At 44.1% G+C, this 125467-nt stretch overlaps 1 protein-coding gene across 2 annotated transcripts; it reads right to left on the bottom strand.

Annotated features, from left to right (window-relative positions):
* Positions 1-12068: 12068 nt before the first annotated feature.
* LOC117360984 (alpha-galactosidase A-like) lies at positions 12069-85502 on the bottom strand. Of its 2 annotated transcripts, XM_033945714.1 has the most exons (9): positions 85401-85432; positions 78455-78623; positions 77764-77994; positions 59399-59573; positions 53637-53814; positions 51379-51470; positions 42563-42724; positions 32538-32735; positions 12069-13473 (listed from the first exon to the last, which is right to left on the bottom strand). In XM_033945714.1, the coding sequence occupies exons 3-9, from the start codon at positions 77934-77936 to the stop codon at positions 13132-13134; spliced, it is 1320 nt and encodes a 439-aa protein (XP_033801605.1). In that variant the 5' UTR covers positions 77937-77994; positions 78455-78623; positions 85401-85432; the 3' UTR covers positions 12069-13131. The 2 variants fall into 2 exon arrangements, with proteins under 2 accessions (XP_033801605.1, XP_033801604.1); XM_033945713.1 differs by lacking the exon at positions 78455-78623 and having other exon boundaries at positions 85401-85502.
* Between the last annotated feature and the right edge of the window lie 39965 nt (positions 85503-125467).

Below are 125467 nucleotides of genomic sequence, written 5' to 3'. Positions count from 1 at the left end.
TGGTCACTTTGGATACCTTCTTGTGACTTAGACCTAGATTTAGATGGCCTAAGTCACAATGTCCAAGTTCTGTCTAGGCAGTGTTGTTAAACTTTTGGTTATACATGCAGTACGACTAAGTCTAGGATGGCCCATGTCCCGCCCAAATCCCTCCCTCACCACTCCTCCTAAAATGCTCCTTTTAGCTCTGGGCGTACTGCAGCACTGTGAAGGCCTAAGTCGTTTTTAGACACGTCTAAAACCCAATTCGATTATTGACCCTTGGACGACTTGTCTCACTGATCGTCTAAATGCCAATTTAGGCCGGTTTTTAGACATATTTCCATTTTGTTTATGAGCCTCTTAGAATGTGTCACATTAGGATAAAAACGTTTAGGGAAATATGATCACGTCACCCCTCTTCTGAAAGAAGCCCATTGGCTACCTATCACACACTGCATTACCTACAAAACCCTCATGTTGGTCTTTAAAATCAAATCTTCCCGTCAACCACCTTTTCTCGATAAACTTCTTATCCCTTTTTGCCCCTCTCGGATTCTTAGATCAGCTGATCAGAATCTACTATCCGTCCCTTCAATTAAGGAAATCTTTTACACCAGGAAATCTAATTTCTCTGTAGTCACTCCAACTTTATGGAATGCTCTGCCATCCCAACTTCGTCATGAAAAACTAATCGATAAATTCAAGACAAAACTAAAAACATTCTTATTTCAAGATGCATTTCTCTGCTCTTGAACCCTTCACCATCAAGTTAGCCAACTGCTTTTAAGAAGCGATCCCATCCCTAATGTTTTATCCCCTCCCTTTCCTTTTCCCTTCAACTCTTTTTTTTTTTTCTCACCACTAATAATGTACTCTTACTTCCCTCCCCTCTTTTCTAACTCCACCATCATGTTTGTTATCGTAAAATGTCTTCAATATACACTTCCCCTCCTTTTCATAAGTATTACTTTTTATAAGTATTACTCCTATTCTTATTTTATCATTTTATTTTAAACCGGCTAGATACCAGATGATGATCGGTATATTAACTTGAAACTATTGAAAAATCTTGCACTGTAACTAGGACAAATTTAACCTGTAAACTGGTTATTATGTATATTGGTATTAGATCCCTAGTATATATTGAGTTAGGATAAAGATTGAATTGAAAAATCTTGCACTGTAACTATTGCAAATTGTAATCTGTTAACTGTATATTATGTATGTTAATCTATAACCCATTCTGAGCTCTTTGGGGAGGACAGGATAGAAAATGAATTAAATAATCTTTTTACAGATCAATCACACAACAAAAAGCAAATAGAACTGCTTTAAAAACATTGCAAGAAACATACCTATTTTCCCTGGAATTGTGTACTAAAAGCTAGCCAAAGAAATGAGTTTTCAGTAAGATATTACTTTTTTTTCTAACTTCTTTCTGTCGTAATCTGTACAGAAAGGCCATTTCATAGAGAAATCTTCAACCAATAAAAGCATATCCATGCACTGATGATATTTGAGGTCACTACCATAATAATCACTGACAGCCAAGAGCTGAATATTGGGTCCCACATTTCTTTATTAAGGAAAGTCCTAAATAAGAACATATTGGTAAAACCCAATATTGCAATTCTTGACTTCTCCACTAGGCGGTAGAGCATACAGTCTCTGTGTAACAAGACAGCTGTGCTTTGAGATCTGGTGTTGGTAGGGCTATGAATTTAAAAGAAAAAATGCAGAAACTCACAACAGGAAAGGTGGCCAAATAAACTTATTCCTACTGATCAAATGCAGAACTCAGTACTATACCTTCCAAATAAAGAACAAAAAATTTAAATTTCCTGAATTTTTTTACTTCCAGATAGCTGCAAAATAGAGTCCTGCATAAATATCCATGCATCAAGGCCATAATTTTAGCAACATGTCCACATGTAAATAGCAACATTTACTCATTTATATTGCATGACAGGAAGCCACCATTTACTCAGATTTCAAGTGGGCATGGTTTGGGCGTGACTTAAATCTAACACAAATATAGGGTTATTATCAGAAAAAGGAGGATGGATTGAGACATCTGGGTTTTATTTCCATTGATGGAAATAAAACCCAGTGACACAAGGACAAATTTTTCCCTGTTCCCGCAGAAACTCAATTTCTCTGTCCCCGTGAGTTTTGTTGCTGTCCCTGTCCTTGCCCCATTCCTGTAAGGTCTGCCTTAACTGCACAAGCCTCAAAAACTTATGATTTTAAAGTGTTTGAGGCTTGAGCAGATGAGGACAGAACTTGCAGAAATGGGGCAGAGTCAGGGAAAGAACTCGCGGGGATGGGAAGGGAAAATGAGTTCCTGCAGGGACGTGGAAAATTTGTCCCCATGTCATTCTCTAGTCTCATTCTGTCCTCCTAACTTCCATTGCTTTCAATGGAAGTAAAACATGGATGAATCAATCCGTTCTTACGGCAATTGCTTTCAATGGAAGTAAATCCTAGATGTTTCAATCTGTTCTCCTTTTTCTGGAGCCATATGGTAACTCTTGGACATTCAGTCACTCTATACCAACATTCCACAAATAGAGGCTATTCAAGTTATAGAAAACACATTGCACAATAGAAATACATGTGGCCGGATATCTTACAGATTCATTATTACCGTTGCCACTTTAGCCCTTACACTTTAGCCTATTTTTGTTTTCAAGATAAGTTCTTTTTACAAATAAAGGGTACGGCCTTGGGTGCCTCTATGGCCCCTGATATTGCCAATTTATACATGGCTGAATTTGAAAAGAAGTTTTTGAGTACACATAAATATCAGGAAGAAATCGGGTTATATAAACGTTATATAGATGATGTATTCATTTTATGGAAAGGCAGTACTTTAAGGTTACATTCTTTCCTCAATTGGTTGAATTCTTTTGATACTAATCTTAAATTCAAAATGAACCATGATGACCACCATATAGCATTTTTAGATATTATGATCTCCAAGGATCGATATAGTTTTCGCGCTACGATTTATAAGAAACCTACAGATAAAAAAATTACTTATATTATACTAGCTTTCATCAAAAACCACTTAAGAAAAATTTACCTTATATTCAATTTCTAAGATTAAAGAGGAATTTGAAAGGCAGGCCTCCTCCATGGCTCACAGATTTGTCACAAGAAGATATCCTTTGGAGGATATTTTTAGTGGATACACATGGTCTAAATTATTACATAGATAGGGAAGATCTATTAAATACTGGCAAAAAAGATCGTAAACCACCTGATTTCACTTGTGTCCTCAGACACTCACACCTTTCAGGAGATGTAAAGCATATTATCATGAACAACTGGCGAATTTTAGAACTATATAAATGTTCTAGGAACACCAAACCAACTATAGTGCTTACTAGAAATCCCAATCTTAGAGACAAGCTGGTACCTTCTTCTCTTCCTCACATTACACCAATACAGGGAAGCCACACCGGACATCAATCCTGTTCCAGCTGCTCAGTTTGTAGACATTCTCTCAATATTACAACTTTTATACACCCAAAGACTGGAAGGAAATATAATCTTAATTTTAGTAGTGATCGTAATACAGAACGAGTTGTGCACATTATTGTTTGCCCCTAGAGAATGATACGGGGAAAAAAATCTGTCCTCGTCACTGCCCTTTCCCCGGCCCACTGTCCCCTTCACCGCCCCATCACCGCCATTCCCTTCACCACCCCGACACCGTCACCGCCATCCCATTCACCGCCCCATCACTGTCACTGCCATCCCATTCACCGCCCCCGCAGCATCCATATAAGCCTTAGTACTGCAATATTTAGCTTATTCCTTTCTTATAAATCAAAGTTCTGGCTGCTGAACTAGAGAAAGAGATGTTCAGCTGTCGGTGCTTTGTTTAAAAATTTTTATCAACACAACTAATATACTACTTTATCCTAAAGCAAAAAATAAATAAATAAATAGAATTTTTTTTTCTACCTTTGTTGTCTGGTTTCTGCTTTCCACATCTTCTCATTCAATTCCTTCCATCCACTGTGTGTCTTCTCTCTGCGTCTTCCATTTGCTGTTACTGTGCCTCTCCCTTCACCCCCCCCCTCCCAATTGGTCTAGCACCCATCTTCTTCCCTCCGCTCCTCCATAGTCTGGCATCTGTCTTCTTTCCTTCCAGCGTCTTCTCCCCACTCTGTCTTCCACATTTCCCTTCAGGGTCTGTTCCTCACTACCCTCTTTCAATGTCTGTTCTATTCCTTTCTACCACCACCCTTCCCTCCCTCCTTCATTATCTGTTCCTTTCTACCACCCTTTAGCTCCTCTCGCGTGACTTATCTATCTACCTCTCTCCCTCTTATTTTCGTGGCACGTTACAATGTAATTTGTGCAAGCCGCTGGAGCCTGTGAGCTCGGTCCCTGTCCCATCCCCACAAACCATCTCGCTTCTGTGTTCCTATTTTCCCCATTTCTAATATCTCCACTATATATCTGGCATTGCCCCCCCCCCCCCGTGTCCATATACCATCCCCATGGCATGTCCCCTTTATGTCTCTGTCCCTATGCCCCATGCACATAATTTCCCCTCTTTCTGTTACCTTCCTGTGTCCAGATTTTCTCTATCTTCCTCTTCCATACCAGTGTGTCTCTTCTTTTCAACCCCATCTAGCTTCTCTCCCTCTTTCTTCCCCACCCCCTGCTTCCAGCATCTGGCTCACCTGCCTGTCCTCCCCTTTCTTACCTGCTGTGGGTTTCTTTCTTTCCCTCTTCATCCCCTTGGCCCAGAATCTTTTTCCCTTTCACTTCCTCCTTCCTAGTGTGAGCAGGGAACACGCGCGGTCCAGCAGCCCCCACCCGCCCGATCGCGTTTAGCCAGCTCCCTCCCTCCACCTCACCATATATGCCGAGTTTGCCGGCTTTCTTTTTCCCGAGCCGCACGCGTTCAAAAAGCCGCACACGTGCGGCTGCGCGAGTTGATCAATCTTCTCCTCTGACGCAACTGGAAACAGGAAGTTGCAGGAGAGAAGATTGATCAACTCGCGCAGCCGCGCATGCACGTCTTTTTGAATGTGTGCGGCTCGGGAAAAAGAAAGCCAGCAAACTCGGCATATAAGGTGAGGTGGAGGGAGGGAGCTGGCTAAATGCTGCAATCGGGCGGGTGGGGGCTTGCTGGACTGCACGATCCTTGATGCCTCACTGCGGAGACAAGACCATTCACCGCTCCACGAGGCGGTGAATGGCCTTGTCCCCGTCCCCACAGCGACTACTATTTTTCTTTCCCCGTTTCGGCGGGTTACCCGTGGATACTCACGGCTAGCCGCGGGTAACAACCACTGTGTCATTCTCTATTTGCCCCTGTAAACTTCTCTATGTGGGAAAAACAAAGAGAAAAATCAAAACTAGGATTATAGAGCACAGAAGCTTTATTCTCAGAGAAGTTGAAACAGTGCCGCTAGTTGTACATTGGAAAGAATCTGGACATACCATTGATGATATCCATTTTTTTATCTTTAAAACTTTTAAATTAAAATGGAGAGGTGGTGATATTGACCATATTTTATTACAAGCTGAACAGAGGACCTGGACAGGTTGGTTCAGACTCTCACTGACTCCAAAGTGCCTTATTTGCCTGAGGATAGACCTCAGCCGTTGGCTTGCGGTGGCGCTACTCGTGGGCATGGGCGTGATTTCCGCTGCTTCCACTCTAGTAGAAGGGCTGCTTCCCTTCCCTCTTCCTGGCTCTCTAGAGGCAGGTATTTTCAGTGCATGCAGTCCTTTCATGGGGCCCGTCGGGGTGCAGGTAGTGCCCCCGCTGGGTCCTCTGCCGTTCATCCTGCCCAATGACTCTTTGCCGGCGCCCGTCTTGGTTCCAATGGGTGCTCGGCTGAGAGACTTTTATCCAAAGTGGGCAGACATCACGTCCAATCAGTGGATTCTGAAAGTGATCCGGGCTGGCTATGCTCCGGAGTTCACTTGGTCCTTGCCACACTGTTTTCTCGCTTCTCCCTCGCGGGTGGCGTGGAAGCAGCAGGCCTTTCGCCAGATCCTTCAAAGATTGTTAGATCATGCGGTGGTTCCGGTTCCGCCACAGGAGTGGGGCACAGGTTGGTACTCGATTTACTTTGTGGTGACAAGGAAAGAAGGGACCTTTCAACCCATCCTGGATTTGAAGGGGGTCAACAGGACTCTTCACGTGTCTTCCTTCCGCATGGAAACTTTGCAGTCTGTGATTCTGGTGGTTCAGCCGGGGGAGTTTCTGACCTCTCTAGATCTGACCGAGGCCTACTTACACATTCCTATTCGGTCCTCCCATCATCGCTTTCTGTGCTATGTGATCTTGGGGCGACATTATCAGCTTTTCCCTTTGGCCTGGCCATGGCTCCGCGGACGTTCACCAAGGTAATGGTGGTCGTTGCGGTGGCATTGTGAAAAGAGGGCATTCTTGTTCATCCCTACCTGGATGACTAGTTGATTCGAGCCAAGTCGTTCCAGGAGAGCACTTGGGTCATGGCTTGGATGGTGGAGTTCTGCAGTCGCTGGGATGGGTTGTCAACCTTGCAAAGAGCTGGTTGTCTCCATCTCAGCCCCTCGAATATCTTGGGGTCCTGTTCGACACCTCCTTGGGGAAGGTCTTACTTCCAGAGGCTCGGGTAAGCAAATTGCAATATCAAATTTGCCTGCTTAATGGCATCCTGGTATGCTCAGGCACAGGATTTCCTCTAGGTTTTGGGGTCAATGGCAGCCTCCCTTGATGTAGTGAGGTGGTTGCGGGCCCACATGCGTCCTCTTCAGTATGCTCTTCTTTGGAGGTGGTCGCCTCAGAGGCACAGTCTGGATCACCCTGTTCCGCTTCCGGACTTAGCTCAGGGCAGTCTTCGCTGGTGGCTCTAGACTCCCCCATCTTATACAGGGGGTGAGTCTGGATCAGCCACAGTGGACAGTGATGCTCACGGATGCCAGTCTTCTCAGTTGGGGTGCTCATTGTCTAGGTCACTCAGTTCATGGCACCTGGTCCATAGAGGAGGCTTAATGGTCGATCAATGTCTTGGAGACCAGAGCCATCCGTCTGACATTGCTAGCATTCCAGTCTTTTCTGATGGGCAAATCTGTCAGGGTTATGTCGGACAATGCCATGGCGGTGGCCTATGACAATCATCAGGGGGGCACTCTGGTGGCACAGGAGGTGACTCTGCTCATGGTCTTGGCGGAGTCGCACTTTCAGGACATATCAGCATCCCACATAGCCGGAGTAGAGCATGATCAAGCGGACTTCCTAAGTCGTCACGTGCTAGATCCCGGAGAGTGGTGTGTAAGCCCTGTGGCCTTTCAATTGATAGTGCAGTCTTGGGGTCAGCCCCTCATGGACCTGATGACTACAGGTGTCAATGCCAAAACGCCCTATTTCTTCAGTCGTTGAAGAGACGGTCAGGCCGAGGGCCTGGAAGCTCTGGTTCAACCATGGCCAACAGAGGGGCTGTTGTATGTGTTCCCTCCATGGCCATTAGTGGGCAAAGTTCTTCTCTGCATCATTTGCCATCCAGGTCTCGTGGTTCTAGTGGCTCCAGATTGGCCTCGACGACTGTGGTGCACGGATCTGGTGAGGCATGTGGTGGTGAATCCTCTTCCTCTGCCTCTCTTGGACGACCTTCTAACTCAGGGTACTATTCCCATGTTCAGTCCGGGTCCCTTTTGTCATAAGGCTTGGCTCTTGAAAGGGGTCGCCTAAGTAAGAAGGGGTATTCAGATAAAGTAATAACTCTCTTGGGGTCCTGGAGGCTTTCCACCTCTCAGGTTTATGTGAGGGTTTGGCGTCTATTGAAGGAGTGGTGTGATGCACATGGAGTGGTCTCTTTTGCGCTTCCCTGCCTAACATCTTAGAGTTATTGCAGGATGGCCTGGATAGGGGACTGGCTTGGTCATCTCTCCGGGTTCCACTTGCGGTCTTGTCAGCCTTTCGGGGGTTAGTGAAAGGCCAGCATTTGACTGCCATTCCTGATGTGATTTGCTTCTTGTGGGCGGTCAAGTTGATCAGGCCTCCCATGTGGCCCTCTGTTCCTTCTTGGGATCTGAATTTGGTTCTGTCTGTTCTAGTGCGCCCTCATTTTGAACCGTTGGGTGACTGCTGTTTGAAGGACCTTACTCTTAATGCGGTCTTTTTGGCAGCCATTACTTCAGCTAGACGTGTTTCATAGCTGCAGGCTTTCTCTTGTAGGGCTCCCTTCTTGGCGTTTTCTAGGGAGCGGGTTGTCTTGCGGCCTGTTCCTTCCTTTCTGCCAAAGGTAGTTTCTCCCTTTCATGTCAATCAATCTGTAGTCCTCCTGGTGTTGGGTAGTTGGGAGGGCTCTTCTGAGCAAAGACAGCTGCGCATGTTGGATGTCAGTCAGGTCCTTCACTCTTATGTGCAAAGGATCCAGAAGATCAGGAAATCAGATCATCTTTTTGTCCTTCTAGTGGGTCCGCGTAAGGGGGGTGGCTTTTCTAAGGCTACTATTGTGCGCTGGATCAAGGAGACTATTGCTTCCGCTTATCTTCTGAAGAAGAAGCCTGTTCCCGACTTTCTCAAGGCTCATTCCACTAGGAGTCAGGCAGCTTCTTGGACTGAGTCTTCTCTAGTGCCTCCAGTGGATATTTGCAAGGCTGCAGTTTGGTCTTCTCTGCATTCCTTTGTCAGACCCTACCACATGGATGTCCAAGCGAATCGGGATGCGGTATTCGGTGAATATGTTCTGGTGTCAGCCCTTCAGGGGTCCCACCCATGATGGTTACTGCTTTGGTACGTCCCATCCATAAGGAACTATACCGATCTATCAAGCACTACAGAAGGAGAAATTAGGTTCTTACCTGCTAATTTCTTTCTGTTAGCTTGTAGACCGGTATAGCTCCTCACCCTATGTGTATTTGTACGATGATTGCGGGGCTTTGCTCGCATGCAGATTTTGAATTTTTCTGCAGGTTCTAGTATTTTTCTAGGGCCGGGGAGAAATAAGAACAGCGTATATGGCTCAGCTAGCTTAGCTGGTGAGCTGTGGGGATGTTTTTCTTTACCAGGTATTTGTTGTTTTTATTCACTCCTGTTCGGAGTGTGTTCTACTGTTTTCAGTTAAGAATTTTCCTAGGTTCTGCTTGGCTATTCGGCAGACTGGATTAGTACAGGGGATACTATACTGTACTGATATACAAGTTTGTGCTCAGTCTCTATCTGATGGTAGCAGTGAGGTATATAACCCATCCATAAGGAACTATACCGGTCTACAAGCTAACAGAAAGAAAATTAGCAGGCAAGAACCTAATTTCTCCTTATTCCTCTGATCTAAACCTAACCATAGGAACACTTTCTTTTAGTGCAACTGGAAGTTGGCAGTCGGTATAACCCATGCATATTTCTGTTACTAAGCCCAGTCCCAGATGACTGGAATCCTAGTTTTGATTTGGATTTGCATGTTGCCATTTTTCATGAGCAGATATGGATAATTTTTTTTTTTTTTCTCTCTCTCATTATTCAGCTCCTCTATCCATTGCTTTGTTGCATATTGGAATAAAGATATTTTAAATTTTCGTATAAAAGTATGGTATGATTTTTTGATCTGCAATATTGTGCACTGGACTGTACATAGTCATTAAACCCAGAATCTTAAAAATAGGAAGGGTACATTTGTGCATTGATATCTATACTCCCCCCTCCCGCATGAGAAGTCTTTCGTAACTAATTCTGAAGCTATTGTTGGGTGTTTATCAACTTAGAGCATGGACTGTCTCTTGAATATTTCATGTACAGTGCTGCGTACATCTAGTAGTGCTATAGAAATAAATAGTAATAGAAAACATATTGGTAAACAGGCAATACTGTAAATAGTGGCAGAAGTAAGAAATAACGTGGACCAATGTGGATCACAGTTTGCTAAATGTTTGTTTATTCAGTTTTGATATGCCACCTGTACTAATCCTGTACTAATCCAGTAACCCTCATGTACAGTGCAACAGTAAAATCATAGAAAGGACCTCCATAACATATGATAGGAAAGTGCTTATTCACAACAAAGAACACACAGAGAAATGCAAGAAGTCAGAAGAAACAGGGCGCTGGTCTTTGACCAGAGGGCTGCCGCTTGAGCAGACTGCTGGGCATGATGGACCACTGGTCTGACCCAGCAGCGGCAATTCTTATGTTCTTATGTTCTCAAAAATGCAACAAGGCAGCCAGCTAACAAAATCCAACATGAAAGAAAATGGCAGCAAGCCGGCTCTGACTAGTTAGCCACATGTGTATTGGGATTTGAGACTCTACCTGCACATCCTTATTTCGGACCCCCGGTGATAAACAAATGGTAACATCCCCAATCTTTATGCTATGCTCATCAGCCAAGCCCTCTTATCTGTACCCTTCTCTTCCACTGCCAACTTCAGACTCTGTCCCTTCTTTCTTGCAGCGCTGTATGCCTGGAACAGGTTGCCTGAATCAATACGTTGTGCTCCGTCCCTGATAGTGTTCAAATCCAAGCTAAAGGCCCACTTTTTTTTAAACTACCTTGAACTCTTAACTCCCCCTCACTGCTGTCAGATACCTATACACACTATAACCTCCACAACTCTGAAATGTCTTGTCTAAATTAGATTGTATGCTCTTCTGAGGAGGGACTGTCTATTGTATGTTAAAATATACAGCGCTGTGTACGCCTTTCAGCGCTATAGAAATAATAAATAGCAGTAAATAGCACTAACCCATAAAGTCTTGGTCTTATCCTTGGTCAACATTAAATTACTACTAATCCAAGTCCTGACCATAGAAATATTGATCTACCTGCAAGGAAGCCTTAATGGTAGATGAAGTCAGAAGTTGAATATCATCTATACATTTGGAAAATGTACCCCCTAGATTTTAGTTCTGACAATCCCAGCAAACACTCGTCCCAACAAACTTACCATGATTAATCTTAGCATGGGAAAATTTGAGCTGAAACCCTGGCAGGAGAAAGAAGACTGAGCAACAGTTCAATAATATCAATTGATTGAACAACCGGGTCCTTTCCTTGATCTGATAAACTAGCCAGGGCTTTCCTTCAAAATACTCTTGATTAAATAATACAAACTGCACGAGTGGAAGAGCAAACTGTTTGATAAAGCACAAAGATTAGAAACAATGTCTTGTTGGTTTGTGTCATCACCTATACTTAAATTAAAAATTGCCAAGAATTATAACTGCATTAAGATCCACCCACCCTAGCATTGCTTCAGTTTGAAGTTATTCCATTGAACATATCTGCATACCAAATGTTGTCAGGCTGCAGCAGCAACATTGAGGCTGATATTTTGAGTGGAAGAGGTTAGCTATGGGAGCCCTCTGGTCCCCTGTCTGTCTTGCAGCTAACACATAGCTGGTTGCAAAGTATGGAGGAAGAGTCATTCAACACAGCTTATTTTGGATTTCACACTGCTTTTTGCTTTTCACTGGTCACTATTTGGGGATTAGAAGAATTTGGTAATGGTTACCACCTCCTGCTATATCTAGACAGAAGAATGCATTTGGACAACCTTATAAGATAAGTGTTCTATATTTCTATTTTTCAAATTAGATTGGTTTTGAACAGTTTTTAGATCTGGAAGGAAGGCGATACTATGATGTGGTAGATTAAACCATTACCTTTCATTTATTTATTGAACTGTTTTTGTTTTTGGGATAGATCTATTTATTTTTTGGTAGAGACTGCAGTTCAGATATGAAAGAGCTTATTGTAGAAGCACCATTTGCATTTTGGACATTCATAAACCAGCCCATAGACATCTGTTCCAATTTCACAAAGCTGGAATGTGGAAGTCTAAAACTGAAGAACATCCAGTTGGCAAGGGACATGTTTTGGGTGAGACCAGGATAGGCCCAGAAAATGTTGCCCCTGAAAGTGCAATTGATAAAGTTTACTGAACTCTAATAGCTTCAGGAGAAATAATCTCTTTCTAAAATGGCTGACAACCATTTATGTACCAGCTTATACAGTACAAGTCCAAAAATCTGGACCAACCCAATCCTTGAGCAGTCGGAATTTTTGGATTTTCTAGATTCTCAGGCAGTACTTTTAAAATTTTGAATTTAAGGAAGAATAAAGAAAAGATGAACAAGTAAATTTTATTGATTTATTAATTGAAAAATATAGAATGCTTCATTTATTAAACAGGGTATAGTTACAGGAAAAACAAACATATATATTATGTCTCTGAATTAGACCACATTAGGAGAGGGGGACTAAGAATCAAAAAGCAAAAGAAGGTACTGTAAAAGGAAACAACAGAATAACCTATTCACTAATTTCTAAAGTCTTTTATGCTAATAAAGGACCCCCAGTTTATGGATTGGTAACACCTCTACTTTCAAGAAAAAATTAATTACAGTGGATTATCCAGCATGACTTGTCTGTCCAACATCTACCCAAGATTCCCAACCTTAACAGCACAGATCCAGAGTACTCTTCATCATCCCAGTTTAATGTCCTCTCTACATTATTTTCCCACCCTCCCAGTTACTCTCTTGCTGCTGTCCTCAATCGGCTTTGCAAACACTGCAGTAAAGAAGCAGGCATGAGACCATTTCAGGATAGGCTCCATCGAACAACTGCATGCTTATATGCCGGTGGACTCCCATTCAAGGTTATCTGCCTAGTTTTAAATTTTGGGCCACAGCAAACTTGCTTTGAGAGGTCTTAATGCACTCAATACAGGAAGATAAGGCACATCTTAATTATTGACCTTTTAGCTGCTGAAGGGGCAACTGAAGTGGTAAAGTATACATTTACTGTTCAGCCTGATCAAACATAAACATACTTTGAAAATGTTCAAAAGAAATCCTCATAAAGCGTCCCCAGAATGCCATATATAATATTTAGAGATAAGCTTGAGCGTAGATAATGACACGGGAACAAAGTTTGTCCCCATCCCTGCAGGCACTGTACTCATTTGCACAAGCCTCAAACACATGATTTTATATTTAAATTTATTATAGTATTAAAAGGGACAATATTCTGGATGGTAGGAGTCTGATTATCAGACAAGGCACAAATGATTTCATTTAACAGAACTTCATTTAAATCAAAAAGTAGTTTTTGAAAAAAATAACTGAATTCAGTTGCCAATTGTCTAAGATATGTTAAACTTTTACATATTGATACCGGTCTCAAGTTTTTAGAGAATGACATGGGATTGTGCAGGTCTGGGGCCATGGATGCCTGTCCCTTTGTCATTCTCTAGTAGGAGAGTATCTTCAACTGCAGTCAACTTCAGCAGCACAGTTCCTGTTGGGTTCACCTGGATGTGAAAGGCTGATGTACAGTTTTGTAGCCCAAGATCTTTGTGGGTGGGTAAGAGTTGGGTGATCATACACTTTTGTTTACATGCCCAGACCTTGCCCAGAGAGGCCATTTTAAGTACAAAATTACGAGGACTCCCAATTTCATACCGGTTCATCACAGCAACTGCTAAGGCTCCTTGTGATAAAAGACGCACCCACTGTTCAAAGTTTTCATCCTGCATTGTAAAAAATGCAAAAAGTGTTATGTGTCAAACCATAGCACTAAACTCAAAATATCAGATATAAGTCTCCCTTAGTTCACCTCGCTTATCAATAGAACCTCCTAATTTTGGGAAATCTCTACTGTGGACTAACACTGCCTCCAATTTTGGACCCTTCTAAGCTCAGTAAATCATGCTATGATTTTACCCAACGAAAAACAACTCAGTGTGGAAAAGATGTGGCTCCTGCTGAAAATTCTTTTATGTTGGGTAACCATAACAGATAACAATTTCACTTTCTTTATCGTCCCTCCAGATTGGCACAGCACTGATGTGTTATAACACACCTCTACCAGCAGGTGGTCCATCTGATCTCATGGGTGTCACACTCAGCTGGTCGAATCCCCCCCCATTACCCCCACCTCCCCAAATTTTTACCGTAGAGGTGCCTCAGCTGCAAGCCTTGCCACTAAATACAGGCAAGGCATATATAGCTTTGAGAGCAAGAGGGGTCTGTTCCAGTGTGAAATAGTTGTATTTAAAAAAAAAAAAAAAATTCCTGAGGCATTGCCTGTCTGAAGGGAAGCCTTCAATTAAGGTTAATTGCTTTTTGGGGCATGTCCGAGCTCTAGACAAGATGGAAGCCTGAACTCTGTTCTTCTCCTATACTTTACTATTTTTCAAAGCCGGACTAAATCAATCTACCTAAAAGCATTTTTTTTTCTACAATTCAGATAAAGGAATATGTCAGCATCAAAACCATGTAAAATGGATGTGGCTACTAGCTCATCTGCTGGTGTGAAAAGAACCAAATCAGATCCACCGACTCCTGAAAAACTTTCACCTGAAAAGAAAGCCACTACTGCAAGTGATATTGTATTAGATGAACTCCGTGCCCTCAGGGAACTGACAACTAAACATTTCGAAACTACAAGAGAATTAAAAGATGATCTTGCTGAGATTAATACTTCACTATCCAACTTTCAGCTTTGCATTGAAAAGCTTGAAGCATGTGCAGATACTGCTGCACTGGAACCAGCACAATCTCAGAGCCTTATTGATAAATATTTCAAAAAGCTGGAACAAGACCTGGAAGATCTGGCTAACAGAAGTCGTAGAAATAATTTGAGAATTATTGGTTTATAAGAGGGAATTGAAGGTTCTGATATGACTGTTTTTCTACAGAAATGGTTACCTAAAGTATTACAGTTAGAGCCTGAAACTGTCATTGATATTGAACGCTCTCACAGAGTTCCCTCCAGAATGACTCAAAATCAATCTTCCCCACGCCCGATTGTGGTTATATTCCTCCGCTTTCAGCAAGCTCTTCGTATACTCACCACTGCTAGAACACACACTGGATTAATCATCGATGGAAGAAAGATCTTTATTGTTCTTGATCTTGCCCAAACTACTGCTAGAAAAAGAAAGTCCTTCCTGGCTATGAGACCCAGACTGAAGTCAATGAATGCCCAATATGGTTTGCAATACCCAGCAAGAATGATCGTTACCATCAATAATGCTACCAAAGTCTTTGATTCACCTGATTTACTCCAAGCGCATCTGGATCAAATTCAGTCCCAAGGGATGGGAACCTGACTGTCTTGCCCTCATTCACTGGTGCTTGTCTGGTATGTCACAACCGTGCTCTCTGTGAATACCCTGAGCCGTCGGATAGTGACACGATGTTTGCTACTGGCGTGGTCCCTTTAGAATTAGGGTATCCTTTCAAGTTGGCTGCCACTAGGCAAATGCCTAACCAAGCTTATTCCCAAGGGCTTTGAAGAAACCACACTTGTCAGAATGGCCTTGGTGCAAAAAATATAAGCTTTTATTCGGTCCCCGGCCGTAGAATCACTGTGCCACTCCAGGTTTTCCTGGTAGCATGAGAAAAAAATACAAAACCAAACAGAGAAAGTTCATTTCGCTCACTTTCACTCAGTAACCCGCTCTGAGCTTGCTTGGCAAACCATATACAGTCATTTAGCTCTTCATGAGGCTTGGAGGTGAAACAGTTGGCAAAAATAACTTTTCACTGTAGAGCTACAGAGGAGACATTCCTATTCATGCCTGAGAGACATTCTGTGTTTTCCTACAGTGCACTCACTCTCTCCAGCTGGGCTGGACTTTCTACCTAGTCATGAGCAGGCTTTACCCTGAGAGGGTTAATCTCCTTTTCCCTACGAGGCATGCAGGCTAATTTAGTTACTTAATTGCTATGGCAATCACCTCACAGCTGGGCACTTGCATAGAGTCCTGAAACCAGGAAACTCTGGGTTTAAACTGGCTAGAATTACAGCCTAGCGTTTGGTTCAGCTGTGAGAATGTCCTGAAGAGGAGATTACTGTGTCTTTCCCAAATTGCAGCAAACCAGCATGTGAAACTGCAGTACAGGATTACTTTCCTTGATAACTCCCACAGTCATTAGCTCAAGGAGCAAACAGAAAAATACAGCCAGAAAGAAAACCCTTTTCACAGACCTTTTCCCAGTGTGTTCAGCTCTCCATTTCCTCTGGCCAGCTTTCCTGCATAGCCCTATTTCCTCCAACACCATTGGCTCTGGGGGAAGGAATTCTGTAGCCAAATTACCAACCTGTTCCTCAGTCATCTCCCAGTCAGTGCTGAGGAACTGCTCTGCAGAGTCGGAGGCAAGCTCAGCCCTGTTCTGCCTCTGCTCTTCTGCCAAGCCTCTTGCTGCTCCTCCTCCTCCCTCCCCTTGCTCTTTGATGAGCCTGGCTTTAAGCTGAGGGAAAGAACCACTCCCCCTTGGCTTTGGATGGGGAAAGGGAATTCCTTCCTCAGCCTATGCCGTTTCTCTGAGGGGAAACTGCTTGTGAGCTCTCTGCCTTACAGGCATCGGACAATAGCAAGGCAGATTCTTCCTGCCTGGCTTTGGGACTGCTTCAGGTAAGTCTAAGCCTTCCTGTTCTATTTCCATTTCTTCATTGTCACTCACCAGGTAGTCAGCTAATTTATTGTCCTGGGCACTGACCTGGTCAGCCCTTCTGCACTGGGGTTTGTATACTTTCCTTCCTTTCCCTGTGGCAAACCTTGGGGAAGATGTCCGTTTGTCACAGGTATTAACGATAGACTCGGCAACAGTTCAGAATTCAACTTTCTTCACTGTTATTTTTACTTTTCCCCTCATCGGGATATCTATGTTCACTTTTGCATTTGCAGAACTCTTGTTCTCTTGCTTGGTTTTACAGCATTTCACAGTTTTTGATTACTCATGTTTATTTCTTGTGTTTTTGCCACCATTTTGAATTGCCTTCTTCTTCCCCTTGTTCTCTGTCTCCTTTCCGCGCTCGATACGACTCCATTTTCTTTCCAGTGATTTTCTCCTGCTATGAGATTTTTACCTTTGTTTTTTATTGTACCTGACCGATCCTAACAAATTAATTATTGAACCTTCTACTGCTTGTTTTTCTTCTTCCTGGATATTTGTGGCGTCTCTCTCTGTGTTCTTCCCTTCCTCTCCCTGCGCACATTTCCTTTTTTTAAAAAATTTTAATATATGCCTCTATGTACCCCATGGCGTGTGTGTTGCTATGTCTCCTGTTCTTTGCAGAAGATTATGTTGTTGTCGCACCCTATTTCTTGCTGTTTCCTTCCCTTTGTCGTTTGTTTTCCCCTTTTTTGCGCTCAGTCCCTGCTTTCTTCCTTTCTTCATTGTTTCCTGTTTAGTCTCTGAGTTTCACTGGGTTTTTCCATGTGGTTTTGCCTGTGCTTGCTCTCTACCCTTGCAATTATTATTTTTTGTTTTGTATTGTAGTGTATTTCATGTGGTATGTTTTTCGGATATTCTTCTTCCTCATGAATTGGTTATGAATTGAATATTTGCTATCTAATATGTTTGCTTGCTTTTCCCTTTGCTGTTCGTGCTGGTGCATTTCGCTTGCAGTTGTCTTTTTTCCTCTTCTGTTTGTTCCTTCCTTTTTCATGCTCTGTATTGTTTCCTTCTCTTCTCAGTTGTCCATCTGTGGGTCCTGGGTTTTGGTTGAATTTTGCTTCAGTGTTGTTTGCACTGACTTTCTGCTTTGGTTCCTTATGTCCTTGGAGCCCTGGGTTTGCAACTGACCAGTTCCTTGTGGTGTGCTCGTTTATTTTATTGCCTTCCCTTCTTTCGTTTCCCATGTGTTCCACTATTACTTTATACTATAGTGTGTTCATTTTGATATATATTCACTCACTAGTATAACTATTTATTTGAATTTCCCCCAGATTTGTCCACTTACTTGCCATCTACTTACCTCTGATTTTACAATTCTAGTATCTGATGTTCACCTCATGTTCTTTTGGTTTCCCTTTAATGATGAATTTTATGAACTTTATCCCTTTGCTTTCTCTATGAATTATGTTAACACTCTGCCTGCATTGATGCCATATATATCTCTCCCTTACTATTTAATTATATTAATATTAATATTTCTGTCTTAAGCACTGCTGACCATATCAAACTTCTTAGTTAATTGTGCCTTATGTCATCGTTTGCTACCAGTTCATGACCTGAAAATAATCACCTTAACTATAGACACTGTTTAATTTAGCTCATTACTATACTATGTTGATATGCATTAGTTTATTCTTAGTCTGACCTTCTTTTATATTTGGATTTTATCAGTATTCTATGCCTTTTAATTATTGCTTAACTTAAAGAACTTATTAATTTTTAAAAGTCCTTTAAGCTACTTAATATTTAATTCCATGAAATTTTATCCATACTACAACTTTAATATAAGATAATTTTCTCTGATTATCCCTCATATCTAGATTCCTCAATAGTTTCTAATTATTAACAGATGAATTACTCCTGTCATTCTTCTCTTTAGATACTCATTAAATATTCCATCTACAACTCCAGATAATCATTAATTGTTCCATCTACAATTGAATCTTTATGTATGATGCATTTTCTTCGATTGCCCTGAATATCTAGATTTCTCAGTAGTTTTTAATTCTTAATTAATAGATGAATTGCTCCTGTCATTCTTCTTTTCAGATACTCATTAATTGTTCCTTCTATAACTGCAATGTCATATTTACTATTATTGCTTTAACCAACATTAATTTATGCTTTTTATATTCTGAATTTTGATGAATTATCTCTATATGCACTACAAATGATTATAAGATATTTATCTGTTTACTTTTTTCTGTTGCATTAATTAAAATCAATTTGACTATTTGACCCAATTTGTTCCTAATAACCAGTTTTAATGAACTACATTATCATATTGCACAGGATTTACACCCATTTTATATAAATTGTGTATTGCTGTATCTGATTTCTTTTATGTTTTAGATTCCCTATTTATCTCTTATTTTGCCTTATTATCCCTCTTTTCTCTATTATTTGAAGATTAATATATCACTGACAGATGGTAACATTACTTTTCATATTTTTAGTTGCCATCTCTGTTATTTCATTGATTACGTTGTTTGTCCTCAATAACTGATTTCTTTGATATATGCAAAATTGTCTCATTTTCTTCCTGATTTATGTACTTGAATTTATGAATAATTCCTAATATTTTTACTGCTATATGGCTCCTTGATTTTTGGCTTTTTTATACATTGTCTCATTAATAGGAGGATACCCTCTTTTCAGGTGTCCCTTGTCTATCTGCTTTTCCTCCTTTCACTCTCAATCTTTGCAGTCCAGCTGAGCTTTCTTCAGCTCTTTATGCCTTTAATTCTCTCTCTCCCTCAGAGGTCTTTCTCTCTTTTTTTTCTCTCTCTCTCATTACTTCTTGAGTTGCTGTACCATGTGCGTATAAACAGCTCATTGCAATACTATGGCTAACAATAAAATATTTTCCAACCTCTCTTTTATTTCCTGGAATGTTAATGGCCTGAGACATCCCATAAAGAGGAAAAAAATCATTACTCATCTTAAAAAATTCAAGCCCTCCATTGTCTTTTTACAGGAAACACATATCTCTAATCTCTCCCATTACTTAGGTAATAATAAATCTGGTGGAGGCTCCAGCGATTGGTAGAAAACATGGTGTAGTGATCCTATTTAACAAAACTATTCCGGTTCAGCTTCTGAAAGTCAAACATGATACTGAAGGTAGATGGTTGATAGTTAAGGCAAATATTCTTTCGAAGGAAGTTCTTCTTGTTAATGTATATACCCCTAATGTAGATTCCCCTGAATTTTTACTCAACTTTTCCACACCATTGCTGAGTTTGATGCCCTCCCTCTTATTATGGCTAGTGACTTTAATCTACCCTTAGACATCTGGCTGGATAGACACTCCTCCAGTGTCGTTGTACCTTTTAAAGCTAATCTTGTCTTAAATTCCCTGCTTAAGCATTATGACCTCACGGAACCATGGAGGCTACAACACCCAGATGATAGAGATTATTCCTACTTTTCTTCCCCTCATAAAAGCTACTTGAGAATTGACTATTTTCTTATTTTCTCCTCACTAATGCTTAATCTACTCTCCACTTCAATCGACTCTATTGTCATCTCTGATCATGCCCCTATATCACTTGACTTAAAATGGGACGCTGTGACCCTAGCTAAATCCCCCATTTAGCAATTGCCTAATCACCTTCTATCTGATGAATCTGTTAGGCCGAGAATTTCTAAATTTATTGACGAATTCTTTCAGTTCAATTACTGATTCCATTGACCCCCTAATCATATATGAGGCCTTTAAGGTCTCATTAAGAGGAGAATTGATTTCTTGTCAAGCGTTTAAACTAAAACAAGATAGAAAAGAACAACACAATCTTGAACTTCAAATCAAGTCTTGAACATGACTTTTTTCTTTCTAATGATAAAACTCTTCTGCCCCAAATCTATAAATTAATATATACTTATAATAAATTAGCAACTATGGCAGCACAGCAAGATATTTTTATCACTTCTACTAAATATTACATGGAGATGAACAAAAGTAGTAAAATGCTTGCTAACTATCTTAAGCAAAAACGAACTAAAGTACAAATCTCCTCTATTAAAGCTCCGGATGGGAAACTCCTTTTGTCACACTGACATCTCACAGGCCTTTCATGATTTTTACTCTCAACTTTATTCCTCTGAAATCACGCAACAGTCACCCTGTGCTGAAGAATTCCTGGCCTAAACTAGGTTCATCTGATATAGAAACCCTTAAATGCCCCTTTGACTCATCAGAAATCCTTTTAGCTATAAAACACTTATCTACTGGTAAATCACCTGGTGCCGAAGGCATTACAGTAGAATTTTACAAACTCTTTCATGATAAACTCTCTCATACTCTCACAGCTTTATTCAATTCTTTAGATCCACAAAAAGTATCCAGCAATCATTTTTTTGATGCTATTATTACTGTTATTCCAAAACCTGGCAAGGATCCCCACCTAATATCGAACTATAGACCTATCTCTCTACTTAACACTGACTACAAAATTTACGCTACTATCTTATCCAATAGACTTCAACGTTCGGTAGGTTCGCTCATCTCCCCTCATCAAGTGAGCTTTATGCCAGGACGACTTATAACAGACAACTTCCATCTCTTTTTCCATCTTACTTCAATTGCACGTGCCTTCAAAAAACCTTGTATAGCTCTCTCTCTTGTTGCTGAAAAAGCATTTGACAGAGAATGGTCCCATCTCTTTCATACAATGCACTGGTTTGGATTTCCCCCGCAATTTATTAATTATGTTAAAATCCTCTACTCCTCCCCTAAGGCCTCTATAATTACTAATAAAATGTTATCTAATTATTTTATGCTGCATAGGGGTACCCGACAAGGTTGTCCCCTCTCGCATTATCTATTTAATATCGCTTTTGAACCCCTTCTTCTAGCAATTAACTCTTGTGAAAGAATCTCTGGTATCCTCCATAATAACATTGAATATACACTTACTGCTTACGCGGACGATGTACTATTTTATCTTACTAATCCCGATCAATCTCTACCTGCCCTTTTTGATTTAATACGTTCTTTCTCTCTCTTCTCTGGTTACAAAATCAACCAACATAAAACGGAAGTGTTGCCACTCAACACATATTCTCAACCAGCTCTGGTTCAACCTTTTCATCTTCTTTGGTCCCCCGCAAGAATGAGATATTTGGGAAATGATTTATATACTACTTTGCCTGCTACAATGCATCATAATAGTGAAAAACTTATTGCTCACTTCAAGACCCTATTACATTCCTGGCACCCTCTTCATATTTCCTGGTGGGGCAGAATTGAAACAATTAAAATGGTCATAGCTCCTAAAATAAATTTTATCATTAGTATGATCCCACGATTATTTCCAACTTTGTTTTACAAAACAATCGATAAATATTTCATCCTTTATATGGAATCAAAAACCACTGAAAATTGCCCTTAAAAAGCTTAAAGCTCCCAAAACTGCAGCGGGAGTGTTATTACCTGATTTTCTGACTTATCACAAGGCTTTTATTCTATAACAATCTAGCCAATGGTTTTCATTGACTTCTAGCTATTGTCCTCTCTGGCTACAATTGGAACACTCCCTTTGTACTTTCTCTCCTTCGCTAATTGCACTACTGACATCCTACTCAAAAATCCACGAAAACAACCCTATCATCTCTCAATCTGTTTCTTGTCTACTTGAGCTAGATCAATTACTTGATGTTTCTATCTGTATTTCTTCTTTAATCTCACTATGGCACAATCCACATTTCTTAATTGACAAAACACTAATCTTTTGGTCTTCATGGGCTAAACTAGGGATATGGTCCCTAAACGACATCTGTACGCCAGCCTTACAGCTGCTGATATTTGCAGAACTATGTAGCAAATTTGCTCTTCCAGTTTCAGCTTTTTATCAGTGGTTACAACTTACTAATGTAATCACTAAATCAAAAATTTTACAATCAGTGGTAATTGGAATCCCTTCCTTGATTTCACACTGTTCCCTGCTTATTACAACGGATCATGTTGCGTCCCGAATGTATAAGTTATTTATCACTCCTTACACAAAAACTGATACCTCATTACGTAAAACACATATCTCTAATCTCCCCCATTACTTAGGTAATAATAAATCTGGTGGAGGCTCCAGCGATTGGTAGAAAACATGGTGTAGTGATCCTATTTAACAAAACTATTCCGGTTCAGCTTCTGAAAGTCAAACATGATACTGAAGGTAGATGGTTGATAGTTAAGGCAAATATTCTTTCGAAGGAAGTTCTTCTTGTTAATGTATATACCCCTAATGTAGATTCTCCTGAATTTTTTACTCAACTTTTCCACACCATTGCTGAGTTTGATGCCCTCTCTCTTATTATGGCTAGTGACTTTAATCTACCCTTAGACATCTGGCTGGATAGACACTCCTCCAATGTCGTACCTTCTAAAGCTAATCTTGTCTTAAATTCCCTGCTTGTCCAACTTGATGTGGGACACCCAATATCGGACAGACAATGGACGACTCTTTGGTCTACAGTCATTAGAACAGTCTCCTCTGCAAATTCGACTCAATCAATGTTTTTCCTACATCATAGAACAAATTAAACAACCCAAAAGCTACATATTGCTGGTCTTCTTCCATCAAACAAATGTTGGAAGTCTCTCCCTGGCACATTACTTCATATATTATATGAATGTCCTCTACTTCAATCCTTCTGGTCGGACTTATGGTCTCATCTTAATCGGATTTTTAACATCCAAGCTGCTCTTTCTCCTTCGATTATCTTACTGAAATCTGAGGCTCCTATGCTTAACTTACCTCAAACTCAACACACTTTATTTGATACACTTCTTATCATAGCCTTAAGACTTATACTCTCTAATTGGAAGTCGTTTGAATCAATTTCAATCGATTTTTGGTTTTAATCTGTGCTTCTCTAACACAAACGTGAAATGTTGATTTCTACTTACACACCCTTGTCCTCCAAGGCTTGTCTAAAATGGTCTGCCTTTATAGAGTATCTAGATCATCTTTGATCTCTCTCTTGCATTGTACTTATATACGCTTTTATTCTTATTCTCTTTTTTAGCTTTCTCTTCTTTTCTTTCTCTCCTTTTTCGCCTTTCTTTCCTTGACCTCTGAGGGATTTTCTTTCTTCTTTCTTCCCCTCTCTTTCCTCCAATAGTTTCTCCTCCCTACCGACTTTAGTCTTTTCTCTCCCTTCTTTTACTTTGCTTTCCCTCTCCCCACTTGTCTTCTCTTCCTCCCATTTTTGCATTCCCTTCTTTTGTTCCATAATTGGACATGCTTGAACATTGTATTGTATTGTATTATCTATTATCATCATTCCCAGATTTCGATTTGCTATCTACTTTTTCTGATTGTCCTTGATTGTTCTTATATTACTTGTACACCTTTTTCCTTTTTGTACCTTACAAAAACTCAATAAAATTTCAAGTTAAAAAAAAGGTTAATTGCTTTTTATTGCTAACCCTATATGAAAAACCCAATAAAGGAACTTTCAAATAATATCAAAGTAAATAATCCCTTTTGAAATAATTGAGGTAAGGTGGCATCCAATTAAGTCATTTGTAATAATGAATAATTATATGTGTGTACCCTCAGTGTGATTATGAAAGCTAACGGGACAGTGGGAATACCAGAGTTCCAAGCTTAAACATATTAAGCAGGCCCTTTTTCAAGCCACGCTTCACACCATCATAGGCGTACACAATGTATGTTTAAATTTTATAAGTGCAAAAAAAGAAAGTGACTGTGCAAATGTATCTTTTTGTTGCCAACTTATCTAGATTAAATGCTACAGACTGGCGCAGTTTGCGGTACTTAAGTCTTCCTACCAGAGGCCAGAGTGTTCATGTTGCAGTCGCAGATTCTTTTTCTGCTGGATTGTCGGTGTCCTCGGGCACAGGATTTTCTACAGATTTTGGGGTTGATGGCAGCCTCCTTGCATGTGGTCCGGTGGTCTCTGGCTCTTATGCGCCCACTTTAGTATGCTCTTCTTCAGCAGTGGTTGCCTCAGATGCATGATCTGGACTCACCCGTCCCTCTTTGGAGGTTAGTTCATTGCAGCCTCCACTGGTGGCTATGCTCTTCTAATCTGGTGCAGGAAGTGAGTCTGGATCAGCCTGGTCAATTAATGTTCTGAGGACAAGAGCCATCCAGTTGGCATTACAAGATGTTGCTGAAGGGCAAATCTGTTCGGGTTCTCTCAGACAATACCATGGCTGTTGCTTACGTCAGTCAAGGGGAACCAAGAGTCGTCTGATGGCGCAGGAGGCTTCTCTGCTCACGGCTTGGGCAAAGACACATCTTCTGGATATCCTGGCATCTCACATAGTGGGTGTGGAGAATATCCAGGCAGACTTCCTCAGTCATCAAGTTCTGGATCCCAGCGAGTGGTATCTCAGTCCTGCAGCCTTCGAGTTGATTGTGCAGGTCCGGGGCCAGCCGATCATGAACCTGATGGCCTCGAGTGTCAACTCCAAAGTGCCACAGTTCTTCAGTTGGTGCAGACATTACCAAGCCAAGGGTCTGGATGTTTTGGGGCAGCCTTGGCTGACGGATGGCCTCCTGTATGTTTTTCCTCTGTGGCCGATGGTGGGCAGAGTCCTTCGCATTGCTCAGCATACCGGTTGTGTGATCCTGGTTGCTCCGGATTGGCCCAAGCACCCGTGGTACGCAGATTTATTTATTTATTTAATTTATTTATTCAAATTTCTATACCGTTCTCCCAGGGGAGCTCAGAACAGTTTACATGCATTTATTCAGGTACTCAAGCAGTTTTCCCTTTCTGTCCCGGTGGGCTCACAATCTATCTATCATACCTGGGGCAATGGGGGGATTAGGTGACTTGCCCAGGGTCACAAGGAGCAGCATGGGTTTAAACCCACAACCTCAGGGTGCTGTGCCTGTAGCTTTAACCACTACACCACTCTCTCCCCCCTGGTTTGTCTTCTCGTGGCAGATCCTCTTCTTCTGTCCCTCTCACCCGACCTTCTGACTCAGGATCCAATTCCAATGTTCGATCCGTGTCCCTTTTGTCTTACGGCTTGGCACTTGAAATTGAACGCCTAACTAAGAGGTTATTCAGATAAGGTGATCTCCACCCTCTTGGGTTTTCAGAGACTTTCCATCTCTAGGGCTTATATGCGAGTTTGGCGTCTCTTTGAGGAGTGGTGTTCCGCATGTGGTATGGTTCCCCTTCAAGCTTCTTTGCCTCACATCTTGGAGTTTTTGCAGGATAGCCTAGACAGGGACTGTGCCTGGTCCTCCCTCTGGGTTCACCTGCGCTTTCCTGCCTAGGGCTTCTCCTCCCCTTCCTTCCTCATGCCTTGCCTACTTTTTATGGTTTGTTGCATGGTTGGTGTTTGGCTTCTTTTCCGGATGTGATTTGGTTTTTGACAGCGGCAAAACCGCTCTGTCGGTACTGGTCTTGGATCTCAATCTTGTGTGTCCTCCTTATGAGCCTCTTGGCTCCTGCACGTTGAAGGACCTTACTCTTAAGGCAGTCTTCCTGGTGGCCATGTCTCCTGTGAGACATGTTTCTAAACTACAGACCTTTTTGTGTAGGCCTCCCTTCCTGGAGTTCTCCAGAGCAGTGGTCCCCATCCCTGTCCTGTAAGACCACCAGCCAGTCAGGTTTTCAGGATAGCCCTAATGAATATGCATGAGAGAGATTTGCATATAATGGAGGTGACAGGCATGCAAATCTGCTCCATATATATTCATTAGGGGTATCCTGAAAACCTGACTGGCTGGTGGTCCTCCAGGACAGGGTCGGGGACCACTGCTGTAGAGAGTGGGTCATGCTGTGGCCGGTTCTCTCCTTTCTGCCAAAGGTGGTTTTGCCTTTTCATGTCAACTAGTCTGTGGTCCTCCCAGTCTTGGGTAGTTGGGAGGGCTCTTTGAAGCAGAGACAGTTGCATAAATTGGATATCCATAGGGTCCTTTGCTCTTATGTTCAGAGAACCCAGGCATTCCGGAAGTCGGATCATCTTTTTGTGCTTTTATTTTATTTATTCAGTTTTTCAATTTTCTATACCATTCTCCCAGGGTAGTTCAGAACGGTTTACATGAACTTATTCAGGTACTCAAACATTTTAGCGGGTCCTCGTAAGGGGGACAGTGCTTCCAAGGCTATTACTGTGTGATGGATGAAGGAGGCTAATGCTTCAGCGTACCTTCTTCAAAAGAAGTCTGTTCCAGATTTTCTCAAAGCTCATTCCACTAGGGTCAGGCAGCTTCTTGGGCTGTCTTTTCTTGTACCTCCGGTGGATATCTGTAAGGCTGCGGTTTGGTCTTCTCTCCATTCCATTATGCAACATTACCATGTGGGTGTTCAGGTGCAACAGTGTTCGGTGAGTTTGTTCTTGTGGCGGCCCTTCGGGGGGTCCCACCCATGATGGGTACTACTTTAGTACATTCCACCAGTGCTGTGCTGGAGGAATGATCAAGAAGAAGAAAGGTTCTTACCTGCTAATTTTCTTTCTTTTAGTCCCTCCAGACTGGCACAGCTCCTGCCCTCTCGTTTTTATTTGGTGTTTTTTGCGCGAAGAGTACAGTATTTTCTGCGGTGTATTTTTGTCAGAAATGTTAGGGGAGATTATAGGAACAGCGGAGTTTGGTTCATCTGGCAAGCTGTGGGGACTTTTTGAAGGTGCTTATTCTAATCAATGTCTAACAATGATTCTCTGTTTGTTGCTGTTCATAGTTCACAATTATTAGTATTTACTTAGTTCTGCTTGGCTGTTCGTCAGACTAATTGTACTTAGGACTGCACAGCCCACTTATACTACAACCAAAAGTTTGTATCAGTCTCCACCTGCTGGTAGAGGTGTGTTATAACCTATCAGTGCGGTGCTGGTCTCGAGGGACTAAAAGAAAGAAAATTAGCAGGTAAGAACCTAATTTCTCCTTAGTCTCTGCACTTCCCTCCTGCTACTTTGGCCTTCCAGATTAATTTGTACTAGCTATTGAATCACAAAAGTTTTCATCTGCTATTACTGAGAGCTTCTTCTTCTGACTGGCTCAGCTATCATAGTCACTGGCTTTAAGGTAGGGTCTACTGGGGCAATTTTTTTTTTCCAACCTTCCTTAATACTTTTCATTATTTACACATGTAAATAGCAATTTTGCAAATATTAAAAAAGGGCTGATCCCATCATTGAATGAATGTGTTTTTATATATGACCCCACATTTTGGCTGCTACTGATTTATGCAAATGGGGCTCTGCAATGAGTACCTACTACTTTAATGTTCAGCGCTATAGGAATAAGCAGTAGTAGTATCTGCCAAAGACCCCATCTCTCTCCATGAGCTATCCCTGGTTAAAAATACACATAATAATAAAAACCTGAATGAAAGCACATCCCTAAGGGCTATGGGCCGTGGCTCCTTCTAGTACTTATCACACAAGCACATTAAATATGACCACTAGGAAGTCAACATTTGAAACAATCTATGTGGTTAACTTTAGAACTAAATGACATTTTGTCAATTAAATTTGGTGCTAGTGAATGCATAACCTTTGGCAAGACTTTCAATAAAAGTGGTGTTTTGGGATATGTTTTAAGGGCAGAGCTAATGGCACAGGAGTTCCCATGTGTGACAGTGTGCAGGACTACCACTGCACTCAAAAACATGATATTTCAGCCTACCTAATCAAAGATTAAACTGAATGTTGCCCCTCCTACCAAATGCTCTCTAAAATATTAACTTGAATAGATTATCACAACAATATCTCCATTATTTATTTAAAAATGTATTACTCGCAACCATCTTACAATTCTGAGTTACAATAGAAGCATACATAATAATCAAATAACACTAACAAGACATCATAGACATAAGTTCATAGTGAAGAAACAATTAAAAACGGTAACATAAAACCAGATAAAAGTAACTCTGCCATTCAAGAGAAACATTTCTTAAATAAAGTTTTAACTAATTTCCTGAATTGAAGTAAACTGGATGCACTCCCTGCACTGTTAACATTGATTTCACATATTTCAAAGAAGGGACTTCCAACAAATCTTATTTTCAGAATGTAATGCTCAAGGAGGATGGTACATCTGCAATAAAGAACTTAACACTGTTGGGCAATTGTAATTCAGCAACTTAAAGATCAAACATATGGCTTTAAACTCAATATGATAAGCAACCAGCAAAGATCAAGCAAAATTGGAGTAATGTGATCAAACTTTGAGGCGCCTGTAATCAGAAACATGGCAGCATTCTGTGCCAACTGTAATGCTTGAACCACGTACTCAGGCAAACCCAAATAAAGGGAATTACAGTAGTCAAAAATAGAAGGCAGGACCAGAGGCAATATGATTCACTAGAGGTACATCTTGTCAGACAAATCTGATCAATTTCTTTGACTGGATAACCAGAGAATTGGATATAGGATGTGTGCTAGATGTGGTGTATTTAGATTTTAGCAAAGTCTTTGACTGTGTTCCACACAGACATCTAATAAAGAACCCCTCAGGATGGGTCCCAAAATGATGGGCTGGGTCAAGAACTGGTTGAGTGGAAGGTGACAATGGAGATCGCTCTGAAGAAAGGGATGTTACCAGTGGTGTGCCTCAAGGTTCTTTTCTTGGGCCTGTTCTTTTTAACATTTTTATAAACGATATTGCTGAAGGGTTGTCAGGAAAGATTTGCCTCTTTGCGGATGATACCAAAATCTGCAATAGAGTAGACATGCTGGATGGTGTGAATAACATGAAGAAAGACCCCACAAAGCTTAAAGAATGGTCTGAAATTTGGCAGCTACAATTTAATGCTAAGAAATGCAAGGTCTGCAAAAACCCAAGGGAATGGTACAGTTATGGGGTGAAGAACTTATGAGCACGACAGAAGAGTGGGACTTGGGTGTGATTGTATGTGATGATCTTAAAGTGGCCAAATAGATTGTAAAGGTGAGAATGAAAGCTAGAAGGATGCTAGGTTGCATAGGGAAAGGTATGACCAGTAGGAATAAGGAGGTATTGACGCCCCTGTATAATACTTTGGTGAATATTGTGTACAATTCTGGAGGCCGCATCTTCAAAAAGATATAAAAAGGATGGGGTTGGTCCAGAGGAAGATTACTAAAATGGTATGTGGTGTCACTGACAGCCTCAGGGCAATGGGTCCTGGGACACCGGAACAAGAAAAACTCTTGTGAGCTGCTGCGGGCAGCACAAGGAAAAAAGAAATGTTAAGAGAAACGCCGCCACACCAGGTAAGTAATCTTCAGGCAAACTTGGGTTTATTCTTTGACTCAAAAATAATCAAGCTAACTTGCTTGTTTCCACCTTAATCAGTTCAAAACAAAAAACAAAATTTGTAAGGATGTTCTGTGCATAAGAATAGTCCCAAAAACAATCAAAATATATAACCAAACAGTCTCTGAGTAAATATTGGATAGATATAGTTCCAAACACATAAGGCAAAATCTTCCTCCAAGCTGGGACTGGTTCTACAGCCAATTCACAGTTCAGTAACTTAAAAAAAACTCCCAAAACAACACAGTCTCTGGTGCTGATATCCTCAGCCTGAGTCAGTGCTATGGCGCTGACCCTCCCAGCAGCTGACGTGCTGGCCAGGCAGTGTGCTCCACGTGGTAACAACTTTGCCAAGAATAGGCCCTCTATCCCACCACTGAGAACGCGGGGCAAACCCCACTGCCGGGGACTGGAACAGTCCTTCTCCCATCCAGGGAAAACAGTAAACTTAAAAAAAAACAAGACAAGTCTTTCACAGTTCTCATAGGAGCCCTCACAATTCTTCAGCTCCCTCAGGGTTACCAAACAACTTGGAAGCAGCTTAGGTAAGCAAGGTTTCAGTTACTCACTTATGCAGTTTCAACTACTTGCTTCTGAAACAGCAAACTTCCTTGGGTAGGACTTCATTCGGTAGCTCAGCATTTGGCTCTGGGTCCAGCTCCATGTCTTGAGGAACTTCAAGCATGCAGAGAGACGGTTCCGCTCCAGCCTCCGTCAGCTCTATGCATTCTGGAAGGTGACTGCTATTCAGAGTTCTCAGTCCTGAGCGCTGCTGCCTGTCCTCTAGCTGTGTCTGCTGCTTCTGATTCTCTAACAGCTTAGCTCTGCAGCCACGCCCCAAACCCTCAGGTGAAAATGATTTCCTGGGTACTAACCTAGGATTGTGTAGGGGATGGGAAACCTGCACTTCTGCTCTCCCGCTCCCTCTACAGGTCAAGGAGGGAAAGTCATCTAATGTCTCCATTTGGGGTTTAAATGGGGCTGTTTGTGTAGTGTTTGCTTTTGAACTGTGCGCTGCTCTGGGGACACTCCTAGCAGGCATAGGCTGCATACCACAGTGGTCGTCATCATGAGGCGTATGGGGACAGACTTAAAGATCTTGTAGGAATATTTATGGTAGATACTGTTAAGTTTGTCTAGGGAAAACCATAAACTCTTATACAGGTCCAAATATCATGGTCTATTTATACGACACAAAACCCAGGCTAATGAGAAATATCTTTATTATGAAAATAGAAAAATATAATTCACAAGCCAGCTGTAAAATCTAAATATTGTTCACAAAATATCAGATTACACAAATGAAACTCAGTACATAATTATCACAATCTAATTGTTAGACAATTAAGTAATTCTACTTGTTAAACACACACTAAACAATTCCTTATAATAATAATCCCTGATTAGCAAATGATTATATTATCACCAATGGAGCTTTACCAACCTTGTCCTTTATCACAATTGATCCTTTTCTAACCCAGCTGATAAGCGTGTAAATTCCGTATTCTCACCTTAGGATCAGCTGCTCAGGCGAAATTAGGTGGAAGGGAAACCTTCTTGTTAGCTTTGGAAGACATCAGAAATCTTGTTGTTAAAGGTACGTGTTGGTCAGTCCTGGGTAAGTGAATAAATCATCTGCAAACAAGTTCCAATCCGTGCTGAGTTTAGAGCTGTTTAAAAAGTCCGCACGAGGTAACTTACAGGTCTAATTATTAACAGAAAAAGGTTACAAATAGAATATCTGTGAGTAGATGTGAGCTTCCCCGCACCTTATCACAGACTAACTAATTAATTCGCACCTTCTTTCTTGGATCTCATCAGATGACCTCCTCAGACCAATCCAGAAACAGAACTTGGATGAATAGCCTTTCTGTAGAAAGTATCATATAGGCTGGTAGACCCAGGGCCGTTAGACAGATAAGGGCAGAATACCTTCCCCCAGAATCACATAGTCCCATTATGAAGACACAGATGAATGTCCTTGAATAGTATAACATTCTGGTACATACCCATAATGCATCAGGCAGAAACAGCAAAGCTGTGTACTTCTTTCTTCTTGCAATTCATGCTGGAAAAATCTCTTGTTCAGCAGAAAGATTTCTTGAGACAATAGTTCAGGCTTGGATGACATCAGAGAGGCCTAACCTACGGGTGTGAATACGGAAACATCCCTACAATCTCAATCTGTATACTTTGGAGGAAAGGTGGGAGAGGGGAGATATGATAGAGATGTTTAAATAGCTATGTAATGTAAATGCGCATGAGTCGAGTTTCTTTCATTTGTAAGGAAACTGCAATGAGAGGGCATAGAGTGAAGTTAAGAGGTGATAGGCTCCGGAGTAATCTAAGGAAATACTTTTTTTACAGAAAGGGTGATAGATGCATGGAACAGTCCCCCAGAAGAGCTGGTGGAGACAGAGACTGTGTCTGAATTCAAAATGGGCCTGGGATAGGCATGTGGGATCTCTCGGAGACAGAAAGAGATAATGGTTACTGTGGCTAGGCAGACTAGATGGGCCATTTGGCCTTTATCTACCAACATGTTTCTATGTTTCTATAAACTGTTTGAAAATTCTCAACAGAAAGGTAGTCCCTCAGTTTTCAAAACAATTGAAGTTTAAAAAAAAAACATTGGAGACTACCATCTTCACTTCATTATACATAGTTGCTTATCTTGAGTCACAAAATAGCTTGAAGGTACTACTGTGATGATCTGAAGTTTGTATATAGTTATTTTACTCTCACACAGCTGTTATAATATGCCCATTAGGCTACTGTCATGAAGACCTGATAAGCAGCTGTTCATAGCAGGGTGTCTGGATAACCTAATAGCTTACCATGCCCATTAGTCTACTATCCTAGCTGACCCTGCATCAGCACAGCTAGTGGAGATTTACCTTTATCATTTGGTATCCCTGTTTGCCCAGTGGATCCTGGTTGATTGCAATAACCTCTTTGTTCTGCAGCAGTGCTTTAGCTTTTGGGTCAATTGTCCGCAGGTCATTCGACATTAACAGTGGTGCTGCCATGATTGCCCACAATGCCATCTGGGTAACTTGCTGATCCCAGCTCAGCCCATAGTTTCCAATTATTAGCTGAAACAAATAAAAATTGGTACCACTAACTATGAGACGAAGAATATTAGCTACTTTAACTACGACAGAAATATAAAATACAAAGGGGCTAATTTTCATGAAGACCACAGGAGGTAGCCATTCCTTAATTCAATGTTGGGGGCCATATCTGGCGACCGGCACTGAATTTCTGGTCTATTTTTACCGGCATTTGATATACCCAACCAAGCTCATATTCATTGGCTGACTGGCTAAGTCAGAGCAGTTAAAGATAGACCTGCATTCAGAATGCAGTAGCAAGAATGTTGACAGGTGAGGATTGCTCAGCACATATGCTAAGTTTGAAGGTTACATTGGCTGCCAATTGGTTTTAGGGTGCAGTACAAAGTGCTGTTATTAATACATCAGGCCCTCTATGGTGAGGCACCATGGTATTTACAGCAGGCACTGAAGATAATACAGTATGAGACTCATAATCAAAACTTAAACATGTCTTAAAACCCGCCTAAGTTGTCACTTGGACAACCTAAAAGAGAGGTCATCCAAGTACTGATAATCAAACTGACTTTCTGGACGTATCCAGGGACAGTTTTAGGCCTCTGAATGCCCCTGTGTACCGAGAGCTAAAAGGGGCATATCTGGAGGAGTGGTTAGGGCAGTATTTGGGCAGGATGTGGCCCAACCTACACTTTTTCATCCTGCAGGGATAATCGAATGATTCACGAGACTTCCTGGATAAAACATATATGTTCTGAGTTAGACGATGTAAAAGCAGGTACAAGTGGCAAAAAGTTATCCAAAGTGACCAGATAACCACTGCAGAGACAACGTAAAGACCCCCATATACTCACCCAGTGATCACTGACCCCCTCACACTGCCATAAATATCAGAATACAAACGTACATACCTGTCTCTGGAACATCAGTCCTGCTATAGTAAAGCCTAGTAGAGCTGCATACAGGTGTCTTAAATAGACTGTGGGGTGGGCTAGTGAACCATAGAGAGAAGACCCAGGCCCATAAGCCACTCTAACCACTACATTCATGGTGAAAAAGGTGAGCCCACCAAAAATCTCCCAAACTCTTCTGTACTGCTATATAGGTGCCACCTGCAGCCATAAGGGCTATTGTGGTTGTTTTGGGGGCTCACCATATCCTATAAGGGTGTTCTGGTGAGATGGGTATGTGATACCCTTTTATGAAGTTCACAGCAATGTCCTGTAAGGTGCCCCACTGCTCTGTTGACATGTCTGGGTGGCCAGTCCATCACAATGCTGGCTCCTCCCTCGTCCAAATGGTATTGTTCTAGGCATTTGGGACTTAAACAAATTTGTGGTATAAAGATAAGATGTACTGGCAGTCTGAATGATCAATAGCCTGGATGTCCAGACAGATGATTTTCAGGAAAAAAAAATATTCTAGACGTATTTTTCGAGAATGGACATTTTGCCACTGTCGACTTTGGGCATCTACCACCATACATCCGAATCAGACATTTCTTTTGATTATGCCCTACAAGTACAGTACCTAATTAGAGCTTAAGATTGGAAAGAGCATAGCATATGGTGATTGATTTTGCACTTTTTGTAACCACTGGTCGCCGTACATGAAGAAAGACACGATACTACTCGAAAGAGTCCAGAGAAGAGCAACAAAGATGGTTAAGGGGTTGGAGGAGTTGCCGTACAGCGAAAGATTAGAGAAACTGGGCCTCTTCTCCCTCAAACAGAGGAGATTGAGAGGGGACATGATCGAAACATTCAAGGTATTGAAGGGGATAGACTTAGTAGATAAGAACAGGTTGTTCACCCTCTCCAAGGTAAAGAGAACGAGAGGGCACTCTCTAAAGTTAAAAGGGGGTAGATTCTGTACAAACGTAAGAAAGTTCTTCTTCACCGAGAGAGTGGTAGAAAACTGGAACGCTCTTCTGGAATCTGTCATAGAGGAAAACACCCTCCAGGGATTCAAAACAAAGTTAGACAAATTCCTGCTAAATAAGGACATATGCTGGTAGGGCTAGTCTCAGTTAGGGCGCTGGTCTTTGACCATAGAGCCGCCGCGTGAGCAGACTGCTGGGCATGATGGACCACTGGTCTGACACAGCAACAGCAATTCTTATATTCTTATGCCATTTTCCATAGCAGGTGAAAACTTATGGAATACCTTACCGGGTAGTTTGTGCTCGTGTAAGAATGTGGATCAGTTTCATTGCTTGCTTAAAACATAGTTATTTGTACAAGCATTTTTTATGATGAAGGGGTGTAACAATTATTGTGAGGTAATGAGGCAGTTTTATACTTGTATGTCTTGTGTTTTGTAATGAGCTTATGTATATTGGTTGTAACCTGCCTAGGTTTTAGGAGATAGAGAAAATATTAAAATAAATAAATAAACTCAGCTGGCATTGACTGACTATGCCACACAATATAGCTGGTGTCCAGGATACTCAGTGGGACATATTCAATGGGAGATAGACAGCTATTAGCAGATAGCTAGCCCAGTGCTTTTTAGCCAGCTAAGAGCTGTTTCTGGCTAGCTAAATAGCATTGAATATTGGGCAGAAAGATTTTTAGGAATGTTTTCCTGGAGTTACAGGGCTACTAAGGGTCTGCCTGTTTATATGCATTAGTTTGTTTGTGCATGCTGACAAAAATTGTGAGGCAGAACAAGAGTTGGTGGAGACGAAGACTTTCTGAATTCAAGAAAGCATGGGACAAGCACTTGGGATCTCTTAGGGAGAGGAGGAGATAGTGGATGCTGTGGATTGGCAGACTGGATGGATCATTTGGTCTTTATCTGCCATCATGTTTTTTTTATGTTTCTAAGAAAGCTGCAATGAAGGGAAGATGAATGTGCCTTGAGGATCCCATACCCTATTGCATGGTGAGGAGAGGTGAATGTGCCATAGGGATATCAAGCCCTGTGGTATAAGAAAGAGTGCCAAGGCTGTGGAGGCAGAGATGAAGAGGAGAATGTGCCATAGGGATCCAATCCTTGCAGTCCAAGACAAGGCTAGCTGTCATACTGTTGAAGAAATACAGAATGTGCCACAGGGATCTGAAACTCCTGTGGTACAGGAAGGAAGACTGCATCCACAGCAGGGAATAGCACAGCAGCTGCTGTTCCCACAGTTAAGGAGATAGACTTTTGAAAACATTAAAGCCAAGGATGGAGTGAGGGATAAAGGGAGTGTGACTGGATGTTGAAAGAAAGTGAGTAGAGAAATGTAGTGCATGATTGGGAGAAGGTGAGGCAAAAAATCTGTGGATGGTAGAAAAGAGGGTAGGGGAGAGGAGGCGAGTGGATGGCAGTGAAGTGAATGAGTAGATAAGAACATTGGTCCATCAAGCCCAGTAGCCCGTTCTCATGGTGGCCAATCCAAGTCCCTAATACCTGGCAAAAACCAAAGGAGTAGCAACATTTCATGCTAAGGATCCAGGGGAAGCACTGGCAGTGGCTTCCCCCATGTCTTTCTCAATAACAGACTATGGACTTTTTCCTCCAGGAAATTGTCTAAACTTTTCTTAAAATTTTCTATATATGTTTTTAAATGTGATGATTTCATATGTTCATGATATTTGTTTTATTTTTAATTTTTATATTTAATCAATTTAAATTTCCAACTTAGAATGGTGTGCCTAATTTGTTCACATGTTGTAATTTATTTTAATTCTATGTATTAATTTTTTCTTTTAATCCCTCTTTCTTTTATATTCCATGATAGTTTTTTCTACTATATATTTTTTGTGACATATTTTTCTTCCCTTTTCTACCATGGTATGTATTTTACATATTTTGCTTTTGTTCTTTTCCTCTTCACATTTTCCTTCACTATTTGTCCCTCAAGTTTCTATTATGCTCACTTCTGACGCTATTTTATATGTCTTTTTTGCACTACCACAGTTACGCATGTCTCTTCGCAGTCTATTTAAACCTAATACTAGCAGTCATTAATCACTAAAATCTGGTTCATTACGATTTCTCCTGCATGCAGTTTTTCGATATTGCATGCGGTTCTGTCATCTTTTTAAATATATAAAACATACACATTTGTCCTTATGTTATTAGCATATAATATTTTATTTTATGGTCAAACATGATCATCTTGTCTTTTTATCTTTGTTTTTTCATTTGCAATCTCACCATTAACCTCCGCACAGGAGTAATAATTAATATACCCAAATGCTGTTGGAAAATGCAGAGAAGAGATCCCAGAAAGAAAATGTCCCCACAGCTCACCAGTTAAGCTAGCCGAATCACAGCCGCTGTTCTTCAATTCTCCCTTGCTCTAGAAAAATACTAGAACCCGCAGAAACCCCCCCCCCCAAAAAAAAAATGCCCGTGCAACAACACAATAGACAGGGTGGGACCTATACCAGTCTGGAGAAGCTAAAATAAAGTAAATTAGCAGGTAAGAACCTAATTTCTCCTTCTTTAGCACTCTCCAGACCAGTAGAGATTAATCTTACAAGCAGGATGTACCAAAGCAGTCCCCATCATGGGTGGGACCCCTGAAGGGCCGACCCCAGAACACGCTCACTGAGCACTGCGTCCCGACATACCTGAACGTTTACCCGGTAGTGTCTGACAAATGAATGCAAGGAAGACCAAACCACAGTCTTACAAATGTCCACTGGAGGCACTAGCGAAGATTCAGCCCAAGAAGCTGCCTGACCCCTAGTGGAATGAGCCTTGAGAAATTCAGGAACAGGCTTCTTCTTTAGAAGATAAGCGGAAGCAATAGTCTCCTTGATCCAGCAATAGAAGCCTTAGAAGCGCCATCCCCCTGACGAGGACCCATTAGAAGGACAATGATATGATCTGATTTCCAGATCTCCTGGGTCCTCCACACATAAGTGTGAAGAACCCGACCGACATCGAACTCACGCAACTGCTTCTGCTCAAAAGAGCCCTCTCGACTACCCAACACCGGGAGGACCACTGCCTGATTGACAAGAAAAGGCGAAACTACTTTTGGCAGAAAGGAAGGAACAAGCCTCAAGACAACCTGCTCCCTAGAAAACTCCAAGAAGGGAGCCCTATAAGAGAAAGCCTGCTGATCAGAAACACATCTAGCAGAATTAATGGCCACCAAGAAGACCACTTAAGAGTAAGGTCCTTCAAAGATCAGTTGTCCAACGGTTCAAAAGGGGGGCACTGAAAAAACTAGATTCAGATCCCAAGATGGAACAGAGGGTCGTACGGTAGGCTTGAGCAATTTGGCTGCCCGCAAGAAGCGAATCACGTCAGGAATGGCAGTCAAACGCTGACCTTTCAACAATCCACGAAAGGCTGACAAGGACACAAGCTGAACCCGGAGAAAAGACCAAACCAGTCCCCTATCCAGGCCATCCTGCAAGAACTCTAAGATGTTAGGCAGGGAAGCGTGAAAAGAGATCTTTCCACGTGCAGCACTCCACTCCTCAAATAGATGCCAAATCCTCACATAAGCCCGAGAAGTAGAAAGCCTCTGGGACCCCAAGAGAGTTGATATCACTTTATCTGAATACCCCTTCTTACCTAGATGACCCCTTTCAAGAGCCAAGTCGTAAGACAGAAGAGACCCGGATCGAACATTGGAATGGGACCCTATGTCAGAAGGTCGTCCATGAGTGGCAGAGGAAGAGGATCCACAACCAGATGCCTCACCAGATCTGCGTACCATGGACATCAAGACCAATCTGGAGCCACCAGAACCACGAGACCTGATGGCGAATGATGCGGAGAAGAACTCTGCCCACTAATGGTCACGGAGAGAATGTATACAACTGCCCCTCCATTGGCCATGGTTGAACCAGAGCATCTAGACCCTCGGCTCGACTGTATCTGCGACGATTGAAGACACTCATGGCCATCAGGTCCATCAGGGGCTGACCCCAAGACTACACTCTCAACTGAAAAGTCACAGAACTTAGACACCACTCTCCGGGATCTAGCATGTGACGACTGAGAATGTCCACCTGAACATTATCCACTCCGGCAATGAGAGAGGCCGAGATGTTCTGAAGGTGGGACTCTGCCCAGACCATGAGCAGAGCCATCTCCTGCGCTACCTGAGTGCTCTTGGTGCCTCCCTGACGACTGACGTAAGCCATCACCGTGGCATTGTCCGACAGAACCCTGACAGACTTACCCATCAGTAAAGACTGGAAAGCTAGCAACGCCAGACGGATGGCTCTGGTCTCCAAGACATTGATTGACCAAGAAGCCTCCTCCATGGACCAGGTGCCCTGAACTAAGTGACCTAGACACTGAGCCCCCTAACTGAGAAGACTGGCATCCGTGAGCAGCACTGTCCACTGTGGCTGATCCAGCCTCGCCCACTGTACAAGATGGGGTTCTAGAGCCACCAGCAAAGACTGCCCTGAGGTAAGCCCAGAAGTGGAACAGGGTGATCCAGACTGTGCCTCTGAGGCGACCACCTCCGAATAAGAGCATACTGAAGTGGACACATGTGGGCCCGTGACCACCTCACTATATCGAGGGAGGCTGCCATTGACACCAAAACCTGGAGGAAATCCTGCACCCGAGGACACCGGGACGCCATAAGCAGGCAAATTTGAGATTGCAATTTGCTTACCTGGACCTCCGGAAGACCTTCCCAAGGAGGTGTTTAACAGGACCCCAAGATATTCCAGGTGTTGAGATGGAGACAACCAGCTCTTTGCAAGGTTGACCACCCATCCCAGCAACTGGAGAAACTCCACCACCTGAGCCATAACCCGAGTGCTCTCCTGCAACAACTTCGCCCGAATCAACCAGTTGTCCAGGTAGGGATGCACCAGAATGCTCTTTGACCGCAAGGCTGCCATGACGACCACCATCACCTTGGTGAACGTCCGGGGAGCCGTGGCCAGGCCAAAGGGAAGTGCACAGAGCTGATAGTGCTGACCCTTGATCACAAAGCGAAGGAAGCGCTGATGGGAGGCCCGAATGGGAACATGCAAGTAGGTCTCCGTTAGATCGAGAGAAGTCAGGAACTCCCCTGGTTGAACCGCCAGAATGACAGACCTCAGTGTTTCCATGCTAAAAGAGGGAATTCTGAGAGCCCTCTTGACCCCTCCTTCTTGGGCACCAAAAAGTAATTTGAGTATCTGCCGGTGCCGCACTCCTGATTGGGCACTGGAACAACTGCTTTGAGATCTAGCAAGCGTTGAAGGATCTGGCGAAAGGCCTGCGTCTTACATGCCACTTGACATGGAGAGGCTAGAAAATGATCTGGCAGAGAGTGGGCAAACTCCAGAACATAACCGTCCCACACCACCTTCAGGACCCACTGATCAGATGTGATCTCGGCCCAATTGGGAAAAATTTGCACAGCCAGGCACCCACTCGAACCAAAGAGAGCGCCGGCAAAGAGTCATTGTGCAGGACAGGCAGCGGTGGAACCAGTGGAGGGATTGCCAGCCCCCTGATGGGCTCCCCGAAAGGACTGCATGCGCTGATAAAACTGACCCCAGTAAAATGCTGAAGCCTGGAAAGTAGCAGCCCCATACCCAGGGTGATACATGCAGAACTCCTGCAGATGCCCGCGGGCAGTACCACCCCGAAACACCGGAAGGGCATGGTCCTCAGAGTCTGAACCAACTTATCTAAGTCCTCTCCAAACAAAAAAGATCCCCAAAAGGGAAATTTGGTAAACTTAGTTTTGGACGCGGCATCCGCCGACCAAGTGCGAATCCACAAGGTATGTTGTGCAGCCACTCCATCAACACCAAGTCATAGAGAGCATCCGAGAGGAGCGAGGCAGCCATCTCAATCTTTGCCACCTCCTGATCCACTAAGGACCAGTCATCAGACTCCTGATCCAGGACATGCTCAACCCACCAAAATGCAGCATGAGCCACCAGCCCCCCACAAATAGCCGCCTGGACCCCCAAGGCGGAGACATCAAAATTCTGCTTAAGAATGGTCTCCAACTTACGCTCCTCAGAGTCCCGTAAGGCAGAACCGCCCTTAACAGGCATGGTATGCTGCTTAGAATGACTTTAAAGCAGCTCTATCCCCCTCTGAGATGGGATACAAACGAGCCATGGCGCGTGCTAACCAAAACAGCAACTCCGGCATATTCCACTGTGCCAGTACAATATCCCGAATATCCTGAACGGGAACCAGTACGGATCTCCCTATGAAGAGGGTCCCCCATATGCGAGGTCTCCAGTGGCGCTTCCTCAAAACGCAGCACTGATGAGACCTGCTGAATCAAGTCTGGTAGCTCATCCCTCTGAAAAAGGTGCACCACGGACGCTTCTTCACCAGAAGGCGGGAAACCCGACACCCCGCTGCCAGTAGCCGTCCCTTCGAGAGTATCCTGGAAGTCCTCAAAAGGATCCAGATCGTCATCCAGGTCGACACCCTCCTTTGACCACCAATCCGCAACCCAAGCCACCCGCGGGCACTTGGACGAGGGAGGAGGAAAGGGGACGCCAAAGGAGAAGAGGGAGGCATAGCCACAGGGAGTATGGAGGGAAACCCCCCAAAAAAATCCCCCAGCGCACATGGGACCCCCAGCCGCCTGAAAATAGGCTCTGCACAAAGAAAAATGTAAATCAGCGGAAAACCCCCCCAGGGGGGTCCCATGGGACTCCCTGCCACAGCAGGGGACCCAGCTGAAACCTGCCCCTATTTTCCAATATAGGGGGAAGGTCACCTGAGGTTGCAGACAAAATAGAGGGACCTGTCTGTTAAAATAGCGAAGTTCCTCCCCCCCAGGGCCTGTAGCGGCTGGGAAGCTTTAACTGTCCATCCGCTAAGGCAGGCAAGCCAGCATCAGCAGTTAACAAAAATCAGCTGAGAGGGAATGCCTCCGGAGCAGTGGGGGGAAGACCGGGCTTCCCCACTTCTCCCTGCCAACTCGCAAGGCACTAAGGCCGGGGAGCTCTGGATGCCTGCAGCTGCTGCTGACGGAGCTCCACGACTGCACTGGCTCAAACAGCTGTTTTTAGGCCGGCCATGAGTGCCTCGCGTCTGGACCAAATTGTGCACCACTTCCCCTGAGAAGTGCTCAATTGGTTCATACGCGACCTAGCTAGAATAAATGTGCTGGTTAGTCAAAAAATACAGTAATTTACAGCATAGTTAAAGGGAAAGCAACCCTTCAGACTGGCACTACCTCAGGATTTTTTTTTTTTTTTTTTAAATCCAGAACAGACTCCATAAGCTCTCAAAGCAATATGCCTTGCTTGAACTAGGGGGCAAGGCTTACTGCTGAGGCTCCTTTAAAAAAATGGGGGGAGGTGGGGGAAATGGGGGGAGGGACCCAGCACGAGACCCGCCGGGTATAACACCCCCGAGGTCGGACGGACCCTCTAACAGGGCACACCCAAGCTCAATCTGGCCAAAAATGAGGACTAGAAACCCTAAACAAATTCCAACAGCCCTACCAAGAGAGATGGGTACAACTCACTCACACCTGCTGGAGACTGAAAGAAGACTGATAGGAATAGGGGAAGGTACCTCTTATGTACTATTCCATAGTTTTGTTTCAGTCTCCACCTGCTGGTCATGATGAGATATATACATAAGAACATAACAAGAACATATACCCGCTTGTAAGATTAACCTCTACTGGTCTGGAGAGTGCTAAAGAAAATGGAGTTATAAAATAGTCAAAAGGGTGGGGGAGAGGGGGTAGTGGCTGTAAAATTAATTTTGTAATGAGCATGTAGGAAGAGTTCTTGTTAACTGCTAGAGAGGGACATGTAAAGCATTGCCCACTATTTTAATAAATTTTCTAGAAAAAAATTATTTGAAAGAGACCATCTTAATCGTTTCACTCTGTTTTCTCTCTTAAGGTTCAATAACCCATGTGCTGTAGGAAGACAAATAATCTAGTGTAAGATTCTCACCATGTCAGGGTCATTCCAGCCTCCTGGACCTGCTGCAGGGACAATCATATCCTGATCCTGTGCTGTCCAGTCTAATATGGTCTTAAGACTGTTCCAGGAATCATAGATATCATTATAATTCCTCCAGTGGTTGCAATATTTGCGAATCTCTGTGTAATCGGGCTAAAAGGAAAATGGAAACATTATGAGAAGACATCCAGGTATCCTGCACATGGAAAGGAAGACCAACTATATAGACTTTTAATTCATTTTATTGGAAGATTAGGTTCTTAGTTGCTATTTTTCTTTCTTGTAAAGAGGAATATCAGTCTTGACCAACGGGTATTTACCCTCCTTTATTGCAAAGTCTGTAGAGAGCCTAATTTACATATTCTTCAGCTACCCCTCCTCTCTGGGCTGTGCTAGATTTCCTCAGTCTGTATCAAAGCAGTGAATCAACCCTAGGGTGGTTACAAAAAGAAAAGAATGCAGGGATTCTCCCTGAGATAACGTTCTGTTCTGCTCAACACAGAGAATGAGACGAGAACAAATTTTCCCCCGTCCCCACAGGAACTCAATTTCCCCATCCCATCCCTGTGAATTTTGTCGCTGTCCCTGCCCCATTCCTGTAAGCTCTTCCTTAACCACACAAATCTCGAACACATGATTTTAAAATGTTTGAGGCTTATGCAGATGAGGACAGAGTTTGCAGGAATGGGGCACGGACAGGAAAATAATTTGCCGGGATGGGAAAATGAGTTCCCGTAGGGACGGGGAAAAATTTGTCCCTGTGTCATTCTTTAGCTCAACAAAACCAGCAATAATTAAAACATTTTGCAACACATAAAGAGATGAAATGAAACTTGTATGCAACCTGTATCAGCAATTCAAAAGTTACTCAATTTGCAAATTTTACACTATTATAGCAAATTATTTTCCTTTATGACCATAAGGGACAGTGGAAGTAAACAAGATGTCTGACCCTCCAGACATATCTGAGACAGAAAGCAGGCTAACAAATTGACAGGGCAGGTATCAAGACTGATATTCCTGTTCATAAGAAAGAAGATTAGCAAAGGTAAGATCCTAATCTTCCATTCCAATGCAATAGGAATACCAGTCTTGACCTACAGGATGTACCAAAGCAGATCCAGTGCCTAGGGAGGGCCAAGTGAGCCTGCTGCTAGTACCACAGAACCAAACTCTGCATCCCTTATGGAGGCGAGACCATGTGGCTGCCCTACAAATTTCTTTAGGTGAGACAGCTCTAGCCTCTGCCCAGGACACCATCCCTATGATGGAGTATGTTTTATTCCCACAGGAAAATATTTTCCACTCCTGATATAGGCCGAAGAAATTGGCAGTCAAATCCATCTTCAAATGGTTGCCTTTGATGATGACCAATGTTCTCCCCAGAAATTATTTCCAGCTGGGTGGCATGAAAAAGTAGCTGGGTGGGATGGCACTGGGAAATTTAGTGGTGGGGAAAATTAAATCTGTACTATTTTTATTAGTTAATCATTATTAATCATTTTTCCAATGCTCAATATGACTTCCTTTTTTAAAGTTCCAGAATAGAACATAAGAAGTGCCATCTCCGGATCAGACCTTTGGTCCATCAAGTCTGGTGATCCGCACACACGGAGGCCCTTCCAGGTGTACACCTGGCATAATTTGTAGTCAAAGATAAAAAAAAGAAATCCCTAAAGGGTATATACCACAGAAAAATACTATAATATTAGAGCAATGTACTCAAATTACAAAGTTAGAAATATTGTACATATTTATTAATTTAAAATTTGCAAAAATATCACAAAATTTTCATAGAATAGCATACACAGAACACCATACAAACACTACAAACAAACCAAACAAGATATAACAACATATAACATATAACAAGCACTATCAAACCAGGCTGGAAAAGGCCACACAAAAAAATTAAAAAATGATATATAAATATAGCTGTGTTCAAAAGTTCATAAATCACTTAGCTTGAAAATTCGTAATTTGTAGTCACCCATATATTTCTATGCTTCTCATAAGGAGATGTGCATTTAGTTTGCTTTTAAATCCTAGGACGGTCGATTCCGCAATAACCTCGTCGGGGAGAGCATTCCAGGTGTCTACCACTCTCTGCGTAAAGCAGAACTTCCTGATATTCGTCCTGAACTTGTCCCCCCTCAGCTTCATTCCGTGTCCTCTTGTCCGTGTCAAATTTGACAATGTAAATAGTTTTTTCTGCTCTATTTTATCGATTCCTTTCAGTATTTTGAAGGTCTCTCGATCATATCCCCTCGCAGTCTCCTCTTCTCAAGGGAGAGCAATCCCAGTCTCATAAGTCGATCCTCGTATTCCAGTTTCTCCATACCCATTACTAGCTTTGTTGCTCGCCTCTGCATCCTTTCCAACAGTTTTATATCCTTCTTTAGATTGGGAGACAAATGTTGGACGCAGTATTCCAAGTGGGGTCTGACCATTGCTCTATAAAGCAGCATTATGACCCTCTCCGATCTACTCGTGATTCCCTTCTTTATCATGCCCAACATTCTATTTGCTTTCTTTGCTGCTGCCGCACATTGTGCTGACGGCTTCAGGGTCCTTCAGGGTACACCCAGGTCCTTTTCTTGTTCGCTCTTACCCAGAGTTGCACCTGACATTCTATACTCGTGTTTTTTATTCTTACTGCCTAAATGCATTACTTTGCATTTCTCCACGTTGAACTTCATCTGCCATTTCTCTGCTCATTTCTCTAACTGATACAAGTTGCTCTGGAATTCCTAGTTATCCTCCTGTGATCTAATTACCTGGCATAGCTTTGTGTCGCCTGCAAACTTGATGATTTCACTGGATGTTCCTTCTTCCATGTCATTGATATAAATATTAAATAGGATCGGCCCAAGTACTGAGCCCTGGGGTACACCACTAGCCACTTTCTCCCAGTCGGAGAACTTCCCATTTATGCCCACTCTCTGCTTTCTGTTTACCAGCCAATTGCCTATCCATCTTTGTATATCTCCCTCTATTCCATGGCTCTGTAGTTTCCTGAGAAGTCTTTCGTGTGGAACTTTGTCGAACGCTTTCTGAAAATCCAAGTATATTATATCCACCGGCTTTCCACTATCAATTTGTTTGTTCACGGTCTCAAAAAATTGAAGTAAATTTGTTAAACATGATTTCCCTTTCCTGAAGCCATGTTGACTGGGTTTCATCAAGTCGTGTGTATCCAAGTTAAATTTAAGAAGTACCCAATTCTAGAAGTGGATAATTAGATATATGCCCTTTTTCAAGTGGTATAGAGGTTTAAAAAGGGAAATAAGTTAATGAAGTCATTAAGTTCAATCTAGCCATTTATTTCTGCATGAATCTAAACAACTAAAAAAAAAGATAAATATAGCTCATTCTGTCATACAAGAAACGGCTCAACAACACCTCTAATATTTGTTTATATTTGTTTATGAATTTTATTTAATCCTTAATTCTTTTTTTTATCCCCTTTTCACGTTTTGTTTTGTTAAAATAGTTCCAATTGTCCTGTTATGTTTGTTTTTTAAATTTAATTCTAAACTAAATGTAAATCGCATTGGATTTGAATTTTGCGATCAAATCAAATATTTTAATAAACTTGAAACTTGAATAATGTTTTGATCACTGTGAGGTCTCACTGAGGATATGAAATAGATGCGATCCCCACTTCCAGACCTCTTCCACATAGTTTATGAAGAGGTGTTACTGAGCCTTGAAGGAGACCTGTACAGCAAAATAAAAAAGTGCAGCAAAATAAAAGTACAGCAAAATAAAAAAGTGGCAGATAAAGATCATAGGGAGAGTTAGGGCAAAACAGTTTAGGTAAAGATGCAGGTAATAATTAGGAATGTATTAAAAATATTTTATTTATATTTCCTTATAATGTCATTTGAAAGCTGCTTGATGTTAATACAACTTTAATTGAATTCTTTATAGTGGGGGGGGGGGGACATAACACTTACATCAACAGTAAAGTTAGAATAGGGTTATTAAATCCAGTAGTGTACCTAGTATATATGACAGCCAGTGCTGATCATTTTTTAACAACCCCCTCCTCTATATAAAAAAGTTATTTTTAGTAATAATCCATGAGTCACACAAAAAGGGTACACCTAGGAAACTTAAACACTGCAGTGAGCACTAGAACACCAACACACGCATTGTAAAACTAAACAAGCCAGATCCTGCACAGTCAATTGACCCTGTACAGTTGATGCCAACAGAAAACCATGTTCTTTTCATACACACTGAACATAGATACACCCTCACCCAATATGGAATAATCGCAAACTAAAAATAGAAATATGTAGACAAAAGTTAAATTGAACCGCCAAGAAACCAGACTCTGCATACAATGTAACACCACAGAAACAGTGACACATGTCCCCTAATACTGTGCAAAATATAAAGACAGTAGATGTAAATTTGAAAAAACTGCTACATAACAATCACCACTTTACAAATTAACAAATAGAAATAAAACTAGCGACGCTGTTTATAGAATTCGGGTCTGAATGCTTGAGTGTTTGAACACCATTGATAGATGACTACACCAAATTGTACATGTTTAGCAAATAGCAAAGTATGATAAATTTCTGTTATTTTCCACAATAAAGTACAGATATTGAAGGTTCATTTAATAAAATACTGCTAGATATTTTGCATAAAATATCTTTTTATCAATGTATCATTGCTGAGTATGAAAACATAAAAGTTATAGTTATAATTCCAAGAAATTTGCTTCATTAAGCAAAAATAGCAACAAATTTTAAGAAAAATGGAACTATATGTAATCCGTGGCTTTAAGTGTCCCCAGGATGGGCTTTAAACATTTTTTAAAATTATTTTCTGATCAAGATCAAATTCATGGGAAAAAGTTAAATTAACAAGAGTTTTACCAACGTTAGGTTTTTCTGGACAACTCTAGTAGATTGTTCATTTTTCATTTGTCCTGCTGATATGGACTCTATTCCTTCCTACAGCTATCAAACCCCATTTGCTGTCATTTAGAACTGCAGGACCCGAAAAGAAGATGACCTGGTGGTGTACACATTTCTCTGATGAGACGGATTGAATTGTCAGTAATGTCTATTATCTTTCTATGCTAAGTTCAGTACAAGGAAGAATTCAGGAGCTGATTATGGCTTCTACCAGACTGAGAATCTAGCTGCCTGTGGAGGGCCAGGCCATATTGGCCTACACCTGACACTAACCAGGGGGGTTTGCTGTCTATAGGTATAGCTAGAGCCCTGACGAAGAACCAATTCATTACCACATCTGATGCCGTCGCTGCAGATCTCTGAGGGTGAGAGAACGGGATTTCTCTTATTGTTCAAGGGCACTAGTCAGTCACCTGTCTTCTTACTAAGCATTAGTTATTCTCAGGCACATGGGCTTTAGCATGACTGTACCTGCTGTACACTGCCTTGTGTACATCTCTTCATAAAGACAGTTAATAAGTCTCAATAAATAAATATACCTGCTACTGCTTTGTAATCTTTTCTAAGGAAAGTATTAAGAACATAAGAATAGCCTTACTGGGTCATACCAATGGTCCATCTAGCCCAGTATCCCATCTTTGCGGAGGCCAATCCAAGTCACAAGTACCTGGCAAAAACCCAAATAGTAGCAACATTCCATGCTACCGTCCCATATCTGTCTCAACAGTATGTTTTTGTAACTTGCTAGCCATATTTGCTAATTATTATTATATTTAACTAGTCTTTAACCACTTTACATTAACGGGTGCTAGAATAGATGTGTCTGTCTTTCTTTCTGTCTCTCTCCTTGGCCGCTGTCTGTCTGTCATTCTTTCTGACTGTGTCTCTCCCTGGCCCCCTGTCTGCCTGACTTTCTTTCTTTCTATCTCTCTCCGTCTTTCTGTCTGTCTCTCTGGCCCCCTGTATGTCTGTCATTCTTTCTGTCTGAGTCTCTCCCTAGCCCCCTGTCTGTCTGTCATTCTTTCTCTCTCTCTCTCCTTGGCCACTGTCTGTCTATCTGTCTTTTTTCTTTGCCTCTCTTTGGCCGCTGTCTGTCTGTATTTCTGTCTGTCTCTCTGGCCCCCTGCCTGTCTGTCATTCTTATATAAGAACATAAGAATTGACGCTTCTGGGTCAGACCAGTGGTTCATCGTGCCCAGGAGTCTGCTTCCGCGGCGACCCCTAGGTCAAAGATCAGTGCCCTAACTGAGACCAGCCTCACCTGCTAACTTTGTCTTGAATCCCTGGTGTGTGTTTTCCCCTATAACAGCCTCCAGAAGAGCGTGCCAGTTTTCCACCACTTCCTTACGTTTATATGGAATCTATCCCCTTTTAACTTTAGAGCGTGCCCTCTCGTTCTCCCTACCTTGGAGAGGGTGAATAACCTGTCTTTAACTACTAAGTCTATTCCCTTCAGTATCTTGAATGTTTCAATCATATCTCCTCTCAGTCTCCTCTTTTCAAGGAAGAAGAAGCCCAGTTTCTCTAATCTCTTGCTGTATGGCAACTCCTCCAGCCATTTAACCATTTTAGTCGCTCTTCTCTGGACCATTTCTGTGTCTCTCCCTGACCCCCTGTCTGTCTGTCTTTCTTTCTTTCTCTCTCTCTCTCCTTGGCCGCTATCTGTCTTTTTTTCTTTGTGTCTCTCTCTCTTTGGCCGCTGTCTGTCTTTCTGTCCCCCTGTCTATTTGTCATTCTTTCTGTCTGTGTCTCTCCCTGGCCCCCTGTCTGTCTTTCTTTCTCTGTCTCTCTCCTTGGCCACTGTCTGTCTGTCTTTTTTTCCTTATCTCTCTCTCTTTGACCGCTGGCTGTCTGTCTTTCTCTCTGTCACCCTGTCTGTCTGTCATTCTTTCTGTATCTCTCCCTGGCCCCCCTGTCTGTCTGTCTTTCTTTCTCACTCTCTCCTTGGCCGCTGTCTGTCTCTCTGGCTCCCTGTCTGTCATTCTTTCAGTCTGTGTCTCTTCCTGGCCCCCTGTCTGTCTGTCTTTCTTTCTCTCTCTCTTTGGCTGCTGTCTATCTGTCTGTCTTTCTCTCTGGCCCCCTGTCTATTTGTCATTCTTTCTGTCTGTGTCTCTCCCTGGCCCCCTGTCTGTCTTTCTTTCTTTCTTTCTCTCTCTCTCTCTCCTTGGCCGCTGTCTGTCTGTTGGTCTTTTTTTCTTTGTCTCTCTCTCTCTCTCTTTGGCCGCTAGCTGTCTGTCTGTCTGGCCCCTGTCTGTATGTCATTCTTCTGTCTGTGTCTCTCTCTGGCCCCCTGTCTGTTTGTCATTCTTTCTGTCTGTGTATCTCCCTGGCCCCTTGTCTGTCTGTCTTTCTTTCTCTCTGTCTCTCTCCCTGGCCCCCTGCCTGCCTGTCTCTCTCTATTGCGCCATGCCTGCATGTTTCTCTGTGGCCCCTTTCTGTCTCCCCCCCAGAGCAAACCAAGATTGTTGCTTGCCCCCCAGCACATCCTTCCCACCCAAAGCAGCACCTTTTCCCTCTCCCCCCTCCACTTCTCTGTGCAGCAGTAGCAGCCGGACGCCTCACAGCACCCGCCCCCTGTTGGCCTCATCCAAGCTGAAGGACACTCTCCTGCCGTTGCTCTCGGCGGTGAACTCTGCTGCCATTGCTCTTGCCTTTGCTGAAACTGCCGCACGCGCCACAAGTCGCCGCCGCATGCACCGCAAATGGAACACGGCCATGGAGGCACAAATCATGGCGGCAGGGATCATGCTGTTTCAACTGCGCATGCTCGGGTAAGGGTTTTATTATACAGTTAAACCTCGGTTTGCGAGTAACCCGGTTTGCGAGTGTTTTGCAAGATGAGCAAAACATTCTCGCAAAACTTGTCTTGCAAACCGAGTGTTGACTTGATTTGCGAGCACCCCCCCGAGAACCGGCATCGCTCCCCCCGCTCGCAAAGGCCCCCCCCGCTCGAACCAGCACCCCCACCCGAACAACTTGAACTTACCACCCCATCTGGCACCGGCACGCAGCCCACAGGACGTGCCAGTGCCGCTTGAAGATCTTTCTGCCTCTGCCGGGCCTTGAACATGCATTTGCGCATGCTCAAGGCCTTCTAATTCTCCCTCTCGCCGAGATTCTCAGAGATCTCCAAGAATCTCGGCGAGAGGGAGAATTAGAAGCCTTGAGCATGCGCAGATACATGCTCAAGGCCCGGCAGAGGCAGGAAGATCTTCAAGCGGCACCGACACATCCTGTGGGCTGTGTGCCGGTGCCAGACGGGGGGGTAAGTTCAAGTTGTTCGGGCGGGGGGTGCCGGTTCACGCGGAGGGGGGGGGGAGCAGCGCCGCTGGCCTTGGGGGGGTGGGTGGGAACGTATCAAAGCGAGTTTCCATTATTTCCTATGGGGAAACTCGCTTTGATATACGAGTATTTTGGTTTACGAGCATGCTTCTGGAACGAATTATGCTCGTAAACCAAGGTACCACTGTATTAGATAAATATATTCCCACACTAGTATTATTTCTTCTTGGGGGCAGCATTATCTGAACCTGCAGTCATTCTTCTTGCAGACAAGTCCTGAATAATTACTTATCTGAGTAATTTCCTCTTATTTTATTTGTGCCTACATATTTAAAAAAAAAAAAAAAGCCAATCTCTGTGTATTTATTTGCTTGTGGCATTTCTCTGTTCACTGCCATTTTACAGCAACTCAAATTTCTAGTCCAGAATCTCAGAAAGTAAATTTGCAACCTAGAGATTCAAAATCAGAACTGTAGGACTTTAGACTTGCTAATTATTCCTCTCCCCCAGCTCTGAACATATATTTAATCATTTGAACAGTAATAAGGAGGATCTTTAGAAATGTGTATCTTTGAGAAACCCACCAACCTTCTTAAAGGCCTTCATGTAGAAAGGCCACTCACAAGAGTACACAATGCTTCTTCCAGTTTTGTTCAGTGCCAGCGACATGTTTCTGTAACCTAAACAAGAAAAAATACAACATATTACAGTGCATCATAATGGGGAAATTTGGTTTCTAGTTGCCATGGTACACAAATAGAGATATCTACAAATATCTAAAAGAGCAATTTCTCACCTTCACTTAGATTCTAAACAGATACCAACTGACAGAATTCAGATGTCATGCTTCGAAATCTTTTAAAGCTTTCAGGAGGTTAATTGGAGGGCATGAAGCCGAGTGACTAAATGCTGTTGATTAAACATGCAGCAGCCTATGTGAATCCTTGAGAAAGCCAGCAATTCTGGTGAAATGGGTCCTGTCGGGCTGTGGCTGCCTGCAACATTTAAGATACGAGGGTCATTTCATAAATAATGCACACTATTTTTTTTTTTTTTAATTTACATGTTTTATTTTTTTTTTCAAGTATTTATTTACAGGTCTTCAATTTAGTCTCCATGCTTTGCAATGACCAAGTCCCAACGTCTGGAAGCTTCATTATTCCATCCAAGACACCATTTTGTTCAGTTGCCGAATGGCTCGGGTACAGGCGGAAGAAAGCTCTTCCAGAGATGCAAAATGATGTCCATGCATAGGTTGTTTCAACTTTGGAAAAAGGTCGAAGTCTGGTGGACTCATGTCTGGACTGTAGGGAGCATGAGGTAACACCTCCCAGCCGTATTTGCGTCGTTTTTCAATGACGAGTGGAAAGCTCCATCTTCCCCACGACCAAAAAAATTTCGATGAGCTCAATCAAAAGTCAAACAAATGATGATTTTTGCTTATGATCATGAAGGCATCATCATCACAGACTAAGTTCCATGTGAAAGAAGTGTCACAGCAGTGTATTATCATGATTTTTTGCAAAAAATGCGCAGAAAAATGCACAAAACCTGATCTCAGTTGCTTTTGGCTGGGCCACTCATTCTTCACGACAACACTCGCCCGCACATAGGGAATGTCATTGAAAAACTACACGAATACAGCTGGGAGGTGTTACCTTATGCTCCCTACAGTCCAGACATGAGACCACCAGACTTTGACCTTTTTCCAAAGTTGAAACAACCTATGCATGGACATTGTTTTGCATCTCTGGAAGACCTTTCTTCCGCCAGTACCCGAGCCATTCGGCAACTGAACTAAAATAGTGTCTTGGATGGAATAATGAAGCTTCCCAGATGTTGGGACTCGGTCATTGCAAAGCAGGGAGACTATATTGAAGGATTGTAAAGAAATACTTGAAACCCCCCCCCAAAAAACCATGTAAATTAAAAAAAAAATAGTATGCATTATTTATGAAATGACCCTCGTAAGTAAATTTGAAGATACATTGAACAGTAATTCAAACAAATATAGTTCTGAGAGAAGACTCAGTGGAGAAGATTTTATAAAAATTAATGTTAAAAGGAAAGAATCATGATAAATATAAAAGAAATAGAATAAAAAAAAGGAAGGGGGGGGGGTTAGGATCAATGACTGAAACGTGGAATCTTGACAGACTTGGCTGTCACCAAGCAGGTTTCTGAGATCCTTTTCCTCTCCTTTTTTACACCTTATACTTTGAACAGTAGGATCTTTTTGTTATTTTGGAGTTATTCCAGTGCGTCTCACTTACCATCTTTATTGTGTATATCAGTCTGGGAATATCCCCCTTCCCCTACCAATGGGCAAGGGATACTAGAGAAATGGATAATTGCATTGCACTGCCCACAGAGCTTGTTGTTCCATTTTAAATGGTGCAGGTGTCACCTACACTAGAAATTGTGTTATCAATGTGAGATGCATACTACAGTATGTGCCAGGTAATCAAAGCTCAGGGTAACTGTTGCAAGGTTTTCTTCTCTGACAGACTAGAGATAGGAGATTTGAAAAAGTGCTAACCTAGGAAAAGAACAGACCTTATAGGAGTTTACAATCACTCTAACTATCTTACATGAAGCTGCTAACTGGATCCAGATTCGTAGGACAGGGTTGATCTAGGCCTGGGTTTACCCCATTGCATGCAGGGACTTATAGTTCTGATTTCCCCATTGCATCCTCTAAGAACATCAAGACTACAAGTTCCAATATGTACTGGGTATAAACCCAGGCCTGAATCAACCCTGACCTGCAAATCTGGATCTAGTTGGAAGCTTTAATCTTCCATCTACTTTCCCACAGGATTCCGTTGCCTAATTTAAATGTTTACCTTCAGTTAGCAGATCTGGAGTGTCACAATGACAGCCATCAAACTTCAATAAATCAATCCCCCAGTCAGCAAAGGTTTGAGCATCGAGCTCATAGAATCCAAAACTGCCAGGGAAGCCATCACAGGTCTGACTTCCAACATCCTGGTAAATCCCCAATTTCAGCCCCTTAGAATGAACCTGCAGTTACAGAGTAAAAGTGAGATAAGAAGAGAAAGAAACGCACAACAATATAGGTTTCAAGGGGTAAGAGTCAAGACAAATTTAAAGTTTCTTTTAAAAGTAGATAAACTTTCTGCAAATTCTAGACATAGACGACACTTATACATTTACATTACTGGATCCAATAAATATTCTAATTACACACCATCTATGCCTCAAGAAGGAGAAATTAGGTTCTTACCTGCTAATTTACTTTCTTTTAGCTCCTCCAGACCAGTAGAGGTTAATTTTGACAAATGGGTATATATCCAATCATGACCAGCAGATGGAGACTGAAAACAAAACTGTGGGACAGTATATAATATACTCCCTTCTCTATTTACATCAGTCTGCCGAATAGCCAAGCAGAACTAAGAACTGGAAACAGAAATAAACAATACTCCGAACAGGAGTAACAACTAACATACCCAAATGCTGTTGGAAAATGCAGAGGAGAAATACCAGAAGGAAAAAATGTCCCCGCAGCTCGCCAGCCGATCCACAGTCGCTGTTCTTTAATTCTCCCCGGCCCTAGAAAAATACTAGAACCCGCAGCAAAAAACAAAACTGCCCGCACAACAGCACCAACACACCAATAACAGACAGGGTGGGGACCTCTACTGGTCTGGAGGAGCTAAAAGAAAGTAAATTAGCAGGTAAGAACCTAATTTCTCCTTCTTTAGCACTCTCCAGACCAGTAGAGGTTAATCTTTACGAATGGGACGTATCAAAGCAGTCCCTCACACGGGCGGGACCCCCGAAGAGCTGACACCAGAACACGCACACCGAACACCGCATCCCGATGCGCCAGAACATCTACCCGAAAGAGTCTGACAAAAGAATACAAGGAAGACCAAACCGCAGCCTTACAAATGTCCACTGGAGGCACGAGCGACGACTCAGCCCAAGAAGTCACTTGACCCCCAAGTGGAATGAGCTTTGAGAAACTCCGGAACGGGCTTCTGCCCCAGAAGAGAAGCGGAAGCAATAGTCTCCTTGATCCAGCGTGCAATAGTAGCCTTAGAAGCGCCAGCCCCCCTACGAGGACCAGTCAGAAGGACAAAGAGATGATCTTATTTCCTTATGTCCTGGATCCGCTGCACATAAGAGCGAAGGACCCGACCAACATCCAACTTGCGCAGCTGTCTTTGCTCAGAAGAGCCCTCCCAACTACCCAAGACCGGGAGGACCACAGATTGATTGACATGAAAAGGAGAAACTACTTTCGGCAGAAAAAGAAGGAACAGGCCTCAAGACAACCTGCTCCCTAGAAAACTCCAAGAAGGGAGCCCTACAAGAGAAAACCTGTAGCTCAGAAACACGCCTAGTGGAAGAAATGTCCACCAAAAAGACCGCCTTCAGAGTAAGGTCCTTCAAAGAGCAGCCGCCCATCGGTTCAAAGGGCGGGTGCACCAGAATAGAGAGAACCAGACTGAGATTCCAAGAGGGAACAGAGGGCCGCACGGGAGGCCTGAGCAACTTGGCCGCCCGCAAAAAGCGAATCACATCAGGAATGGCTGTCAAACGCTGACCTGTCACAAACCCCCAAAAGGCTGACAAGGCCACAAGCTGAACCCGGAGAGAAGCCCAAGCCAGGCCTCTATCCAGGCCATCTTGCAAGAACTCTAGGATTTTAGACAGGGAAGCGCGAAAAAGAGACCACTCCTCGCGCCTGGCACCACCCCTCAAAGAGGTGCCAAACCCACACAGAAGCCTGAGAGGTAGAAAGCCTCCAGGACCCCAAGAGCGTAGAAATCACCCTATCTGAATACCCCTTCTGACCAAGGCGACCCCTTTCAAAAGCCAAGCCGTAAGACAGAAGGGAGACGGGTCGAACATGGGATTGGGACCCTGCGTCAGGTCGTCCAAGGGAGGCAGAGGAAGAGGATCCGCCACCAATGTCACCAGATCCGCGTATCACGGATGTTGAGGCCAATCCGGAGCCACCAGAACCACCAGACCTGGATGGCGATCAAGGCGGAGAAGAACTCTGCCCACTAATGGCCACGGAGGGAACATGCACAACAGCCTCTCTGTTGGCCATGGGTGAACTAGAGCATCCAGACCCTCGGCCAGTCAAGCCCTGCGACGAATGAAGAAGCAGAACACCTCGGCATTGCCACTCGTGGCCATCAGGTCCATCAGGGGCTAACCCCAAGCCTGCACTATCAACTGAAAAGCCACAGGGCTGAGACACCATTCTCTGGGATCTAAGATGTGACTGAGGAAGTTCGCCTGAACATTTTCCACCCCGGCTATGTGAGAGGTCGAGAGGTCCAGAAGGCGTGACTCCACCCAAAGCATGAGCCGAGCCGCCTCCTGCGCCACCTGAGCGCTCTTGGTGCCCCAACGATAGGCATAAGCCACTGCTGTGGCATTGTCAGACAGGACTCTGACCGACCTGCCCATCAAGAGGGAGCGGAAGGCTAATAGCGCCAGACGGACGGCTCTGGTCTCCAACACGTTGATCGACCTGGACGCCTCCTCCATGGACCAGGTGCCCTGAGCTGAGTGACCTAGACACTGAGCCCCCCAACCGAGGAGACTGGCATCTGTGAGAAGCACCGTCCACTGCGATAGATCCAGACTCACCCTCTGGACCAGATGAGAAGTCTGGAGCCACCAATGAAGACTGCAGCGCGCCAAGCCTCGCAGAGGGACAGGGACTTCCAAACTGTGCCTCTGGGATGACCACCTCCGAAGTAGAGCATACTGAAGAGGCACATGTGGGCTTATGCCCACCTCACAACATCCAGGAACGCTGCCATCGACACCAAGACTTGGAGGAAATCCTGCGCCCGAGGATACCGGGATGCCAAAAGAAGGCAAATCTGAGACTGCAATTTGCTTACCTGGGCCTCTGGTGTCGAACAGAACCCCAAGGTACTCCAGATGCTGAGCTAGGACCAACCGACTCTTGGAAAGGTTGACCACCCAGCCCAGTGACCGGAGAAACTCAACCACCCGAGCCGCAACTCAGGCGCTCTCCTGCAACGACTTCGCCCGAATCAACCAGTAGGGGTGCACCAGAATGCCCTCCGACTGCAATGCCGCCGCGACAACCACCATCATCAACTTGGTGAACGGCCGGGGAGTCATGGCTAGGCCCAAGGGAAGCACACAGAACTGATAGTGCATCGCAAAGCGAAGCAAGAGCTGATGAGAGGCCCGAATGGAAACAGGCAAGTAGGCCTCCGCCAGAGCGAGAGAAATCAGGAACTCCCCCGGCTGAATCGCCAGAAGGACAAACTGCAGTGTGTCCATGCGAATAAAAGGGAATTCTGAGAGCCCTGTTGACCTCGGTTTAAACCCAGGGATGGGCCGAAAGGTCCCCTCCTTTTAGGGCCCCACAAAGGAAAAGGCGTACCAGCCGGTGCCACACTCCTGAGGGGACACTGGACAACTGCTTTGAGATCTAGCAAGCACTGAGGGTCTGGCGAAAGGCTAGCGATTCCCATGCCACCTGACATGGAGAGGCTAGATATGATCCGGCAGAGAGCGGGCAAAATTCAAGAACATAACAGTCCCGCACCACCACCAGGACCCACCGATCAGACGTGATCTCGGCTCACTTGGGAAACAAGTTGCGCAGCCGGGCACCCACGGGAACCAAAGGGGGCGCCGGCAAAGAGCCATCATGCAGGACGGGCAGCAGGGGAACCAGGGGGGGGGAACTCCCAGCCCCCCGACGGGCCCCCTGAAAGGACTACATACGCTAAGCCAACCGACCCCGGGGAAAAACCGAAGCCTGGAAAGAAGCAGTCCCACGCCCCAGGCAAAACTTGCGAAATTCCCGCAGACGCCCCCGGGTAATGCCAACCCGAGACGCCGGGCGGGCACTGTCCTCAGGCAGACGGGGCACCTTAGAGTCCGTCAGAGTCTGAACCACCGTATCTAAGGCCTCTCCAAACAAAAAACAACCCCCGAAAGGGAAATATTAATTGGGAAGAATACATACTTTGTAAACGGGTTTCTACCAGAGCCTCTAATGTTTATAAATTTTTATCAACACAACTAATATACTACTTTATCCTAAAGCAAAAAAAAAAGAAAAAGAAATAGAAATAGAATTTTTTTTCCTACCTTTGTTGCCTGGTTTCTGCTTTCCTCATGTTCTCATTCAATTCCTTCCATCCACTGTCTCTCTTCTCTCTGCGTGTTCCACTTGCTCTGTTACTGTGCCTCCCTTTCTCCCCCCTTCCAAATTGGTCTGGCACCCATCTTCTTCCCTCCGCTCCCCCCATAGTCTGGCATCTCTGTCTTCTTCCCTGCCAGCGTCTTCTCCCCACTCTCTCTTCCCATTTCCTTTCAGCGTCCTTCTCCCGCCCATCTTCCCCATGTCCTGTCAGCGTCCTTCTCCCCCCTCTGTCTTCCCCATGTCCTTTCAGCATCCTTCTCCCCCCGTCTTCCCCATGTTCTTTCAGCGTCCTTCTCCCTCCCGTCTTCCCCATGTCCTTTCAGCGTCTTTCTCCACTCCTTTGTCTTCCCCATGTGCTTTTTCAGCATCCTTCTCCCCCCCATCTTCCCCATGTCCTTTCAGCGTTCTTCTCCATGCCTTTGTCTTCCCCATGTCCTTTCAGTGGCCTTCTCCCCCCCCCCATCTTCCCCATGTCCTTTCAGTGTTCTTCTCCACCTTTTTGTCTTACCCAGTGCTTTCAGCGTCCTTCTCTCCCCTCAGTTTTACCTTAAGCTCCTTTTCCTCTCCACTCCACCTTTCCTTCCTTTCTCCCTCCCTGCCCCTTATCTTTGTGGCACTTACCCGCCCTACTGACAACAGAACAGGCCCGGTCCAACAAACCTCCCTGCCATGTAGCCGCGAATCTAAATTACCTTCTTACAGCAGCTGGAGTATTGAAGCTGCTGTAAGAAAGTAATTTAAATTCGCGGCTACAGGGTAGGAAGGTTTGAAGGACTGGGCCTGTTGTCAGTCGTTCGGGGGACCTGGCTGGCTGTGCTGCACCCGGGGCGGACCGCCCTCCGCCTTGTACCACTGTCTTTTCCCTGCCTGCCCTGCTGCACACAGCCGAATGGAAGTCTTCACGATGTCAACGCTGACGTCGGAGGAAGGGAGGGCTTTGCTTAAGCCCTCCCTCTGACGTCAGCGCTGACATCAGGAAGACTTCCATTCAACTGTGTGCGGCAGGTAGGGAGACGAGCCTCGCAGCTGAATACATCCAGCCCCGCAGGAACCCCGCAACCCTAGGGGGCATCCCCACGGGATCCCCATGACCTGAAGGGGGAACCCACGGGTCCCGCGGGATTCCCGTCATCCCCGTTCCCATGCAGCTCTCTAATTCAAGCCCATTTCCTTGGTCACAGATCAGGCTGATCTTACAGTCTGAGACAGGATTCACTAACTCATGGTTTCACTGTCTCATCTCTATGGAAATAAGAGAATGGTATCATAGCAATTGCTAGCAGTCTCTTGTTGGCAGAGAAATCTCCCTTTTTGGGCTAAAGTGTATTTCCCCACTACATCTTGCCCTTTATATACAATATTCAATGGAAAATTCAGCCAGGTTTTGTTCTCATACGCACATCTTTGAGAAACCTAGTCACTTACATAATCAGCCAGTTTATGTATGCCGCTGGGGAAACGCTTTGGATCAGGCTGGAGCCGATTCTGGGCGTCTCTGGTGGCAGCAGGCCAGCAATCATCAATACAGACATATTGATACCCTGCATCCTTCCAGCCGTCTGATATCATCAGGTCTGCCATCTGCATAAACAGCTGCTCACTGGGAAATGCAAAGGCTGGGCTTCAGTAAATTTTATACATAATTCAAATCCAATCAATCAGAAATTCATAGGAAAACAAAAGCCTCAGGCTATAATACGCAATGTATTCAAAAGCAACAATGGAGGAGACGAAGAAACAAAGTAGTTTATGGTATTCAACTGGATGAATTTATTGAATAAAAGGTAACTCAACACGATTTGTGTTTTGTCCATAAGACCTGCTTCAGGAGTCTGATATGTTGTTGGAAAGTGTAACCATAGCACAGTGTGTCGCAAACTGTGTGCCTGCTGAGATTTCAGGTGTGCTGTGACACACTGGGGAGGAGAAGAGGTGCCTAAAGGATGTCTTTCATGGCAAGAGGCACATCCTGTAAGCAATCTGTTGGTGCCAGCACCTCTCCTCTCCAGTCCTCTTCCCTGCTGGCACCCTCCACTGGTGGCTCAGGGCCTATCTGGAGGGCCTTCACGCATGCATGGACGTCAACGTGATGCCTTCACGCATGCGCGGACATCAACATGATGTCGTCACACATACGTGTGATGTTATTATGGCAACGTGCATGCACTTCCGGATGCCTCGAGCCGTGGCCTTTACGTTTAGTGTGTCACGGCTCATCAAAGTTTGTAGGACACTGCCATAGCACATACATCAATTCTTTGTAAAAACCGTTATGTTCCTATAAGGATCCAGTTGGTGTGAGACCTCAGGTTCCACCCAAAAAGCTCCTCAGTCTGGGTTCGATTATGGTAAGAGTCAGACAGACCTGATGTGATACATTACACATTGCCACAACTAAATAGTCATATTCCCCCCTCATGGGTGTATTAGTCAGGTGGCTTTTTAGGCTTCTGTCCTTTGTTCAACACACTGTATTCATACACTATCTCTGTATACGCCATAAACCGCTGGCTTACATTTAAGGTGTCTATACAAAAAATAGACGTGATTCTGGACATGGTGCCTACCTGTGATTGACAGGTGCTAAGCGCCTGCTTTGCAGGCACCTACTGGGACAGGCACCATGTCCAGATTCAGGTCCAAAAGGTCTATCAGATCATTTTCAGTTTGGTTTTGAAAATAAACATAATACTGAAACATTATTGGTTTCTTTGTGATGACATTTCATTAGGGTTTTAATGCTAGTAACACTTTTTTTTGTGTGTGTGTCTAGATGTGGCTGTGGCTTTTGACATGATTAATCACTGGCTGAAATCATTTGAGATTACAGGTATAGTGTTATCTTGGTTTCACTATAATGATTTGGCAGTCTGTAAGATTGAAGAAGGATAGACTAAATTTATGCATGTTTCATTTGGAGCTGTGATCAATACTACTGAAGCTCTGAACTTTTCTAATAGTGCATCTTAATTTGTTAAGAATAGAATTGTATTTAAGGCATTAGTGTTGATTTTTCAGGCTGCTCACAATGGAGTACCTTGGTACCTATCACAAACTATGACATGGTATCATCCACATCGCTCATTAAGATCTGAAGGGGTGATGCATTTGTCAATGGATGGTTTAGAGCGGATAAAGTATGCTGATAAAGGTCATTTCAATAGCTAGGGTGAAATTATAGAATTACCTTTATTATTGTTTGTTCATGTTTTCTTGGAATTTTGTGATACAGTGTGGGGAGGATGAGTTCCAAGAGTATGTTAAAAATGCTTCTGACCATTAATACCTTCCCCTGTGACTCCTGTTGTTATCTATTTCACTATTGTCTGTATATGGAGCCTAAGTTGATTTGTATGTAATCTGTAAACCACATAGTCAATATGCGGTATATAAATTTTAAAATAAATAAATAAACCTGCTTGGATAGTTGAGGATGATGGACAATATACAGCACTTTAAAAAGCTTTTAAAAACATCATTATTTGTGAAAGCTTTTTTAAACAGATGAACGGTACTGTTTGTTAGGAAGCCATATTAGCACATAGAGTAATTTTTATATTTTATTATTGTTTGTTATTTTATGTTGATTTTGCTTGTATTTTATGTATGCATTTGTAACCCACTTAGACTTTAGGTAGGATAAAAGCCTATTAAATTAAATCACATCAATCAATCATTTTTGAATGATCACTCTTTTCAGATGTTTTAATGGAATACCAATGGGTCTTTTGTATCAAGCCCAATAGCGCTGGCCAGTGTGGTAAATGCACCATTGCATTTACCATGGCAGCATCACTACCACGGCTTTGTAAAAGGGGCCCTAAATCATAATGGCTGCAAAGGGATTCAGAAATCCCACAAGGATCCTCCCTTTCTGCATTATTGTTTAAATGTGTTTGCCAGTATGTACAAAACATCGTTGTCTGGTTTGAGTGTTAGCTATCAGATGTATGCTGATGATTTTCAATTTTTTTTCATGGTCAACCACACTGTTGAAGGGCTTAAATATTGAATCATACATTGGATTTATTTCTACCTGAATGAATGCCAACAGTTTGTCTTTAAATTTAGAAAAGACACACATTCTTGGGTTATTCCTTTCTGGATTTGTTGATGTTCCTCCATTTTTTTGGCTTGGTACTTTGAAGATTCCCACTCTGAATGCAGTAAAAAGCTTAGGGATCCTTTTACTAAGGCGCGCTAACCGATTTAGCGTGCCTTAAACGCTAAGGGGCTCATAATTGAAAGAGAAAAATGTCCAAAAACCGGCCTAAGTCGGCACTTGGACGAACATTTCCCAAATACGTCCAAGTGCCGATACTAAAACCGGGTTTTGGACGTAGTTCTAAACGACCTAGTCCTTCATAGTGCTGCTGAACGACCAAAGTTAAACGGGGCATTTCAGGAGGAGTGTCGAGGGCGGGAGTTGGGCGGGACGTGGGCCGGCTTAGACTTAAGTCGTACAGCATGTATAACCGAAAGTTATACAGCCCATGATCGACGGAACTTGGACGTTGTGACTTAGACCATCTAAAACATGGTCTAAGTCACAAAAACCCACCTAAACTCACCAGATAACCACTGAAAACACATAATACAGACCCACACACACTACCCCAGTGATCCACGACTCCCCCCCCCACCTCCATAAAAATATTAATCACACCTTTAAAATTCAGCCTCCAGCCCATAATCACTTGGCAGCCTGGCATAGGGAAGCCTAGTCATCCAGCACAGAGGCAGCTTAAGTCGTCTTGGGGGTGGGTTAGGGACTCATGGAAAGGAGGACCCATGCCCATAAGCCCCTGTAATCACTGCATTGATACTTAAACCTGTGCACTCCCCTATACACCCCAAAACCCTTTTTTTTTTTACTAGCATATAAGTGGCTCCTGCAGCCATAAGGGCTATTGGGGTGGTAGATAAGTGGATCTAGAAGATTCTGGAGGTGGTTTTGGGGGCTCACCATGACATATAAGGGAACTGTAGCGAGGAGAAGACATGGCACCTTTTTTGTGAAATTCACAGCAGTACCCTGTAAGGTACCCCACTATTTAGGTGGCATGTCTGGGTGTTCAGTCCATCACTTTGTAGACCCCACCCAATAGGGCTTGTTCTAGGCGTTATGGACTTGGATGAAAAGTTAGATGAAAATGTGGTATAAAGATGGACAATTTAGCGACTTGGATGATCAGATCTGCAGGACGAATAATTAGACGATTTTCGAAAGTAAAAAAATTTTGGACGTATTTTTCAAAAATGTGTCCTAGGCTGTTTTTTTTACTTTGGACGACTTGCGAGTTGGACGTAAATGGACATAGACGTCCCTTTCGATTATGCCCCTCCACGGCGCCCATTATAATCTATGGGCGCCTTAGCATTTAGCATGCTCTAAATCGATTAGTGCACGCTAATTTGGTTAGCGCACCTTAGTAAAAGGACCCCTTTTACTCTTTGTCTTTTAGGAAACAAATGGCCACCACTGTGAAGACTGTTATTTTCAAAAATCTGGTTGGTGTAGAGCAGTGGTCTCAAACTCAAACCCTTTGCAGGGCCACGTTTTAGACTTGTAGGTACTTGGAGGGCCTCAGAAAAAAATAGTTAATGTCTTATTAAAGAAATGACAATTTTGCATGAGGTAAAATTCTTTATAGTTTATAAATCTATCCTTTTGGCTAAGTCTTAATAATATTGTAATTTATAGCTAAAGAGACATATGATCAAGAAATTCTTTTATTTTACTTTTGTTAGAGTAGAGCAGGTTGCTTCAGAGCAGGGGGGTCTCAAAGTCCCTCCTTGAGGGCCTCAATCCAGTCAGGTTTTCAGGATTTCCCCAATGAATATGCATGAGATCTATGTGCATGCACTGCTTTTAATGCATATTCATTGGGGAAATCCTGAAAACCAGACTGGATTGCGGCCCTCAAGGAGGGACTTTGAGATCCCTGCTTCAAAGGATTGAAATGTTTCAACTAACACCGTATGAAACATTTCAATCAGTGGTCTCAAACTCAAACCCTTAGTGGGGCCACATTTTGGATTTGTAGGTACTTGGAGGGCCGCAGAAAAAGTAGTTAATGTCTTATTAAAGAAATGACAACTTTGCATGAAGTAAAACTCTTTATAGTTTATAAATCTTTCCTTTAACAGTTAAAGAAAAGATTTATAAACTATAAAGAGTTTTACTTTATGCAAAATTGACATTAACTATTTTTTCTGCGGCCCTCCAAGTACCCTATTTTTTCTGCAGCCCTCACATTTAAAGTTTAATATCTTTCCTTTCTCAAAACTGACAATTTCAATCACTATATTGAAAATAAAATCATTTTCTCTACTTTAGTTGGCTGGTGACTTTATTTTTCTGTGCATTTAACTGTGTTTCCAGGGTCTTCTTGTCCTTTGACTGGTTTTCTCTCCGTCTTCACTTTCTGCCTTGCATCCATCTTTCAATCAGAAATATGAACTGACCTCACTTCACTATAGTAACCTGTCTGTGGAGTGTGATCAAAATTTTTAAAGTCAGTTTGAAAACAAGTTTGTGGAGTGAGAGCGTCTTCTAGCAGCGGAACGTTTATACATCACCAATTCTAACATTAAAGCTTTAAAGGCTACTATATTTATGATTGGGTCTCCTGAGGAAGAAAATGAAACGGGGCCACGTTGGGACCCCAAACCCTTCATAAAGCTAAGTTATTATTTTATAACTCATCCAGTTCAAGTGATGTTGATTTGACAAGTTTAAGAAGAAAGAAAGAAAACTATGATGTTTTGAAGCATTTGAAAGACTGTGATACATTTCTTTTGTATCCTGACTTGAAGTGTGATCCTAATTGAAACAGTTGCAATGACTGGAAGGTAAACTCTGTATCAATCCTAGGAGGGTGCATTCCTTCCTTGTAGAGTTTCATGTCTCTGAGTGACTTTAAAAATTTTGATCACACTCCACAGAGAGGTTACTATAGTGAAGTGAGGTCAGTTCATATTTTTGATTGAAGCATTTTCTGACTTCCCCTAGTTTTTACTAGTATTATCCCCGTGATTTCAGAAGGAAATATATTTGCATCCATCTTTGGCATTAACTTAATATTCAATTTTCTGCTTTCTTTTCAAAATCTACGTTTCCATGTCTTACCTTCCCTTCTATCTCTCTCTTCTTCTATTTCTATGGTCTGACATCTTTCTTTCCTTTCTCTCCCTCCCTCCTTCCTTCCTTCCTTCCTTCCCCCCCAACTTTTTATTTCTTTCACCCTGCCCCTTCTTTCTTTATCTCTGTATCCATGCCCCCATTCTTTCTATATGTCTGTCTTTCTCTCTCTCTCTCTCTCCGTGCCCCCTTTCTTTCTTTTTTTCTTTCTCCATGCCCTTTCTTTCTTTCTGTCTTTCTCTCTCCATGCCCCTTTCTGTCTGTGTCCCATTTCACTTCTTTCTTTCTGTCTCCCTGCCCCCCTTTCTTTCTTTACTTCTCCCTGCCCTCCCCCAAGCCGCCACCATTGGGGAACAGGCCGCCACTGCCACAATCAGGGAACAGGCCACCACCGCCGCAATCGGGGAACAGGCTGCCGCCACCACAATCGGGGAACAGGCCAGCGCCGAGGTCTTAACTCTCCCTACTTATCTTCCCCAGCACGGGGTCGACCAATTCACACCACCCGACGTCAATTTTAACATCGGGGAGGAACTTCCAGGCCAGGCAGCGATTGGCTGGCCCGGAACTTCCTCCCTGACATTAGAATTTACGTCGGGTGGCGAGAATTGGTTGGCTCCGAGCTGGGGAAGATAAGCAGGAAGAGTTAAGACCTCAGCACTGGCATGTTCCCCGATTGTTGCGACGGCAGCCTATTCCCCGATTGCGGCAGTGGCGGCCTGTTCCCCGATTGCATTGGTTTGGGGGAGGGCAATGGGAAGGGAAGCAGATTGGGGACCCCTGCTTTAGGCGAGGACAGATCGTGGGCCACAAAATAGTCCCTGGGGGGCCGCATGCGGCCCACGGGCCGCGTGTTTGAGACCACTGCTCTAAAGCAACCTGCTCTACTCTGTAACACCTCTGAACATGTCCAAAAATCCTCTTCTGTAATCCACCCTGAACTGCAAGTAATGGCGGAATAAAAATCACTAATGTAATGTAATAAACATACCAAGGGCCTCAAAATAGTAACTGGGGGGCTCCATTTGGCCCCCAGGCCACGAGTTTGAGACCACTGGTGTAGAGGCTTAAGGATATGTTATCTCCTCATAATTTTTGTGCAGTTATGTAGTGTTTCATGCATCTGGACTATTGCAATGCATTGCTCTGTGGTCTTTCCCTAAGTTCATTGAGAGCACTGCAAATAGTCCAAAATTCAGCAATGTGAGTGATAGGTGGAGGCGTGGGTTATCTTTAAGCTGGGCTGTATGTGTTACAAAGTTTTAGCTGATGATTCTCCTTCCTATTTGAATTAATTATTTTGCTTTTCCACTCAAAAATCCTCACAAAGCTCTAAAGCTCTTCTGATGTATCCATTGGCGAAAGGTTGTAAATTAAAAAGATATCACAAACGGATACTTTCATACCAGGCTGCAATCTGGGATAAGGAGTTTAAACCTTTACTATTGACGTCTGTCTCAGATTTGCATTTTAGGAGACAGTTGAAGATTTATTTATTTTCAGTTTTCGGGCTTCTAGACTCTTATTACTAATTATGTATTCCTAGTTAATCTTTTGTAAACCGCATAGAACTTAAAAGTGATGCAGTCTAGAAATGGATTTTATGTTATGTTATCACAATGAGAACATATTTCAGCACAGCTTGTCATTTTACATTGGCTTCCAATTCATTGGGGGATTTAGTTTAAGATACTTTTATTGGTTTTTAAGGCATTTATCCCTACTTTTATTATATTGCAATAGTGGTTATTAGCACAGGGAGCTGCACTAAATGTTCCGCACTGCTTCCGACGCTCAGAGTTTCTATGACCGTCGGGAGCAGTACGGAGCATTCAGCGTGGCTCCCTGCGCTAATAACTGCTATTGCTATTTAGTAAAAAGTGGGGGTTAATAAAGTTACCCCTTCTGTGATTTCTGATTCAATGAAACTTCATGATCAAGTAAAACATTTAAGACCTCATGTCCAGTTTTTGCTGGATGTTCCGTCTCTCTGGCAGATTCATCTAGAGATATTGTGGTCCAGGATTTTTTTTTTTTTTTCTATGACTGGTCCAGGTTTGTAGAATTCTTTGCCACTTCATTCAAGACTTTATCCTCTCTTTTTCAATTTAGGAAACAATTGAAAGTGTTTTTATTTGAGAAGGCATTTAGTTGATATTGTATTGGTATGGGAGTGATCTGTTATTTTTTTAAATTATGAAATGGTTGAAGATATTTTATTTGATAGGGTATTTTGATGTTTTGTATTGGGTGATTATTTTTATTGTGTTTATCTGTTTGTTTTATGGTATGTTTTATTTTAACTGTGGTTCTTTAGCACTCTCCAGACTAGTAGAGGTTAATCTTTGCGAGTGGGTTATATACTAGAGAATGACACGGGGAAAAAATCTGTCCCCGTCACTGCCCCGTCCCCTTCACCGCCATTCCCTTCACCGCCCCGTCACCATCACTGCCATCCCATTCACCGCCCCATCACCGTCCCCGCAGCTTCCATATAAGCCTCAGTACTGCAATATTTAGCTTATGCCTTCCTTATAAATCAAAGTTCTGGCTGCTGAACTAGAGAAAGAGACGTTCAGCTTGCAGGGCTTTGTTTATAAATTTTTATCAACATAACTAATATACTACTTTATATAACTAATATATACTAACATAACTAATATATACTTTATACTATAAATATAATTTTTTTTCTACCTTTGTTGTCTGTTTCTGCTTTCCTCATCTTCTCAATCAATTCCTTCCATCCAGTGTGTGTCTTCTTTCTGCGTCTTCCATTTGCACGGTTACTGTGCCTCTCCCTTCACCCCCCCCCCCCCAATTGGTCTGGCACCCATCTTCTTCCCTCCGCTCCCCCATAGTCTGGAACCTGTCTTCTTCCCTTCCAGCATCTTCTCCCCACTCTGTCTTCCACAGTTCCCTTCAGGGTCTGTTCCTCTCCACCCTCCTTCAATGTCTGTTCTATTCCTTTTTACCACCATACTTCCCTCCCTTCTTCACCATCTGTTCCTTTCTACCACCCTTCAGCTCCTCTCGCGCGGTCTATCTATCTACCACCCTCCCTCCCTCTTACTTTCGTGGCACGTTACAATGTAATTTGGGCAAGCCGCTGGAGCCTGCAAGCTCGGTCCCCAAATAATCTTGCTTCTGTGTTCCTATTTTCCCCATTTCTAATATCTCCCCTATGTATCTGGCATTGCCCCCCCACTGTGTCCATATACCATCCCCATGGCATGTATGTCCCCTTTATGTCTCTGTCCTTATGCCCCCATGCACATAATTTCCCCTGTTTCTGTTACCTTCCTGTGTCCAGATTTCCCCTCTCTTCCTCTTCCACACCAATGTGTCTCTTCTCTTCAACCCCATCTAGCTTCTTTCCCTCTTTCTTCCCTCCCCCCTCCCCCCCCCGCTTCCAGCATCTGGTTCACCTGCCTGTCTTCCCCTTTCTTTCCTGATGTTGATTTCTTTCTCTCCCTCTTCATCCCCTTGGCCCAGAATCTCTTTCCCTTTCACTCCCTCCTTCCTAATGTGAGCCAGGAAAATGCGCGATTGTGCGGTCCAGCAGCCCCCTCATGCCCGAATGTAGAGTTCTGTCATCTCCCTCCACCTCACATTAGATGCCGAGTTTGCTGGCTTTCTTTTTCGCCCAGCCGCACGCTTTCAAAGAGCCGCGCACGTGCGGCTGCTCTGTTATTTAATCTTCTCCTCTGACGCAACCGGAAACAGGAAGTTGCAGGAGAGGAGAAGATTGATCAACTCCAGCAGCTGTGCGTGCGCGGCTTTTTGAAAGCATGCGGCTGGGCAAAAACGAAAGCCGGGAAACTACATATAAGGTGAGGTGGAGGGAGGGAAATGGCGGAACGCTGCGATCGGGCGGGTGGGGCTGATGGACCGCGCGATCTGTGATTGCCTCACTGCGGAGACAAGACCATTCACCGCTCCACGGGGCGGTGAATGGCCTTGTCCCCATCCCTGCAGAGACCACTATTTATTCTTCCCCATTTCGGCGGGTTACCCGCGGCTACTCGCAGCTTGCCGCGGGTAACAACCACCGTGTCATTCTCTATTATATACCTCATCATGACCAGCAGGTGGAGACGGAAACAAAACTGTGGAAGAGTACATAAAGGATACCTTCCCCTATTCCTATCAGTCTTCTTTCAGTCTCCAGCAGGTGTTGAATGAGCTGTACCCATCTCCTTTGGTAGGGCTGTTGGAATTTGTTTAGGGATTTCTAGTCCCTGTTTTTGGCAGGATAGCGCTTGGGTGAGCCCTGTTTGGAGGTCCGTCCGACCTTGGGGGTGTCAAACCTGGCGGGTCTCGAGGGGGGGGTCCCTCACCCCACTTCCTCCACCTCCCCACTTTTTTTAGAGGAGCCTCAGCAGTAAGACTTGCCCCCTAAATCAAGCAAGGCATATTGCTTTGAGAGCCTGTGGAGTCAGTTCTGTAAAAAAAAAAAAAATCCTGAGGTAGTGCCGGTCTGCAGGGTTGCTTCCCTGTCAATTTACTGTATTTTACTGTATTTTTGCACTAACCGGCACTTTTCTTCTAGCTAGGTCGCGTATGGAGCAATTGAGCCCTTCTCCGGGGGAGTGGGACACATTTTGGTCCAGACGTGAGGCACTTACGGCCAGCCTGAACTTGGTGGTTTGGGCCAGTGCAGTCGTGGAGCTCCGTCGGCAGTGTCTGCAGGCGTCCAGAGCTCCCTGGCCTTAGTGCCATATGAGTCGGCTGGAGGCACTGAGACAGCCCGGTCTTCTCTCACTGCCTCCAGAGGGATTCCCCGAACCACTGACGGGAGGGGTAAAAGGATTCCCTCTCAGCTGATTTTTCTATCAGCTGTTGCCGGCTTGCTTGCTTTAGCGGCTGGGATAGTTCAGGCTTCCTAGCTGCTACAGGCCCTGGAGGGGTTATTTTTGGCGGGATCTTCGCCATTTTGATAGACAGTCCCCTCCATTTTGTCTGCAACCTCAGGTGATCTTCCCCCTGTATTGCAAACACAGGGGCAGGTTTCAGCAGGGACCCCTGCTGGAGCAGGGAGTCCCTGGGGACCCCCGGTGCTTTTTTCCCCTGATTTTTTTTCTTTGTGCAGAGCCTATTTTCAGGCAGTTGGGGGTCCCACGTGCGCCCGGGGAGGGGTGGGGGAGGGTCGGGGGGATGATTCCCTCCGCACCCCCTGTGGCTTTGCCTCCCTCTTTTCATTTGGCATCCCCTCTTCCTCCTCCCTCATCCAAGCTCCCATGGGGGCTTGGATTGCGAATTGGTGGTTGGAGGAGCATGTTGGCATGGATGAGGACCTAGATGCTTTGGAGGACTTCCAGGATCCTCTAGGGAGGACGGCCGCTGGCAGTGGGGCGTCGTGTTTCCCACCTTCTGGTGCTGAGGCATCCATGGTGTGCCTTTTATTCGGAGGGATGAGCTTTTAGACCTGATTTAGCAGGTCTCCTTGGTGCTGCGTTTTTGAAGATGCACCACCAGAGACCCCATGTATGGGGGACCCTCTGCTTCAGGGGGTCCACCCTGTTTCCCGCTCTTTTCCTATGCGTCTGGATTTTCGGGATATTGTACTGGCGCAGTGGAATACGCTAGGGGTGCCATTTCAGTTGGCAGGCACCATGGCTCATGGGTATCCCATCCCGGAAGGGGATAGGGTTACCTTAATTTTGCCAGTGGTGGACGCGGTGGTCTCCACGATTGCTAAGTAGTATACCGTCCATGTTGAGGGCAGTTCTGCCCTTAGGGACTCTGAGCAACGTAAGTTAGAGACACTTCTTAAGCAGAATTTTGATATGGCTGCCTTGGGGGTCCAGGCGGCTATTTATGGGGGGCTGTTGGCTCACACCATGTTTCGGTGGGCTGAGCGTGTCCTGGATCATGAGTCTGATAACTGGTCCTTAGTGGATCAGGAGGTGGCGAAGATTGAGATAGCTGCATCGTTCCTCTCGGATGCTCTCTATGACTTGTTGCGGACTTCGGCTAAGTCTATGGTTTTTGGTGTGGCCGCGCACCTTACTTTGTGGCTTCACGCTTAGTCCGCCGAATGCCGCGTCCAAAACTAAAAATCTTACAAAATTTCCCTTTCGGGAGTCGTTTTTGTTTGGAGAGGACTTAGATAAGTTGGTTCAGACTCTGACGGACTCTAAGGTGCCCCGTCTGCCTGAGTACCGTGCCCGCCCAGCGTCTCGGAGTGGCACCGACCGAGGGCGTCTGCAGGAATTTTGCAAGTATTGCCCTGGGTGTGGGGGCTACTTCTTTCCAGGCTTCCGGTTTTCCACGGGGTCAGTTGGTTCAGCGCATGCAGTCCTTTCGGGAGGTGAGGGGGCCCGTCGGGGGCTGGGAATCCCCCCACCGATTCCCCTGCTGCCCATCCTGCACAATAGCTCTTTGCCAATGTCTCCTTTGTTCCGGTAGGTGCCCGGCTGCGCGACTTGTTTCCCAAGTGGGCCGAGATCATGTTCGATCAGTGGGTCCTGGAGGTGGGGGGGGGGGTGGGGGGTGGGACTGTTACGCTCTGGACTTTGCCCGCTCTCTGCCAGATCTTTTCTAGCCTCTCCTTGTCAGATGGCATGGAAGATGCAGGTTTTTCGCCAGACCCTTCAACGCTTGCTAGATATTAAAGCAGTTGTTCTGGTGCCCCCTCTAGAGGGCGGCACAGGCAGGTACTCTATTTACTTTGTGGTACCAAAGAAGGAAGGGACTTTTCGGCCCATCCTATATTCGAAGGTGGTCAATAGGGCATTCGATCTGACGGAGGCCTACTTGCATGTTTCCATTTCGGGCCTCCCATCATTGCTTCCTTCGCTTTGCGTTCTTGGGTCAGCACTATCTGTTCTATGCGCTTCCCTTTGGTCTGGCCATGGCTCCCTGGACATTCACCAAGGTTATGGTGGTCATCGCGGCAGCCTTGCAGTCAGAGGTCATTCTAGTGCATCCCTACCTGGACGACTGGTTGATTTGAGCGTAGTCATTGCAGGAGAGCACCCGGGTTACGGCTCAGGTGGTGGAGTTTCTCCAGTCACTGGGCTGGGTGGTCAACCTTTTGAAGAGTCGGTTGGTCCCATCTCAGCGTTTGGAGTACCTTGGGTTTCTGTTTGACGCCTCCTTGGGGAAGGTCTTCCTTCCAGAGGCCCAGGTAAGCAATTTGCTATCTCAGATTAGCCTCCTTATGGCGTCTCGGTGTCCTTGGGCGCAGGATTTCCTCCAAGTCTTGGGGTCGATGGCGGCTTCCCTAGATGTAGTGAGGTGGGCGCGGGCTAACATGCGTCCTTTTCAGTTTACTCTGTTCCGGAGGTGGTCGCCCCAGAGGCACAGTTGGATCTCCCTGTTCCTCTGCAAGGCTTGGCGCACTATTGTCTTTGTTGGTGGCTCCAGACCTCTCCTCTTGTTCAGGGGACGAATCTGGATCAGCCACAGTGGACGATGCTTCTCACAGATGCCAGTCTCCTTGGTTGGGGGGCTCAGTGTCTTGGTCACTCAGCTCAGGGCACCTGGTCCACAGAGGAGATGTCCTGGTCAATCAATGTATTAGAGACCAGAGCCATCCATCTGGTGCTGTTAGCCTTCCGCTCCTTCTTGCCAGGCAAGTCAGAGTTCTGTTGGGCAAGTCAGTCAGAGTTCTTGCAGGATGGCCTGGATAGGGGACTGGCTTGGTTTTCTCTCCGGGTTCAGCTTGCAGCCTAGTTAGCCTTTCGTGGGCTGTTGACAGGTCAGCGTTTGACTGCCATTCCTGATGTGCTTTGCTTCTTGCGGGCGGCCAAATTGCTCAAGCCTCCCATACGACCCTCTGTTCCATCTTGGGATCTGAATCTGGTTCTTTCAGTGCTAGTGCGCTCTCACTTTGAACTGTTGGGCGCCTGCTCTTTGAGGGACCTAACTCTTAAAGCAGTTTTCTTGGTGGCCATTACTTATGCTAGCCATGTTACTGAGCTGCAGGCTTTCTCTTGTACGGCTCCCTTCTTGGAGTTTTCTAAGGAGCGGGTTGTCTTGAGGCCTGTTACTTCCTTTATGCCACAGGTAGTTTTCTCCTTTTCATGTCAATCAGGCAGTGGTCCTCCCGGTGTTGGGTAGTCGGGAGGGCTCTTCTGAGCAGAAACAGTTGAGCAAGTTAGATGTCGGTCAGGTTCTTCGCTCTTATGTGCAGAAGACCCAGGAGATCCGGAAATCAGATCATATCATTGTCCTTCTAGTGGATCCTCGTCAGGGGGATGGCGCTTCTAAGGCTTCTATTGCTGGATCAAGGACACTATTGCTTCCGCGTATCTACTTCAGAAAAGAGCCTTGTCCAGAATTTCTCAAGGCTAATTCCACTAGGTGTCAGGCAGCTTCTTGGGCTGAGTCTTCGCTCGTGCCTCCAGTGGACATTTGTATGGCTGCGGTTTGGTCTTCCTTGCATTCTTTTGTCAGACACTACCGGGTAGACATTCAGGCGCGTCGGGACGCGGTGTTCAGTGAGCGTGTTCTGATGTCGGCCCTTCGGCGGTCCCACCCGTGATGGTACGTCCCACTCGTAAAGATTAACCTCTACTGGTCTGGAGAGTGCTAAAGAAGGTGAAATTAGGTTCTTACCTTCTAATTTACTTTCTTTAGCTTCTCCAGACCAGTAGAAGTCCCCACCCTGTCTGTTGTTGTGTTGTTGTGGATGTTGCACGGGCAGTTTTGTTTTTTTTGCTGCGGATTCTAGTATTTTTCTAGGGCTGGGGAGAATTGAAGAACAGCGGCTGTGGCTCGGCTGGCTTAGCTGGCGAGCTGTGGGGACATTTTCTTACTGGTGTCTCTCCACTGCATTTTCCAACAGCATTTGGGTATGGTAGTTATTACTCCTGTTCGGAGTATTGTTTATTTCTGTTACCAGTTCTTTGTTCTGCTTGGCTATTCGGCAGACTGATAGGAATAGGGGAAGGCATCCTTTATGTACTAATCCACAGTTTTGTTTCAGTCTCCACCTGCTGGTCATATAACCCAGTCGTAAAGATTAATCTCTACTGTAACCCACTTAAATTTCTGTGGATAATGTGGACTATAAGTTTGACAAATAAATAAAATAAAAGCTTGGGACAAGTGCATAGAATCTTTAAGGAGTGATAGTAGATGGCATAGATAGGCAGACTGGATAAGCCATATATTTCTGTCTTCATTTTTCTGTGTCTATTAATCATTTTTCTAGATACTTTTCTAATCCTAATGAAATTGCCATAGGGCTCCTTTTTTCAAGGTGCGGTAGGCGGTTAACGCGTGGAATACCGTGCGTTCAACTGCCTGCCGCGCTAGTCGCTAACACCTCCATTGATGAGGCGTTAGGTTTATGGCTTGCTGCCGGGGTTAGCGTGTGATGAAATGTCCAACGTGCTAACCCCCGTAGCCAGTGTTCCCTCTAAGCGGGCGGGTGTTGTGAGCAAACTTTTTTCACTGTGAGCTAAAAATATCGGGCGCCAGCAAGTTATGAGCCAAATAAATATGTTGCTTTCTACCACAGAACTTCCTTACGTTTGTATGGAATCTATCCCCTTTCAACTTTAGAGAGTGCCCTCTCGTTCTCCCTGCCTTAGCTACTAAGTCTATTCCCTTCAGTACCTTGAATGTTTCTATCATGTCCCCTCTCAATCTCCTCTGCTCAAGGGAGAAGAGGCCCAGTTTCTCTAATCTTTCGCTGTACGGCAACTCCTCCAGCCCCTTAACCATTTTAGTTGCTCTTCTCTGGATCCTTTCGAGTAGTACCGTGTCCTTCTTAAAGTACCAGTGCTGGACGCAGTACTCCAGGTGAGGGCGTACCATGGCCCGGTACAGCAGCATGATAACCTTCTCTGTCTCTTCAGTCCAGCATCTGCCCCTTCCATTCACTGTCTGTCTTTCCCTGCCATCTCTCCTCCTGCCCCCCCCCACCCCCCAATTTGGTCTAGCATCCATCATCTTCCTTCTGTTCCCCTCATGGTCTGGCATCTCTATCCTTCCCTCCCCCCTGTGGTTTTTAGCATATCTCTCTTCTCATTTCCTCCACTCAGATCTGATCATTCTCTGCTCTCTCTTCCCTTTTCTTCTCTGGTCTTCCTTCTCTATTTTCTGCCTCCATCTAAATTAAATTCTTTCTTACTATTTAGTCCCGTTTCCCTCTTTTCACTGTGTCTACACACAGCTTGTCACCCCTTTCCCTCACCCCTCCATTATCTTACTATTTTCTTCCCCCTTTATTTATCTCCTCCTTCCATCCAGTATGTGTTCTTTCCCCACTTCCATTCAGCATCTGCTCTCCCTTCTCAACTGACATCCATCTGCCTTCTGCTCTCTCTCCCTTCTTCTCACTTCCATCATCTGTCCCCTTCTCTCTCTCTCTCATCTCCTCCATTCCATCATCTGCCCCTTCTCTCTCTCTCTCTCCCCCCCCAACTTCCATCATCTGCCCCCCTTCCCCTCACCTTTGTGGGTCACTTTCTTTCCCCTGAGGGTGGCTCATGTCACAGGGGAAGCTTTGGCCGAGCAGAACCGCTTGATTGACAGTGGAACTTACTTGATTGATGTCGATGCTGGGGCCCGTTGCCGTTTGAAGGGAAAAAAAAAAGGTGGAAAAAAGGAACCTGTAAAGGCGAGAGGAAGGGAAACCTCCAGGACAGCTGCTTTTTGCCCTCCTTCAGCGGCCCAAGAGTTCAGACCAGCAGCGGCAGCTCTGTATGCTTTTAACTTCGGCACAGAGCTGCCCCTAATCAATAGTTTAGCGCGGTTTCATGAGGCAGCCTCGGGGCCTTTGATAGCCGGCCCGCTTCGATGATGCGATGTGGGCCGGCCTAGCAAAGGCCCCGAGGCTGCCTTATGAAACCGCGCTAAACTATTGATTAGGGGCAGCTCTGTGCCGAAGTTAAAAGCATACACAGCTGCCGCTGCTGGTCTGGAGGTGCGGAGACAAGGCAGGAGGCAAACGCGGTGGAAGGCAGGAGTCCCGGCGAAGGCAGGAGTCCCGGCACAGCGACTGCAACAGGAAGTTGCAAGTCAGCTGACGCCGGCCTTTCGTTGCGGCGGGGACCGAATCCTTCGCGGACTGGCAAGATTTTGTTTGCGGACCGGCGGTTGAAGAACTGTGCTCTACACTGTGTGCGCTGTGACGAGAAACATGTGCGCTGCGAGGTAATATTTTGTGCGCCTGCGCACCCCAGCGCAGCTTAGCGGGAACAAGTAGCGCACCTTGATAAAAGGAGCCCATAGTGGTGAACAATTAAAAATACAGTCACAAAAATATAACAGTACCATAATAATTATTGAAAACATGCAAAATGAACAATAAAAAATACATTTAATTCAAAAAAATCATATATAAATTGTGAACTAGAGCTTCAAATCACTAACCCCCCTCTTTTACTAAGGTATGCTAACCGATTTAGCGTGTGCTAATCGAATTAGCGCGCACTAAACACTAACGCTTCCATAGACTAACATGCACGAGTTAGCATTTAACACGCGCTAAATTCGATTAGCACGCGCTAAATCAGTTTGTGCACCTTAGTTAAAGGACCTATAAGTTAATCAAATCAATCATACCATAACCCCCAAATGAACTTCATTTTCTGAGAATCTTATGGGGTAACAAACTGATCAGAACTCTTCCATCCAACCAACCAACTTATCACACCCTGAAATACAGTAGTAACAGCCATACTGTATGAGTGATCCAATCATTCCAGAGTTTTAGAGCAGTACCATGTCTGCTTACATCTAAATTAAAGACTTGGCTCTTTCTCAGAATCTAAAATCATTTTGAGATTTTATGAGTTAACAGTATACAAGATGACCGACTTAGGGCTAGATTCACTAAGGACACCGATCATGTCCTGATCACTTTGCGACCCAATTGTTCCCTGACCAGATTCACTAACCTTGGTGCCGAGCAACCTCCAATCCGATCCGTGCATGCAAATGAGGGGGAACTGCATGCAAATGTAGGCAGGCAGCGATTCACTAAACAAATCTGGAACACCGACTGGGCTGGCCGATCAACAAAAGAAGCGACTGCTGTGGACCAGTCACTCACGAGCATCTTCTACTCTCTGCCTGGATTCTCCTGTTCTCCTGCCCCGACTCTCCTCTCGCCACTCTGCTCTCTGCCCCAAATCTCTCTTGCCATCCTGACTCATCCCAACTTGCCGCTTTGCTCTCACCTCGAATCTCCTTCTCTTGCTGCCCTGCTCTTGCCTCAACTCTCCTCTCGCCGCCCCGACTCTCCTGCCCTTCCCCACAGTATGAGCCTGTGGTTTTAACCTGCGGGTTTAAAGCAGGTTAAAACCACAGTCTTGTGAAGTATTAAAAAGTTAAAAAAAAAGTTTCCAGCTCTGCCGGGCACAGAGGGCCAGCGCATGCGCAGACCATCTACAGGCAAAGAAGATAGTCTGCACATGCATTGAGATCGCTGGAGAGCGATCCATGCGGTCTGTTGGGGGCTTGAGTCCAATTACCCTCATTTGTATGAGGGTGCTTCGTGAATCAGCCCCCTGGCTACGGATCGGATCAGTGGCCTAAGTGAATCTAGCCCTAAATAAATAAATACAAGACTCCCTATCCATTCCTTATTTCCCTACAGGTCTACATAGCAAGCTCTGTACAATTTCAGTAATTCTCTTCCACATAGTCTCCATCATTCACCCCACATCTCATCTTGCCCAAGTACCTGATGCAATTGTGTGGGTCACTATCACAGTCCGTGTTGCAAAGGAAGCGCTCCCAGTGCAGCCAGCCCATGGTTGGGGTGAGAGCCAGTCCGTTGTCCAGAGCTCGGGCCCAGGCTGTCCACAGGCCCAGCAAAAGTAGGACAGTTGCAGGCAACGATGAGGGGCTTTCCATTCTTCACTGGTACAGAACACCTACCTGTACCAACTGCACTATGCCAGTGTTACTAAATCTGAAAGTCAAAGTTAACATATGGGAACTTCAAAATGATCATGTTTCACTGCAAAGTAATGCACATTGCTAACAGAGAAAATGTGCATTTCAAACAGAGAGCAGAACAAAATCCCGTTTAAAATACAAAAAGATATCCAGTGCTTTGTAAACAAAAGGTCTGAAACTGAGTTTGATATTAAAAGAGTGTCTCCTTGTCACCCTGGTAAGTCACTTAGGGCTCCTTTTACAAAGGCGCGCTAGCGGTTTTAGCGTGCGCCAGCTGCTACAGCCTCCTCTTGAGCAGGCAGCAGTTTATCAGCTAGTGCTTGCTATAGCATATGCTAATCCAGTGCGTGCGCTAAAAAAGCTAGCACACCTTTGTAAAAGGAGCCCATAATCTTCCATTGCACCAGATACAAAACTTAAGATTGTGAGCCTGCTAAGGACAAAGAAAGTACATGGGAAAATTAGATTTTTACCTCAATAATTTTCTTTGTAGTAGAAGGGCAAAGGATTCTGGACAATAGGTGATTTACCCCTGGTCACGAATTGATTGCAGAAGGATGTCATCTACATCATTCAACTCTGCCTCCTTCCCCAGTGGGTTGTTCTGCCACCTTCAGTTTGTACCAAAGTAGTCAATCACCACTATAATAAGATAAATCATAAGGAGGAGATCAGAGAAACCTCCATGACAATACATTTGTTCTGCTCTGTAACAAATAAAGTGAACAATGTTAACTCAAACAGCATAACTCTAGGTAGAACTAACAATCCACCTCTTTGTGGGAACCAGCAGTAACAGCTCTGGAGCTCTTAAAGACATCAATTTCATCACTAGTAGTATAATGGGTACACCTCATGTCAAAATGATTGACAGCTGTCAGAGATAAGGATCTACCAATCAGCGTTCACTTCTGGGTTAAGCCCCGCCCTGCACGACCATTGCCCCGCCCATGCCCCGCTCCTCCTATAGGAATGAATGGTGGTAGCCCCACTCTTCACCTATGCCCCACCCCTCCCATAGGAATGAATGGTGGTGGCCCCGCCCATGCCCCAACCTGCCCATGGCCCCACCCCTCATGCCCCACCCCTCCCATTGCCCCACCTCCTCATGTACCACCCCGGAAATGCACTTTGATGACATCACCGGATATGGGGGCGTGTTTGACCCCGGAAATACGCTTTCTGATGACATCACCGGAAATGGGAGTGCCTGCCCCTACCGGAAATGCGCTTTTCTGATGACGTAGGCGTAAATAGGGTAAATGAAGCGACGGAAATGCGCTTTTCTGACCACGTAGGCAGAAATAGGGTAAATAAAGCGATAGAAATGCGCTTTTCTGACCACATAGGCGGAAATAGGGGAAACAGACTTAGTCAAAACCCCTCCCGGAAATGATGTGGCCAGAAAAAGAAGTGTCTTTATTTTAACAGTTTTTAGTTAAAAGACAGGGTTTAAGAGTTCATGGATAGAGCAGATCACAAAACAAAAGACATTCACAAAATCTTTCCTGTTTTTAAAACAGAGCAGGGGCAGAAACAATTGAGAAAAGGTTGCATTTGCTTTTAACACACTTTCAGTAGGAATTCTGAGTTAATGGTTAATGGGCCAGCTCCCCTATTGTCACAGCTGATAAGCCCCTTGCAGCCCCCCTCCCCTGATAAAGCCAAGGGGGGAGAGAGGTGGAGGTGTGTTTAAACATGTCTGAACTTGTCCCGGCCCCCTACTGTTGTCTTAACAATCTGAAAAAAAACCCAAAAGCAGCTGTCACCTAACAGGGCTCTGTTAAAAAGGCAGAGCTATGAAAGAATCTTTATTAAAGCAAATTTATGATCCATATGCGGTAGGAAGCTATGGCCTCTGCTAGAGCTTGTTTGTCTTGGTTAGTCATTTTAGATACCAAAATGACCCCTACGTGTCTAAAGCCTAGTTCCTTATAACCTGTCACACCTTCTATTGTTTTAGTTTGGGCTGATAATACATGTGGCTAGCCATTTCTAAAACACATCACACATTTTATAATTTAAAAAAAAAATCTTTATTAAATGTTTAAACTTTTATACAAACAAACATACCATTACACACTGTATTTCCCACAATCCCGAGAATAAAAAAAACAACATGTTTTAAAAAGCATTTCTTTTGAAGAATGATTTATAATCGGTGTCACGGATTAAATCATTTACAATCTCTACATATGCACCATCTCTCATGAAATTGACCAATCTATTGAGTAGTCGTGGCCCGTTTATAGAGGTCTTAATATCTCTGATTAAATCAATGATTATATTAATGCTTTCATTACAAAGCATCAATATTTTCATTTTATAACCTACAAAAGTGACTACATTTACCACACATCCTAGGCATAGCATGTCACAAGTTTTTTTGAGTTTCTGCTACACACCATTCATTCCTATGGGAGGGGCGGGGCATGGGCGAGGCAATGGTCATGCATGAGCGGGGCTTAACCCAGAAGTGAACGCTGATTGGTCGATCCTTATCTCTGACAGCTGTCAATCATTTTGACATGAGGTGTACCCATTATACTACTGCCGTCCATGGCTGCTTTTCTAGTTTCAACCCTACAATCTGTAATAATGTTGTCTACTTAAAAAGATGATGTATTGATGGATCATTCCCCTGGTCAAGGGTTACTACTACTTCTTGATTTCTGGTTCCTGAATGGGAACCTGAAACCTCCAGTAGCGAACACTTGCCCTGGGATAATAAAGGCATGGAGTAGGACCTCAATTCTTCCCAGTCATTCTCTATCTGATCCTGATGGCCCCCAGACAGGCTCCTCTATGGCGTTGGAGCATTCTGAAGTGAATCTCCTCTTATTCCAGCACTGGCAAGTCCACAGGCAGTAAAGGGAGGCCCCGACAAGTTAAAACAGCTTTCCATAATAAATGATCAAAGTCTGGGTAAAACCCTGTACTGGAGGGCTCGAGGATCCCTTTAGGGACTTAGATTGGCTCCTCTTGTGCTCTGCAGCTTCCACACACATGCATTTGGCAGCTTTACTGTTTGGAGACTCCAAAAGTGATTTTTTAAACTAAACCCCAGGTCCCCTGCAGTTCCCCAGCCCTATAGGTTTCAGAAGAGGCTAAGCACATGGCTCCCACCCCTCCTTTACATGCCCCGCAACTTGCAGTACATGATCAATCTTCTGCTGTCCATCTTGTGCAAACCTGGCATAATATAGGGTAGAACAGCTATCAATTTTAACCAAAATCAAGGGTTTTTGAGACAGAGGCTTTTAAAGAAAATTGGGAAAATCCAAGATGGCCGCAGCAGCTGCGATTTCGCGCCAAAAATAGCCTGGGGGCAGCTACCCTGAAATTCAAAAAATTCAGAGATGGAGTTTTTGGAGGTCGGGAACTCTGCCTCTGGCCTTGGAAACTCTCAAATTTGAGAAGTGGGGTGCAAGTCAGTTTCTGTGGGAGAGTTGACAAATGCGTTGTTCTGGGGGCAAGAGAAGAGGGAATGTGTGTGTACTGTATCTTTCATATGGTGGGTGTCAATTGCTCCTGCAGGGTATGTGCGAGCCCTTCTTCAGGGGTAGGAGTGAAGTGGGGGTAGGGATTGGTATTTTAGTGTGTAACCCTGGTCTCACTCAAAATGGTCCTGGTCACCAGCTAAACTCCTTGGGATGGGCCCCCTGGATCAGCATTTACAAAACAAAACTTTTGAGTTGGGTGCAGGCCATGGCCAAGTTAATCCTGGTAGACAATAGGATTTAAGATGCACCCACCCTTTATCCGTCCCTATACAAAAATAAGCGCTCTGACTCCAAGAATGCTTTAAACTGAAACTCTTTACTGTCAAGTTGCAGCAAAACCCAAATGGTAAAAACATTTGTCCCAAAAATGTATAAAACAGAGTCTGTACTGTTGGAGATTGTGTATGTATATGGTTTGATTTACTTGAAATAGTTTGACTATTTACAGCAGTTCGCATTTGTGCATTACTTCTCCAACCCATGTCATCTGGCAGCTCCACTGGAGGCTGTACCCTGTCTGATCTTCCTCCAGGAAGGAACAAACAAAAAATTACATTGTGTCCTGTTGGGCTTTTTTCCATCCCTTGGAAATATTGGAACTAATGAAAACAAACAGGATTTTAAATCACTTAAAATGGCTCCAGCTATCTCAACAATAAATAGTTAATAATCTATAATAATAAAATGCTAGCCGCGCATGCGCACTCTCGCCACGTGTTCCCTGAGATCTGATCTGTCGCGCTGTGCTGGCGAGAGTGCGCATGCGCGCTTAATACGTCACCACACAACAGGCGGGGGACATGGCGAAAGAGAGAGCCAGGACCGAAGGAGCCAATGGCAGAAATCTAAGCTCGGGGAGCCGCAACTCAGCCTCTTCAGAAACCGCTGCTCCTCCTCTTCTTCAGGCAGCAGGCTCCTCTCACGCGCCCAGCGCCGCCGCTCTGAGGCTGCCGGGACAGAGCTGCGGCACCAATCGCCTCCACAAGCCCGCTCCGCTCCTCCGGTCTCCCCGGTCCCTTTTTCCCAGCCACGGCAGAAGTTCGCCGCTAGCCAGGTCATATTTTCAGCCCTCCTGCCTCTGCCCAGAATTCGTTTGCCTGCGGCGCTGGCACCAGTTTTGAGTCCCGCGGACCGACCGGCCAATAGAAGAGCCATGAAATGCTGAGAGAGCCAATCAAAAATAAAGACGGAGGTCAAGGGCCGTTCGCGGACCTGCCAATGGGAGCATAGAGACTGCGACTGCGGCGCAGTTTGGGGGTTTTCTTGGTTTGGGCAGGGCCGAGCGCGGGAGGCCGGTAGGTGGATGGTAGACCCATAGTGACCATCTGTTTATCTGCTTCCCCAATATTTCTAAAAATGATGCAGTGGGTCACAGCAGAGGAAAGACTCTGATGGACAGAGCAGCTTTCAGCTCTGTCTCTACTGAGATTCACCACAGCGTTTGGAGACCTGGGGAAGGGGGCACAACAAATACTGGACCCAGGCACAGGGAGGGGGAGGATGGAGAGACACACTGGACCCAGGAGTGGGGGAGAAATGTTAGGCCTAGGGTTGGGGGAGCTGAGGGAAGGGAAAGAGAGAGAAACCTGGAGCATAAGGGGAGAGTGAAGAGAGGGAGCAGATGCTAGATTGAGGGGGGGGGGAGTGGAGTTGCAGAAGGGAGAAATGCTGATCCAGTGGAGGGGAGGAGAGATAGATGTGTAGACTACAAAAGATGGGTGGGGGGTCAGGAGGAGGCAGGAGGAAGGGGAGGAATAAAGCAATAACCGAGCAGGCCAGACCGCGGGAAGGGAAGGGGGGGGCGAAGGCCAGACCACGGGAAGAGAAGGGGGGGAGGAAATGCTGCTGCACAGGGGGCAGGGAAAGACACAGAAAGACAGACAAAGAAAGGGGGCCAGGGAGAGAGAAAGACAGAGAGAGAGACAGAAAGAAAGACAGACAGACATATTCTAGCACCCGTTAATGTAACGGGCTAAAAGACTAGTATATAATAAAGTTTTATTATGTGGTAATAAAAAACAATTGACCAAACAGCACAATAATTCAAGTTAAATTTTTTGTGAGAGTATAACAAAATTTCAGATTGGAAGGGTATATATTCTCTTACTCCCAACTCTCTTCACAGTGAATAATACAAGGTTTATAGATCCTCAGAAGTACCACCTAGCACTCATACAAATTCATTGTGTCAGGCTTTATGTATTACTTCCTCACCGGATCTTCCATACTTTGCTAATACATTTATAAATACTTTTTTCCACCTTAGTGTATAAATAGTTTAAATACTTAGCTTAAAACTTGTGGTCATGCTTTCAGGGATTTATACCACCAACATGTTTCACCCAAAGGGGTTTTATCAAGGCACCATATATATCCCTTTCTTTTTTAAATTTATATTATTTTTATAAGTCAAAAATACATCACTTGAAAAGAAATAAAATGATCTAATAAGGAAAATATTCAACATAATATAACACACAAAATAACAATGAACCATATCCTTTCTAAAGCTTAATGCCTCTGTAAATGACCACTGAAGTGCAATAGAAGGCTTCTTGAAGTTAATAGGAAATATTGGAACGAGAGAAAAGGGGGTGAAAGCTTTGGACTAGGTGAAGCACTGGTGGTGAGCTACCAACATTTCCCTGATACCAATCACTCCTTCCTCACCCCTCCAGGTAGGCTCTAGCCTAACTAGACTCATGCCCCTATGTTCTAAACTTACTAACTTACCATCAGAGCATGTCATCCCTCAGACACTTTCACCTCTTCTCTCCCAGTCTCACCAGAGCAGTTTATCCCTGCACCCACCCCAGAGCAAACCACTTCTTCCAGTAATGAATCCCCTATAACTGAACCAACTCATTGTAGCATGGGTAAACAACAATAAAAAAGGTACAGGCAGGCCAGCGATCCTCACTTGACTACCATCCACTCAGAAGCACAGCAACTTTTACTGCCAGTTCTGACATGAAAAGAAGCTTCCAGCCATCAGAGGTTAGTACATAGGGCCACATGGACGCCTGTTCTCTCCAACAAGATTAATGCTAATCTACCTTCTACGTGCTGGTCCTGTGGTACTTCTACTGGTACTTTAGTTCATTTGCTTTTTTATTGCCCCTTACTCCAAAGTTGCTGGGCTAGTGTTTGGCGTACTATCTTGACTATTCTCTTATATTGTTTGGTAATTTTGAAGGCATTCATATGCATGACTATTCTGAAGCCCAGCTCTTCCGCATTTTAACGGTGCTGGCTCTCCAGAACATCCTATATAACTGGAAAAATTTGGCTAATGTTGAATATAACGTGTGGTGGAACTCTGTATGTTTAATAGTTAAATATGAAAAAATCAATGCTGAACGACGCAATGCTTACAAATCCTATTGTAATATTTGGTCACCTATAGTATCTTACTGTAATATGGACCTTAATGCATAAACTTGGCCTGCTTGGTATTCTCATTCTCATAATGTATGTATATGTTCCCATACTGACAGTATCATTATTTCTCGCTGATAGCTTACAGCTTGTTTATGACATATTGATGCATAATCCTTTAAGCTGCTCTGTATACAATCCCTACTATTGTTATTTTACTGCTCTGTTGTGACATGACCATTACTCGTTGTTTATTCTATGCTTGAAAATAAATAAAACTTTTTTGAACTAAAAAAAAAAAAGAGGTTAGTAAAAAAAAAAAAAAAGAAAAGAAGTTAGTCTAAAGAGAAAGGTATTATCTTATTTTACTTTTGTTTCTACTGAAGACAATTATATATTGGAGCCTCATTGAACTCTGGCCTTGCTGCAGGCAGAAAACAGCAAAGAGCAATTTAGGTTTTGTGGCTGGGGGCAGGGGCAGATTTCCCTTTGCTGAGTTTTCTAATCTTAGGGGCACCAGTAATCCCAGTTTTCCTACCTCATTGCTAATGTCTTCTTTCTTCCTCCTGATCCTCCACTGACTCGTGACTAATCGGATGTGGTCTATGTAGGACTCGCCTCTAATCACACTACTGCTGCCTGCAAGCTAAGGCATGCGCAGAAATCTGTCCTTGGCAGGATCCTCGACTTCCTAGCAGGAGCTCTGGAGATATTCTGCCAAAAGGTGGGAGTTTGCTGCTGAATGTGGAAGATTTATTCCTTTAAGTCAGAAAACGTAATAAAAATGAAACCAAGTGCGATAACATATTTAAACATTAGCTGTTACTGTCAGATTTCAACTGTTGGATTTTACAGTTTAACTAAAACAGTGGTCTCACTCTCAAACTCAGGGCCACATTTTGGATTTGTAGGTACTTGGAGGGCCTCAGAAAAAAACAGTTAATGTCTTATTACAGAAATGACAATTTTGCATGAGGTAAAACTCTTTATCGTTTATAAATCTTTCCTTTTGGCTAAGTCTTAATAATAATATTGTCATTTATAGCTAAAGAGACATATAGAGAAACTGACATAAAGAGAAACTGTTTTAGTTTACTTTTGTGATTATGATAAACATACTGAGGGCCTCAAAATAGTATCTGGCGGGCTGCATGTGGTTCCCGGGCCAAGAGTTTGAGACCATTGAACTAGAGCAGGGGTGCCCACACTTTTTTGGCTAATGCGCCCATTATATTCTATGGACGTGTTAGCATTTAGCATGCGCTAAATCAGTAGTAAAAGACACCCCCCCCCCATATTTATTTATATATATACCGGGTGCACCTCTTCTATCCTCCAGACCTCGTTCTATTCCCCAACCAACATCACTCTCTGTCCTTCCAGGAGTCCAGCTTTTCTTCCTCTCCCCTTCACCCCTATTGGCAACATGTCTCCCTCCTCTGTTCTGATCTTGCATCTCTCTGTTCTTCCTCAGGGTCTCTCCCCCTCTGTCTCTTCTGTCTGCACCTCCCATAGTCCAACATCTGCCCCCCTCTCTTCTGCCTCCCCTTTGTTTCAGTTTCTCCCTCTCTTTATCTTCCTTCTGCTAACATTTTGAGTCCTCCCACGTTTGGTCCAGATCTTTGTCTCTCTCACTTTCTTTGTCTTCCCCCTCCACAGGGCCTGGCATATCTCTCTTCTCGGTTCATGGTGTTTCCCCTCTCTATCCCCTCTAGTAGTCCAGGATCTGCCTTATCTTCCCCCTCCCTTTTGGTTCAAGGCTGCTTTCCCACCCTCCTCAAGGTCCTTTTGTCTCTTCCCCCCCCAATCCAGCGCCTCTAAGGCAATTCCCCCCTCCCTCCGGGGTCCTCACAACAGGCACAATTTTACCCAAACGTGTGGGGCCTTACCTCCGCTGCTTCCCTACACACAGTGACTGTCAGGTCAGTTCTCACCTCCATTCTTTCCTCTGGGCCTACCACAGTTGAAAGTTCATTACGGCAGCCTGCAGAATGAACGTAGCAGGCTGCCGTCGGCTTCTGTAGCAAGTTCCCTCTGCCACGGTCCCGCCCCTGATAGAGGAGGTGCGGGTCTGCGGCAGAGGGAACGTGCTACAGAGGCTGACGGCAGCCTGCTATGTTCGCTCTACAGGCTGCCATAATTACAGTACAGTACTTTAAAGGTGAGAAAGTGATGGGGAATGCTAGAGAGAACACTGGCTCTGTGATCTACCGGTAGATCGCGATCGCTGTTTTGGGCACCCCTGAACTAGAGGGTGCTACAGTACCAAGGCAACAGGTATTGCTGTACATCTCCACGACAATGAAGCACGGCACATAGCAACCAATAATGAGCTAGACTGTAGGTGTCAGTGTACCTAGCAACCATTAGGAAAGCTGTAAGGGTTCTGAGACTAGGTGTCACAGTTGAAATGGACCATTTGCCATTTTCAATAAAAATCTATATAAAAAAAAAAGAAAAAGCACAGTTATTAGATAACAGATGTTAAGAACATAAGAAGTTGCCTCCGCTGAGGCAGACCAGAGGTCCATCTCGCCTAGCGGTCTGCTCCCGCGGCGGCCCATCAGGCCCATTGCCTGAGCAGTGGTCCCTGACTATCCCTATGACCTACCTCTACTCCTATCTGTACCCCTCAATTCCTTTATCCTCTAGGAACCTATCCAAACCTTCTTTGAAGCCTTGTATCGTGCTCCGGCCTATCACAGCCTCCGGAAACGCGTTCCATGTATCCACCACCCTCTGGATGAAAAAGAACTTCCTGGCGTTTGTTCTAAACCTGTCCCCTTTTAATTTCTCCGAGTGCCCCCTTGTACTTGTGGTTCCCCATAATCTGAAAAATCTGTCTCTGTCTACCTTTTCTATACCCTTCAGGATCTTGAAGGTTTCTATCATGTCTCCTCTAAGTCTCCGCTTTTCCAGGGAGAACAGCCCCAGCTTTTTCAGTCTATCAGTATATGAGAGGTTTTCCATACCCTTTATCGGTTTAGTTGCTCTTCTCTGGACTCCCTCAAGTACCGCCATGTCCTTCTTGAGGTACGGCGACCAGTACTGGACACAGTATTCCAGATGCGGGCGCACCATTGCACGATACAGCGGCAGGATGACTTCCTTGGTCCTGGTCGTGATACCCTTCTTAATGATACCCAACATTTTGTTTGCTTTCCTTGAGGCTGTGGCGCACTGTGCCGACGCCTTCAATGTTGTGTCTACCACAGTGATAGTGATAGTGTCCGAAGATCTAAAGGCAAAAAAACAGTGTGACAAGGCAGTGGCTGCTGCCAGAAGGATTCTGGGCTGTATAAAGAGAGGCGTAGTCAGTAGAAGGAAGAAGGTGTTGATGCCCCTGTACAGGTCATTGGTGAGGCCCCACTTGGAGTATTGTGTTCAGTTTTGGAGACCGTATCTGGCGAAAGACGTAAGAAGACTTGAGGCGGTCCAGAGGAGGGCAATGAAAATGATAGGAGGCTTGCGCCAGAAGACGTATGAGGAGAGACTGGAAGCCCTGAATATGTATACCCTAGAGGAAAGGAGAGACAGGGGAGATATGATTCAGACGTTCAAATACTTAAAGGGTATTAACGTAGAACAAAATCTTTTCCAGAGAAAGGAAAATGGTAAAACCAGAGGACATAATTTGAGGTTGAGGGGTGGTAGATTCAGGGGCAATGTTAGGAAATTCTACTTTACGGAGAGGGTGGTGGATGCCTGGAATGCGCTCCCGAGAGAGGTGGTGGAGAGTAAAACTGTGACTGAGTTCAAAGAAGCGTGGGATGAACACAGAAGATTTAGAATCAGAAAATAATATTAAAGATTGAACTAGGCCAGTTACTGGGCAGACTTGTACGGTCTGCGTCTATGTATGGCCGTTTGGAGGAGGATGGGCAGGGGAGGGCTTCAATGGCTGGGAGGGTGTAGATGGGCTGGAGTAAGTCTTAACAGAGATTTCGGCAGTTGGAACCCAAGCACAGTACTGGGTAAAGCTAAGAAGAAAAAATTAAAAAATTTAAATTGAATCAGGTTGGGCAGACTGGATGGACCATTCGGGTCTTTATCTGCCGTCATCTACTATGTTACTACTATGTTACTATGTTACCATCACTCCCAGGTCTCTTTCAAGGTTACTTACCCCTAGCAGTGATCCCCCCATTTTGTAGCTGAACATCGGGTTCTTTTTCCCTACATGCATGACCTTGCATTTCCCTATGTTAAAGCTCATTTGCCACTTTTTGGCCCATTCTTCTAGTGTCGTTAGGTCCCTTTGCAGATCTTCGCAGTCTTTCGTGGTTTTAACCCTGCTGTAGAGTTTGGTGTCATCCGCAAATTTAATAACCTCACATTTTGTTCCCGCCTCCAGATCGTTAATAAATATATTGAACAGGAGCGGTCCCAGCACTGACCCCTGCGGAACTCCGCTCGTGACCCATTGCCAGTCTGAGTAATGGCCCTTTACTCCAACCCTCTGTTTCCTGCCTGCCAGCCAGTTTTTGATCCATCGGTGGACCTCCCCTTGCACCCCGTGTTTCCACAGTTTTTTAAGCAGTCGTTCGTGTGGTACCTTGTCGAAGGCTTTTTGGAAGTCAAGGTAAATGATGTCAATGGATTCCCCTTTATCCACCTGGCTGTTTACCCCCTCAAAGAAGTACAATAAGTTTGTGAGGCATGACCTACCCTTGCAGAAGCCGTGCTGACTCGACTTTAGCTGTCCATTGTTTTCTATGTGTTCACAGATGCTGTCCTTAATCAGTGCTTCCATCATCTTTCCCGGGACCGGGGCCTGTAGTTTCCCGGGTCAGCCCTTGAACCCTTCTTGAAGATGGGCATGACATTTGCTATTTTCCAGTCCTCCGGGATCTGTCCAGTTTTTAAGGATAGGTTACATATTTGGCGAAGTGGCTCTGCTATTTCGTTCCTTAGTTCTTTGAGTACCCTTGGGTGAATGCCGTCCGGACCTGGCGATTTGTCGCTCTTTAGTCTGTCTATATGCCTGAGGACATTCTCTTGACTCTAGTTGGACCAGCTTTTCATCCCGATCCCCATTTACGATCTCCTCGGGTTCCGGAATATTGGATGTGTCCTCCCTCGTGAAGACTGACATGAATAACTTATTCAACCTGTCAGCTATCTCTTTTTCCTCCTTTATTACTCCCTTTTTGTCTCCATCATCCAATGGCCCCACTTCCTCCCTTGCCGGTTGCTTCCCCTTCACGTACCTGAAGAATGATTTGAAGTTTGTTGCTTCCCCCGCCAGTCTCTCCTCATATTCTCTTTTAGCTTTCCTAACCACACGGTGACACTCCCTTTGGTGTTCTTTGTGCTCCTTTTGGTTGTCCTTTGTTTGGTCCTTTTTCCATTTTTTGAACAATGCTTTCTTGTCACTTATCGCCTTTTTCACTGCATTTGTTATCCATACTGGGTTTTTTGTTCAATTTTTTTTGCACCCCTTCCTGAACCTGGGGACGTACAGGTTCTGTGCCTCATGCATCATGCCCTTGAGTAGGGACCAGGCTTTTTCTACGGACTCCATCTTCCTTGCGTTGCCGTTGAGTTTCTTTCCCATCATTTTCCTCATGCCATCATAATTTCCTTTTTTGAAGTTGAGTGCTGTCGCTGTGGTTCTTTTCACCTTTGATGATCCAATTTCTAGCCTGCACTGGATCATGTTGTGATCGCTGTTTCCTAGTGGTGCTAGCACCGCCACCTCCTTTGTGGGTCCCCCTAGCCCGTTGAGGATTAGGTCAAGAGTGGCATCTCCCTGTGTTGGTTCTGTGACCAGCTGTTCCATGAAACAGTCCCTCGTGGCTTCCAGGAATTTGGTCTCCCTCATGCAGTTTGAGTGACCAATACTCCAGTCTATCCCAGGGTAGTTGAAGTCCCCATCACCATCACACTTCCGCTTTTGCATACCTGCCTCAGTTCAGCCTCCAGGTCCTGGTCGATTGCTTCCAGTTGTCCAGGTGGGCGATAGTACAGACCCAATTTTATGTCTGCTCCAGTTCCTCCTGGTAGCTTAACCCATAGCGATTCCAAGCCATCCGCCCTTACTGTTGTTTCCATCCTGGTTGAAGGTATGGAGTCCTTTATATATAGCGCTTTTCCTCCACCCTTCTTGTGTGTCCTGTCTCTCCTGTAGAGTTTGTACCCTAATATGGCCACATCCCATTTGTTGTCATCAGTCCACCACGTTTCTGTGACCTTTGTACTGGCTATGACTTCCAGTTCTCCCATTTTGGCTCTTAGGCTCCTAGCATTAGTGTATAGGCAATTTAAGTCCCGGTTGTTTGCCTTCCTCGCTGGTTCTCCTCATGGTTTGGCACTCCTGCCGACCCCCTCATGGGTTGCCAGCCCCCGAACCATGTTATGTTCATCCCCATCCTGCGGTGTGTCTGTGTCGTCCTCAGCCTGCTTCCCCATGTTTGGATGCCCCTCTGGCTCCTGTTGTTCTCTCTTAATCCTGCTTGCTAGGTTCATTTGTGCTTTGGCTCCCTGCATTGCGTCCTTGGGTCCTTTTCCCAAAAGTTCCCACTCAGTCCCGAGCCCTCTTTTACAAATTCCTGGTTCAGTATCCTTGTTTGATACTTTGGTCTGATGTGTCGAGGTCAGATCGACTGTCGGCTTTCCCCTTCTCCTCAGTTTAAAGCCAAGTCTATGCCGCTCTGGACGTTGTGTGCCAGCATCCTCATCCCAGCCGTGCTCAGGTGCAGTCCGTCCCTCCTGTAGATCTTGTTCTTCCCCCAAAAGTTGTCCGGTTCCGTACAAAGTGAAAACCCTCCTCTTCGCATCATCTCCTCAGCCAACCGTTTATTGCTTGCAGCTCGGTCTGCCTCTTTGCATCCGCCCTCGGTACTGAGAAGGCTATCCTCCTTGTCCTCAGCTTCAGTTTCCTCCCCAGGATCTTGAACTGCTTAGTTAATGTAGTCCTGTTGTAGCTCCTCCTGCTGATGTCGTTAGTTCCAATGTGGATTATTACCGCTGTCTCCTCTGTCTCAGCTCCTTCCAGGATTCTCTCTATTCTGTCGATGACGTCCTTCATTCTCGCCCCCGGGAGACATGTCACTAGTCGGTCCTCTCTCCCTCCTGCTCTGTGACTGTCCACTTCTCTCAGGATTGAGTCTCCCACTACGAATGCAGACTTCCCCTTCCTCAGTTGTCTCTCTGGTCTCAGGTCTGTATCAGTGGCGCGATCCGCTAATTCTTCCTCCGGGTTCTGTTGGGTCTCCATCACCTCTGCCTGACCAGATCCTCCGCAAGGTCCTACTCCCATGGCGTCTGGTGGATTCTGTCGTCCAACTGTTGGTTCCCTTCTGATTTGCTGGTTGTCCTGTGCAGCCACAATCCTGCAGGCCTCCTCGATGAATTTCTCGAGCTCTCTAACTTGCTCCATAATGTGACTCTCTCTGGTGGTATCCTCAGTTGTCCAGCACGGTTCCTCCATGGTGCGGAGTCCCTCCAGCTCCTGGACCCTGACCTGCAGTCTCCCGACCTCCTTCCTCAGGCTATCCAGTCCTGGCATCAACCGCATATGTACGCCTGCCTCCCGGAGGGGAGGTAGTCATACATATGACACTCAATGCAGTACACTGGGTAGCTCTGCTGGGTTCCTGCAGCCTCCATTTCTTTTTCCTTGTTCCTATGGTCCCTCGGTGTGTATGAGTGGTGCCCGGCGTGCAGCTAGCTGAAAGAGTAGAGAGAGAACAGAAGAATGTGAGAGAAGAAAAGTACCTTTTTTTTTTTTTTTAAGAGGTCAGATTTTGCTGCTGGGCTCCTGGGCTCCTTCTCAAGGCTCCTTCGCAAAGGCGCTCTCGCTAAGGCGAGCGCCTTTGCCGCTCGCCTTCGCCCGTGCGCCAAACGGCTGGGCGCCGTTGGCTCCCTTCTTCTTAAAGGGGAGCCCGGGCCTGATGCAACCTGTGACGCGGGTGGGGGTGAGCGGAGCTACCTCTTGCCGCGACCCCGGTCTCCCAGCCTGCACTGGCTGCTCTGCCTACCTTCCCCTCAGCCTCTCCGCTCTGAAAAAAAAGAAACAAACAACCGCCGAGGTTTGCCTCGTGCCCTGGCTCCCTTCTTCTTAAAGGGGAGCCCAGGCCCGATGCAACCTGTGACACGGGTGGGGGTGGGCGGAGCTACCTCTCGCCGCGACCCCGGTCTCCCAGCCTGCTCTGGCTGCTCTGCCTACCTTCCCCTCAGCCTCTCCACTCTGAAAAAAAAGGAACAAACAACCGCCGAGGTTTGCCTCGTGCCCTGGCTCCCTTCTTCTTAAAGGGGAGCCGGGGCCTGATGCAATCTGTGACGTGGGTGGGGGTGGGCGGAGCTACCTCTCACCGCGACCCCGGTCTCCCAGCCTGCTCTGGCTGCTCTGCCTACCTTCCCCTCAGCCTCTCCGCTCTGAAAAAAAAGAAACAAACAACCGCTGAGGTTATCCAAGGACAACAGGCATATATTCTCACATGGGGGTATCGTCATCCACAGAACCAGGCATGGACCGTCCAAAGTGAACTGTCACTTTAAAACTTAAAAGACTGCCCATACTGCGCATGCGCGGGTGCCTCCCCGCCCACTACCAGCTTGCAGGATCATCAGTTCAAATTCTAATAAATATTTTCTGTTTGGCTTGTATGAATTCACAGAGAATTGTGAAGTTAGGTTAAACAGGTTTTGCTACATAGTTGTCCATTGTTGATCCATAGCTGTTAGCATTGTTGATCTAAGCTAGTATACTGAAAATCATTGCAACTTGGAACTGGATTGTTTATTCTAGGAGAGATCATGGGACAGAAAAACCGTGGCGGAAAGCCATTTAGGTCATGATGATCTGGGATAAGGTTACCAGGTTTCAGTATTGTAAAATCCAGACCCCTGGCCCTGCCCCCAGGCCTGCCCAGTTCTACCCGGCCCGGCCCCGTTTCACCCAAGTCATGCCCCATTCCGCCCCAGTCTTGCCCCGTGCCCCTCAACCTGTTCTCATGCTCGGAGCCATGTCGGAATGACATCTGCACATCTGTTCTTCCTTGCGCATGGTTCCTTCTTTCCTGCCAAAATTAATTTTGGTTTCCATGTTCAACAGGTATGTTTGCCTGTTTTACAGCCTACTGGTTCCTGGCCACAAGATTGCTTTTTGTAGAACTTTGATGTGTGCAGGGTGCTTCTTCACTATCTGGAGGTCACTAACAACTTTTGTCTCTCTGGCCTTCTCTTTATGCTGACTCATTCTGTTGAGCAGGGTGCTCCTGCTTCCAAGGCTACCATTTCCAGATGGATCCGTAGGGCCATTTCATAGAAACATAGAAAATGATGGGAGAAAAGGGCCACGGCACATCTAGTCTGCCCACTCTAATGACCTACCCCCTAACTTCCTCCATGAAGAGATCCCACATACCTATCCCATTTTTTCTTAAAATCTGGCATGCTGTAGTGGAAGATTATTCCAGCGATCAACCACCCTTTCAGTGAAGAAATACTTCCTGATGTCGCCTTGAAATTTCCCACCCCAGATTTTCAACGGATGCCCTCTTGTTGGCCTGGGTCCTATAAGAAAAAAGATGTCTTCTTCCATCTCGATACGGCCCGTGACATATTTGAACGTCTCAGTCATGTCTCCCTCTCTCTGTGTTCCTTGAGTGAGTATAGCTGCAACTTATCCAGCCGTTCCTCATACGGAAGATCCTTGAGTCATGAGACCATCCTGGTGGCCATTCGCTGAACTGACTCAACTCTCAGCACATCTTTTTGGTAATGTGGCCTCCAGAATTGTACATAGTATTCCAGATGAGGTCTCACCATGGATCTGTACAACGGCATTATGACTTTGGGCTTACGGCTGACGAAACTTCTACGGATACAACCCATGATTTGTCTAGCCTTGGATGAAGCTTTCTCTACTTGACTGGCAGTCTTCATGTCTTCACTAATGATCACTCCCAAGTCTCGTTCTGCTGCAGTCCATTCTAGGGTCTCACCATTTAGGGTGTAAGTTCTGCATGGATATCTGCTGCCAAGGTGCATGACCTTACATTTTTTGGCTTTGAAACTTAGTTACCAATCTTTGACCAATACTCCAGTAAGAGTAGGTCCTGCGTCATACTGTCGAGCACTGTGCTTTTGCCTACTATGTTGCATAGTTTGGTGTCATCGGCGAATAATGTAATTTTACCTTGAAGCCCCTCAGCCAAGTCTCTTACGAAGATTTTAAATAGGATTGGGCCCAAGACCGAGCCCTGCGGCACTTCGCTAATCACCTCCGTCATTTCAGAGAGGGTACCATTTACCACCACCCTCTGATGTCTACCTCTAAGCCAGTCTTTAACCCATGCAGTTAATGTTTCACCTAATCCCATCGAACTCATCTTCTGTGGGCCGAGTTAGTGTGGTCTCTCTTGAGGAAATCTGTATGGCAGCAACATGGTTCTCTTTGCACACATTTGCCAAGTATTATAGAGTGGATGTGGTGGTGAGACAAGACTCTGCCTTTGGGTCCTCAGTTTTCCAGGTTGGCGCAGTTATACCACCCTGGTCTTTAGGAACTGCTTTGGCATGTCCCACTTGTCTAAAATGTCTCCCCTATTGCACTGGAAAAAGAGATTATGTACTTACCCTGGTAAGCTCTTTCCCAGTAGATAGGGGAGACATTCTAGAATCCCACCCTGTCCTTCTTTCACCTGCCTACGGTCCATTTATGCTTCTACAAGTTGATTCTTGGATGTTAGTCAGCCATTTGGCTGAGAAAACTCTGTATATATGTAACTGTTTTGTGTAGGGGTCATTTCTGAGCTCCTTTGATGCATTTGTTACCTGTTTCCAGTTGTTGTTTTCATGATTCTTCTTGAGCAGAAAATGTGTTTCTGATCTTCAGTGCCATGGGTGTTACTACTAGAGAGTTGCGTGGGGACAGAAATCAAACCCGTCCCCACTGGAATTGAATCCATCTCTGCATGTAATCTCTTTCATCCTCGGCCGTTCCTATAAACTTCAAAAGTAGTTATTTCATTTAATTAATGCTTCTGAATTGAGGCTCTTTAGAGACCCATTTACAAATAAGCAAAGACAGACACTTTATTAATTGGAAATATTAATTGGGAAGAATACATATATAAGAACATAAGAATTTCCGCTGCTGGGTCAGACCAGTGGTCCATCATGCCCAGCAGCCCGCTCACGCGTTGGCCCTTAGGTCAAACACTAGTGCCCTAACTGAGACTAGCCTTATATGCATACGTTCTGGTTCAGCAGGAATTTGTTTAACTTTGTCTTGAATCCCTGGAGGGTGTTTTCCTCTATAACAGCTTCTGAAGAGCGTTCCAGTTTTCTACCACTCTCTGGGTGCAGAAGAACTTCCTTGCGTTTGTATGGACTCTGTCCCCTTTTAACTTTAGAGAGTGCCCTCTCGTTCTCTCTACCTTGGAAAGGGTGAACAACCTGTCTTTATCTACTAAGTCTATTTCCTTCATTATCTTGAATGTTTCGATCATGTCCCCTCTCAGTCCCCTCTCAGTCTCCTCAAGGGAGAAGAGGCCCACTTTCTCTAATCTCTCACTGTATGTCAACTCCTCCAGCCCCTTAAACATTCTAGTCGCTCTTCTCTGGACCCTTTCGAGTAGTACTGTGTCCTTCTTCATGTACGGCGACCAGTACTCCAGGTGAGGGCGTATCATGGCCCAGTACAGCAGCATGATAACCTTCTCCGATCTGTTTGTGATCCACTTCTTAATCATTCCTAGCATTCTGTTCGCCCTTTATACCGCCGCCGCACATTGCGCGGATGGCTCGACTTGTCGACCAGTACTCCCAAGTCTCTTTCCTGTACTGCACCGTACATCCTGTATTCCTGTATAATATTTTTGTTACTGACATGCATCACCTTACACTAATCCACGTTAAACCTCATTTGCCATGTTGCAACCCATTTCTCGAGCATGTTTATGTCAAGTTGCATGTCTTTGCAATCCTCCTGCGTCTTCACTACTCTGAATAACTTTGTATCGTTTTCAAATTTAATTACCTTACTCATCGTACCAATTTCCAGGTTGTTTATAAATATGTTGAAGAGCCTCTAATGCAGTGTATCGCAAACAGTGTGCTGCAGCAAACTAGTGTGCTTCCTGAGATTTCAGGTGTGCTGTGAGACACTGTGGAGGAGGAGAGGCACTGGTGCCGGCTAACTGCCTACAGGATGTGCATAGTGCTGGGAGAGGCACATCCTGTAGGCAATTAGCTGGTGCCAGTGCCTCTCCTTCTTTCCAGGTGTTTTTCCTACTGTCAGCTCAGGGCCCATCTGGAAAGCCTTCACATATGTGCAGACATCAATGTGATGACATCACGTATGTGTGTGATGTCATCGCGTCAACATCCACACATTTCCGGATGCCTCGAACAGTGGCCACTACGTTTAGTGTGATGCAGCTCGACAAAGTTTGTGAGATACTGTTTTAATGTAAATATAAAATATAAATACTTCAGCTGATGAGGACCCTCAAGCTATGTCAGCAGAGGAATTCCTCTGAAGGTGTCCAGGGGTCCATTTTGCCAAGCTTGGCAGGCAGCAGTAGCATCTCTGAGTCACAGATGCTGGCCCCTCATTGACTCAGGGATGCTGCCAGCAACTGCTATGCTGGATGGAGGGAAGTTCTGGTCACCTTTGGAGGAGGTCCTCAGCTGACAGTGCTTGGGGATTCCCCACCAGCCACAGCAAGGGTCAGCAAGTACTTCAACAATAGAGAAATAAACCAGAAATGCATCTCCTGTTCTGTTTATTATTTATTTTTAAAATTTCTATACCGTTTTTTTTCCAGAACAGTTTACAAGGAGTTACATACATAAAATATTAAAAGTCAATACAAATAAGAACAAAAGCAGGCAGATTCAATCTTACTTAAAGTTAATTGCTCAAAGAAATGCATCTACAAATAGTTGAGTCTTTAACATTTTCCTAAATGAGTTCCTCTCTCCACATTTTCGAATGACTTGACTCCTGCACATGTAAAAGTCATGGCATTCGTTTCCACATATTTAGGGTTAGTCTTTGTTTTCAACAATACGGTACTTTCAGAATGCAGTGATCTTAGTGGTTGATAACCAGACATCATACTCTTAAAATTTTAGGCATCATACCATATAGAAATTGATGATATAACATAATTGCTTTGTATTGAATTCTATACACAAATGACAGCCAATGCAATTGTTGAAGATATGGAGTAATATGCTCATATCTTGATTTTCCACAATACAAAGACATCTGCTATATACATTTCTCAAAACTAACATATTTCAGTCAATAAATTCTTTTTTTTTTACCTTTATCGTCTGGAGATTTATTTTTCCATCAAGTTGGTTCTGCTTTTCTGTCTTCTGAAAATATCTTCTTCAAGTGGTTGCTGTCCATTGGTTCCTCCTGCATTTCTTTCTTCCCTCCCTCCCATTGTACAGCATCCTCACACCCTTCTATCCTATTCTATTCTCCCTCTTTTCCCCCTTCCCTTTCCTGCACAGCATTTCTTCCACTCTCCTCCACCCCCATGTGCAACATGTTTTCTTCTCTTTCACATTGTCCACCATCTCTGTTTCTCTTATTCCCTCCCTTACTGCAAATGGAGTGGGGAAAGAGAGAGAGGGATCCAAGATGCATCTCTCCCACCCCGTCTACTATGATATCCAACATTTCTCCCTCTCTCATCTCATGGACCACTTGCAGCAATTTTTCATCCCTGCCCACCAGCCTCATGCCCAATATATCTCCTTCTCTCACTCCTCTCCAGCACCATGCCACATCTCTTCCTCCATTCCCTCCGACACCATATCCAACATTCCTCCCTCTTGCATCCCTTTCAATCTGTCCCACTGTTCCCTCTCCACCACATATCCAACATTTCTCCTTCTCATCTTTCCCTTCCCCATGCATCTGTACCTCAATTCTCTCCATCCCTATGCCCAACAATTCTCCTCTTTCTTCCATTCCCCATGTGTACCATCTCTCTTTCCCTCTCACTCACACACCCATGCCCAACAATTCTCCCTTTCTATCTGCTCCTCCATCTCAGCATCTCTTTCCTTCCCTCCCATGTCCCAAGTTCGTGCCCCCTCCCTCTCTCTCTTCTCTGTCCCAAGTTCATGCCCCCTCCCTTCCGTGTCCAAACATACGTGCTATCTCCCTTCCTTTTGTGTACCAAGTTTGTGCCCCCACCCTCCTTCCAGCCTTTGTTCCAAGTTCATGCCCCTCCCATGTCCCAACGCACTCCCTCCTTTATCCAAAGTTTGTGCCCCCCCTCTCTCTCCCCTCCTTTCTGTGACCCAAATACTTTCATGCCCCCCTCTCATGAAATTATACCGGAGCCGTCCAGATCAGCTGCCTCCTTTCTGCCTTCCAGCCACACTTACTTCTTGGCAGGGCCGCGGTTCCTGCATGTAAGCCTTCTCTATGACATCAGCTCTGACGTTGGAGGGAAGGCTTCCGGGGGGCTGTGGATGACATGCTGGGAGCTCTGCATGCTGCTTTGTGGAGATGTTGAGTTCGCTGGAGGGCAAGAAAAGGAGGAGTACTGCTGAGATAACATTCTGCACCTCGAGGTTCCTCCATTACAGCGTGGGGGTCCCTGTGACCCTGGGGGGAACCCCCAGGATCCCCGCAGGTTCCATGGGATTCTTGTCATCCCTGTACCAGCCAGTTCTCTAGTCTCTACTTCACGTTTGTAAAGTAGTTCTCGGTGCTTGGATACTAACTGTAGGTGGAACTAGAGAGCACATTGAAGTAGAGCAGAGACACAGAGATAAAATCTGGATTGGATTCCTTCTGCAAATGACATGCAGCCATTGGGATACTATCCACTTGTCTAGAATGTCTCCTCTATCTACTGGAAAAGAGCATTCCGGGGTAAGTACATAGCCTTCTGGGCTAAGATAGATTTCAAAGAAATGTATATTGATTCAAGACTAGAGAGTTGCACGGGGACAGAAATCCCACCCATCCCCGCCTGTCCCTGTCAGGATCCTCTCCATCCCTACCCATCCCCACCAGGATCCTCTCCGTCCCAACCCATCCCCGCAAGGAATTACCTCCATCCCTGCCCGTCCCCATAAAAAGCAGCAATTACTTCTGACAGGATCATCAATTCCACAGTTTCTTTTGTGTTTGCGCTGCTGTTTTCCTTGTGGAATCTCTTTGGCGGAACCCTTTTTTTGTTTTCTGTTCAGGTAATTAACTTATAAACCACCTCTTTTACTAAGGCTGACGTGTCCATTATATTATATGGACGAACCCTGCTTCCAAAACCTTCCATCCCTGTGGGAGTCCCGTTGGCTAAAGGGGGTCCCCGTGGGAGTCCTGTGGGCCAGAGGAGGGTCCCCGTGGAACTCCCGTGGGTTAGGGGGATTCCCACGGGACTCCCGAGGAGCCCATGGGATTCCCGCAATCCCCGTTCCCGTGCAGACCTCTATTCAAGACTCTCAGAGGGGCATAATCAAAAGATACATCTAAGTCCGTTTTGGGATTAAGTCACTAGTCACCCAAAGTCAGACATGGAAAAAGTCAATTTTCAAAAAATATGTCCAAAATATTTTTTTTTCCAAAAATCGTCTGTACGTCCAGCTGTCTGATCGTTCAGACCACTAAGTCATCTATCTTTATACCCCATTTTCCTCCAAAAATTCATCCAAGTCAAAAACGCCTAGTAAAATACTTTTTGGATGTGGGCGGGGTCAGCAAAGTGATGGACTGGACACCCAAACATTGCACCAGAGTAGTGGGGTACCTTAAAGGGCACTGCTGTGAACTTCACAAAAAAGGTGCCACATACACATCTCATCACAACAATCTTATAGGTCATGGTGAGCCCTCCAAAACACTCCCCAGAACCTACTAGACCCACCTGTCTCCCACCCAATAGCACTTATGGCAGTACATAAGGGTTTTGAGGGATGCATGTTTCACCATGCATGCAATGGTTAGAGTGGCTTATGGACCTGGGTCCTCCTCTCAATGGTTCACTAGCCCACCCCCTAGACCACTTAAGCCACCTCTGTGCAGCTCTACTCGGCTTTCCTATGCCAGGTTGCCAGGTGCTGATGTTCTGGAGGCAGATATGTGATGTTTTTATTACGAATTATAGGGCGGGGGGGGGGGGGGAGGTCAGGAATCACTAGAGGAGTGTGTAGGGGTTCTGTACTTTTTCCCTGCAGTGGTTATCTGGTCACTTTGGATACCTTTTTGTGACTTAGACTTGGTTTTAGATGGCCTAAGTCACAACGTCCAAGTTCTATCTAGGCAGTGTTATTAAGCTTTCAGTTATACATGCAGTACGACTAAGTCTAGGACGGCCCATGTCCCGCCTAAATCCCTCCCTCACCACTCCTCCTAAAATGCTCCTTTTAGCTCTAGTCGTACTGCAGCACTGTGAAGGCGTAAGTCATTTTCAGATACGTCTAAAACCCAATTTGATTATCGACCCTTGGATGACTTGTCTCACTGATCGTCTAAATTCCAATTTAGGCCAGTTTTTAGACGTATTTCCATTTTGTTTATGAGCCCCTCAGTATGTGTCACATTAGGATAAAAAGTTTTATTGAAAAATCTTGCACTGTAACTATGGCAGATTGTAACCTGTTAACTGTATATTATGTAAGTTAACCTATAACCCGTTCTGAGTTCTTTGGGGAGGACAGGATAGAAAATGAATTAAATAAATAAATAATCTTTTTTATAGATCAATAACACAACAAAAAGCAAATAGAACTGCTTTAAAAACATTGCAAAAACATACCTGTTTTCCCTGGAATTGTGTACCAAAAGCAAACCAAATAAATGAGTTTTCAGTAAGATATTACTTTTTTTTCTAACTTCTTTCTGTCATAATCTGTATAGAAAGGCCTTTTCATAGAGAAATCTTCAATCAATAAAAGCATATCCATGCACTGATAATATCTGAGCTCAGCACCATAATAATCACTGACAGCCATGAGCTGAATATTGGGTCCCACATTTCTTTATTAAGGAAAGTCCTAAATAAGAACATATTGGTAAAACCCAATATTGCAATTCTTGACTTCTCCACTAGGCGGTAGCAGCATACAGTCTCTGTGTAACAAGATAGCTGTGCTTTGAGATCTGGTGTTGGTAGGGCTATGAATTTAAAAGAAAATATGCAGAAACTCACAACAGGAAAGGTGGCAAAATAAACTTATACCTACTGATCAAATGCAGAACTCAGTACTGTACCTTCCAAATAAAGAACAAAAAATTTATATTTCCTGAATTTTTTTACTTCCAGCTGGCTGCAAAATAGAGTCCTGCATAAATATCCATGCATCAAGGCCATCATTTTAGCAACATGTCCACATGTAAATAGCAACATTTACTCATTTATATTGCATGACAGGAAGCCACCATTTACTCAGATTTCAAGTGGGAATGTTTTGGGCGTGACTTAAATCTAACACAAATATAGGGTTACTAGTCTTTAAGCCCGTTAACATTAACGGGTGCTAGAATAGATGTCTGTCTGTCTTTCTTTCTCTCTCTCTACCTCCTGCTGTATTTCTCTCTCCCTGACCCCCTTTCTCTGTCTGTCTTTCTGTCCCTCTTCCTGCCCCTGTGTCTTTCTTCCTTTCTTTCTTTCTTTCTTTCTGTCTCCCTCCCTCCCGCTTTCTGTCTGTCTTTATCTGTCTCTCTCCCTGCTCCATATGTAACATTCCCTCCCCCTTTATTTCCCTGTGCAGCAGCATTTCCCTCCCCCAACCTCACTTCCCTGTGCAGCAACAGGAGCAGTATTTCCCTCTCCATCCACTTTTCTGAGCAGCAGCAGCGGTATTTACCTTCCCCTACAGATCCCTGTGCAGCAGCATTTCCCCCAACCCCCCCCCCCTTTGCTTCCCACGGTCTGGCCTACCATCGCACTGTGGTTAAGGAGATCGAGAGGGCACAGCAGGGAAAACGGCACTACCGGTAGAAGTTTATTTTTAAGATTAAAGTTGCCGCCGCGGTTCCTCTCAAGATCGCTGCCTGCGTCGGAAGCCTTCTCCGACGCAGGTGCGGCTCGTGAGAGGAGCCGCCGCAGCACCTTTAATCTTAAAAATAAACTTCTACCGGTAGTGCCGTTTTCCCTGGATTTAGGTTTGCGCGAGGTGGAGAGTTGGAGAGAGAGAGAGAGAGCTTCGGGCGGCCGACAGCCGCAGCAGCCGACATCCGCCTGGGAGGGGAGGGAGAGAGAGAGCTAGCTTCACACACATGCGCGCTCCTACCTGCAATGCCCTACATCTCACGGAAAACGGACGCACGCAGATGGGAGTGCGCATGCGCAAGTAGCCTTTTATTATATTATATTATCAGAAAAAGGAGGATGGATTGAGACATCTGGGTTTTATTTCCATTGATGGAAGTAAAATCCAGTGACACAGGGACAAATTTTTCCCTGTCCCCGCAGAAACTCAATTTCTCCGTCCCCGTGAGTTTTGTTGCTGTCCCTGTCCTTGCCCCATTCCTGTAAGGTCTGCCTTAACTGCACAGTTATGATTTTAAAGTGTTTGAGGCTTGTGTAGATGAGGACAGAACTTGCAAAAATGGGGCAGAGCAGGAAAAGAACTCACGGGGATGGGAAGGGAAAATGAGTTCCTGTGGGGACGGGGAAAAATTTGTCCCCATGTCATTCTCTAGTCTCATTCTGTCCTCCAAACTTCCATTGCTTTCAATGGAAGTAAATCCTAGATGTCTCAATCTGTTCTCCTTTTTCTGGAGCCATATAGTAACCCTACATATTCTAACCAATACAAATGTCTAATGTCTAAAAATTACCAATACTATAAGCAAATTGGCTAACTATTAGTTTATTCTTGACTTAATATCTTCTTAATCAGGGGAGGAAAAGACTTCAAGTGATCTAAGAAAGAGGGCTATAAATAAGTCTAACCCTGTTTCCAATATTAGAGCTATCACTAGTCATAAAAACCTCCCCTATCTTCTTGTTATTGAATGTCCAAAATTCACTTCTTTTGTGTTATGTTAGAGACAATATTGTTATCTATATATATAAAATCGGAGGTATGTATGTGTGTATGTATGTGTGTGGTGCAGTGGTTGGATCTACAGCCTCAGCACCCTGGGGTTGTGGGTTCAAACCCCGTGCTGTTCCTTGTGACCCTGGGCAAGTCACTTAATCCTCCATAGCCCCAGGTATGTTAGATAGATTGTGAGCCCACCGGGACAGATAGGGAAAATGCTTGAGTACCTGATTGTAAAAACCGCTTAGATAACCTTGATAGGCGGTATATAAAATCCTAATAAACTTGAAACTTGTGTGTATGTGCCGCGATCAAGCAAAAACGGCTTGACCGATTTGAACGAAACTTGGTATGCAGATCCCTCACTACCTGGGGTGATATGTTCTGGGGGTCTCGCGGCCCACCTGCACACGTGGGCGGAGCTACAAACATAAAATCAGATTTCACCCATTCATGTCAATGGAAAAAATGTAAAAAGCTGCCATTCTCACAGTAATTTCAACTATAAAACACTTTCTATGACACTATAACCACTAGGGACATCTTTTCTATTCTACCACGGACACCATACATATAGAGTTTGTATGTTCTAACTGTGTTTGTAACTGTTTCCTTCATGCACCCCAGTTCATAATGTTATTACATTACATGAGTACTCACATATGCTGAACTAGGAACACAGGTTCCATTCTGAACCGGGAAAAAACTGCATGGAGTTTCTTTTCAACCTGAGTTTCCACATATTGAGTTGTTTAAATCAATACTGAAACTTTTGGATGCCACTTATTCCAACAGATCTTCCTTTTCAGTTTAAGAGATTGCTAATTCCAGTGAGACTTGCATTCATTCACCACTATAAAGTATCTTTATTTGAATCCATTTACAGTGTTATTGCTATAATTAAATACCCGTGCAACGCCGGGGCATCAGCTAGTATTAAATAATTTACTTAACTTTGAACTGAGCTGCAGTAAACATCCTTGCTTCCTTTGATTTCAAGCTAAGCTATTCATATAATGCTTAGTGCTGGATTCACTCAATTGGCATTAACCTGAGCCGTTGGTACTGCGCTCAATGGCGTTTCCCTGTTTCACTAAAAAGGTTCCTCAGGAGCAAACCCACCCACTTTAGCTGGACAAATCCTTTCTTAAGCATATTTCTGGTATTCAAAGAAATTGCTTTCTCACTTTTATGGTGCTTCTAATAATACAAAAGAAAGTGAATTTTGAACATTCAATAACAAGAAGACAGGAAAGGTTTTAATGACTAGTGATAGCCAATTTGCTTGTAGTATTGGTCAACCCTAAGTATTCACCATTTCACAAAAGGAATTGTGTACGAATATGTGGGAAAATGTTCCAGCCATTCTTAGGGTTAAAAAAAAAAAAGTGATTGCTTCGGCCAAGACTTTACACAAGGCATTAAAAATCTGTAAGCACTAAAGACTGAATAAATGACACGAGAGGAACAAGAAAAATGTTAAAGAGCACTGGTGCCAGGACAGAAGCCTTTGAGACTCCACAAATGGTAATACTACTACTACTATTAATTATTTCTATAGCGCTACCAGACGCAAATAGCGCTGCACAGAGTCACAAAGAGTAAGAAAACAGTACATGCTCGAAAGAGCTTACAAGCTAAACAGGCAAGACAGACAAACGGGATGTCATGGATACAGTTAAGGGGAACGGTTAATCAGCGGGCTGGGCTGGAGGGCAGAGGAGTAGGGTTAAGGATTGAAAGCTATATCAAAAAGGTGGGTTTTCAGTCTGCTTTTAAACAAGGGAAGGTAATGACCCAGTATGGCTACTCATGTTCTTATGGTGCGTCTGATACCATTTTGCAATGGTTTGATTACTATCTTTCGCAGCATTTGAATGTTGTTACTTAGTAAGGTTCTGATTTGACATCTTTTATTACGACCTGTGGAGTCTCACAGACTTTTGTCCTGTCACCAGTGTTCAGTCTTAAAGAGCTTACAGTTTTTAGTTTTGCAGATGATATTCAAATTTTGTCAGTTTGACATCATCGGCGTCACGGAAACATGGTGGAATGAGGAAAACGCCCGGGACACTGTGCTACCGGGATACAAGCTATACCGCATAGACAGAATAGGTCAAAAAGGTGGGGGTATTGCCCTGTACATCAAAGAGGGAATTGAGTCTACTGGAGAGAACACACTGGTCTCTATGGGCCAAGATTCCGGAAACAAAAGGAATGAAAACGAAGATCGGCATATACTACCGACCCCCAGGGCAGTCCGAAGAAATTGATGGAAAGATGACGGACGAGATTAAACGCAACTGCAAGGGAGGCAACGCAGTTATCATGGGTGACTTCAATTATCTGTGGATAGACTGGAACCTAGGTACCTCCAGCTGCGGTAGGGAGCCCAAGTTTCTGGATGCTGTAGGCGATTGCTTCCTGGAACAACTTGTCAAGGAAAATGCGAGAGGAAATGCAATTCTGGACTTAATTCTAAATGGACTACGAGGACCGGCGCAAGGTGTAGAAGTAGAAGGGACGCTGGGAAGCAGTGATCAGAATATGATCCGCTTCAACCTGGACACAGAAGCAAAACGTCGGTCCAGAACGTCAGCTACGGCACTGAACTTCCAAAAATGGAATTACGAAGGGATGAGACCCATGGTGGGGAAGAAGATTAAGGAGAGGATAAGCAATGTAAAAACACTAGAGTAGGGCTGCCCAAGTCCAGTCCTCGAGATCTACTGGCAGGACAGGTTTTCAAGATATCCACAATGAATATGCATGAGAGAGATTTGCATACCAAGAAGGCAGTTGCAGGCAAATCTCTCTCATGCATATTCATTGTGGATATCCTGAAAACCTGGCCTGCCAGTAGATCTCGAGGATCGGACTTGGGCAGCCCTGCACTAGAGCAAGCATGGTTCCTTATTAAGGACATGGTCACTGAGGCACAAAAACTATATATACTGCGTATCAACAAGGGATCCAAGAGGAAAAAGAACAAGGAACCGGCGTGGCTCACTGTAGCCATGAAAGAAGCGATCAGAGACAAGAAGACTTCATTTAAGGAATGGAAAAGGTCAAAAACAGACAAAAACTGGAAAAAGCACAAATATCAAAGCAGGTGCCACAAGGCGGTAAGAGGGGCCAAAAGAGACTACGAGGGAAAAAATAGCCAAGGAGGCAAAAAACTTCAAGCTGTTCTTTCGATATATTAAGGGGAAACGACCTGCGAAGGAAATGGTGAGGCCGTTGGTGACCATGGAATAAAGGGAGTGCTAAAGGAGGACAAAGTCATCGCCGACAAACTGAACACATTTTTTGCATCTGTATTTACCGAAGAGGATATACACAAAATACCAGAAGCCGACAGGCTATACGCAGGAAACAAAGATGGGAAACTGACAGGGTTGACAGTCAGTCTAGAAGAGGTATGCAGGCAGATTGATAGGCTTAAAAATGATAAATCCCCAGGACCGGATGGAATCCATCCGAGGGTAATCAAGGAACTGAAAGGGGATAGCTGAACTGCTTCAACTAATAGCCAATCTGTCGATTAAATCGGGAAGGATTCCGGAAGACTGGAAGGTGGCGAATGTTACACCGATCTTCAAGAAAGATTTGAGGGGAGATCCATGAAACTACAGACCGGTGAGTCTGACCTTGGTACCGGGAAAGATGGTAGAGGCGCAGATAAAGGACCGCATCATTGATCACCTTGACGGACACAATCTGATGAGGACCAGCTACCACGGCTTCAGCAACAGAAGATCTTGCTTGACGAACTTGCTGCACTTCTTCGAGGGAGTAAACAGGCAGATAGACAAGGGCCAGCCAGTCAACATTATAAATCTGGATTTTCAGAAGATATTCGACAAGGTTCCGCATGAACGATTAGTTTGAAAAATTGCAAGCTATGGAATTGAGGATGAAATAGTCATGTGGATTAAAAACTGGTTGGCGGATAGGAAATAGAGAGTGGGGGTAAATGGACAAGCGTTATGATTAGAGTGTCGCAGGGTTTGATGCTTGGACCCAAGCTCTTCAACATATTTATAAACCACCTGGAAATTGGTACGACAGGCGAGGTGATTAAATTTGCAGACGATACGAAGTTATTCAGAGTAGTGAAGACGTGGGAGGATTGCGAAATGGGCTGCGATATGGCAAATGAGGTTTAACGTGGATAAGTGTAAGATGATGCATTTCGGTAACAAAAATTTTATACATGAATACTGGATGTCTGGTGCGGTACTCGGAGAGATCCCCCAGGAAAGAGACTTGGGAGTACTGGTTGACAAGTTGATGAAGCCGTCTGCGCAATGCGCGGCTGCTGTGAAAAGGGCGAACATAATGCTAGGGATGATTAAGAACGGAATCACAAACAGATCGGAGAAGGTTATCATGCCACTGTACTGGTCCATGGTACGCCCCCACCTGGAATACTGTGTCCAGCACTGTTTGCCGTACATGAAGAAGGACAAGGTACTACTCGAAAGGGTCCAGAAAAGAGCGACTAAAATGATTAAGGAGCTGGAAGAGTTGCTGTACAGTATGAGATTAGAGAAACTGGGCCTCTTCTCCCCTGAAAAGAGGAGACTGAGAGGGGACATGATCGAAATATTAAAGATAATGAAGGGAATAGACTTAGTAGATAGAGAGACAGGTTGTTCACCTTCTCCAAGGTAGAGAGAACGAAAGGGCACTCTCTAAAGTTAAAAGGGGATAGATTCCGTACAAACGTAAGGAAGTTCTTCTTCACCCAGAGAGTGGTAGAAAACTGGAATGGTCTTCTGGAGGCTGTTATAAGGGAAAACACCCTCCAGAGATTCAAGACAAAGTTAGACAAGTTCCTGCTGAACCAGAACGTATGCAGGTAAGGCTAGTCTCAGTTATGGCACAGTTCTTTGACCTAAGGGTTGCTGCGTGAGCGGACTGCTGGCACGATGGACCACTGGTCTGACCCAGCAGCGGCAATTCTTATGTTCTTATGATTTTTCTTCCTCATCAGCCATTTTGGACCTGAATAGAAAATTAGACCTGATTGTTGCTTGGTTGAATACTCGTAAACTGAAGCTTAACCCTGATAAAACAAAGTTTTTTGTGGCATCACCGAGTAAAATCTCTCATTAACCTTCCATTGATGTACATTCAACATCTTATGTAATCATCCAACGATTAAAACATTAGGAATTGTCTTAGATCAAAATCTTACAATGAAATAGTAACATAGTAGATGACAGCAGATAAAGATCCGAATGGTCCATCCAGTCTGCCCAACCTGATTCAATTTAAATTTTTTCTTCTTAGCTATTTCTGGGCAAGAATCCAAAGCTCAACCCTGTACTGTGCTTGGGTTCCAACTCCGTTAAAACTTACTCCAGCCCATCTACACCCTCCCAGCCATTGAAGTCTTCCCAGCCCATCCTCCACCAAACGGCCATATACAGACAGATCATGCAAGTCTGCCCAGTACTGGCTTTAGTTCAATTTTTAATATTATTTTCGGATTCTAGATCCTCTGTGTTCATCCCACGCTTCTTTGAACTCAGTCACAGTTTTACTCTCCACCACCTCTCTCGGGAGCACATTCCGGGCATCCACCACCCTCTCTGTAAAGTAGAACTTCCTAACATTGCTTTTGAATCTACCACCCCTCAACCTCAAATTATGTCCTCTGGTTTTACCATTTTCCTTTCTCTGGAAAATATTTTGTTCTGTGTTAATACCCTTCAAGTATTTGAACGTCTGAATCATATCTCCCCTGTTTCTCCTTTCCTCTAGGGTATACATATTCAGGGCTTCCAGCCTCTCCTCATACGTCTTCTGGCGCAAGCCTCCTATCATTTTCGTCGCCCTCCTCTGGACCGCTTCAAGTTTTCTTACATCCTTCTCCAGATACGGTCTCCAAAACTGAACACAATACTCCAAGTGGGGCCTTACCAAAGACCTTTACAGGGGCATCAACACCTTCTTCCTTCAACTGGCTACACCTCTCTTTATACAGCCCAGCATCCTTCTGGCAGCAGCCACTGCCTTGTCACACTGTTTTTTCGCCTTTAGATCTTTGGGCACTATCACCCCAAGGTGCCTCTCCCCGTCCGTGCATATCAGCTTCTCTCCTCCCATCATATACGTTTCCTTCCGATTATTAATCCCCAAATGCATTACTCTGCATTTCTTTGCATTGAATTATAGTTGCCAGGCATTAGACCATTCCTCTAACTTTTGCAGATCCTTTTTCATATTATCCACTCCCTCTTCGGTGTCTACTTTGTTACAAATCTTGGTATCATCTGCAAAAAGGCACACTTATCCTTCTAACCCTTCAGCAATGTCACTCACAAAATATTGAACAGCACCGAACCCTGAGGGACTCCACTACTCACCTTTCCTTCCTCCGAGTGACTTCCATTAACCACCACCCTCTGGCATCTGTCCGACAGCCAATTTCTAACCCAGTTCACCACTTTGGGTCCTAACTTCAGCCCTTCAAGTTTGTTCAACAGCTTCCTATGAGGAACTGTATCAAAGGCTTTGCTGAAATCTAAGTAAATTACATCTAGCATATGTCCTCGATCCAGCTCTCTGGTCACCCAATCAAAAAATTCAATCAGGTTCGTTTGGCACGATTTACCTTTTGTAAAGCCATGTTGCCTCGGATCCTGTAACCCATTAGATTCAAGGAAGTACACTATCCTTTCTTTCAGCAACACTTCCATTATTTTTCCAACAACTGAAGTGAGGCTCACCGGCCTGTAGTTTCCTGTTTCATCCCTGTGACCACTTTTATGAATAGGGACCACATCCGCTCTCCTCCAATCCCCAGGAATCACTCCTGTCTCCAGAGATTTATTGAACAAGTCTTTAATAGGACTCGCCAGAACCTCTCTGAGCTCCTTTAGTATCCTAGGATGGATCCCGTCTGGTCCCATCGCTTTGTCCACCTTCAGTTTTTCAAGTTGCTCATAAACACTCTCCCCCATGAATGGCGCAGAATCTACTCCATTTTCTCATGTAACTTTGCCAGACAATCTCGGTCCTTCTCCAGGATTTTCTTTTGTGAACACAGAACAGAAGTATTTGTTTAGCACATTTGCTTTTTCCTCATCACTCTCCACATATGGGTTCCCAGCATCTTTTAGTTTAGCAATTCCATTTTTCATCTTCCTCCTTTCTCTAACATATCTGAAAAAATTTTTGTCTCCCTCTTTTACATTTTTAGCTATTTGTTCTTCCGCCTGTGCTTTCGCCAGATGTATCTCTCTCTTGGCTTCTTTCAGTTTCACCCTGTAGTCCTTTCTGCACTCCTCTTCTTGGGTTTCTTTATATTTAATGAACGCCAACTCTTTCGCCTTTATTTTTTCCGCCACTAGTTTGGAGAACCATATCGGCTTCCTTTTTCTCTTGTTTTAATTGATTTTCTTCACATAAAGGTCCGTAGCCATTTTTATCACTCCTTTCAGCTTAGACCACTGTCTTTCCACTTCTCTTATGTCCTCCCATCCTAACAGCTCTTTCTTCAGGTACTCTTCCATTGCATTAAAGTCTGTACGTTTGAAATCTAGGATTTTAAGTATTGAAGTAAAGGCTGCTTTGTTTACCTCATTGGAATAACTACGAGACGGCATTGTATCTTCCAAAACAGACATATTTGTTTATTGTTAGTATAATGGCTTACAAAATTATAGCAGCAAACATAGCAGAAATAAATAAATATATTGTCAGTTCAGAATATGCAATGGAGAGAAGAACTTCACCCATATGCTTAGCAGGGGGCTAGCAGTTCCCCGTAGCATAAGTGAATCTCTCTGGCTTTACCTAAAATGCACGTGTTTTTTATACAGAGCAATTCTTCCTTTGTTCCAAAAAGTCCATCCCCGAATTCTGGTTATGTAATCCCCTATAGGTACATAAAATAATGTATACCTAACTCCTCCTCTCAGTCCACGCCTCTCTCACCCCCACCCTCCCCCTCCCCAGTAGGGGGGGGCCTTGCAGAAACAGAGAACTCTTGGTGAACTTTCTTTCTCCAGCTCTGAGATCTTTATCACTTTGCAGATGCTAATTAGTTGTTTTACAATTCTGTGCATCTTCAGGATGGTGTCCTTCCTTGTATGCTGAAAGTTGGCAAAGGAGACCTTTCAACAGTCCAGCTGCTTGTTTCCCATAACTCAGTTCAGAGAATGTTTTGGTACCAAGTTCTCTCATCTTGCTACACCCACATCATCCTGCAGGGATCCTTGCTCATTATAAATGTTTTATGGCTTTCCAGGGTGCCTGGCATATGAAGTCATACAGCACTGATAACAGTTAAGCAGAACCTTGGAGAAATATTCTCCAAGCAGGGAATGGAGACAAAAACTTTGTAGCAGAGGTCAGCTGGGTTAGCATTGCAAAGGATACATGTGTTCACAGACAGCAAGGTACAGGCCGGGCCTGGCTATGGGAAAATATAGGTCTGTAGTGTACAGCATACACAAGGTAGTCGTCCACAAGGTAGGCCTGTATGTCCAGGTTATCCATCTCAGTATCGTGCGGCTGCTCTCCACTTTAGCCGTTATATCAAACCAAACTGTTTGATGATCGCTACTTCCCAGGTGAGCACCCACTCGAACATTAGAGATACTCTCTCCATTTGTGAGGACCAGATCCTATATCGCTTTTTCCCTTGTGGGTTCAATCACCATTTGTCTGAGCAGAGCCTCTTGAAAGGCATCCACAATCTCCCTACTTCTTTCCGATTCCACAGACAGAACATTCCAGTCCGCATCCAGCAGGTTGAAAAATCCCAACAGCAGCACCTCCTCTTTCCTTCCAAACTTTTAGATATCCACAATCAGATCCTTATCATTTTGCTGCAATTGAGTCGGAGGTCTGTAGACTACATCCATGTAGATAGAAGTTCCATCTTCTTTTTTCAGAGCGATCCATTTCTCTTCTTCCTCTCCCCAGGTCCCTTTCATTTCGGTCGCTTGGATATTGATCTTTACATAGAGAGCTACTCCTCCACCTTTTTGACCATCTTTGTCCTTCCTAAAAAGATTATATCCCGGTATGTTTGCATCCCATCCATGTGATTCACTGAACCATGTCTCTGTGATAGCGACAATATCTAGATCTGCCTCTAACATCATGGCTTGCAGATCATAAACTTTGTTGCTTAGACTGCGAGCATTTGTGGTCCTCACTTTCCAACTATTTTTCAGTGATAATCTCCTTTTTTGTATGGATTTTTGTTTCGTTTCACTTTCTGTTGCAATACTAAGAAATGAGTTGCTGATATTGTTTATGTTGCAATCTTTACTACTATCACATCTTTTCTTTTGCCGGGGGTGGTCTCTATAATTGTCCTTCATACATATACCACCCCCACCTTCTAGTTTAAATGCCAAGAAACATATTGTCTAAATTTCCCTGCAAGGTTTCTTTTTCCTGCTGTAGTAATATGTAGCCCATCAGTGCAATATAGCTTCTTGTCCTTCCATGTATTTCCCCATCCTCCTATGTACCTGAAGCCTTCTTGATGACACCAGGCTTTGAGCCATCTATTAAACTCCTCTGTGTTTTTCACTCTTTGCTCTCCCTTTCCATATGCAGGCAGTATTTCAGAAAAAGCTAAAGTCTTTACAAAAAGTTTCAAGCCCTCACCAAGCTCTCGAAAAGCTTTCTGTGCTGCAAGTGTGGAGTTGTTGGCCAGGTCATTTGTTCCCAGATGGATAACAACATCAGTGTTAAAATTCATAGTTTCTTCCTTAATTATAGTCTGTATTTGCCTGGAACTCCTGGTAGCTGAGGATCCTGGAAGATATTGCGAGGGAAACAGAATTCCTAGAGGCTGTGAGGGACTGCTTTATGGAACAGCTCATCAAGGAACCAACGAGGGGGAATGCCACTCTCGACCTAATCCTCAATGGGCTAGGGGGCCTGCAAAGGAAGTTGAAGTAGTAGGACCACTAGGAAACAGCGATCACAACATGATACAGTACAAACTAGAAGTAGGAACATCAAAAGGGAAGAGAACCACGGTAACAATGCTCAACTTCAAGAAAGGGAACTATGATGTTATGAGAAAAATGGTGAGAAAAAAGCTCCGAAACAGCTCATGGAAAACAGTGACTGTGGAGCAAGTCTGGTCCCTATTCAAGGACACGGTGCAAGAAGCACAGCATATGCACATCCCCAGATTTAGAAAATGGTGCAAAAAAAACCAAACGAAAGACCCGATATGGATAACCAATGAAGTGAAGAAAGCGATAGGAGACAAGAAAAAATCGTTCCGGAAATGGAAAAAGGGCCAAACCGGGGAAAACTGGAAGGCACCCAGAAACTGCCAAAAAGAATGTCATAGAGTGGTTAGGAGAGCGAAAAGGGATTACGAAGAAAGACTGGCCAGGGAGGCAAAAAATCTCAAATCATTCTTCAAATACGTTAAAGGGAAGCAACCAAGAGAGATTCAAGATGGCGATGAGAGCGGACGCCTGAGAGTGAGGCTCCCTCTCTTGTTCTCGGCCAGCGTTGCTATTTCTGTGGAACTAGCAGTTCTCTTACCTCAACATGGGTAAGAGAAAAGGAGCCCTCCGCGGCAACCCTCCAGCGGCGGTAGCGGCACCGCGTCTGGTGCAGAGCACAATTGAGGAGGCTTTGGCCCGATCGGGCGAATCGGCGGTGGCTACTTCAGGGGTGAGCCCGAATTCGTCGGGCGAACTCAACCAGCAGCTTCGGGCGATGTTAAGCCCGGAACAGAGGCATCCACCCCCACAACCTGGAAGCAGTGCAGTACTGGGAGTTCCTGATGCATCATGGACCCGGGAGGAGTCTTTGATCCTCAGTGAAGGAGGGCTGGTAACTCCAAGTTCATCTGGAGCCGAAGAAGAAGCTGCAGTACACCGACAGCTTACCCACACTGCAGGAGAGGAGAGAGGAGCTTCGGGAGGAAGTAAGATCACTTTTGGGGTGTTGGAGAAGCCTAAGGTAATTGATATGGAGGCTTTATGGCAGGCTATTTCAGTTATGGACGCTAACCTCAAAATGTCTTTTTCCACTTTAAATACTGACTATGGGACTATCCACTCTAAAGTGGAGCAACAGGGTTTGGCCCTTAAAGATTTAAATGAGAAAATAGAAAAACAGGAGTCAAGAATTTGTGGAATGGAAACATTGGACTTGGAATTAGTAAAAGAAAGAACATTTATTGCTAGAAAAATGGAAAGTTTCGAGAACCAATTAAGGAAAAATAATTTGAGACTCCTAAATTTTCCAAAATGTCCCTTAATTTCACCAATGGAGATGGCAAGAAAGTATTTCAAGGAAATTTTGCTTATTCCTATTGAAAGTTTGCCACCTATTGTTAGAGCTAATTATTTTCAAATTAAGAGATCTGTGGAAGTTTCCACTCCTAATGAGATTCAAGGGACCAACAATGAAAATATGAACTTAACAACTTTTCTGGAAAACTCCTTGGAGGTTATAACGGAAAGGAAAACCCTGTTAATAACTCTCGCTTTGGAAAGTGATAGAGAATATATATTGCGTTTGTATTTTCGTCATATCAATGATCAGTTTTTAGGTTCTAATGTTCGAATATTTCCTGATATGTCTTTAAGATCCCAGAGGCGTAGGAAAGAATTCTTGGCATTAAGGCCAAGAGTCCTTGCCTTGGGGGCAAATTTTCTATTGAAATTTCCTGTAAAATGCTTTGTCTCTTATCAGAATAAGAATTACTTGTTTTTTGAACCTAAACAACTAGTAGGATTTATAGAATCCAAAGAGCAAGTAGTGCCTATGACTGAGAATGTATAACCTGCCATGAATGGCTGTAGCACCGCAGATAATTGCCGCTTTCTAGGTTGGATAAGATTGTTTCTATTGTTAATTTTCTTTGCTAAGAATCTCTTATAAAAAATTGTGGACTAAATATATTGGAAGTATAAATGAATAACCAAAACACTGATTTAAGTGGAATTGGTTTATAAGTTTTCTTTTTAATAATTTATGTTAATCTGAAATACAAGTAATGTATTGCTTGTTTGTATTGATAAAATTGAATAAACAAATAAAATAAAAAAAAAAAAAAAGGGAAGCAACCAGTGAGGGAGGAAGTAGGATCGTTGGATGATGGAGACAGAAAGGGAGTGATAAAAGAAGAAAAAGAGGTAGCTGATAGGTTAAATAAGTTCTTCTCGTCAGTCTTCACAAGCGAGGATACCTCCAGTGTACCAGAACCCGAAGAGATCTTCAATGGTGACCAAGAAGATAAACTGTCGACAATAGAGGTGAGCCATGAGGATGTCCTCCAATAGATAGATGGATTGAAAAGTGACAAATCACCAGGCCCGGACGGGATCCACCCAAGGGTACTAAAAGAACTAAGGAACGAAATAGCGGAAATACTCCAATGAGTTTGCAACCTATCCTTGAAAGCTGGCGAGATCCCGGAGGACTGGAGGATAGCAAATGTTACACCTATCTTTAAAAAGGATCGAGAGGAGACCTTGGAAACTACAGGTCGGTAAGTCTGACATCGGTTCCGGGCAAGATGGTAGAAGCACTGATAAAGGACAGCATCTATGAGCACATTGATAAAAATGGGCTAATGAAAGCAAGCCGACATGGCTTCTGCAAAGGAAGATCGTGCCAAACAAACTTGCTGCACTTCTTTGAGGGGGTAAGCAGCCAGATGGACCAAGGGGAACCTGTAGACATCATTTATCTCGACTTCCAAAAAGCCTTTGACAAGGTGCCCCATGAGCGGCTACTTAAGAAGCTGTGGAACCACGGGGTGGAAGGGGACATGCACAGATGGGTTAAACACTGGTTGGCAGGCAGGAAGCAAAGGGTTGGAGTGAAGGGCCACTACTCGGACTGGAGGAGGGACACAAGCGGAGTTCCGCAGGGGTCAGTACTCAGACCGCTGCTGTTCAACGTATTTATAAATGACCTGGAAGCGGGGACGAAGTGTGAAGTTATAAAATTTGCGGATGACACTAAATTCTGTAGCAGGGTTAGAACAGTGGAAGAATGTGAGGATCTACAAAGGGATCTGAACAAACTGGAAGAGTGGGCGAATAAATGGCAGATGAACTTCAATGTGGGGAAATGCAAGGTCATGCATATAGGAAAGAAGAATCTGATGTTCAGCTACCAAATGGGGGGATTAGTACTAGAGGGAAGTAACCTTGAAAAAGATTTGGGTGTGCTAGTGGAAGTCAACGGCACAATGCGTGGCAGCCTCAAAGAGAGCAAACAGAATGTTGGGTATTATTAAGAAGGGTATTACAACCAGAACGAAGGAAGTCATCATGCCGCTGTATCGCGCGATGGTGCGCCCGCATCTGGAATACTGTGTCCAATATTGGTTGCCGTACCTAAAGAAGGACATGGAAATACTTGAGAGGGTTCAGAGAAGAGCGACAAGAATGATAAAGGTATGGAAAACCTTTCATACGCAGACAGACTGGAAAGGCTGGGGCTCTTCACCCTAGAGAAGCGGAGACTCAGAGGAGACATGATAGAGACTTACAAGATCATGAAGGGCATAGAGAAGGTGGAAAGGGACAGATTCTTCAGCCTATTGGGAGCTACAAGAACAAGGGAGCACTCGGAGAAATTGAAAGGGGACAGGTTTAGAACCAATGCTAGGAAATTTTTCTTTACTCAGAGGGTGGTGGACACCTGGAATGCGCTTCCGGAGGATATAATAGGACAGAATACATTAAGAGGATTCAAAGAGGGATTGGACAAGTTCCTGAAGGATACAGGGATTGAGGGATATAGATAGAGACAGAGATAGGATGATGAAAGGGTATTGAAAGGTTTTAGACAAAGGATCACTTACAGGTCATGGACCTGATGGGCCGCCATGTGAGCGGACATCTGGGCGTGATGGACCCATGATCTGACCCAGCGGAGGCAACTTTTTATGTTCTTATTTCACTATTTTGGTCTTCTCACCTTGTGTTCCAAGGTTAATGCCTCTGATGATGGAATCCCCCAACAGTAATAGTTTTCTGTTTTTGGCTTTTTTATTTGTGTTTATGGTGCGCTTGTTCTCTTGAGTTACCTTCATTGGTTCCAGTCCCACCTCCCTTCTGTTTTCTTGAGTATCGCAGTGCACTAGTGGATTGAAGGAATTCTGTAGAGGTAATATTAGTGAAGGTGGATGTTTCTGTGTTACTTGTCGCAGTCTTCCTGAGCCTACTGTGACCCATTTATTCCTGGGCTGTTTTATTCTTTGAGGTAGAGGTGGTAAGTTGGTATGATTTTGTGGTGTGATGGAAGCTGCTTTAATTATATTCAATTCCTGTTTAAGTTTGCAGAGCTCCTCCTTAATACTAGCAAGTTGAAGAGAGATGGGGCAAGCCTTAAGCCTCCAAATAGTGTGTCTTAGAATTAAAGCACCACAGTGATTGCATAGAATAAAGGTCATCTTGATTGGTTGTGAAGTGACTTGATTTGAGTAATCCTGATTATTTGGGTCTCTATATATGAAAAGTAGTCCCTGGGGTGGGTGGGACTATAAGTCTTACCCTTATTCCTATGAAGAGGAAGAGGAAATAAGATTTAACAAAGGAAAGAGAAGGGTTTATTTTTTGTTTTTTTGTTTTTTTTAGTAAGAAACAGGGAAGATGAGAAGAGAAATGAAGCAGATATATGCTGAAAAACAGTGAAAAGAGCAGAATATGAAATTCTGAGTAACTTAGCTTTTAGAAGTTCACAGGGCAGCCTTATTCACACTCACAGCACTGTCCCAAAGATAATGCAGTTAACCTTAGTAATAAATCAGAGCCCCTCCCTTCTACACCTAATCAGCAGAAACAATGGCTGAAAACTAGTAGGTCAGAAATACAGTCTCTAAACCAGATCAGTAGCTACCATAAAACACAGGATTTTAAACAGAAATGCAGGCTCTAAAACAAATCAGTGGCTACCCTAAAACACAGGATTTTAAACAGAAATGCAGGCTCTAAACCAAATCAGTGGCTACCCTAAAACACAGGATTTTAAACAAAAATGCAGGCTCTATACCATCCTAAAACACAGGATTTTAAACAAAAATGCAGGCTCTAAACCAAATCAGTGGCTACCCTAAAACACAGGATTTATAACAGGATTTTCCTTACTTTAGTCACCCTGTGCCACAGGCACCAGGATTTAATTAGAGTTAATATAAGTCTTACCCTTATTCCTATGAAGAGGAAGAGGAAATAAGATTTAACAAAGGAAAGAGAAGGGTTTATTTTTTGTGTTTTTTGTTTTTTTTTAGTAAGAAACAGGGAAGATGAGAAGAGAAATTAAGCAGATATATGCAGAAAAACAGTGAAAAAAGCAGAATATGAAATTCTGAGTAACTTAGCTTTTAGAAGTTCACAGGGCAGCCTTGTTCACAGCAAATCTCAGATAGATGCAGACGTGCGCAAAAGCTATTTTATTCTGTGGAAACTATGAGCAATTAGACCTTACTTTGAATTTTCTACTTTTAAATTATTGGTCTAATCTTTACTACTGAGTCTCCTAGATTATTGTAACATTGAATACTTCTCTACTACTAAGAAAGAATTGTTGAGATTGTCACTGATACAGAATACGGCAGTTAGAGCAATCTATGGACTGAAGAAATAGGATCACATTACGTTATTTTATTGTGAACTACATTGGTTGACTATGGAGGCCTGGGTATTGTTTAAATTGGGCTGCCTCTGTTATAAGGTTCTATATGGCGCAACCCCTACCTACCTGGTCAATAGTTTCTCCATAGCTACGCATAAATACAGCAGAGAAACTCATGCTTTGTTTAACTTTCCCTCTGTAAAGGGCTGTAAAAGCCAGAGATTCCACGATCATTCTTTGGCATTTCAGGCAGCTTCTCATGAAAATGAATTTCGCTCGATGTTGCTCACAGCTGTTTACTATAAACATTTCAGAAAACAGTTGAAAACTTTCCTATTCTCTAAATATTTGACTACTTAATTTATTCCATTCCATAGATTATGTCTATTCTTTTTAATATTTTGTAAATCGAGTAGAACTTCTGGTAATGCGGTTAATAAGTACATTGTTATGTTATGTTATGCAATATAACCAAGTCTATGGCATTGTTTCGTATCTCTGCACTCCTGCCCTTAGTATTGCCTCTGAAAAACAAATTGCTTTGGTTTCAACTTTGAAGGTTCTAGGCATATATCTTGATAGTAGTTAACTTTTCAGACGTTTCATTTCATTGTTATTTCAAATTTTCATAGATATGGCCTTTACAGCCTTTTTAATTTTTTTATCTTGCGGAGCAGTAGTACTATCGAAATATGTGTCCTACATTCATTCGTTATTGCTAGTTTGGATTAGTGTAACTCGCATTTTTCAAGCCTCTGCTTACAAGATCTTAGTTGGCTAGATGTTCAAAATACTGCTGTCGAATTGTGTTTGGCGACCAAGCGTCATGTTACTCCTCTTCTTTGATACCAATATTTGTGAGGATCCCATATAAGGTCCTTTTGTTAGTTTATAAGACCCACTCTTTAGGATTAAAGGCCAGTACTCCCATATATGGACATTCAGTTGAGGATGGGTTGGGGAGGGCTTCAATGGCTGGGATGGTTAAGATGGGCTGGAGTGAGCTTTGATGGAGACTCCAATAGTTGGAACCTAAACACAATACCGGTTAGGGCTTTGGGTTTCTGGCCCAGAAATATCAAAGAAAAAGAACCATTTAAATTAAATTAATTTATGGAGCATGTATGGTTGGGCAGACTGGATGGACCGTTCAGGTCTTTATCTGCTGTCATTTACTATGTTACTATTATAATTTTGTATTGTGCATTAACAATCACTGAGGAAAAATATACTAGCCATACTCAGACTTAAGAAAACAAGTAAATAGATTCTAGTTCACTTTAAGAGAGAACTTTAAGAACATCAGAGTAGTGGTGATTAAACATTTTTCTAGGCAAATCAATAATACATAGCAGGACTGGAGAAATCATACAATAAACCTACAATTCACCTGTAGTAATATATTAAAATAAGAAGAAAACAAAAGAGAAACCAAGGCCTCCTTTTACAAAACTGCGATAGCAGTTTCTAGTGCGGGGAGCCACGCTGAAAGGCCCGTGCAGCTCCCGACGCTCATTGAGCGTCGGGAGCAGCGCAGACCATTCAGTGTGGCTCCCCGCGCTAGAAACGGCTATCGCAGTTTTGTAAAAGAGGGGGCAAGAATCTTTAATCTTAACCTGAAAGAAAATTCTCTAAGAGCTCATTTTACAAAGCTAAGGTAGCGGCTGCTGCTGCAGTAATCGCTCTGACGCCCATAGGAATTTAATGGACATTGGAGTGTTTGCCAAGTGGCAGCCGTTACTGTGGCTTTGTAAAAGGGGAGAGTAAATGCACAGGATCCAAAAAAATATGAGTTCCCTTCATACGTCACCAGGCACTTACAGAGAAATTTAGGAAAAAAGTAGCTCCCATTGGTAATACCCTAGGTCTCAGCAATAAAAATGCTTTCTGCTTTACTAGGGTAGGTCTGTAGACATCAGGGAACACTGTTAAAGGTTGGCCACAAAATAACATATTTTTAAAGAAAAACAAGCCTTTAAAATCAACATCCTTTGAACCTCTAGAAAGATAAAAGCAAGTTTGCTCTCTTTGAAATTAAATCTTGTGAAGACTCAGAAAAGTGAGACAGATCCAAGCTGTCTGGTGAGTTAATAGTATTACAGGCTAGAGGTCTGCATGGGAACGGGGATCATGGGAATCCCGTGGGTCCCGCGGGGGTCCTGTATGAATCCCCCCATAACCCACGGGACTCCCACGGGGGACCCCCCTCTGGCCCACAGGACTCCCACGGGGACCCCCCTCTAGCCAACGGGACTCCCACGGGGATGGAAGCCTTTGGAAGCAGGGTTCGTCCATATAATATAATGGACACGTCAGCCTTAGTAAAAGAGGGGGTTTATAAGTTAATTACCTGAACAGAAAACAAAAAAAGGGTTCCACCAAAGAGATTCCACAAGGAAAACAGCAAAAGAAACTGTGGAATTGATGATCCTGTCAGAAGTAATTGCTGCTTTTTATGGGGACGGTCGGGGATGGAGGTAATTCCTTACGGGGATGGGTGGGGACGGAGAGGATCCTGATGGGGACGGGTGGGGATGGAGAGGATCCTGATGGGGACGGGCGTGGATGGGTGGGATTTCTGTCCCCGCGCAACTCTCTATTACAGGCTCCAGTAGCATAGTAAGGGGGGGGGTGCATGTGGTCCACCCCAGGCGGGGTCTTCCTATGGGCATGGCGGCACCCCTCCTCCTCTTCGCCTCCCCTCGCTCGCTCCCTGCTCCTCTCCTTGCCGTGCACCCCTTGCCTTCTGCCAGACCTTTTTGGTGCTCTCTCTGGCATCACTTCCGGGAACCGCGCCTAGGATGTGATGTCAAAGGGAGTGAACACCGACATGGGCAGCATGCTGCTCACGCCAGAAAAATTTTAAAGGTACAGGGAAAGGGAAGGGGGCACGCGCACGGCAAGGGGGGCGGGGGAGGGGCACCACCTCCCAAGGTGCCGCTCACCTTTGCTACAGCACTGAGAAGCTCCCTCCTATGAACCTTAGTACCTATGAGGAAGATAATACTAAGTATTTATGATAATTGAATCAACAGACAGCTTTGATATGTCTTTTAAATACAGTACATTCAGAAACATTCTAGAGGGGCCAAGAAATGAGTGAAAGGAAAATTAAATTCACATAGATTCCGTACTCTAGGACATTTTCCAAATTTTCTAACTGAAGATGAAGAATCAGCTATGCTTGATAGCAGCTGTTAAGGTTGCTTGATAAGTAGCCACTTGATTCTCCTTCTTTTCAACCTGCAATTCTTTTTTGAAATCCTGTTCTTTTGATCAGCAAACTTAGTTGCTGCTTTTTGAGTAAATTTACTTAGCATAAGAAAATTGTCCTGAAGTGTTTTCTCCATTCTAGATGTCAGGACAGTCAAGTGACTTAGACACTGGAGTTGTATCTTTCAAAGAAATTAAATTAGAAGGAACAGGTATTAGTATCTTAATGTGGTATACTAAATTAAGATCCAGATTTGGAATTATCAATGAGGGAGAAAGGCTAATCCCTGAGGTCCTAGAACTAGGAAGTAGCATTTGTTCCTGAAAAGGAACTTTACTTAGCTCCCTTACTTATAGCCCCGATGATAAAGAATCGTTAGTACTCATAGTTCCAGATAAAGTCACCACCATAGGTTCCTTAAACAAATCCTGGCACCACAGCTTTGATCTTTCCTCCCTTACACTTCCCCATGGAGGGGAGCAGAGTGACATGTTCCTCAATCCTCAGGTGCTCCAAAGGGCAAATGCCCATGGCCATGCGCCCATGGCTGTGTACCACAGGAAAGATGCTCGCAAATAGCTGGATATGAGAATCCTCTGCAATGGCTCTCAGATACAGATGCAAACTCCACTATCTGCTTGCAGGTCTCTTCTGGCTCCAAGATCTCCATGAATTTCTCTCATGTCCCTCCCAACCCAAACTCTTAGGTCTTTCCAACAGATTCTGTTGGAGGTATCTTTTTTTTTATTTTTTTTTTTTTGGGGGGGGGGGTCATATCCATTATCATAGCATTTGTTCCTCTCTCTTTTACAGTGGATGCCCCATCCCTTTGGAACTTTTCTGTTATATCTTTGGTTGGCAACATTGCTTCCTGGATTTAAGAGAGATTTGAAAACTAAATTTTCCTATTTTTTTATTTAGATTCATGATTACTGTTTTGCAGTTCTGGTTTCTTGTTGATGAAGTAATAGAGATATTTATAGATATTTTTCTCTTTTGTTTTCTCTTTCCTATTGACATATTGTAGTTCTTTTTCTTTATGCACATGCTATTGGAGTTTGTTTGGTTTTTTTTTTGTAAACCGCTTGGATGGTCTTTACCGATGGGCGTTATATCACGTGTATAATAAAATTGAAACTTGAAAATGATGTCACTGTCCCCTAGTGGTCTCATAGTACTACTGCTAGGGAGTTCAAGCTATAAGGCTGCCACAGGAGTGAGTTGAAATTGTTTCTTCCCCTATCATTCCTGGGACCCATTTCTTTCTCTCAATTTGTAGCTCTTCCATTTCCCATCTCACTCCTCCAGCCTCCTATTACCTGCTGTCTTTCATCTACTCTCCAGTATTGCATTTCTACCCTCTGTACTCACTGTTCTCCTTGACAGCTCCCATCAGGTTCTCTCTCACATGGTTCCATCATTCCCAGCATCTCTCCTCCCTCAACACTGCCTCCATTTTGTAGCCCAGCATCTCCTCCCTTTCTCTTCTTACCCTTGTAGCCTGATATCTCCCTATCTCTTGGCCTTCATCCCCAGCATCTCCCTGTCCCGTCTATCTTACCTCCTCCCCCTCATGATTCAGCATCCTTCTGTTTTCTCCCCCTCCCTTTGTCCAGTATCTCATCTCTCTCTCTCTCTCTCTCCCACCCTTCCTTATAATATAACCTGTTTGATGCTCGGGCCAAAAAAAAGGGTTATCCATGAATTTGGAAGGAACACATGTCTGATCCAATGCCTGAAGGATAGCCAGAGGGTCAAAGCCACTGTTGAGCATAACTTTAAATTTGCCATCTTTCATTTACATAACTCCCAGCATCCATTAAAGTGAGTAGAAGCTTTGAAGTGGGAACAGATATTAATTAGAGGAAAAGATGTGGCATGGAAAATTTGCTCATTCTCCAAACTGCAAGAAGATGATTTATTAGAAATGGAACAGAAGAGGAAAATGAACCAAACCAATAACTCTAATCTTTATATTTAAAACATTCTTTGTGGTTCCCAGGAGGCCTGGTTATTATAAATGCCTTCTAGTATGATAAGCGTTTGCAAATGTGAGTAGCAACTGAAAATTCACCAGTAGGGCTGAAAAAACAGTCCCATTAAAAAGCAGACAAATTCTACTTTAAACTTGAATCAGCTTGCAGTGGAATTTTGATAGCTGCACTCATCAGACTTACAAGTGGGTGCTGAATGGTTCACAGCCCAATTGAGAAGAGAATGATGTGAATATGGTTCAATCAATGATCTGAAACAATGTCAAAACATAGAATTTCATTTCTGCAAATTGGCACCTAACAAAATAAGATACTCTTTTCAGCTACAGTAGCAAAATAATGTTCAGAATTTAGGAAGTTGCTTGGTTGGGCTGAGAACTTTTCAGCACTCCCTCATAGTAGAGGAGGCATGTTTATTCAGTAAAAGCAGACTTCATTGCATTTCATGTCTGATTCATCTATGCTTATTATCCCTTTTCTCTTGAGTATTCATTCTGTACAACTACTATGGATTTTGTGGAGCTGACAGCTTCAGCAAGCCCCCCCCCCCCCAAATAATCCTGTAAAACCCCCCAGATAAGATCATGTGGCCTTTATGGAGATAATTTTAAACACTGGAGCCAAATACAGTTGAAGAACCAAAGGAATATACCATATTGGTTGATTCTTACATGATCAGTGAACTACTGCCAGTTTCTTATTAAGAGGTTTTCCTCAGCTATATTCCACTTAGTAAAGCTATCCTTGTTTTCACATATTTGGGTGGTGGGAGGGAGTTGGTGACCACTGGGGGAATAAGGGGGGGGAGTCAAGCCTTAATCCTTC

Source organism: Geotrypetes seraphini, chromosome 5 (assembly GCF_902459505.1).
Source record: "Geotrypetes seraphini chromosome 5, aGeoSer1.1, whole genome shotgun sequence".
Taxonomy (NCBI): Eukaryota; Metazoa; Chordata; class Amphibia; order Gymnophiona; family Dermophiidae; genus Geotrypetes; species Geotrypetes seraphini.
Note: the sequence above shows the minus strand (reverse complement) of the source record. Positions and strands in the feature narration are given on the sequence as shown.

Excerpts from the sequence above, each read along its gene's own strand:
- LOC117360984 (XM_033945713.1), bottom strand. The coding sequence starts at position 77,936 with ATGGAAAGCCCCTCATCGTTGCCTGCAACTGTCCTACTTTTGCTGGGC. Across the intron at positions 51,471-53,636 it reads TCCAGATCTGCTAACTGAAG|GTTACAGAAACATGTCGCTG; the intron begins GTAAACATTTAA and ends TTTCTTGTTTAG. Across the intron at positions 42,725-51,378 it reads ACATGAAGGCCTTTAAGAAG|CCCGATTACACAGAGATTCG; the intron begins GTTGGTGGGTTT and ends TTTTCCTTTTAG.